The sequence below is a fragment of the Staurois parvus genome, unplaced genomic scaffold, assembly GCF_062004578.1.
Source record: "Staurois parvus isolate SC_StPar_1 unplaced genomic scaffold, SC_StPar_1.0 ptg000562l, whole genome shotgun sequence".
Classification (NCBI taxonomy): Eukaryota; Metazoa; Chordata; class Amphibia; order Anura; family Ranidae; genus Staurois; species Staurois parvus.
This window is the reverse complement of record NW_028318358.1, coordinates 8,581,281-8,707,500: the sequence shown is the minus strand read 5'-3', so window position 1 is coordinate 8,707,500 and position 126,220 is coordinate 8,581,281. Positions and strand designations below refer to the sequence as shown.

At 41.9% G+C, this 126,220-nt stretch overlaps 4 protein-coding genes across 5 annotated transcripts in view; 2 read left to right on the top strand and 2 right to left on the bottom strand.

Annotated features, from left to right (window-relative positions):
- Positions 1 to 7,541: 7,541 nt before the first annotated feature.
- On the bottom strand, positions 7,542 to 70,305 carry LOC149450811 (pleckstrin homology domain-containing family A member 3-like). The gene is made up of 8 exons (XM_089691352.1): positions 70,159 to 70,305; positions 47,759 to 47,875; positions 44,090 to 44,245; positions 35,822 to 35,958; positions 20,856 to 21,023; positions 17,448 to 17,491; positions 16,944 to 17,102; positions 7,542 to 7,788 (listed from the first exon to the last, which is right to left on the bottom strand). Exons 1-7 carry the CDS (start codon positions 70,196 to 70,198, stop codon positions 16,979 to 16,981), a joined length of 786 nt encoding a protein of 261 aa, XP_089547478.1. The 5' UTR covers positions 70,199 to 70,305; the 3' UTR covers positions 7,542 to 7,788; positions 16,944 to 16,978.
- A 261-nt stretch (positions 70,306 to 70,566) lies between these two features.
- On the top strand, positions 70,567 to 99,885 carry TARBP2 (TARBP2 subunit of RISC loading complex). 2 transcript variants are annotated; one of them, XM_089691437.1, is made up of 10 exons: positions 70,567 to 70,741; positions 73,452 to 73,621; positions 83,892 to 83,991; positions 87,215 to 87,289; positions 89,340 to 89,412; positions 91,257 to 91,340; positions 91,708 to 91,825; positions 93,829 to 93,956; positions 94,759 to 94,954; positions 98,053 to 99,885. In XM_089691437.1, the coding sequence occupies exons 1-10, from the start codon at positions 70,692 to 70,694 to the stop codon at positions 98,208 to 98,210; spliced, it is 1,152 nt and encodes a 383-aa protein (XP_089547563.1). In that variant the 5' UTR covers positions 70,567 to 70,691; the 3' UTR covers positions 98,211 to 99,885. The 2 variants fall into 2 exon arrangements, with proteins under 2 accessions (XP_089547563.1, XP_089547564.1); XM_089691438.1 differs by lacking the exon at positions 91,257 to 91,340 and having other exon boundaries at positions 70,570 to 70,741.
- LOC149450810 (uncharacterized) lies at positions 76,754 to 78,746 on the top strand. Its single transcript, XM_089691503.1, has 2 exons — positions 76,754 to 77,064; positions 77,143 to 78,746. The coding sequence occupies exons 1-2, from the start codon at positions 76,754 to 76,756 to the stop codon at positions 78,473 to 78,475; spliced, it is 1,644 nt and encodes a 547-aa protein (XP_089547629.1). The 3' UTR covers positions 78,476 to 78,746.
- A 21,222-nt stretch (positions 99,886 to 121,107) lies between the features above and the next one.
- Positions 121,108 to 126,220, bottom strand: part of NPFF (neuropeptide FF-amide peptide precursor) — an 8,466-nt gene continuing 3,353 nt past the window's right edge. The window contains exons 2-3 of the mRNA XM_089691436.1: positions 125,630 to 125,748; positions 121,108 to 121,644 (exon numbers count right to left, since the gene is read on the bottom strand). Of these exons, the coding sequence (XP_089547562.1) occupies positions 121,524 to 121,644; positions 125,630 to 125,748 (240 nt within the window). The 3' untranslated portion in view covers positions 121,108 to 121,523. The remainder of the gene's footprint in view (positions 121,645 to 125,629; positions 125,749 to 126,220) is intronic.

Sequence of the window (126,220 nt, the reverse complement as noted above, 5' to 3'; positions counted from 1 at the left end):
AGCTTGCTAGGGTCAACTGATTGTTCTGTCTAGAAGTGCAAGGAGCTATACCTACACACCAGAATTTGATCGGTTCAGCTGAATTTCAGTTTGTGTACTGCTGTCTGTTCTACGGTCATGCTGGAATACCAGCATTTGATAAGTTCTCGCAGCCACTGGCTGCATGCTTTTTTTTTTTGCTTTTTTTTATTTAAATATTTATTAATTTTTCAGAAAAATACATCTTCCAATCATATTCTCATAAAGCATACAAAAACATTATTTATTTCCCTAACTATCCTATTCCCACTCCCTCTCATCTAACCCCCCCACCCCCCATCCACCCTGCGTTTCTCCACACTCTCCATATAAAAGCAAGAGGAGTATTCATATTATTATACATTATGGCTTCCTATATTTCACCTTTAATTTAAACTCTTCCCATTTTTTCCATTTCACATAGTATATCCCCATCTTGTCTTCATGCATATGGTAAAGTTTCTCCATCCTGCAAATTTGGTTCACTCTGTCTACCCAATCTTCTTCCCTCGGCACTTCTATTTTACGCCGAAACTTGGGTATCAAACCTTTCGCTGCGTTTAGATAATACCATATACCCGATTCCTTATATTTATTCACTGATAGCTCTGTACTATGGAAAAGGCAAACCTCTGGATCCAATCCAACCTCAATTTCAGTAATCATCCTGATTAAATGAACTATTTTCTTCCAAAATACTTGAATTTTTTGGCACTCCCACCATATGTGATACACCGTGCGTATCTCTCCACACCCCCGCCAACACCATGGTGATTTCTCCCCACTCATCTTATGTTCCACCTTAGGTGGAATGTGTCATCTTATCAAAAACTTATAGTTCATTTCCACCTCCCGCATACTTGTATTTTCATGGGTTAATCTATATATTTTCTTCTGTTTATCCTCTTCTATCACAACCCCCAAATCTCTTTCCCATTTTGCTATATACACTGGCTTTGTGTTTGTGTCTAATTCAGTGAGAATATTATATATTTTAGCAGTGCCGTGTTTCCCATCTCCCCGTGATTCCAACAACCTCTCAATCAAATTCCAATCCTTTCTAGGTCTCAAGGGTTTCAGAAGATTCCCAACAAAAAGTTTCAATTGGTGATCTATCTTAGTGAACATTTTTCCCTTTATCTTTTCCAAATCCTTAAGTGTTCTCAAATCCCCCCCACCATTATATCTCTCAATTAGGCGTCCTTCTTCTTAATCCATTTTCCTGTTATCTCCTCCCTACCTAGAGGGAAAAACTTTGTGTTCCTCAGTGGCATTAGTAGTGAATTAAAATCCCACCTCATCTGTTTGTGCATTGTATCCCACACTCTTAAACTGGCTGCATGCTCTGATCTGTGGTCCCCACTGTCAGAATACAATAGCACAGCAGGAGAGATCTCTGCATCATCATCACTTGTGTAGATGCGGGGATCTGTCAGTTATTTTTTTTCACATAACAATTTTATTTCTCATTCACCGCGCTGGTCGAACCAAAAATACAAAACAAACAAAAAACCTACATGTATACCTAGCTTTACTGATGGAGGCTCCCTTCAGCTGTCCATCAATTGCACGCCTGCCACCTCCACATACAATGCAGAGTTAATGGTGTGATGACTCCAAGGGGCCATCAACAGCCCTTATCACCAGAAAGAGAAGTGGAGAGCATTGGAGCCTGCTGGAGTGGAGGTAAGGAAAGTAATGCAGCCTCTTCAACTCCCCTAAACCTAACCCATGCAGTGCAGGGGAACCCCACCACAAGGGTAGATTTTGTCTTATTCCCAGAATTGAGCTTTAAGAAACCAGATAATAAAATATCGAGCGGGAATTTGTAAGTGGCATTGAGATTGATCTTTCCAGTTTTCACTGTATTTTCAATGATTTGGTCACTGGAAACTAGGAAGCAAATAAACTGCATCTCCAGTTTTAACTGCTGTCTAAGGCCTTACACAGGAGATTCTATCAACAGTCAAGGTTTTTACCTCTACATACTGTATCCAATACTATTCAAAACCTAAAGGAAAAAATGGTTTTCTCTGAGTTTAAAACTTCTGAGAGAAAGTTATCAAAACTGGAGCAGCCAGATTCTGGAACAGTTGTGCATGGCAGCCCCCCAGGTTCTATCTTTAATTTTTAAAGCTTAACTGAAAAGCTTGACAACAGAAGCTAATTATTGTTGCCATGATAAATCCCCCCCTTTATGTTTTGCTTGCACGATGGACAATGGAAGTCAGCAGAGCTTCATCTCATTCATTAAAGCGAAGCCCCACCCAAAAGGGGACGTTTCACTCTAAGGCCTCATCCCCTGCTCCCCATTAAGGATTGGCACCTTTGGAAAATGAGGGGGGAGCGGGTACCTGTCAAAATTGGGTTCCCACTTCCGCTGCGATCACCTAGGCGATCAGAAGCGGAGGTTGTCCTCCTTCCCCTCCCCGTAGTCTTCTGGGATACATGACAGGTCACAGAAGACTATGGGACCGTTCACAAGGCTACTCACAAATGTGCAGAGGGCATCTGGCTGTGAAGCTGTCACAGCCGGGTGACTACATTTAAGATGCTGGCGCCGGGAAGAGAGGACGGCCTGTGAAACTGGCTGCGGTGGGGATACTACTGGATCGAGGGACAGGCGAGTGTCTGTTTTTTTTTTAGCTGCTGACTTTTTTTTACATTTTGTCTGGAGCTCTGCTTTATGCTGATGGGAAAATTATCTTGTAAAATTAAACAGCATATTTGCTTTTAGTATATCAACTCCTATGTCTTTCAATATGCCCTTTTTTGTCACATTCTGCAAAACCTTTCACTATTTCTATGTACCTCAAAACTTACTTTTAGAAATAAATGTGGAAAATCAATGGCTAGTTACTAATGGAGTCAAAGATAAGAGACAAAGTGGAAAAGAAATTTAAGTTTTTGTATGAACCACAATATAAAGGTGTAAAAGATGAAACAGTTTGAGCTTCTCATAAAAGCTTCTTGATGGTTGGATAACTAAAAATAGCTTCTAACCAGAAAAGAAAAACAAATTAACATATGAACTATTAAGAGGTTCTTAGAAACATCAGCAAATGCATAATAATACTAAAGTCCACCTGCAAGGTAGTTTGGAATGGGCCAATGTTATTTTTTATAATAATCATAAGATGTCTGTGCCGCTGCCACATGCTTTGGTCCCAATGTAACTACAGGATGTACCAATGAGACAGAGGTCAGCAGATAAAATCACAGCTTACAGCAGGAGACACAGGCATCTGACACTTCAGGAAGCATTCAGTGGTGGACATTCTATAAAAGGCTGTAGCGCTTCAACAAAGTAAAGATTGGTGGCACAGGCTGCTGGACGGTAAATATAATCTCTTTTTTTTGCACGGAACTGTTTTTAGGATTTTTGTTAGGGCAATGACATTGTCTTTTTTGAATGTACACCTATGGCAAGTCATTTTTTTGAATGTACACCTAGTTAGCTGATATTTTAGATCTTTTTTTCTACTAGTTCTGTAACCAAAAAAAAGGTAATACAGAGCACACCCATGATAACACAGTGCCACAGAGCAGTAAGGGTTTTCTAAAGAGAAAGCTTAACAGGAGCTGTTTGCTTTCACATTGTCTCTCTCTAACTGAATTACCATGGTCACCTATGAACTGGGTAGGCAGGGTGGGGTAAGGATGTGGGGTGTGAGTTAATATATGACTTCTTCAGCCATGTGTAAATTAGAGTTTATGCTCTGAAAAAGAAATTTCAACAATACCATAATATTAAAAGGATAATCGTGTGAAATGGAGTCTGGAGCTCCAACTGGAAATGTAAATAATAAATATTCATATGCAATATTTCTATGTACCCGACTAAAATATTTTAACAAATATTCATTTTTCAGTATTGAACAAATGAAAGAAATAACATGAGTATGGGGCTTATAACACATTATGTAACACTAAACCACTTTATGCTCTAAACATTCTATACAACCAGATTAACTTTTAAAGAACTTACATTTATTCATTCAGCACAAAGGGGACGATTTCCTGACTCTGTCCTTCTATGGTGAAATTGGATGACCAGGAAAACAATCTGGGATGTGTATATATATATTTATAAAATAATCAATTCAAATTGAAGTGCTACAGAAATAAACAATTGGCAGGGGAGAGGAGCAGAGTGACACTGGCTTATGCAGGGGATAAAAAATAGTGACTGAGACAGATTTGAGACTGATTGATTGCTGTCCCTGAAAGTGTGGTGAAAGGGTCCCAAATACAGAGAACTTTATCCCCAACCTGGCTCGAAACAGAAGTGGTCAGTACATAACGCGGGTCACTTGCATCCACCTATAACTGCATGATCAGTTTTGTATAGAATAAGCCTTTAGGGTAGTATGGTAATCCCTCTTTCATAGGAAGTGAAGCCCTCTCCCACCCATCCAATCCATGCTTTACAAGCTGATAAATAGGAAAAAATATCAAGTTTTCATGCACCAATTCAATATGGAACATAGTAACATAAAAATGGAAAAAAGCATATCCCTGTATTGCGCACACTTGTCTCAATCCAGAGCACTAAGTGTAATTTCTGTCTGCTGCCTTGTTCCTCTGCTATCTGCATGAGTCACTTTTGACAAATTTTCCAGACAGGGGAGGGACCTCCAGCACACAGCCTGTGATTGACAGCCCAATCAACCAGCTGCTGCTTTCCCCGGCTAACCATGGAGGCGAACAAAGACCGTAACTGCTCTGTTTGCCTCTATGATATAGGAAACAGGAAGGGATGAGCAAACATCAGTTCCGGTTTTCTCAGATGTAAATGGCACCATTTTTAAAAATGGAAAGCATTTGATCAGACTGATTTTGGTCTGATCAAATGCTTTTAAGGTCAGAGAGTACTTGTCACTGCCTATTGCTGTCATAAAGGATGCTTACATTCCTTGTGACAGCAATAAAAGTGATTACATTTTTTTTTAAAGCACCCCAGTCCATCTGTGCTCGCGTGAAAAGGCAAACGCACTTGTAGGTCCCGCACACATGCAAACAGCGATCGTTCCACACATGTGAAGTATCACAATGAACATCAGATCATGGGCAGTAATTCTAGCGCCAGACCTGCTGTATAAATTTAAAGTGGTAACCTGTAAAGGCTTTTAAAGTATTGCCTATGGATAGTAAAATGTATGTTGTTTGTTGCCGTTGCACAGACATGCGCAATTTTAAAGTATGACATGTTTTGTATCTATTTACTTGGAGTAACATCATCTTTTATAATTTAACAAAAAATTGGGTTATGTATTATTTTTTTGCATAACAATTCAAAAAAGTGTATTTGTTCCAAAACAATTGTGTTTGAAAAACCTCTGCGCAAAAATTGCAACACCTGCCAATTTATTCTCTATATAGTGTTTGTGGGTTCTGAGAAATTTCCTAGCGAGACATAAATACATTAAAGGTTTAATAAAGACCCTTTCATGTTTAGAAGCCCCTGACATTTCTGAAAGCACCTCTGCCTAATAAAAAACATCAACCCATCATATTTTCCATCCTGGCAAAAATATATTTTTTTGTTATCAGGACAAGTAGATTGTCATCAGGGACAAGACTCCGATTTAGTCCCTTAGACAAGTAGCTTTTTTTAATTTCCACAGCCCTGCAATATTTTAAAAGTTTACTGATTTTGGACTTGACTGGAAGTTCCCATAAACTTCCATTAAAATAGTATCTTAAAATATTGTTCTATTTTCTTTGAGTGTTTGATTAAAAAAAAAGTTCTGTATATTTTACAGTGCAATGCTCCTATAAACTATGCCATTTTCTAGATGAGCAATGGACTTTTCATTAGACTGAAGTTTAATCTCTTTGATTTGCCCATAAAAAATGCCTGGAAAAGGCTGGAGAGGTGTGCTCTGCCCGCAATGTAACGATTTGTAGTGTCAGACAGATCTGTAGAATTGATGTCTTAGTCTGGCCACAGCTTTGCTGATTTGGTGGTGTGGCTGGGATTTATGGATCCTGAAGACATGTGGTCACATTTTATTTACCCTCTTAGCAATCAGCAGATATGCCTTAAAATATGGGCTCTTTTTGTACTCTTACAAAGGTTGCAGATTTTATCAAGTAATTGAAATTGGTATCTGGTTTATTAAATTGTCAATGACATGATTTTTAATGACATTTGCAAACTAAAGTGGATTAAATCTATCCTTGACATTTCCCTTTCTCATAGGGCTTCTGTGCCAAGATCAAGGTAATTCCTCTACCTCCCCTCCTCCCGTGTGACTCAAGATGACCTGGGATGACCATGCTTCTTCTTGTCACGTGTCTGTGCATCACCGATTAGCCCCTTTCAATGGTAAAACTTTACCTACTTGAGTTTTACCAATAAATGTTCAGTGCTATTGCTAGAAGGGTCTGATGCAAGTTAGCAAAGTTCTTATCCTGAAAAAAAAAACAACTTTCATATAGGGTGGCAATGCCTCAGCATACAGATTATGAAGGCACTTTGCAACGTGGTTGGGTAACTTTAAAAGGATTTTCAGACTTATCCATACCACAGGGGAGGTGTTCTGTAGTCCACAAGGAGAACTAATAATTGTGAACAGTGCATGACAAGCACAGGAAATGATCAGACTCACAAGATTTTTGGCAGGACAAACAGGTATTTTTTTCATATACTGAACAAATTAATAAAACACTTATAAAATGGGAGCAAACAAGAGAAGTTCTTTGTAAGTGACTACATACACTTCAAGTTTAGGCTGGTGGTGGTGGGGGGGGGGGGATTGGTTAACAGTTTAAAGTGGAACCTTAGTCATAAATTGAAGTCCTGTTAGATCACTTCAGGCTGGCCCCTTCTGCAGATATAGCTATCCAAAATATTAAAAATAAATACCTATACTGTTTAAAATCAAGTAATACACAGTTTCACTCTGATCTGCACATGCTCATTTGCTCTCTATTTTTAGGCACTGTGTTGAATTTGCAGAGGCCGATCTGCTGGCAGCCTAAAGATTTAATGCTGCTGGGGACACTGGGCTTCAGCAAAATGGCAGCCTCCAGCAAGAAAAAACAGGAATTTACAGCACACACAAATTTTGGTAGCATATTTATTAATGTAGAATGTATGTTTCTTGCTATAGAACATTATATTTTATCAAGTTATAGGTAAAGTTCTACTTTGAATTTTGATCCATTTGTACCCACCTTAGTCACTTTAGCAGGGACAAGCTGCTGAATTTCAGTTTGTCTATAGCCAATCGGCTGCAGGCACTGATCATTGTATTCTGACAGTGAAGAGTCCTCACTGTCAAAATACAGTATCACAGTGAGGATTCCTAAATCCACTTCACTTGTGTGGAGGTCTAAACCATTTGTTTTCTGAACAAAAAAAAAACTATGCATGTATACCCAGCTTAGGCAACGGGTTAAAGTGTATATAAGAACAAATATATGATCTTGAACCAAATAGATTGAATCTTAGACATACAGTATACCCCAATGAAATGATCCACAAAACGGAGAAAGGAAACTTGATCCAAAACTCATTAATTTCTAAAAAATATAAAACAATTCTTTTATTTTGTATTGACAGTTTATATTACAAAATGCTGTGTTTCACTGCACAATTTCTGGACACATAAATAACAAAGAAAAGTTGTCAACTCAGAAATAGAGATTTTCTTCCATTCTTCATTTTAATATATAAAATATTGTTCAACAGGATAAAAAATGTTCTCTGACCAAAATAGAATTACTTCGGGGAATTCGGATATCACAACAACAGGTAGTGTTCTGTAAATCAGAATAAAAAAGACAAATCACATTTCTTTTGAATTGTAAAAAAAAGGCATGTCTTATGTTCTTCCACATGTACTGGATTCTTAGGGTGCATTCACACCATATGTGTTGGGCTTCACTGGGAAGCCTTGCCCAACGTAGTCCCAACACATAGGCATGGCAATTTATCTTGAACCCTATGAGTTCAGTTCATACCATTAGTGGAGTGCGCTGAAAAAGATGGACATGCTGCATTTTTAAGAGGTGCATGTGCTGCAATGCATTGCACCATGCTGTAGCAAACTGCCATGCATGAAGATGAATGAAATGCCATTTTGTGACATTTCAATAAAGTTAAAAAAAAAAACTGTAATGCATCATTACAATGCAATCTCACTGCTCCTTTCACAGTGCACATGAACGGCTGCAGCGTTCACTGGTATAAAAGAGCTCTAAAACAAATTAGTGCTACCTGCATAGACGCATATCTTTGTCAGCATTGATTTTTTTACTTTATACTCATTTCAATACTAATAAACATTCTTTTGGATTCAAAGTAAAACTGAAAACATTACATATTACCTTTAAAGGTGAACTCCAGGCAAACATCTGCCTTCACACATGAAGTATATATATATTCCCTGTATTCCCTGTCAACAGGATTTTTATTTTTGCCCACCTAGTTATGAGTTTAGTACAATTTGTAAACGTGCAGCGCTGATAATGAATTAGATAAGTAACTGTATAATCTCCAAAATAAATAAACTGCTTAATAATACTCAAATAAAGAGCTTAATATCCAGAAAAAGTGCTTAGTAACTTAATACCATAGGTAATAATAATAGATATTACAATTAATAAATAAATGATTATTAATGTCCAGATAATGGAATTATAAACCATAAAAAGTCCCAATAAATATGAGTGATCCGGATATAATTTAATCTTGTTATCCCAGTGGCATAGAACCAAATATTCCGGTGACATGCAGGGTATAGTAAAAATGCACACTCACCAGATGCGCATTTTAAATGTAATCAGCCAGAGGTCCCCTTTAAGGTGGGATGAAGTACAGCCTGGAATGGATATCCCTCGTCTGGGGTGGTTAGAAGTCAGCCAGAGGTCCCCTTTAAGGTGGGATGGAATACAGCCTGATGTGGATCTCCCTCCTCTGGACACTGGGATGGTCACCTGGGTTCCTGAAAATGTAAATGCTCTGTGCAGAGCAAAAAAGGAGGGTGCCCATAGTGTAGTAATTTGGTAATGCAAAAGGTTTTATTGTGCAGAGATTAGAAATTTAAAAATCCAAACATCCATGGGGTTAGGAGCAAATGCACACCCCTTTTGACAAGGTACCTGATATGAAACGCGTTAAGGAGGAGCCGCACGCCGTGATGTCACGCCGCTGGATCACGGAGGTCCAGCAGTCTACTTGACTTTCCAGCTGGTCAGTGTATTTGGCAACTTTATGCTGCATTTGCTCCTAACCCCATGGATGTTTGGAATTTTAATTTCTAATCTCTGCACAATAAAACCTTTTTGCATTATCAAATTACTACACTATGGGCACCCTCCTTTTTTTTGCTCTGCACCGAGCATTTAAATTTTCAGGTGTATTTCATCCCACCTTAAAGGGGACCTCTGGCTGATTACAACATATTAATACACTGTGCATTTAAAATGCGCATCTGGTGAGTGTGCATTTTTACTATACCCCGCACATCACCGGAATATTTGGTTATATGCCACCAAGATAACAAGATTATTTTATATTCGGATCACTCATATTTATTGGGACTTTTTATGCTTTATAATTCCATTATCTGAAAATTAATAATAATTTATTTATTAATTGGAATATCTATTATTATTACCTATGGTATTAAGTTACTAAGCACTTTGTCTGGATATTAACCACTTTATTTGAGTATTATTAAGCACTTTATTTATTTTGGAGATGATACAGTTACTTATCCAATTCATTATCAGTGCTGCACGTTTACAAATTGTACTTGTAATTTTAGAAGGTATACGGTTTCCTTTTTAGTGTACTAGCTGCTTCTACTATTAAGCGCTCACTGAGTCCTGCTTTATTTTAGTTATGAGATTAATACAGCTAACAGTAACACTTTCAGATCTTGTCTCTACCTAAGTTTGAGCAATAAAAGTAGAAGCAGCACAATGTTGTGCTTCTCTTTCTGTCACTGTACTTTCTCATCCTATCAGCAAGTCACTTGTTAGTTCTACAGCACAGCTGACTTGCTCATTGTGTTGCTTTTCCCTCTCCCTGTCTGAGCTCTGTTGTACATTGGATTGCAAGATGTTAATACCAAGTCATATTTAGGTATGTGTAATAAAGGTGCAGCAGAATCCCAACCTTACAAGTGTGAACTATACTGTTGCTTAGTGTGTTAATACCACAACCTCAGTGCTACCAAATAAACAAATATATGCATAAACAGACCATAAAAACTATCACATAAATAATATGCATGCATAAGTGTATCAAATGAATATGTGCACCCACTGCTGTGCGAGTGCCAATGGTAAACAAATAATGAACAATATTGTGATAAATAGTGTCCACTCCAATTGAGAATGATCAACTTTCTCAAAAGAATGGTGCAACAGTCCTTATTTTACAAATGAACCAAGAATACACTCCTTATAGGACACCAACGAGGAGAGAAAGAGGAGAGAAAGAAATTGGAATAATAACTGGAGTGGAAGGAAAAATTAATAAAGGTACCCTTATCCAAATACCAGTATTGGAATTATGAGAGAAGGTACCCAATACCCTTGAAAAATCGATATGAACCATTGACGGAGGATTACTATCCCAATAAATATCCAAGGAATTTTTTAGGATGGAGGGGACACACATCTCCCTGGAATTCAGAGAGAGAAAGAGAGATGAGAAGGAGCCCAGAAGAATGGTCAATAAGAACCCCACATTGAGGAGAGGATGCCGAGCAGGGTACAAGAAACAAAAGAAACGAGTAATTTGTGAAGGGATCTATAACTTAAGTGGTATTGAATTGCTGAAAGAAGAAATTAAAATTTGCCCAGAAGAATTCAAATAAATTACAAACATATGTTGCTATACAGAAGTATACGAGGAAATTGAATATAGAGAAATTTATGATGATGAAGCCAATTGAGACCATAGTGAGAAGAACAAATGATGGAAGTAATATAATGCATAGCACTGTCAAGAATAAATCCTTATTCAGTCTGAATATCAATGACAATGGGCATGTAGATGTATTAAAGAGAATGAAGATTGAAGACCTTACCAATCTGGACATCAAAAGAGCTTGTGAAGTTGGAATCAAGTCAGGATATTGTAGTAAGAACGGCAGATACAGTGCCTTGAAAAAGTATTCATACCCCTTGAAATTTTTCACATTTTGTCATGTTACAACCAAAGTAAATGCATTTTATTTGAAATTTTTGTGATAGACCAACAAAAAGTTGCACATAACTGTGAAGTGGAAGGAAAATGATAAATGGTTTTCAAAATGTTTTACAAACAAATAAAACAGATGAGAAACAAAGTAATTGACATGTATCAGTCTGGAAAGGTTTACAAAGCCATTTCTAAGGCTTTGAACCTTGGTGAGAGCCATTATCCACAAATGGAGAAAACGTGGAACAGTGGTGAACCTTCCTAGGAGGTGCCGGCCAAAATTACTCAAGAGCACAATGACAACTCATCCAGGTCATAAAAGAACCTAGAACAACATCTAAAGAACTGCAGGCCTCACTTACCTGAGTTAAGGTCAGTGTTCATAGTTTAACAATAAGAAAGAGACTGGGCAAAAAATGGCATCCATGGGAGACTTCCAAGGTGAAAGCCACTGCTGACCAAAAAGAACACAAATGCTTATCTCACATTTGCCAAAAAACATCTTGATTATCCCCAAGCCTTTTTGGCAAATATTCTGTGGACTGATGAGACAAAAGTTGAACCTTTTGGAAGGTGTGCGTTCCATTACATCTGGCATAAAACTAACACAGCATTTCATAAATAGAACATCATACCAACAGTCAAACATGGTGGTGGTAGTGTGATGGTCTGGGGCTGCTTTGCTGTTTCAGCAGCTGGGCGGCTTGTCATACTAGATCAAACCATAAATTCTGCGCTCTACCAGAAAATCCTAAAGGAGAATATCAGACCATCAGATCGTGACCTCAAGCTTAAGCGCACTTGGGTTATGCAGCAGGACAATGATCCAAAACAAACCAGCAAGTCCACCTCTGAATGGCTCAAAAAACAAAATTAAGGTTTTGGAGTGGCCTAGTCAAATTCTGGACTTAAATCCAATTGAGATGCTGTGGCATGACCTTAAAAAGACAGGTCATGCTTGAAAACCCTCCAGTGTGGCTGATTTAAAACAATTCTGCAAAGAAGAGTGGGCCAAACATGGTGGTGGTAGTGTGATGGTCTGGAGCTGCTTTGCAGCTTCAGCACCTGGACAACTTGTCATAATTAATGGAACCATGAATTCAGCGCTCTACCAGAAAATCCTAGAGGAGAATGTCTGGCCATCAGTTCGTGACCTCAAGCTCAAGCGCACTTGGATTATGCAGCAGGAAAATGATCTGAAACACTCCAGTAAATCCACCTCTGAAACAAAATTAAGGTTTTGGAGTGGCCTAGTCAAATTCTGGACTTAAATCCAACTGAGATGCTGTGGCATGACCGTAAACAGACCGTGCATGCTTGAAAACCCTCCAATGTGGCTGAATTAAAACAATTCTGCAAAGAAGAGTGGGCCAAAATTCCTCCAAAGCGGTGTGAAAGACTAATTGGCAGTTACTGCAAAAGCTTGATTACAATTGTTGCCACCAAGGGTGGCACAACCAGTTATTAGGTTTAGGAGGCAAATACTTTTTCACAGTCAGGTAGGTTTGGGCATCTTATTTCCCTTAATAAATTAAATCATCATTTAAAAACTGCATTTTGTATTTAGTCATATTATCTTTGTGTAATATTTAAATTTTATCTGAATTAAGTGTGACAAATATGCAAAAAAAGTAAAAATCAGGATGGGGCAAATACTTTTTCATAGCACTGTATAGACAAATACTTGTTTTAGGATTAATGACACTTTAATGATGCTGCATTATTCTTTGTATTTATGAGGGGTGTTCAAGTCAAACCCAGACTTTTGAGTTTATATGATAAAAGAACAAATTCAAGGAGTGGAAACTGCATTTATTTGTTGACATACTCCCCTGCTACATTTATACGCTTATCCCAGCGTTTAACTAATGCCTGGAAAGCTTCGGCATAGAAAGTTGTCATTACATCTGAGCCATCCTAGGACAGCCTGCTACAGAGTACTAAATATGGTAAAAAGTGAGCGCTAAAAGCAAACAGCAGCCAAAGCACCAAAAGGATACCAAATAACCTTTCAAGACTCAAAATACATAAAGTGGTGCAGTGCTAAAATCTAAAATATTTAAAATCATAAAACATATCCTAAATAAAGTGTCTAGTGAAAAGGTGCCAAAATGATCATAGGCATCCAATATACATATATGGTTCAAACAGATAAGGTGTCCAGTGACAAAGTGCCAAAATAGCATAAAATCCAGTGACTTTCGTGATCACATATATTCCGTCACTACCAGGGTGACAAGTAGTGTAATCAAATAAGAATAGTCCTAGTGAAAATGTGGGAGATTAAATTCTCTCCATTGAAGAGTGCTCTTTCCAAGCCGTGATGACATGACCACTGAAAAAGTGAAGGTTGTGCACTCACCAGATGCACAGTATGACTGCGCATTTAGAGACAATATTCTCTTGTGGACCTGCTGATGGCTCCTATGTACATGGATCTGGTCTAGCCAGGTGTTCCTCACCCCGCTTAATCCTGCTGGCAATCAGATTCAGTCTCCCCTTTAAAAGTGGCTCTGTGGGTAGTTGGTAGCTCACCAAGAGCCAAAGGAAAAAAGGAGGCCAACAGCTTAATCCTGTTTAAGGAATAGATTTATTCGAGTAAGTAGTGTGACATGAGGAAAAACAAAACACTGACCATGAGGTGAGTGTAAAGATGGCCGCCGGGACCCACGTGGTGCCGGCGGCGTGACGTCATGACGCTCTACCTCCTTTTCTGATGCGTTTCGTGCTAACCGCACATCATCATAGGGGGTATGCTTCAGCGCCTGACAGGTAATCGCGTCCTTAAATACCATAAATGGCGCATGCGCACTACACGTGCGCCATTTTCTCTAAGGGATATGTCTCCATATTGGGCGCCATTTTGTTGAAGATCAGTAGAATCGCGCATGTGCAGGCGCCATTTTGCTGGAAATTACGTTTAGAAGAGCCACTTCTTTGAGAAACAAAATAGCCCCAAATGTGATCAATCCCCCATCTAAGATACCCTTTAATAACATGATTGTTTTTTTTCTATGCAACAAATGTGTTATATGTAGTAATCATAGAAAAAGGAAAATTGATCACTTTATTTCTACTTCTACTAATAAGAAATATGACATCAAGAATTTTATATCATGTAACACTAGATACGTGGTTTACTTGCTCCAATGCCCCTGCTCAAAACAATATGTTGGTCGCACAACAAGGAGACTAAGAGATTGTCTACGTGAACATGTATATAATATAAAACGTGGTTATAAGGAGCACTCTCTTTCGAAACACTACAGGCTTTGTCATAAAAGAGACCCGTCATCCCTCAAATTCATGGGGATAGATGTAGTACACCAACACTGGAGGGGCACTAACAAAAAGAGAGCTGTTTCTCAGCTGGAGACAAAGTGGATTTTTGAGATGGGATCCATACATTCCAGAGGACTAAATGCGGACATAGATATTAACTATTTCATTGATAACAGTTGAATTCTCTCTCACTGGTTTATCTCCATTTTTATCTCCACATTTTATCTCCACTTTTACCTCCATTTCTGGATTGGTTTTTGATTGTTATTTATTTCAATTTCCAGACTTTATTTCTGGTTTTAGTGCTTTATATCATTCATCCCCATTTTTTTAGACATTTTTTAGACACTTTTTAGACACATTTTAGGTCATTGCGAATTTTATATTTTTAATATAATTTTAATATACTTTTATCTATATTTTTATATAATTTTTACATTTACATTTATTTATATTTTCCTTATGTGAATTTCATTTTAGTCATTATGTAATAATAAAGTTCTTTATTTCATATTCACATGAGGAATATGTAGAATATTGTACATGTTATGAATGGATTTTCATATTTCATAATTATATATACTGTATGTATTTGGACGTGATTTTACATAATTGCTTGATTTGTAGCAATGTTTGTGCCACTCTCATCAACAATTTTGGCAATGTATAGGATTGGTTCATATTACTATATTTCCACACTAACATACATTGATACCAGCCACATGGCATTTGTATTTCTCACGTATAGTAAAGAAAATTTCCGCATATGCGCAGTGATTGTATTGGAACGGACTTTATTAATAATAATTTTGCTAATTTACTGCTCATTCCTTGACCTAATTGGCACTAACATGGTCCGTTTATGTTCACCATTCTCTTTTGAATTTTTTATATGTTACGATTTAGCTTTTACATTCCCTGGTGATTTAGTGGCACTGACTTGTATTTCGGGTCTGCAAAATAGCGCCTGCGCATGCGCGATTCTACTGATCTTCAACAAAATGGCGCCCGATATGGAGACATATCCCTTAGACAAAATGGCGCATGTGTAGTGTGCATGCACCATTTACGGTATTTAAGGACGCGATTATCTGTCAGACGCTGAAGCATACCCCCTATGATGATGTGCGGTTAGCACGAAATGCGTCAGAGAAGGAGCTACAGCGTCGTGACGTCACGCCGCCGGCACCACGTGGGTCCTGGCGGCCATCTTTATACTTACCTCATGGTCAGTGTTTTGTTTTTCCTCATGTCACACTGCTTACTCGAATAAATCTATTCCTTAAATGGTATCACGCTATTTTTTTCCTTTGGCTCTTGGTGAGCTACCAACTACCCACAGAGCCCCTTTTAAAGGGGAGACTGAATCTGATTGCCAGCAGGATTAAGCGGGGTGAGGAACATCTGGCCAGACCAGATCCATGTACATAGGAGCCATCAGCAGGTCCACAAGAGAATATTGTCTCTAAATGCGCAGTCATACTGTGCATCTGGTGAGTGCACAACCTTCACTTTTTGACCGGTCATGTCATCACGGCTTGGAAGGAGCACTCTTCAATGGAGAGAATTTAATCTCCCACATTTTTACCAGGACTATTCTTATTTGATTACACTACTTGTCACCCTGGTAGTGACGGAATATATGTGATCACGAAAGTCACTGGATTTTATGCTATTTTGGCACTTTGTCACTGGATACCTTATCTATTTGAACCATATATGTATATTGGATGTCTATGATCATTTTGGCACCTTTGTCACTAGACACTTTAATTAGGATAAGTTTTATGATTTTAAATATTTTAGATTTTAGCACTGCACCAATTTATGTATTTTGCTACAGAGTAGTGCTGAAATTCATCAATTATGCAATTTTACAGCAGGTTATGCATCGTGTTCAACATGCTGAATGTTAACAGGAATGACTGCTGTGGGCTGGGAACCACCATGGCCAGGATTGTCACTGACAGATGTGCGACAATCTTTAAAACTTTTACACCATTCAAATGTTGTACTGTGGCTGAGCGTCACATCACCGTATAGTGCTTGAAGTCTTCTGTAGATATCCAAAGGCTTTACCCCTTCGTTCACAAGAAACTTCATCACCACACACATCAACGCACGTACTAACACTGTTGTCTGCCATCTTGATTAACGGTCTCTGGACTGGCCTGCACATATGTAACCTATGTGGCCTGCACCTATCAGTAACAGGACACACTTGCCACTTACTACTGCATGCAGTACCGCCACACTAGCATCTCTTTTTATACCTGTAAAATTAAAGGCCTTGATTTGACCTGAACGCTCCTCATATATCTGCCTGAAGTTCAACTTTAATTGTTCACTGCACAAAGAATCCTTTGAAATGTCAACCAATTCTATCAATGACTGATAAAGGGGGTATTTAAAAAGGTTATATGGTAATCAAACATTATATTATGAGCTACCTGCACTGTAGTAACATAAAATGGCTTACCTATTTGGCAGTGAGGCTGGTTACATATATGCTGTTCACTCAACAATGCCATTACCAGATGTCATATAATGCTGTTCCCGAGAATGTACACGCATTGCCATTTCCTCCAGATTCCTTACTACAGTCACCCCATTATTCCGCCTTGGTGATGCAGCAGTCCTATGAAGACATGTTACTGTCAAATCATCTCTCTTTTGTCCCCATAACATAAATCCAAATGTTTTTTCTTATGTTTTGGGTTAATGAAGTGTTAGAACCTGTCAGGATGTTATTGCTGTCTGTGTCTCTGCTGGGTAAATCTACCCTCTCATTTGGTCTTGGTGACCATTGTTTCCAGTTCAGAAAGTTATAAAAAATACAAGTTAGATTAAGCCCTCTCTAAGGGCTAGCATAATTTCATATTCCACATTTCGGTGGCAGTCAAGGTATTTCTGTTGTGATGACTCTAGAACTGTTGGATGGCAGGGAGTGTCTATATCTAAACTCAAGTCCAATCCTACTCACCTATGGGGTGCTGCCACTGCCGGCTGACTGATGGAACGTTTTATCTGAAAGAAGGGAAATGCAGTTTACCAAAAAACAAAAACAAAAAAAAGAGCACATGAGAAGAGTGAAAGAAGACAGCAGGAACCTTTACAATTCAGCTCTGTATTATTCACAAGATATCTTCTAAGTGACCATGAAAAAACTTGCATACAAACTGACTCAGCTAAATCATACTACGAGTAAGGCCTGTTTCAAACATATTCGGTCACACCTATACGTTTTTTAGCGCGTTTTGCAGAAACGCACTACAGACCATTTAACATAGTTTCCTATTGGACACTTTCACATCTATGCGTTTTCAGCCACTGCTTTTTCGAAAAGGTCAGATATTTTTTTCCTGTAGCAGATTGTGTTTTAGGTGCAATAGGCTTCAATGGAACCACACCAAAAATGCAAGTGGTGTGTTTTTGATGTGTTTTTTTTGGCCAATAGGAAAGCGCTGAGTGCGACTTTACACTCTCTGGCACTAAAGTCGCATCAAAAGTAGTGCAGGAACATTTTCAAAGTTGATGAGACTTTGAAAAGTTTCCTGCACTACTTTGATGTTACTTTGAGTGCCAGAGAGTGCAAAGTCACACTCAGTACTTTCTTATTGGGAAAAAACAAAAAACGCATAAAAAAATGTGTGTTTAAAAATGCAAAAAGTAATGCAACATACACCAGAAAAACACATAAATCGCAAAAGGCATAGGTGTGAACCAGGCATTAAATGATGCTAAATTTCAGCTTGCTATATTTTCTGCAGCAGATTTCCCCACTACTTCATTCTCTACATTTTAATCCAACACAGGCCCCCAGACACTACACAGTGGTCTTAGGTTCAGGCACTATGTGTACATAATTGACTGTCCCAGAGGAAGTCCAAAATCAGAGCTACTGTTAGTATTTTCAGGCTGGCTCTCTCCCATCAGCTTATTTCTTTGCCTAGAAAGATTTCCCATTATAGTTACAGGCTAATAATACACAGTAGTTAGTGGGCCAGCTTTTATTATCAGCTGTGTTGATAATATTGTTATAATAGTATTGAAGATAGATGGTGGTTTCACTTTGTTATTATGGTCTTGCCTATCCTGACTTCAGGGCCAATTCTCTATTTGTACAATTGAGTGCCACTAACCCACAATTAACCTATTTAAAGGCAAAATAAGGCAGCTCTTTATGGAGGACAGGGGAATTCAGTATATTGCTCGCGGAAGAAGCTTAGAACCAAAGCTGATGAAGTCACACCTTCAATAAAGCCAAAAACTCCAGCAAAACCTTTTGACAGGTTCACTTTAACAGATCACTGACTGCCTTTCATTTTCTGTAGGCGACTGTTAAAGGATACGCTCACCTTTAGGAACATGTTACACATGTTCCTGCTCCTGAAGCTCTCCCTAATCTTCCCCCGTTCCTGTGACAGAAAGCTGGGGATCGTCACCACGCATCCCTTGTCATAATTTGAAAAGAGCATGTCTGCTTATATTGGAGATACGGGCAGACAGCTACACTCAGGGGCGTATCTACTGTGAGGCAACCAAGGCGTTTGACTAGGGCAGCAAATTTTAGCCGCCCCCCAGAAGAAGGGACCTGGTGAGCAGCGGCGGACAGAGTCATGCAGGGTTTGAGGTTTCTCCCCCTCTCCCAACCACCAGCTTTCTGCTGCTGGAGGGAGAGAAAGACCTGGCCATATGGAGGGGGTGCCCTGGTGTTCCTGAGTGGCTGCTCTCTGCTGAGCTCCTTTCCCTGCCCGCACTCAGAGCCAGGACCAGGGGACAGCCTGGAGCAGGGAGAGGAGAAGTGGGGGAGAGGAAAGAGCCCGGAGGAGATGAGATGTGATGTATTTTCTGGGCTCTCCCTCCTGTCATCCAGCCAGCCAGCATATGATACACTGATAGATCGTATGGGACTACACACACACACACACACACACACACACACTATGATTACCACCCCCTACCCACATTTCCTGCTGCCCGGAGATCATCAGTCCTTGGAGGAGGTGGGGGGGGGTATCATACTGTGAGTGCAGTCCCATACGATCTGAGAGAGAGGAGAGAGGGAAAAGAGAGAGGGGGGGGGAGAGAGAGGGGAGAGAGAGAGGGGGGGAGAGAGAGAAGAAAGAGAGAGGGAGAGAGAGAGAGAGAGGGAAGAGATGGGGGAGAGAAAAAGAGAGAGGGGGAAGAGAGAGAAGAGGGGGGGGGAGAGGGAATAGAGAGGGGGAAGAGAGAGAGGGGGGGAGAGAGGTAGAGGGGGAAGAGAGAGAGGGAGGGGGGAGAGGGGGGGAGATGGAAGAGAGGGTGGGAAGGGAGAGAAGAGGGGGGAGAAGAGAGGGGGGGAAGAGAGAGAGAGGGAAGAGAGAGAGAAGAGAGAGAAGGAAGAGATGGGGGGAGAGAAAAAGAGAGAGAGGGAGGGGGGAAGAGAGAGAAGAGGGGGGGAGAAGAGGGGGGGAGGGGGGAGGGAAGAGAGGAGAGAGGGAGAGAGGGGGGAAGAGAGAGAGGGGAAGAGAGAGAGGGAGGGGGGAGAGGGGGGGAGATGGAAGAGAGGGTGGGAAGGGAGAGAAGAGGGGGGAGAAGAGAGGGGGGGAAGAGAGAGAGAGGAAGAGATCGGTGCGGTGGTGTCCGCTCTCTCCGCGGGGTTTTGGTCCCGCTTGTGTTTCTTGTCGGTGCCTTCGCTCTGCTTCTGTGCCGCTCGCCGGTGTGCCTACGCTCGGCGTGGTGGTCCTCTCCTCGCTTGGGTGTCCCGCGCTCGCGTGTTGCCGCTCGCTCGCTGCGTAGTTCTCTGGCTCTGAACGAGGCGTCCGCGCGCGGGGGCCGCTGTTGGTCTCTCTGCGTGGTGAGAGAGGGGGAAGAGAGGAGAGGAGAGGAGAGAAACTTGTTGAACTATCTCGCTCTTTCTTTGGGGGGGAAACATATTAGTGTTGCCTAGGGCAGAACAAAATCAATTAAATACCGACTGGCTACATTGACAGTCTGCAGGAGCTTTACATTGCACCTGTGATCTGCTGAACCCTTTTCAAGCTCCTGTTTTAAATGCAAATTATTTATTTATTTAGAAAAGGTGAATTTATTTTGATAATGACCTATTTTTACATATACTTGCAAGAACAAAGCCAAATGGGGGAAGATGTACTAAAACTGGTGTACTTGTCTCAGAATCTGGTGAAGCTGTGCATGGTAGCCAATCAGTTTCTAACTACAGCTTGTTCGATTAAGTTTTGGTAATAAAACCTGGAAGCCAATTGGTTTCTATGCAGAGCTGCACCAAATTTTGAACTCTCCAGTTTTAGCAAATAACCCTGTGTATTCTTAATGAGGTAGAGCAAAATCAGTCATGTTCACTTTATTTTTGACAGTTGTTTCTTGTTGCCAAGACCGGAAATTGTACCTTTCGGCTTTGTGGAAGTTTGCTGCCAACAACATCTTCTGGTAGGACAGGCAGAGGAGGGCCCTGTATCAGTGGATGCAGGTTGGTGACATACTTCATACATTCGTCTAGTGTTGAACAGATGTGAGTGCAGGTCCCGTGTAACACAGAGCATGCAGCACCAAGTGTCTAGAAGGAGAAACAAAGAAATGATCAAATTGGGCCTTGATATGATGGAAATACCCGTCTCAGAAGTGTGTGATGAAAGTACCAGTTCCTGACTAATGAGCTACATTCTAGCTGCAGGGCAGTAAAGTTAATTCAATTTGTGCTTCTTTTATACTTACTAAAATAACTGCCCAAAGGGGTCCATGTGTACGTTCAAAGCATAGATTGCCAGCACATCATGGATCTTCAAAAGAACGTCCAAAAATGTAATAAAGCAATCACATTACAGCAGTAAATTGCAATCTAGTACTGTATATATAGATATACTGTATGCTTTGACTTGTGTTGACATTGGTACTTAGCCGGTAGCTGCTAGCACCCATTTGCATCGAGCCAATTCCAGGAACCTGTGCGATAGGACCAAAGTAACTATGTAAAAATATACCATACCTGGAAATAATATATAACTGTGGCAGAGAAAAATAAAGCCATGCAGGGCTTTGCTGCATGTTAGAGCTGTGTAAATCCCTTTACTGGATGGACAGAAATACAAATCCTTTGACAGGTAAAACATCCCCTATATATGTATTTTGTTTTCTATTTAGCTGTCTGCACGGAATTCAGCTTTAAAGCTCCTTAAGTAATACATTTTTATTTTAGGCTCCTGGGCATTTTGAATTACGGGCAGAATTGCAGCGTTTCTGCCTGCGATTTCAAAATGTTCTGCTAAAATGACAAATTGCGAATTTCAGATGCCATTCATTTTAATAGCCCCTAAAAATGCAGTGCTGTTCTGCAGTGATTGTTGCACAATAAATCTCGCTGCAATCGCAGCAAACTGCATTGTGTGAAGCTTGTTGCCCAAAAAAGGAGCAAGAGCTTAATTTGTGTAACAAGCTTTGTGCAATACGGTTTGCCACAATTTATCAGGCAACAATTGCGGCAGAACCATGCCGTGTTTTTAGGTGCCATTAAAATGAATGGCATCTGAAATTCGTGTTGTGTGATTTTGTCATTTTAGCATGGTGTGAATGGAACCTTGTTTTGAAGAAGGATGTACGGGAAGCTGAAAACTGTGCTTGGTTGTACTAATGATGCCGTTTTAGACCTGTTACATTCCTTTGTGTTTCTGTGCTGTTTGACTATTACCAGAGCAGCACCAAGAGAAAAGGATATGGGAGAGTTATGGCACCCAGCAATAAAAATCCACTCAAAAGGTAACACTGATGATTAATTGGTTGTTTTGGAAAATGAGACTGGATGTTCCCATTGCAGACATATCCTATTAAAGAAATAAGATTCTATTTTAAAAAGCTCTAGGGTGCAATCCATATATTGTCTGTTAGCTTCAAATAGTCATTAACTTCCTTTGTGAACTATGAGAAGCTTCAATTTTACAGGAGCATGAAAATGTTTTAATTTGCTTACCTTTCATCAAGGAACTGTCCATATTTCTAGATGTGTGTTAGTTCTTTAAATTGTTTTTTTCATGTTACAACATTATAGAATACTACAATGCCTGTATATTGTCAATCTAATATTGCAGTGTGTTTTGTCCTTTAAGGTATTAATAACAAATATTCAGTTTGTACTATGCTTTGAGATTAGTTTTTAAGCACACTTAGTGCGGAACTACACTGCATCTGAGCACCACAAACTAAAAACACTATTTTATTTATTTTTAATATTCAAAGCAAACTCACCCATCCATCCATGTCTCCATGCTCTATTTTGTTGAGAAACCACTTTGAAAAACACTCCCTAGCATTTCTGGCCATGGCCATCTTGAGTAAGGGTAGATGTTTAATGTAACATTTACTTCCTGGACTCTACCTGCTCTTAGCTTAGGCATGTAGGCAAGTGTGCTTAGCTGAGAAAGCCCCTCCTCCCCTCCTGAAGACTCCTGGGATATATTACATCATTTGCCTATGCATGGAAAGCAGGAAGTAGCTGAAGAAAAGTAATAAAAAAAAGTATAAAACAAGTGTAGCACCCTCCTAGTTTGCTAGGGTGAGCTAGAGTTCTGATTGTTAGAAGGGCTGAGTAGGGGCGCATGCGCGGCCGGCTCCTGCATGGACGTGTAGTGTGAACCGCTCCGTCCAGCCGCCAGAACGATCGCGGCTCACACTGACCCCAGGGAATTCAGACAGCACAGAGAGCAGCATAAGCGGTGCCCGATCCTCCCCAGACATGCCCCGCAGGAGAAAAACCCCAGGACAGCCAGGGAAATTGACACACTTCTTCCCTGCCATCACGGCAGAAATCCAAGATGGCGCCGGCGGCAGTGACATGAGGGACAGCAGGCAGCAGGGGGACTACTCTGCCCAGCAACAAGATCCAAGGCTGAGATACACACTATATCCAGGGGACCCTGGTGAGTTGTCTCCCCCTCTGTCCCCCACCACAAGAAGCCCAGCCAAGTCCAGAATTAGACTGGACCCTGAACAACAGCAGGCATCCCAGACCCTCAGTGATCCACCCTCACAATTATACACAGACCTCCCTGTCATAGAGGCATTCCCAGCAACAGATCAGCCAGTAACCGAAATATGCATGAAGAACATGCTATTATCCCTTAAGCAAACTCTGCATAATGATTTATCATCATCATTGGTACACATCACTAATGTAGTCAAACACCAAGAGCAAAGAATACAACACATTGAAACCAAAATGTGCGACGTCATTTTAGCGCATAATGATTTGATTGACGCACATTCAGATCATACCTTGGACATCGAACAAATCAATTTGAAACTAGCCGATCTAGAAGATCGCTCAAGGCGTAATAATATCAAATTTAGGGGCATACCTGAAAGCGTCACTAATGAGACATTACTGTCCTATATACAACAGTATATAAAAGCCCTCATTCCATCCATCTCAGATCTAGAGCTGGCCATAGACCGAGCCCACCGCCTACCCAAACCAACATTCCTATCGGCCTCCATTCCTAGAGATGTCTTAGCCCGGATTCATTTCTACCATATAAAGGATAAAATCATGCTGGCAGCCAGAAATACATCTACACTACCACCGCCACATGCAAATATTCGGTTATTCGCAGATCTCTCAAAGGCCACGCTGCTTAACCGCAAAAAGATGATTACCATTACTAAAGCCTTGAGGAACCATAGTATACCATATCAATGGGGATTCCCCACGAAACTAACCGTGAAACAACATGGTAAAACCTTCACCATTAAAAATCTCGAAGCAGGCCTAGACCTGCTTAAAGCCTGGAAAATAATACCTGAAGATACACCACAAAACGCACCCTCTCATTCTCAGAATATGGAAGCTGATTAAACGTGTCACTAATCGTACCCGCTATAACATCAACATAGCACCTCAAAGATGTCGTTTTCCCTCAACAATATCTGGCGATCGGCCGAGTTTTTGAAGTTTTATGTTACTAGAAACTGTTTGGCTTGACCTTTTTTACGGCCTAAGCCTGTTTGAACCCCCCACATCTGAAGTAGCAATGCAAGCTACTCAGACCACTTGCATTTTCCGCAAGTCTCTTTTTTACACCCCTCCTTTTTTCCTTCCACCTCCCTCCTTGGCACCATCACCAGTCGCCCAAATCCGTCTTATTACCAACAGATTAATGAAGAACTTTCATGGAATTTTCACCTCAATCCAGCAACCGAACCTAAATCAAATTCTCACTTTTGGTTACCTCCTCCCTCATATGGAGCTGCTAGCACAACCTCACATCCATTCAATTACCACCTCAAATATATCGCTTAGCGTTTCAAGACCTGCACAATGATCAACGTTACATCCCTTAATGTACGGGGTTTAAATTCTCCATTTAAAAGATCGATGCTTCATAAAGAAACTAAGAAATTTCAGACCGATATAGTTTTTATACAAGAATCCCACTTCGCTACAAACAAGATACCCAAATTCCACCTACACCGTTTCCCAAACATCTTCATGGCCACGAACTTAAAAAAAAAAAATGGAGTCATTACAGCCATAAAAGACTCTATCCAGTTCCAACTCATATCAGAAACCGTTGACCCTCAAGGCCGCTACCACATTTTAATATGCCAACTGAACAACAACCTCTACACTTTAGTGAACGTATATGGCCCCAATAAAAACCAGCTGCAATTCTTTAACAAACTTTACAACACCATCTCTTCACTAAAACAAGGTAGAATTATCATTGGAGGAGACTTCAAAATCATCGGCAATCCGCACCTAGACTCATCTTTTAATAAAAGATCGACTAAACTGGCCTTCAACCAATTCCTACACAACCATGACCTCTATGACATCTGGAGATGTCAACATAGCAACAAGAAAGACTTCACCTACTACTCCCATCCGCATCTTTCCTACTCCAGAATCGATTTTTTCCTCACGGACAAATGGACACTGCAACATATAACATCATCTACAATTGGCACGATAACATGGTCTGACCATGCTCCTATTCATATCTCAGTGGACGAAAACCAGCGCTCAGCAATTCCGCCAATCTGAAGATTAAACTCTGCAATCCTGAAGAACCCTGAATACCAGAAACATATTTTAGAAGCTCATAACTTGTTTTTTGAGACTAATGCAACTCCGAACATGCCTATAACCACGCTCTGGCCCACCTATAAGGCTTACATGAGAGGTATCCTCATACAATTAAATTCCCGCATTAAAAAACAAAGATCCCATCAAATAGATCAGATTCTCTCCTCCATTAAACGTAACGAAGAAATTAACAAAACCAATCCAAATGCCATCATAGCCGAGTCCCTGGCCTCTGATAGAAACAAACTACGAATACTTTTATTACATGAATACGACCTCAACCTACAGAGAGCTAAATCCAAATTTTACGCGCTTGGTAATAAAGCAAATGCACTCCTATCAAAAATGATTAAACAAAAGCGACTTAAAACTAAGATAGCCTCGATTAAACACCCCACTACCCAAGCATTGCTCACAAACCCTCGAGACATATCTGACGCGTTTGCGACATATTACCACACATTATACAACCTCAAAGATGATATTAATACGCCCCAACCCACCGCCAATACCATTCAACATTTCCTAGATAATACCAATTTACCCAGTCTCTCAGCGTCCCAACTTACCTCGCTATCGACACCAATCTGCCCTGCAGAAATTGACCGTGGCATAAAAACATTACCCCTACACAAATCCCCAGGAAATGACGGTTTTACCAACGAATACTTCAAAATAATGGCATCCAACCTTACAACACATCTTTCTGAATTATTTAACCATGTTGCCTCTACGGGGATATTCCCCGCTGAAATGTTACAGTCAGTAATTACAACCATTCCCAAACCAAACAAAGATCCCCAACTGGTACAAAACTATAGACCGATCTCGTTATTAAACACGGACATAAAGCTATATGCCAAAATAATTGCCCAAAGATTACTTCCTTACCTCCCCACGCTAATCCACCCTGACCAGGTAGGTTTTGTCCCCGGTAGACAAGCCCCGGACGCTACTAGAAGAATAATATCCCTCCTCCACAAGCTTGAAACCACCAAACAACCATCATTGTTACTATATTTAGACGCTGAAAAAGCATTCGACCGAATCCATTGGCTTTTTATGAAACTCACACTCCAAAAATTTGGTCTTACAGACTGGATGTTGTCGGCAATACTCGCCCTCTACTCCAAACCTTCTGCTACAGTCTTAACTAATGGCACACTCTCCAAGCCCTTCCAAATCTCTAATGGCACTAGACAAGGCTGCCCCCTCTCTCCTATAATCTTCACTCTATTAATTGAACCCTTGGCCTCTAAACTCAGAGATGACCCAACAGTCACAGGCATTACACATTCCAAAATGGACCATAAAATTAGCCTTTTTGCTGATGATATCATCCTAATGGTCACTAATCCCTACAAATCTCTTCAATCGATACGCATGCATCTTCACAATTACTCTGAAGTCTCTTACTACAAGCTCAATGAGCCAAATTTTGAACCTATATACCCCTCCTAAGACCCAAAATATACTGAGCAAACAGTTCCCCTTCACATGGGAATCACACAGCATTCCATACCTGGGAATACAACTTACGCCCTCAACTAACCAACTATATGAAGCTAACTATAAACCTCTACTTGACTCCATTCCACGAGAGCTCAAACAACTCCATACTCCCACATTATCGACAATGGGTAAAATAGCATCTTTAAAAATGTGCATATTACCTAAAATACTGTGTATTTTCCGTACCCTTCCTATTCCAGTTCCTAATACTTTTTTTAATAAACTCCAAGCGATACTAAATAAATTTATGTGGAAAAACAAAAAGCCTAGATGCACGACAAATCTACTAATAAGACCTTCCTCCAGGGGCGGAGCAGGCCATCCTCATTTAAAATCTTACTACAACGCTGTGCTCCTAGACCAGCTCTTCTTTTGGTGGCATCCTACAAAAGACAAATTGTGGACTCACTTAGAAACTCCGTCACATCTCCCATATACTCCTGATAATCTATTATTCCTCCCTCTAAATAGCCAAACTCTCTCATTATCTAAACACCCATGTATAAAAGCTTCTTTACAAGCATGGTTTGACCTCTTGTCCTCTCATTACCCAAGCAATGAAACAACAAAAATTCCTACTCCAATCTCTACATTGCACCTCATCATCCCCTCACTAAACCTCACAGAATGGGAAAATCAAGGTATAACCCGTATCCGTGACTTATATACAGTTCATAAGCTAAAATCTTTTGTTACCCTCCAAACACAGTTTCACCTCCCTGATAATGAACAATTCTCATACATGAGAATCGCCCACGCCTTGCATACAATGGATATATCTCAAGAACGAATAATTCCCTCCAGAGCACACCTCTTTTTTCAGAGATCACATTACCCCAAAAAGGGAATCTCAACCTTCTACTCCATTATGAATGACTCTCAGTTTAATATTCACACTGCTTCCCTGATTAACTGGGAAAAAATATTCCGTCAATCAGTCTCTCCTTGCACTTGGTCGAAAACCTTCAATACCACATACAAGGCATCCAAATGTAACTCCCATTGGGAAGCATACATGAAAATCTTACATCAGTGGTATCTAACGCCTGTTAAGCTCAATCTCTATTACACACAACATTCGCCCAAGTGCTGGAGACACTGTGGAGAAATAGGAACGCTCCTCCATATACTTTGGGCTTGTAAATCTCTCACATCGTATTGGAACAAAGTATTTCAGCTGATCTCCACCATATCTACAGTTCCAACGACTCCAAACCCAGTTCTAGCTCTCCTTCATATAGGAATAGATAATTTTCCTGTGGACTCTCGTACTATCATAATTCATATACTAGCAATAGCAAAAAACAATATTACTAAATTGTGGAAATCTACCACATCCCCTTTGTTCTCAACCCTCATTATAGAACTTAATCTCCATTGTGAGATGGAAAAGAGAACAGCAATTCAAAATTTTTCATACCACAAATTCTGCCTTCAATGGTCTCGGTGCTCTGTTAAGTGACAACTACGACAATATACTACCATACTGTAACTAACTCATTGGACTGGTGCCCCCCCCCCTCCCTTCCCCCCCCTCTATCTACCTTCTAACCCTTCTCCCCTCTACGGTTTATCACATATTCATCCACACTTTGTTCACAATCTTCTGAGCATACCTCTCAAGTATCCGAGGCCTTGCTACATCATTCCCGGCTAAATGATGGAAAATTGTGTGTTTTCTCTAATAATTACCTGTTTTCTTGATTATACATTTTCTTATTGTGAACGTTGATCGTTTCATATATCTGTAATAGGTTGTGGTAAATTGTTGAAAATTTCTTCAATAAAAATATTTGAACAGAAGGGCTGAGTAGCAGACTAGCTGAAATAGTCAGGAGGTCAAATTGTGGTCAGGGGCTGAGAGGCTCTGCAAACCAGCCCCTCTGGAATTTCCCCCTACTCTAGAGCTTTGGAGAAAACTCTAGAAGCAGTGGGTGCATCTGAAGAGTGGCTGGCTTGTACTCTTAAGGAATCTTGGACACTCCCCAGCAGGAGGCTTGGCAAGGGACCAAAACAACCTTTAAATTGATTGAGACTTCTCAACAGAGGGAGGAGAGAGTTCAGGTGGAAAACAGAGAGGAAGATGTGAGACTGAAGGCAGCAGCCTGGGAGGGGGCCCAGATGGAGAGAGGGGCTCACCTACAGGCAGTGGAGCTGGAAAGGAGGAAAGCTCAGAGTTTCACAGGCCCCCAGAGCAAGGACCACCTGTACAGTAGGGAAGGAGGGGCCCATCTATAAGGACTGGTAGTAGCCACCAACCCATTAGGACAGGAACTGAGTGAGTACCCCAGCACCCCCTGGGTGGATATGGGAGGGCGCACTCTGGTGGGAAACCAGATTTGCCACCTACCTGGGACTGTCCATTTCTTAAAGCAACAGGTACTGGATCCCCTGCTCAGGGATACCTCCAGATTGCTAGGTGAAGGAAGAGGAGTTAATCTATGGTCTGGGGTGGCACATTAGGAGACGCTGGCTAGCTCTCCAACAGAGACTGTTGTAGTGAAGACTTGTAATTAGTTCCAGGAAGTTGTCCTCAGGTCATCCGTTTCATTGGGCATCCTGTACACCCCTAACCCTATCCCAGTTCAAATCCCCCTAATAAAATCACAATAACAAAGCTCAAAGAGTGATCTCTGTCTCCTGGATGCAAGCTTGCGTGAAGATGCATGATGCTTGTCTGTGCAGGGCTATAGAGGGGCACAAAATCCCCCTGCAACGCCTAAGGGCATAGTGCGACACAAGTAAATATAATATACCTTCCTATCTATTTAATAATGTTGTGAAGTTCCACTTTAAGTTAACATGTCAAAGTAACTCACATTGCTTAGAAGAAGTGTGCTAAAATTACACAAGATCTGTAACCATTTTTCAGAATGTAAATATATTTCCTGAAACTTTCTCCAAGAGTTCCAAAGAAAACCTGTTCAGTAAGTCAGTTTATATCTTAAGCCTTACAGCAAATTACAGCCAGCTTGCCAGCTATTACATTGTGAGTGCTGATGTAAGAAGACAGCTCAGCATTATGTAAACCCTAACTGGATTGCATTTACAGTAGTCTCCTGAAGTAGTGTATCATAAATACTTGCCATGCTTTTTTTAATTGTTTTCCCTTTTATTTCTTTCTTTGTTGCATCCCAGTGCTGCCGATTTCCTTGCACCAGCAATGCCTAAATGGCAAGGGAAGGTTTCCTGATGGTGACAATAGTGGAAAATGCCTGTGTTATGTGTGTTAAAACAGCAGCTTTCCAGTCCTTAGAAGTGATGACTGCAGTGGTTTTTATTTTTTAGGCCATTTTCAGCAAGTACAGCAAATATCTGTTGATCTTGCCAGAAATGACGTGCCCTTGTCACTTCTGGTGAGCATACAAGAAAGCACAGACAGTGTCTTTATTGGGTGAACTACTAGTCCCATCAATCCACCATGTAATGTAGACAAAACAAAGGCAGACATGTTTGAAGTCCAGCCTGTGTGACAACCATACCTGGCCTCTCCTAGATGCAGTGGAGAATAATAAACGTACACATTAGGAGAAAGGAAGTGTGGTATTTGCATGATCACCAAGTGAAAAGAACACATTAAAGCTTATATGTGATTTTAGTAATTGGGTTTACACATACTTTAAAGCCAAACTCCAGGAATTATTGCATGGCAAGGATTAAATATGTGTTAACTCTAACAGATGAGGAATAAGATGTAATAATTACCTTACACCTCACTTTGGTTATTGGCCCTGCATTGTAGTTGCTGATGTCATTATTGTGACCACAGCCCAGAGCAGAGGCTTCTGGGGATGCAGGAAGCCTGCTGGAGAAAGGAGTAAGCAAAAGCTGGCCATATATTATACAATTCTCAATTCACTTTCCTTCAACTATGTAGGGAAAGGGCCTGCCTGATTTCACACAAATTGAAAGTGTTTAGGTTTACATAGTTACATAGTTAGTCTGGCTGAAAAAAGACAAAAGTTCATCCAGTTCAACCATAGGAAAAAAAAAAGTTATAATCCTATACCCACAGTTGTTCCAGAGGAAGGCAAAAAAAAACTCCAGTAAAGAATGATCCAATTTGCTCCTGCTGGGAAAAAAAATCCTTCCTGATCCCCTGAGAGGCAATTGGATATTCCCTGGATCAACTTTACTTATAAATGTTAGTAACCAGTTATATTCTGTGTATCTAAGAAACAATCCAGGCCATTTTTAAAGCAATCCACTGAGCTCGCCAGAACCAACTCTTGAGGGAGTCTATTCCACATTTTCACAGCTCTCACTGTGAAGAAACCTTTCTGTGTTTGGAGATTAAATTTCTTTTCCTCCAGACGTAAAGAGTGCCCCCTTGTCCTCTGTGATGACCTCAGGATGAATAACTCTACACCGAGTTCACTATATGAACCACTGATGTATTTATACATGTTGATCATATCCCCCCTTAATCTCCTCTTCTCAAGAGAGAATAAATTCAGTTCCTCTAATCTTTCCTCATAGCTGATCTCCTCTATGCCTCTTATCAGTTTGGTTGCCCTTCTCTGTACTTTCTCCAGTTCTCCAATGTTCTTTTTGTGAATTGGTGCCCAAAACTGAACTGCATATTCCAGATGAGGTCTTACTAATAATTTGTACAGGGGTAATATGATATCTGTCTCTGGAGTCTATACCTCTTTTAATACAAGAGAGGATTTTGCTCGCTTTACAAACCGCAGCTTGGCATTGCATGACATTATTAAGCTTGTGATCTACCAGAACCCCCAGATCCTTCTCCACCACTGATTCCCCCAATTGTGTATGATGCATGTTTGACCCCATATTATATGGTTTTGGTAATTCTAAAGGAAAATTGTACAAACAAATTGTATAGTATATGGCCATGTATGTAAAGTATTACACTTTATTCCTTATCCACTTGACTTAACGAACATTTAACCCCTGCAGCGTGAGGGGGTGGGGAGGACAGTACAAAAAACACATTCTCATGGTTATTTAAAGCAAGCTACAGACAGACTGCTTAAAACACAATTTATGTGAATTGCTTTAGTTGCCTAAAGGATTTCTTATTTTTTTCAGCTATCCATACACATTTAGCAGACAGCACAGCCAGGTCCGTGACCTCATGTTATTCACCCCTTCCCCCATAACGGCTACATGGACAAAGAGGAGTAGCAGCACACAGATAAGAACATCCCTGTGGTCTTACATCCTGTAAGCATGTTTCTAGTGTTAGACTGATAGCACTGCGTACTGCATGAGAGCCTGTCTGACTTAAGAGTGCTGCCTGGAATTACATTAAATGCACATAATGACACATCCATGCTAGTTGAACATAAAATTACATTTATCATTCTTTATAATGGATACATCATTGGACTAAATGGTGTGCTTGATTTCAGCTTTAATTGATCAGTGCACCTAAAACTGATATTTTAGCTACAAGTGGCTAGTGCTGGGCTGAATCCGACTTCCGTAAACCACTCCCTATTATGGAGTCTCAATCCCTCAATGCTGAATTATCTGTAATTAGAAATATATGTAAAGATTCAACAGGAAGAAAAAGAGTGGAACTCCCATCTAATAGCTTCAGACCTAGAAATTGGGGTTCAAAAATATTGTCATCAGAGCCCCCAAGTAAGAGGCAGCAGGTAGGTAATTTATCCATTTGCTATACTCATTTCAGTTAACAGTAAACTAACTATTTAATGATGAACTAGAAGCCCATGCATACACTGATAATATAGCCAGCAAAACGTACTTATGTAACATATACAGACACATGCAATGTTCATTCAAAGTTCCGTCACAAGGTAGCAATATTTTGTGGAATTGGAAGCAATAGCCTTCTAATCTAATCTCTAAAAAGAAATGTACTGTTAGCCCTGATTCACACTGGATCCGACTTTGAAATTCTGCAACTTCACTTGAAGTCATGCACAATTCATGCACAGATGTCTATGCAAGTCGCACCCCAAATCGGCAAAAGCAGTGCAGGAATCACTTTGATAATCGGTGCAATTCTGAGTCGCACCGATTAGAACGGTTCCATTGCCAATCATTGGATGCAATTTGTCATGCGATTTGAATGGTCCAATCACATGACAATTCGCATCAGTGTGAACCAGGGCTAAATATAAAATAATTTACACACATGCAGTGATCTTTAACCACTTCAAGTCTGGACACTTTTACCCCCTTCCTGTCTAGACCAATTTTCAGATTTCAGCGCTATCACACTTTGAATGGCAATTGCGCGGACATGCAACACTGTACCCATATGAATATTTTAGCATTTTTTTGAGACAGATAAAGATTTATTTTGGTGGTATTTATTCACCACTGGGATGTTTATTTTTTTGCTATATAAATAAAAAAGTCCAAAATTTTTGAAAAAAGGTGTTTTCTTATAACATTTTGCAAATAAATAATATTTAATCATAAGTCTTGGTCAAAATGTATTCGGTTATCTTTTTATAAAAAAAAAAAACCCAAATTAGTTTATAACCAAAAATTATCATTTTAAAAACAATTTTTTTACATTTTTATTTTATTTTTGTATATTATTATTTATGTTTTTTTTTTTTTTTAACATACTGTCACCCTAGCAGTACAGTGTCACCATGGTGACACTGTACTACTTGTGGGGAGTGATGAAGATTTTTTTTTTTACTGATTGCTTTTACACCCATAAAGGCTGTAAAAGCAATCATTTCTCCTTCTCTCTGGCTGCATTTTTGAAGTCATTGAGAAATACTGTGTGAGCTGTGATTGGTCACAGCTTGTCACATGGTACAAGGCTGTTGTGAATAGCCTTACAGATTTCACACGTAGTAAGCAATGATGTCAGAAGTGACATCTTGCTTACTACTCTGCATGTGATCACTGATTGGCCAATCAGTGATCATATGATCGGGACCTCGCACAGAGATCCCGTACGACGATCGGTGTTCCACTGTGTTCGGAGGACAAAGCGGGCACCGGATCACGGTGCTGCGTCCTCCCAGGGAGCGCGCACAAGCAGGGGGCGGGGAGGCCGTTTATAAAACGGCCACCAGCCCCTGCACTGCCATCGTCTGGCTGTTTATATACAACGGCTGGATGGGAAGTGGTTAACAAGCTACACAATACAATGCAATGGATTTAAAGTTACTTCTGTTACACTAGACAAATATCAATGTAGCCTCCAATGAATAGTTAAGAGCTCCATCTTTCTCCTCAAATCTACTAGCCATGTTAAGTGATTAAATTACATATAATGTACAGAGGTCAGTCAACATGCAAAACCTGTTCTGTGACACAAATGTAGTCTAAAAAGCACAAGTTCGCTGCAGTAACTTTGACTGGTGAAGTAGGAAGTAACTATCTAGACAATTTTACACCACACACAGACAGAACTGTGCAGTGACTCTGACACCTATCAAAGTTATTCATGTGTTCATTTATAGACCTGAAATATAATTTTCATAAAATCTGACTGCAGTATGGAGTCAATGTCCAACCAAGGGAAGGCATGTTAGAGGTATAGCCTCTCATAGAAAGTACTCTACTTTCACCACTTTTATTTGACCAGACCTCTTCGTACTCATTGTGAACATGCGTTTCCTGGCTATATCAACCAATTTGGTACGTAACTGAACTATAATCCTCTACACCAGCAGAAACTATGAGTACCCATCTACAGCGCAAACAGCATTCAGAAGAGATCTCATTAAAAAAAAAATCCTAGAAAACATTTGATGGCACAGCTACCTGTAATAAATCAATCTTAAAAACCTTAAAAACTGACCGCAGTTTCAGGAGGATCAGGGAGTGAACAAACTGTCTAGAGATTATTTACAATCACTCTGGGTCATTTTATGCCATCCTCATGTGAAGGGGGTTAATATTATGGGATTGATTTTCTCCCAGCCAAGAAACAAGACTAGTCATTGGATAACAATGTTCTATGGTCAAAGGAAAACAAGATCGGTTGGACTGTTTGCTAATGTCTACCTGCCATTGTCTCTGATTAGCACACTAATAAGGTTCACAAAATACAAAGTTTTGAATTAGTTTCTGTGAAAATGTACGTGTCTGGCACAGAATTCCACAGCTTCACTCTGGCTGTTGCAAGAATTCCATTACTGCCTTGTTCTGCTCTTATTCTTCGTGTGGAGGTAGTCATCTCAGCATAGGAGAAGGATTTGCTTCCTTATGTCAGGGCTGCCCCCCTAATGGCTGGTGATATGATGACTGGTGAAGGAATGCTCGAGAAGCAGAGGTTCAGAAAGCACAGATCCACAAAACTGATGAAGCAGAAGCAGGAAGATGCTTGTTTGTAGATCCTAAGGGAGAGCTTTCTCTCCAGCAAGGAGAACAGTGAGCAGCACCGTAGTGACATCACCAAATCTCAATCAAAAGAAGGAGCAGTACCTTAGGTGATCTCACACTGCAGATACACTGTATAGCTGTTAGAAGTGGACAACATAAGAGTTATGCTATCTTTCAGGAGGAATTCCTGACTGAGGTTACATTCTTTAGGGTACAATTAATATTTCTAGATGTTTCCTATAAGAGCAAATCTTAATCTTTTTAAATTCAGGTCCACTTTAAATTTTCAGATTGAATGGTTTCGTTTGGACTGCCCTACCTGATAAACTATGGTGGTGAAACATGTAGATTTGATTAATCCACAATACAAATCTACTGAGACACTCAATTAACTTTTGCATCATGCAAGAGGGATCTAGCCACTATGTCCTTGGATATGCCTTGTGTGCAATGTTTTTGGATTGTTATAGTTACTTTACCTCCTTGTTGGGAGGTTCTCCAGGATCATCTGCATCCACTGCTCCTTTTACTTCCATCACTTGTTCCATAAGAAGATCACAGAACAGCCGAAGCTCTGACAGTTTCCGTTCCAGGGATTCACTGTCTGAAATCATTTCTAGAGAAGGTACATTTTCATTAGCAGGTACATAAAAATACATCACTGTAACATGGAGTGATCAAAGTTGTTTAACAGTCCATGTAGAGATACTACAGAAAATACAGCATACACTTTACTAAAACATTACTCTTAATAAAACTGCTCTGTTAAAGTGATACTAAACCCAAGACCAGGGCTGAGGATAAGGGGGTACCACCAGTCCTCTTGTACGGGGCCCAGGCCAGGAGGGGGCACAGGCAGCTGGGTGAATCGGATGGGGGCAGGAAAGGTGATCAGGATGGCGGAAGGGGCAATTACTGGAACCAATCCCCTGTATGGCTCTGCCTGCGGCAGCTGAAGGCTGGCTTCTTCTCCTCTCCCTTCTGCTTGCTTTCAGCTGCTGCAGAGAGAGAGCCATATAGGGGATTGGTTCCAGTAATTGTCCCCCCCCCCCCCCGCTGCACCCATCACCCTATCTATGCACCATACGTTTCACCCTGCCAGTTTCCCCTGTGTGCATCCACCCCCGCAGTGCTGCCGACTTCTCTCCTCTCCGTCCCACCAGCAGCTGCAAGCACATAATAAGATCCTTCAGGATGGAGAGTGGAGAAAGGGAGCAGTAAATAAGTCACATTTACCAGCCCCTTCCTTTCCTGAATGAACACAATGAGTAACTGGTACCAATCACTCACTGTGTTCATTCATAGTACACTGTTTTTCTGGGGGTGGGGAGCCCTGGCAAGTTGGCTGTATGGGGTTGCGTGGTTTCTAACAGCGGCCCTGCCCAGGGCCCTGCATTCACTCAATCTGGTCTCCCATAGTACACAGAACATGGAAATGCAATTATTTTAGTAAATATAAAGTGCTTAATACCTTTTCTCATCAGCAGTATATAGCAGTCTTGTGACTTCTACCAGTGTTCAGCAGAGCACAGGTTAAAGCTTGTAGGAGGGGTTTTCTTTCTGCTCTAGGAGGATGCAGAACCCGTAACCTGATTGGCCTGATTGGCCCTGTGCTGATCACATGCACTCTCCCAAGAAAAAAAAAAAAAACTCTCAAGCAATACACACCAAACTGAGCATGTACAGAGTGTCCCCACATATGTCTTATCAAGAGAAAAGAGAGAGACACTGGAAGAAGGGGAGGAACAGAGAAGTTAGGATCAAACAGCCTTTTTACACAATGCAGAGGATTAACCCCTTAGGTTTCACAGTGAGTATATCAAGAGTGATTTAATGCATATACAGACTGATTTTACTGTTGTGGGTTTTAGTAACACTTTAAGTCAGCCAAGTATATGTCTTCTTGTACAGATTAAAAAAAAAGTGTACGTACGGATGTACATACTACATTCAGGTCTTCTTAAAGATTGATTAATATTGTACAATTGTAATCACAGTTAGTACCAAACAGCAACCAATCAGAAATATTTTACCGGTTGTCTGGCTTCAATGCACTGACAAGAACTGATCTCTAATTGGTCTGTACTGCACCTTGCAACTAATCAGATAACAGCAAAAACAATTCCAGGCAACAAGTGAATCCAGTCTGTGTGCTATTCATGCATTTGAACACACTGCAGCCAGGCTTAACATTAGAAGGGGTACCCTTCACCTGAATCTACGTTCTATGTACTCCACCTGACAAGGTTCGTAGGACCTATTTGATGAAGTCTGCGTTATGTCATTTCTTTTCTCCCTGCTTCTGTCACATCTAAACTTTCAGGGTAGGTTTGACACATATTGGAAGCTGATAGGAACATAGTTATTTATTTATTTCAGGTACTTATATAGTGCTGTCAATTTACACAGCGCTTTACATATATATATATATATATATACAGTCATGGCCGAAATTGTTGGCACCCTTGATATTTTTCCTGAAAATCAAGTATTTCACACAAAAAAGGTATTGCATTAACACATGTTTTGCTATACACATGTTTATTCCCTTTGTATGTATTGGAACAAATATAAAACAGAGGCAGAAAAGCAAATATGACATAATGTCACACAAAACCCCAAAAATGGGCTGGACAAAAGTATTGGCACCCTTAACTTAATATTTGGTTGCACACCCTTTGGAAAACATAACTGAAATCAGTCGCTTCCTATAACCATCAATAAGCTTCTGACACCTCTCACCCGGAATTTTGGACCACTCTTCCTTTGCAAACAGCTCCAGGTCTCTCTTATTGGAAGGACACCTTTTCCCAACAGCAATTTTAAGATCTCTCCACAGGTGTTCAATGGGATTTAGATCTGGGCTCATTGCTGGCCACTTCAGAACTCTCCAGCGCTTCTTTGCCATCCATTTCTGAGTGCTTTTTGACGTATGTTTGGGGTCATTGTCCTGCTGGAAGACCCAGGATCTTGGACGCAAACCCAGCTTTCTGACACTGGGCCCTACAGTGCGACCCAAAATCCTTTGGTAATCCTCAGATTTCATGATGCCTTGCACACAGTCAAGGCACCCAGTGCCAGAGGCAGCAAAACAACCCCAAAACATCATTGAACCTCCACCATATTTTACCGTAGGTACTGTGTTTTGTTCTTTGTAGGCCTCATTCCGTTTTCGGTAAACAGTAGAATGATGTGCTTTACCGAAAAGCTCTATCTTGGTCTCATCTGTCCACAAGACGTTTTCCCAGAAGGCTTTTGGCTTACTCAAGTACATTTTGGCAAACTGTAGTCTTGCTTTTTTATGTCTCTGTGTCAGCAGTGGGGTCCTCCTGGGTCTCCTGCCATAGCGTTTCATTTCATTTAAATGTCGACGGATAGTTCGCGCTGACACTGATGCTCCCTGAGCCTGCAGGACAGCTTGAATGTCTTTGGAACATGTTTGGGGCTGCTTATCCACCATCCGGACTATTCTGCGTTGCAATCTTTCATCAATTTTCCTCATCCGTCCACGACCAGGGAGATTAGCTACAGTGCCATGGGTTGCAAACTTCTTGATAATGTTGCGCACTGTGGACAAAGGCAAATCTAGTTCTCTGGAGATGGACTTGTAACCTTGAGATTGTTGATATTTTGCCACAATTTTGGTTCTCAGGTCCTCAGACAGTTCTCGTCTCCTCTTTCTGTTGTCCATGCTTAGTGTGGCACAGACAGACACACAATGCAAAGGTTAAGTGAACGTCTCTCCTTTTTATCTGCTTTCAGGTGTGATTTCTATATTGCCCACACCTGTTACTTGCCCCAGGTGAGTTTACAGGAGCATCACATGCTTGTAACATTCTTATTTATCCGCAGTTGTGAAAGGGTGCCAATACTTTTGTCCAGCCCATTTTTGGAGGTTTGTGTGACATTATGTCGAATTTGCTTTCTTTCCTCCCTTTTTTTGTTTTGTCCCAATACACACAAAGGGAATAAACATGTGTATAGCAAAACATGTGTTAATGCAATACGTTTCGTGAGAAATACATGATTTCCTGGAGAAATATCAAGGGTGCCAACAATTTCGGCCATGACTGTATATATATAGTACATTCACATCAGTCCCTAACCCTCAAGGGGTGTACAATCTAAGGTATATAATATTACTAATGATTTTCATATGAGGCTTTTTGTAAGTGAAAGGTAGCAAGCAAGATCACCAGTGGCAGTGTTCAGGGCACACCAGATTACAGACAAAAGGGAGTACATAGAACTCAGATACAGTACAGCTATGTCTGGATGAAACACTGAACATCTCAGGAGGTTGGCTATCCTCACTGTAAGCATTACATTGCTTCATTTTCAGTTTTAAATGAAAACTTTTTTTAATGCAGGTTAATGAAAAGAGGATTGACTGATTGTCATGTGGATGCACAGACATATTTCTGTCCACCTTTTTTTTATTGGCTGCTGGGATATGCTAAGGAAGTGTTAGAACACATGTCAGATTTCATTGCTATGATTTCCCTAGTGGAGAGGTTTAGGCTCTCTTTTGGACCTGATGACCATTGTTTTTGGTACAGAAAATTATGGATAATACAAATTTTTTTGAGTTATAGAACCACAAGGTAAGGGGAGATCATCTAAAAGGGTAACTCGGTGACAACTGTCTTAAAGAATTTATCCCCTCACTTTTAATAGATATCCTCTTACTTCCTGCTGTGTCTCAAGACAAGAAGTAAAGGGAAATTTCCCTGAAAGGACACAGACAGCAAAATTAATTTGCATTAATGTCAGTTAAAGCATCAGTCCAACCAATGTTGTTAGTTTAGTGATATGTGATTATTGGTGGGATGACTAAGGGGACTCCCTTCTCTCCTCTGTTGAGCTGGACATAGCAGGACCCAACTGAATTATGATCCGTCTATGGCCATTCCTGTTTGAGAAAAGTTGATCTAATGATTGGCTTCTCTTGAACAGTAATTTAGGAAAATTCTCATTCAATCAGTGCCTGTAGTCAACCGGCTGCAGTGCTGATCAGTGTATTCTGAAGGGAGCAGAGTCCCCGTTGTTTGAATACAACAGTGCAGCAGGAAGGATCCTCCTTGATTGTATGGATGGGAGAACGCATTTTTTTTTCCATTGGCCATCTATGACCAGCTTTACTCTCCCCACTACTCTTTAATGTAAACTTAAGCAATGTTCCAAAAACAGCTAGACACTAATTACTGTATAAACTGTTACAGCAGGGATCTCAGTCACAAGGATTTCATTCATGATCAGATCCCAAAAGATAAACCAAAAAGTGGATCATTTAGTCTGCCGACATGTATTCAAATGTGAAATATAATTTAGGGGATGATGCGGTTATGCAGGACATTTCTGCTTTAGCAAATCACATTAAACACATGCTTTCTGCAAGTGCAACTAACAGCCATTATTGAGAAATGTAGTTTTTTTCAACTAAATTGTGGTTGGCAGACCCCAAACGGTATATGTTTTTTATTGGTGTCATGGACTTACATATTTAAGTGCCGGTTCCCATATATGCGGATTGGATGCGGTCTGAACTGCATCCAATCTGCATGCGGTCTGAACCGCATCCAATCTGCATGACATGTGAAATAACATTGCTTCCTATGGTGCCTGTTCACATATGTCCGGTGCATTGGCAGTGCAGATTCAGTGCGATTTGAAAAAGAGTCATGTATGATTTCTGAGCAGTGCGGTCTGGTTCAGGTGCAGATTATGGGCTACTGACTTCTATGGGAACCATTTCTAAACTGCACATATGTGAACAGGATAAAATCCTAACATAATCCTGTCCTGAACCTGATGTAAACCTAACATGATCTGCTGAAACCTGACATGAAACCTGAGCTTCAATCCGCAGCGCACATGTGGGAATCAACTCTGAAACATTAAATATTTTTTTTTAAATATGCTTTTATTTTGTTGTTCTCATTCCTCATTTCATCCGTTATTCCAAAAACATGCTAATTAATTTTTTTAATAAAACCCTTCTGTCATTACATTCTTTATTTTAGACACAGTGATGTCATCACTCTGTCTCTGTACTTATATATGTAACGCAGGTAAATCATGGCTAGCTCCTTAAGGAAGTTAGAGTATAACTAAGGACAAACTTTTTTTATTTTTTTTTTCTAGTTTTGGGCAAATTGGAGAGGGATTAGAACACCTGTAAATTTTTTATACTGTTTGTGCCCCTCTTTAGGGAGATTCATCCTCTCTATTTGTCCTGTTTACCATTATCATCGAATGTTTAAAGCAGAAGAAAATCCCAAATTTTGGGTTGACATCAGAGCAGTGATAAATAGGGCATTAGTTCTGGTTTGAGGGATTTCCTCTCACTTTGGCCATTGTATTCTTGTTCTGAATTGTATGTATCTGGATGGATTATGACTTTTATACTTCTGCTTGTGATTGTTTACCTATTACTCAGGGGATCTCATTTACAATATATCTTTTTGTTCATATAAAAAAAACTTTTTTCGTTTTTTTCTCCCTCCCCCCCCGCTTGTTTTTGTCCACCTCTTAGATTTAAATTCTTCTTGACCAATTTTGGGGAGTAGGTATTGGGGATTGTGTGTGTGTGTGGGGGGGGGGGGGTGATTGTTATCATCTTGTTATAGTTTTTATATTTTTTCTCTCTTTTTTAATTTAATTATATTGTGTGATCCCCCAGAATGTTGACTTGGTTTCCACAAGTCTTCAGATATATTTGAACCCTGCTTTGATTGATGACCCTTCCTTGTGGTCATTGGAGGCTTCTTCCTGTTCACCCAGATACCATTGATCTATATCTAGCAGGAGCTATCTCAGAGTGTGCTGATATCATCGACTGGTAATTGCTGCTGTTTTGTTTGTTTATATTTTGTTTTGTTGTATATACTGTATATGCACTTGTTCAATATCATTTATTGATTATATGTTTTTGGTTTGTTTTTGTTTTCCTTTTCTTTGAATCATTCAGATATTCGTGTTTTTCCCTTTTTCCCTGAAGAAGTGGGTTTTATCCCACGAAACGCGATGGAATCTATAATTCAAAGCATTTCTCATGGTTTCAAGTGGCTACTGTATTACCAGTTTCATCAACACCTTTTATGTCATATGGTTGGGTGTTTTCTGTCTATATATGTATATATTTACACTGATAACCATTTCCATTTCATATACTATTTGTACAGTTGAGTCTACCTTGCTCTAAGTTAGTGGTTGTAATTTGCCATTGCCAATGCCTGTAACGTTTTTTACGTCTTGGGCAGCGGCCATCGACTACTATAGCCACCCTTTGTTGATTTTAATCATATGCCTTTTTGTGTCCATGTCTGACTAACTTTTTCCACCGATGGGTGGAAAAATAACCTAATAAAAGGGTTTCTTTTTTATTTACTGTTTTCACTTCATTTGTATTGGTAGGGTATGGTACCTTTAAAGCCCCATTAGCTTTTGAGGTTAGGGTTCTTTTTTCAGGCTAAGGATAGTAAGGTTGGAGGAGGAAGAGATAGATGATGTGGACATTTTCCAGTCTGGCTGACTTGCTTCAGTTTCTAATGCACACTGAGAAGCTCACAGCATGCAGTAAAATCAACTCAGTGTGCAGTAAAATCAGAGTAAGCAAATTCAGTACAAGAGAGGAACCTGAATAATTGCTGGGCTGAAGTTCAGTCTTAATATTAGTTTGTTTACTTACTTACTCATTAGCAAGAGATTAAACTCACCCACTTAGTTCTAGTCTAAGTATTACTATGTGGCATGGGGGGCAACTATGCTCTCACTTTTATAATAGTTTAACATATGAAAGAATAGCCTAAGCCAGTGGTGAATTAAGACTCCAAAGCAATGTGCAGATATAGAGAATGGGCCTTCGGTTAAAGCAAACCTGTCATAAAATAAATGTGCGGGCTGCCACTGCCATCCTTTCCTACTGAAAATGATAGCCTTCTGTCAAGTTGATCCTCTGCCTTTGGGCTTCCAGTGCTAGCAAACTTTCCCATGTGCTACCATACAAATTAGGCGCTCTAACTATTGACTGGTCTTCTCACAGGGTTGCATTCTTCTTAAATCCTAGGTCCCCAATCCATGCAATAACTTGGCTGGTCCTCTTGTTCTCTGGGACAAGTAGTGTTACAGCTTGCTCTATGCCAAAATGTCTTAAGTGTGTCATATACAAATAGATTGCCAGCACAGCATCACAGGCTACTTGTCTACCTTAAAAAGTGTTGGTTGCTTCACAATTTACAGTTTAAAACATAATAAAATATAGTTACATGTATTAAAAGATACAACATATTTTTTGTCACCTTAACAGGTAAATTTAGGATTGGAGTCTGGATGGACACCGAGGTGGACCACATGACAGTAAACACTGTAACTTTGCCCAATCAGGACAAGCTGACAGTGTTTGTAAAAAAACAACTTGACCCGCTGAAACTTACCTCCCACACCACTCCTGCAAAAACACTTGCTGCTTCTGGGGATTAGAGCATGTGACCTCCTCCAATGTGACAGTGCTCAGGTCTTGCCACCAATAGCATGTGACAGTGAGGATGATGTCAGCCAACACCAGGTTTTTTTGGTGATGCCTGTGGCAGAAGGAGTGGTGGTGGGGTATCTCCAGAAAGGTATCAGTGGGTCAAAGGGGGGCAATTTCATAGGCATTTAGTCTTTATTTATTGTGTCTTGAATCAGAGTACACATAAGTAATCATCATTTTTTTCATTCTATCCTGAACAGATGTCCTTACATGCCTTTTGCTTGATGGGTGGTGATATCTCCAAGACAGGCTTTGGAAGAACCCAGGGCCACCAGCCATCTCTGCCTTTCAGCTGCACTCTCCGCACGTAAGTAGAAGCACTGCTCTCTTGGTATAAAGAGATCCATTCGGCAGCTGTCAGCCTGGTGCACTGTAAGGGATAGTAAGAGCTGCTTCAGTCAGATAACACAGGACAAGGGTGAAGGACCATACATACAATTTTAAAGTAAGCATATTTCATACAACTCTCCTTCTGCTTCAATCTGTCAAAAAGTTACTTCAAGCCTATAATGTCACTACCTATTGAGAACCTCATTAGATCCCTTACTTAGGGTAGGAACATATCTGGAGCTGTTGGGTATGTGCTTGAAATCACAAGTCTAAATGTGTCTGACCACAATGTAGAAGTCACATCTAAGCTTTATGGGTTAGTTATAGTTACCGGGCCTAAAACTTTCCCAAGGAAACAACAGTGATGAGGTGCAGGCACCATGTGGTGTCAGCTTTATAGCAATCCCTGTGGATTCATATTGGATCCTGGGCCTAGACAGTGTATGGAGCTTTAAATTCTGTCAGTTTTAGGCTCCTGGGATCACCAGAACTTGGAATCACTGCAGCCTACTGAAGAGCATAGCAGCATCAACCCAACACTCTCCCTCAGTGCATCACGAGACCGAACCAGACAGAAGAAGGAAGAGAGCTTCCATAGTGTAAAACCATACTAATCTTATTAAAAACATAGCACCAAACACTTACATTAAATAGTACTATAACCGACACTAGTATAGGATGTGATATCTCATTAACCAGATCAGCTTCAGCTGCACTTCCGGCCTGAACCTGGCATAAATGATGGTCATGTCCAAAGCTCCGCCCTACACGTTTCGCCCCCCAAGGTCTTCAAGGGGTGTTCTATACTAGTGTCAGTTATGGCACTATTTAATGTAAGTGTTTGGTGTGATGTTTTTAATAAAGACTAGTATGGTTTTACACTATAGAAGCACTTTTCCCCTTATTTAAGAAAATGTTTTTTCTTGCACTGGACACTTTATAATATTGAGATAATAGAAGATATTGCTGCATACGTTTTTGGGGATTTTTTAACAACAGAATTTGGAGCACTGGACACTTTGAGTGAAATTGACTTTATTATTTTTATGCAGTATATATATACTGTATATAGCACTTGAACACTTTACTTGTTATGAAATTGTCTTCTTGTAATTTTTTATTATGAATGTATTTATACTATTGATGAATTATTTATTGTATATTTATAGGTGATAGCGCTGTCTAAATATTTTATTTACTCTGAGGTAGTATTAACATCATTGAGATAGCAGCTGTACTGTGATTATCAATTTGGAGGTATCCATGGCACAGTTCAGAATATTTTTTGCTTTTACCTTAAGTTTACACTACAAGCAGTCCAATGTGTTTTTTTTTTCTGCAAAAATGCATGGAAAATAGGTTATATGGTTTCCAGTGGCATAGTTTACACCAGTGTGATCAATTCTAGGGTATTCCAGTACCAGAGAAAAAAAGTAGAACATGTTGCATTTTTGCTGAACTGGACTAAACTGGAATATGGTAAAACGCATCAAAACGCACTGGAATGCATTAGGAATGCACTAGACCCCAGTACAGTGCAAAAAAAAGGAAAAAAAGAAGAAAAAAAGCATTTGGAAACGCATCAAAATGCAACAAAAATGTACCGGAACTCATCAAAATCACCTAAGCAGAAATGCATCCGGGATGGATCTAGAGCGTATTCTTGTGCCATGAACCTGCCCTGAAGCTCCACCCATCCTGGTGTCAATACCCACCCCTGCCAACAAACTGTCAAAGGACAAGCTCTGGCATTTGAATTACAAATGTGGGATTTTTTTCCAAGAAGAAATGAGTATCCATGGCAGCTTTTGCCCTGATTTACTGAATATTTGAAAGTAAGACTCTCCCTTTGCAAAAACTGATATGACATGTATAGCTGCCACACAACACATTTTAAAATTCACTGCTATTTAACTTCCTTTGCATTTTAATCTGCAGTTGCTGAGATTTGCTAAAATGACCAAACACAGAATTCCTATACCCTTCAAGCAAAGTTAGTTAACAGCTTTTTCTAGAAGTCTGCACAGAACTTTGACAATAAATTAAAGCCATATCCTTCCACAGGAGATTAATCTTTGATAGATACATTTCAGGATTTAGATGCAGAGGCTGCAGCTTTTTTTTTTTATTAAAGCATATTCAATGAATGCTTGCAAATCTACATTAACCTCCCTAGCGGTCTGATTATGTCCATATTTCTGTGCTCAAAGCGGTACATTTTTTTGCATGGAAATATGTATTTTGTTTATTGTAGGCCTGTAATTTTTAGGAATAACTCACTGAAATCTGTCCGAACAAGAGTCTAGTAAACATCCCGGGTATGTTAAAAAGTGAAACACGAAATCATTAATTATAATTTAATAAATAATCATAAAAAATAATAATATAATAATAATAAATTTAATTCAATAATATAATCAAACCAAAAACACTGAAATTTGAAATATAGCACCAAGTTCGCACATCACTGAGCAAAGTCGCAAAATTGTTTTCAGTGTCTGATGACGAATTTCCCCACAAATCATTATCGCTCAATTCTGCAAGTAGTTATAATTTACTATCGCTGTTCTCTATCTGGTCTTTTCCAGGCAGAAAGAACAGTAAATATGCAGGCAGGGCACAGGAAAAAGCACTCGGGACAAAATGTATGTGAAATGCTTTGATACAGTAATGTTTTACTATGTTATTTTAGTGAATTTAGTGAATGTAACTTTTTGTCATTTTCAAATTTCCCGCCGTTCCGTCCCCCGTATGTCCCGACGTCGCAGGGGACGGAACCCAGAAGACAGATGCCGACATTCGCCAGAGGACATTACAGGGGACACTACAGGAGGGACATCGTGGGAGCGCAGGACAAGGTAAGTGAAGAAGAGATCCCGGAGCAGCGCCTCATGGTAAGTCTGAGTGTAGCTCAGGGTTACTGCTTTTGGTACTGAAACTTTACCCCGAGCTACACTCGGGAATACCGCCAGGGAGGTTACTCTCTCTAAAACAGAGGAAGCTAAGGCTGTGCAATAAAGTTTGCAGAAATCCTTGCAATCATTTTACTTCCTTGGTGCTCTACGGCATGCAAAAATCCTCAAAGGTTTGGAAATTTACCTAAAATGAATATTTTAGATTGAGGAATATATTACTGACCCTGACACCATTCTCTATCTCTAGGATAGCTCAAACGTCTCCCATTGCTATGATTTTTTTATCTAATGCTGACAGATCTTGTACATTGGTAAAAGTAATATTTTCTGGTCAAGATTCCACATTTCATGTAAACTACGTCAAAATGTTATTGTTTTAGTTATAGTTCCTGTATGACTTAACGTTACTACTATGTTCAAAGTGTAGAATCTTGTATCATGTTACCCATCAATTAATGTGGAAAATTTGGGGCTCAACTGATGCCCATTCTTCTCTAATTAAAGTTATAAAAGATGCAAGTGTTCAGGACCAGTCAGGTTCCTTCCTCAGTCAATATAGCATCACATGAACTACTATACAGAAGATGCGAATACTATAGCAATATACAAATCGATAATAATAAAAATGAAAAATGTACCTCGGATTTCACACACAGCCATTTTAATGCTTCCTTTAGTTCCTTTTCCAACATCATCCTGGGAGTCATAGTAAGACAAAATGCCCCTATCCAATACAAAGTAACGTGGCTGCCAGCCTATAATGAACAAAAAACATATTTCAGGTACTTATATAGTGCTGTCAATTTAAGAAGCACTTTACATATATATATTGTGCGTTCACATCAGTCCCTAACCCTCAAGGGGTGTACAATGTAAGGTCTCTAACTTACATTCATACATACACATACTAGGGCTAATTTAGACAGGAGCCAGTTAACCTACCAGCATGTTTTTGGAGTGTGGGAGGAAATCCACGCAGGCACAGGGAGAACATGCAAACTCCAGGCAGGTGGTGCCGTGGTTGGGATTCGAACCAATGACCCTAGTACTGCCAGGTGGAAGTGCTAACCATTTAACCACTGTGCTGCCCAAATGCATGTTAAAGCAAAAAACACCCCTTCCTAACACCACAAATCAGTATGGATTTGATTTAAATCAAGTTGATTTAAATCATGATTTAAATCACTAGTGAAAAGGCTCGATTTAAATCATAATTTTTAAAGAGTAACTGTCATCTCTGTCCCATAGGAGCTCCTCCTCTGACCCGATGTTGACTCTCCGACAGTCCCATTCACTTTAATGGGATGGCTGGTGATTCGGCAGTGACACAAGGTGAGGGACGTGGCAGAAGCAGGTGAGTGGTTCCCGCTAACAGCCACTGCTATGATGGATCTATGATGCTCTTTAAATGTAAGGAATCCGACTCATTCTTGCTGGTAGTTGCAATCTTTAATATTTTCAAACCAAATGAAGGTTTCCTGTTTAGAATAATAAGCTGTCAGGTTAGTGAAACAGCGATATCAGAACCGATTTTAAGTTAAGCACACATAGCTGGAGAACTACTCAAATTCTTTTATTTCATGTTTTTCTCATGGTTACTGTAAAAGTGTGTGAATGCATCAATGCAGTGCATGTTATCTCAGCTTGCAGAGCTTGGATTCATTGAATGAGTTTACCAAAAATGGAAATATTGCAGAATATACAGCCTCATGCTACATAAATAAGCTCCATTTTATGCTGAATAAACTAAATTATTAATGTATCTTCAATTATTATTATTATTATACAGTATTTATAAAGCGCCAATAGTTCGCTCAGCGCTGTACATTACAAAGGGGGACAGAACATGTGACAGAACAATAACAATACAATGCAAAACATGAGGGGATTGAGGGCCCTGCTCTTTCGAGCTTACAATCTAGGAGGGAGGGGATAGTGGCACAGGAGGAGATAGCTGTGGGGGATGGAGTGGTAGGAAGAGTGGAGGAGGTCGGCAAGTTAGCAGGGGGTGGGGTAGGCTTCCCTGAAGAGATGGGTTTTCAGGGTGCGCCTAAAGGAGAGGAGAGTAGGTGATAATCTGTTGGGTTGGGGCAGGGAGTTCCAGAGGATGGGTGACACCCTGGAGAAGTCCTGGAGGCGGGCATGGGAGGAGGAGACCAGGGAACTAGAGAGAAGGAGGTCTTGTGAGGAGCAGAGTGTGCGTGCTGGGTCGTACTTGGATATTAGGTCAGTGATGTAGTTCGGGGCAGTATGGTGGACAGCTTTGTACGTTAGTGTTAGGGTTTTGAATTTGATCCATGGCGCAATCGGAAGCCAGTGGAGGGATTGGCAGAGGGGGGTGGCGGAGATGGAGCGGTTGGAAAGGTGAATGAGTCTGGCAGCCTTATTCAGGATCGACTGAAGCTGGGATAGCCAGCGGCGAGGCAGGCCAATAAGGAGGGAGTTGCAGTAATCGAGTCGTGATATGATGAGGAAGTGGATGAGCTGTTTAGTGGTTTCTGGGGTTAGGAACGTGCGGATTTTGGCGATGTTGCGGAGGTGGAGTCTGCACAAGCTTGTTAAAGATTGGACTTGGGGCTGGAAGGATAGGTTGGAGTCCAGAATGACACCAAGTACTCTGGCCTGCGGGGCGGGTTTGATGGTGGCGTTGTTGGACATGATGGAGAAGTCAATGGGGGGTGGTGTCCGGGCTGGGGGGAAGACCAGAAACTCGGTCTTGGAGAGGTTCAGTTTAAGGAAGTGGAGTGACATCCAGTCAGATATGTCCCTCAGTAGGTGTGTGATTCGGGCAGAGACTGAGGGGGTGAGGTGGGGGGTTGAGAGATAGATTTGTGTGTCGTCGACATATAGGTGGTAGTTGAAGCCGTGAGAGTGTATGAGTTGGCCAAGGGAGGAGGTGTAGATGGAGAAGAGAAGGGGCCTGAGGACGGAGCCTTGAGGGACCCCAACAGAGAGGGGGAGTGAGGTGGAGGTGGTAGCATTAGGATGAGAGTCCGAGGGAGTGTAGTTTTTGAGGTGGAGGGGGTGGTCGACTGTGTCGAAGGCCGCAGAGAGGTCAAGGAGTAGGAGCATTGAATAGTGGCCATTAGCTTTGGCGGTTAGCAGGTCGTTGGAGAGTTTCAGTAAGGCAGTTTCAATGGAGTGTAGGGGACGGAAGCCGGACTGTAGGGGGTCGAAGAGGTTGTTGTCGTTGAGGTGAGAGCTTAGGCGGGTGTAGACTAGGCGTTCAAGGAGTTTGGATGTAAATGGGAGCAGGGAGATGGGTCTGAGGTTCAATAGAAAACTAGATAGATTTTTACTCCAAAAGAATTTTATTACAATAAATTTGATAAAAATAAAAACAATCTGATTTAAATAAAAAAGTCAGATTTTTTAATTAAAAAAAAAAAAAAGCATCGATTTTTATTCACCCTGCTACAAAAAACACACATCTATGCACACGCATAGATCAAAAGGTGCCATTAGAGTATTTTTATTATAAAGTGCTTATTTTACATGCATGCTGTAAATATTCCCTCTAAAGGTTATCTGTATTTCAATACAGTCACTCACCCCTATGCGCGCAAAAAGTGCAGGGGGGGGGGGAGGGTAAAGTTAATTTCTCTGACTGCAATACTTAATAAAAATTAATTAAAAATATGATGAAATAGAATGTTATTTTTAGTCTTTAAAATAATAAAAGAAGGAAGCAATTCTACACAAAAGCAACATATATTCCCCAATATACACTGAAGCCAAGTGCATGTGAAGTAGCTCTCCCATAAAGTCAACAAGGCAGCTTATCCAACAAACCAGATGTTGACATTTGCAAATTGCATGAACAGGTTATAAAGCAATGGTATTTGTCTGGTGAATTATTACTCAGAGGGCTGTGTATTCAGTGGATTTAGGGTGTTTATATATTCTTGTATGTTATAAGGGCACTGTCTGTTTTTAAACCACTAGGGCAGTATGTGAATATCTAACACTGCACAAAATATTTAAAGGAACACTTTGAAAACACATCAGATCCCAATGAGGAAAAAAATCTCATGCTGGATATCTATACTGATATGGACTGGATAATGTGTTCGGAACATAAGGATTCCCCATTATCTGAAAGAAATTAAAATTATTAGCCTACAGAGAACTGAATTCAAAGACACCCCGAAAATCAAAGTGAAAAAATTATGCAGTAGGCTAGTCCATTTTGCTGAAACTTCATTCCAGAAACTCAAAATGGTACTCAGTAGTTTGCCTGAGGTGCAACCTAGTGGCGTCGGATGGACCGAAACATGATATCCCAGACTATTGGATTTAGGTCAGGCGAGTGTGGGGGCCATTCAATGGTATCAGTTCCTTCATCCTTCAGGAACTGCCTGTATACTCTCACCACATGAGGGTGGGCATTGTCATGTACCAGGAGGAACCCAGGACCCACTGCACCAGTGTAGGGTCTGACAATGGGTCCAAGGATTTCATCCCAATACCTAATAGCAGTCAGGGTGCCATTGTCTATCCTGTAGAGGTCTGTGCGTCCCTCCATGGATATGCTTCCCCAGACCATCACTGACCCACCACCAAAACGGTCATGCTGAACATTGTTACAGGCAGCATAACATTCTCCACGGCTTCTCCAGACCCTTTCACGTCTGTCACATGTGCTCAGGGTGAACCTGCTCTCATCTGTGAAAAGCAGTGCCAGTGGCGGACCTGCCAATTCTGGTGTTCAATGGCAAATGCCAATCGAGCTCTATGGTACCGGGCAGTGAGCACAGGGCCCACTAGAGGATGTCAGGCCCTCAGGCCACCCTCATGAAGTCTGTTTCTGATTGTTTGGTCAGAGACATTCACACCAGTGGCCTGCTGGAGGTCATTTTGTAGGGCTCTGGCAGTGCTCATCCTGTTCCTCCTTGCACAAAGGAGCAGATACCAGTCCTGCTGATGGGTTAAGGACCTTCTACGGCCCTGTCCAGCTCTCCTAGAGTAACTGCCTGTCTCCTGGAATCTCCTCCAGGCTTTTGAGACTGTGCTGGGAAACACAGCAAACTTTCTGCCAATGGCACGTATTGATGTGCCATCCTGGAGTTGGACTGCCTGTGCAATCTCTGTAGGGTCCAGGTATCGCCTCATGCAACCAGTGACACTGACCCTAGTCAAATGCAAAACTAGTGAAAATCTGTCACAAAAGATATGGAGGGAAAAAAATGTCAGTGGCCTCAACCTGTAAAAGCATTCCTGTTTGGAGGTTGTCTCATTGTTGCCCATCTAGTGCGCCTGTAGTTAATTTCAGTAACACCAAAGCAGCTGAAACTGATTAACAACCCCCTCTGCTACTTAAAGGACCAGATCAACATCCCAGGAGTTTAGTTGACTTGATGCTGTACTCTGATTAAAAAGTGTTCCTTTCATTTTTTTGAGCAGTGTGTAAAGATTCTGAACCCTGAACTCAAACAGGGAAGAGTTGGTATGTTTATAAGAAACATCTGCAAATGTTAATTGTGCCAAAGTAGTACCCTGAAAATGTTGACCCTTGTCTTAAATTCATTTTGGATATTTTAAGGGAGGGTTATAGCCCTTGCCTGTTTTTGAATTTTGCCATCTGTGTCCCATAGGGGAGATTTCCCTTCACTTCACGTCTGGCATTTTTTGCTGGCTGACAGCTAAAGAGAGTGGGAAATTTGAGTGGAGAGTGAAAAAGTGTTACTTTTGACTGCTGGTGCTTGTAGTTGTTTTATTTTCTTCTTTTGGGTCTTTTTCTATTTTAAATCACTTTTTCTGTCACTTTTTAAATAGCATTTCTTTTCTTCCTTTCCTTGTCTTCCTTCAGTCTGTTAATTAAGGAGAGGGGTTAATTGGTCACAGGTGATACAGGTCCTATATAACTTTTCTGTAGAGCTCACTCTGAACTTGCTCATGTTTGAGCTTGCCTGTATTTTGGACTTTTTGACCAAGTGGACATTTGATAAGTGGAGTTAAAAACTGGAGTGGAAAACAGGAGACTAACAAGAGATTATAACAGGAGTCTAACAGGAGATTATAACAGGAGTCTAACAGGAGATTATAACAGGAGTCTAACAGGAGATTATAACAGGAGATTATAACAGGAGTCTAACAAGAGATTATAGCAGGAGTCTAACAGGAGATTATAACAGGAGATTATAACAGATTATAACAGGAGTCTAACAGGAGATTATAACAGGAGACTAACAGGAGATTATAACAGGAGACTAACAGGAGATTATAACAGGTGTCTAACAGGAGATTATAACAGGAGTCTAACAGGAGATTATAACAGGAGTCTAACAGGAGATTATAACAGGAGACTAACAGGAGATTATAACAGGAGACTAACAGGAGATTATAACAGGAGACTAACAGGAGATTATAACAGGAGACTAACAGGAGATTATAACAGGAGACTAACAGGAGATTATAACAGGAGTCTAACAGGAGATTATAACAGGAGTCTAACAAGAGATTATAACAGGAGACTAACAAGAGATTATAACAGGAGACTAACAAGAGATTATAACAGGAGTCTAACAGGAGATTATAACAGGAGATTATAACAGGTGTCTAACAGGAGATTATAACAGGAGTCTAACAAGAGATTATAACAGGAGACTAACAGGAGATTATAACAGGAGATTATAACAGGTGTCTAACAGGAGATTATAACAGGAGATTATAACAGGAGTCTAACAGGAGATTATAACAGGAGTCTAACAGGAGATTATAACAGGAGTCTAACAGGAGATTATAACAGGAGTCTAACAGGAGATTATAACAGGAGTCTAACAGGAGATTATAACAGGAGTCTAACAAGAGATTATAACAGGAGACTAACAAGAGATTATAACAGGAGTCTAACAGGAGATTATAACAGGAGTCTAACAGGAGATTATAACAGGAGATTATAACAGGAGATTATAACAGGAGATTATAACAGGAGATTATAACAGGAGATTATAACAGGTGTCTAACAGGAGATTATAACAGGAGTCTAACAGGAGATTATAACAGGAGTCTAACAGGAGATTATAACAGGAGATTATAACAGGAGATTATAACAGGAGATTATAACAGGAGATTATAACAGGAGATTATAACAGGTGTCTAACAGGAGATTATAACAGGTGTCTAACAGGAGATTATAACAGGAGTCTAACAGGAGATTATAACAGGAGTCTAACAGGAGATTATAACAGGAGATTATAACAGGAGATTATAACAGGAGATTATAACAGGAGATTATAACAGGAGATTATAACAGGAGTCTAACAGGAGATTATAACAGGAGTCTAACAGGAGATTATAACAGGAGTCTAACAGGAGATTATAACAGGAGATTATAACAGGAGTCTAACAGGAGATTATAACAGGAGTCTAACAAGAGATTATAACAGGAGACTAACAGGAGATTATAACAGGAGACTAACAGGAGATTATAACAGGAGTCTAACAGGAGATTATAACAGGAGTCTAACAGGAGATTATAACAGGAGTCTAACAGGAGATTATAACAGGAGTCTAACAGGAGATTATAACAGGAGTCTAACAAGAGATTATAACAGGAGTCTAACAAGAGATTATAACAGGAGTCTAACAGGAGATTATAACAGGAGATTATAACAGGTGTCTAACAGGAGATTATAACAGGAGACTAACAGGAGATTATAACAGGAGACTAACAGGAGATTATAACAGGAGTCTAACAGGAGATTATAACAGGAGTCTAACAGGAGATTATAACAGGAGTCTAACAGGAGATTATAACAGGAGTCTAACAGGAGATTATAACAGGAGTCTAACAGGAGATTATAACAGGAGTCTAACAGGAGATTATAACAGGAGTCTAACAGGAGATTATAACAGGAGTCTAACAAGAGATTATAACAGGAGACTAACAAGAGATTATAACAGGAGATTATAACAGGAGATTATAACAGGTGTCTTAACAGGAGATTATAACAGGAGTCTAACAGGAGATTATAACAGGAGATTATAACAGGTGTCTAACAGGAGATTATAACAGGTGTCTAACAGGAGATTATAACAGGTGTCTAACAGGAGATTATAACAGGAGTCTAACAGGAGATTATAACAGGAGTCTAACAGGAGATTATAACAGGAGAATATAACAGGTGTCTAACAGGAGATTATAACAGGTGTCTAACAGGAGATTATAACAGGAGTCTAACAGGAGATTATAACAGGAGATTATAACAGGAGATTATAACAGGAGATTATAACAGGAGATTATAACAGGAGATTATAACAGCTGTCTAACAGGATATTATAACTAGAGTCTAACAGGAGATTATAACAGGTGTCTAACAGGAGATTATAACAGGTGTCTAACAGGAGATTATAACAGGTGTCTAACAGGAGATTATAACAGGTGTCTAACAGGAGATTATAACAGGAGTCTAATAGGAGATTATAACAGGAGAATATAACAGGTGTCTAACAGGAGATTATAACAGGTGTCTAACAGGAGATTATAACAGGAGTCTAACAGGAGATTATAACAGGAGATTATAACAGGAGATTATAACAGGAGATTATAACAGGAGATTATAACAGGAGATTATAACAGGAGATTATAACAGGAGATTATAACAGCTGTCTAACGGGAGATTATAACAGGTGTCTAACAGGAGATTATAACAGGTGTCTAACAGGAGATTATAACTGGAGTCTAACAGGAGATTATAACTGGAGTCTAACAGGAGATTATAACTGGAGTCTAACAGGAGATTATAACTGGTGTCTAACAGGAGATTATAACAGCTGTCTAACAGGAGATTATAACAGGTGTCTAACAGGAGATTATAACAGGTGTCTAACAGGAGATTATAACTGGAGTCTAACAGGAGATTATAACAGCTGTCTAACAGGAGATTATAACAGGAGTCTAACAGGAGATTATAACAGGTGTCTAACAGGTGTCTAACAGGAGATTATAACAGGAGATTATAACAGGTGTCTAACAGGAGATTATAACAGGAGTCTAACAGGAGATTATAACAGGTGTCTAACAGGAGATTATAACAGGAGTCTAACAGGAGATTATAACAGGAGTCTAACAGGAGATTATAACAGCTGTCTAACAGGAGATTATAACAGCTGTCTAACAGGATATTATAACTAGAGTCTAACAGGAGATTATAACAGGTGTCTAACAGGAGATTATAACAGGTGTCTAACAGGAGATTATAACAGGTGTCTAACAGGAGATTATAACAGGTGTCTAACAGGAGATTATAACTGGAGTCTAACAGGAGATTATAACAGGTGTCTAACAGGAGATTATAACAGGTGTCTAACAGGAGATTATAACAGGAGATTATAACAGGTGTCTAACAGGAAATTATAACAGGTGTCTAACAGGAGATTATAACAGGAGTCTAACAGGAGATTATAACAGGAGTCTAACAGGAGATTATAACAGGAGTCTAACAGGAGATTATAACAGGTGTCTAACAGGAGATTATAACAGGTGTCTAACAGGAGATTATAACAGGAGTCTAACAGGAGATTATAACTGGAGTCTAACAGGAGATTATAACAGGAGTCTAACAAGAGATTATAACAGGAGTCTAACAGGAGATTATAACAGGTGTCTAACAGGAGATTATAACAGGTGTCTAACAGGAGATTATAACAGGAGTCTAACAGGAGATTATAACAGGAGTCTAACAGGAGATTATAACAGGTGTCTAACAGGAGATTATAACAGGTGTCTAACAGGATATTATAACTGGAGTCTAACAGGAGATTATAACAGGTGTCTAACAGGAGATTATAACTGGAGTCTAACAGGAGATTATAACAGGTGTCTAACAGGAGATTATACCAGGTGTCTAACAGGAGATTATAACAGGTGTCTAACAGGAGATTATAACAGGTGTCTAACAGGAGATTATAACAGGAGTCTAACAGGAGATTATAACAGGAGACTAACAGGAGATTATAACAGGAGATTATAACAGGAGACTAACAGGAGATTATAACAGGAGACTAACAGGAGATTATAACAGGAGTCTACTAACCTGTGACAACGGATATTTCCTGTTAATATTGTAACTGGGGTATGAGTACTAGCAGGGTGGAAGGTTTTGTATAGTGAACAGTGTGCCGCAGGTGTGCAATAATGGAGCAACATCTCCAGGATGAATACTGCTGCGACAGATGTGAGCGGGTTGCCCTTCTGGATACTCTCATTTCCAGCCATGCAAAACAGTGTGCACAAGCTGACAGGGAGGAGAACTCTTTTGTTTACAAACAGTAAACATCGGAGAAGCTCGGCAATCACCGGGCGTCGGCGAGTAATCACCGTCCGGGACCCGGTGATTGACAGCCGTGGCCACGAATGGCGGAATGTGCATCCCCCTACCCGGATATGCAAAATCACGGATATATACATGTGATTTTGTGCACCTGCCGCCCTGTAGCAGTATAGCGTTCGGGAAGCAGCTAAAGTGTTACTAAACCCACAACAGTAAAATCAGTCTGCATATGCAGTAAAGCATGCTTGTTATACTCACTGTGGAACCTAAGGGGTTAATCCTCTGCATTGTGTAAAACCGCTGTTTCATCCTGTCTTCTATGATTCCCCCCTTCTTCCAGTGCCCCTCTCTTATCTCCTAATAAGACATATTGCGTGGAGACACTCTGCACATGCTCAGTTTTGTGTGTATTGCTAGGAGAGTTTTCTTTCCTTTGGAGAGTACATGTGATCAGCACAGGGCCAATCAGCACTGTCTAGACAGACGTCAGGCGTTCTGCATCCTCCTACAGCAGAAAGAAAACTCCTCCTACAAGCTTTAACCAGTGCTCAGCTGGACACTGATAGAAGCCACAAGACTGCTATATACTGCTGATGAGAAAAGGTATTTAGCAGTTTATATTTACTAAAATAATTGCATTTCCATGTTGTGTGTACTGTGGGAGACCAGATATAGTGAATGCAGGGTCCTGGGTTTAGTATCACTTTAAATGATAAAAGATAATTGATTTGAGATCATTGGTAAAAATGAACCCCTTACAAACACCAAAAATGATTGGTGTCAAAGAGGCAGAATTTGCTCATTGCTCAAGGAATCCCTAACATCCTCAGGAGGAACCCTAGGGTTTCACTCAACTCTGGTGGACACCATATAGACATCAACTGCTTTCACAGAACCTCTTAAAAGAGATCACAAACTTTATTTTCGTTTTATGTTTTGCAGAGACAATAATATACAACTTCCGTGTCCCATATATTTCAAACAAGGGATACTTTACAGCAGGTTGGGGGATTTCTTAAAGGCTCACCCACCTTGAAAACTCCACTAAAGAGATCTCCCTGACATAATTCCCAACTGTTCATGTGTTCCCACCCAACTTTGTGTTTTCTACTACTTCCACTCAAACCGTCCACTATAATATAAATCCAACAACTTCATAATCACCACAGCAGGAACTCAACAACAGAACAGGTCATAAATTGAGTCCTCAAGAGATATAAGGTGATATATCAGTTTTGGGTGAACTGACCACTTTTTTATAAAAGCTGTATTGTTTAAGTGTATCTCTGATTGGTGAATGGCTCAAAATTGCATTGCTTTAACAGTAAAGCCCCCTCCACTCCGCCCCTCTGCCCACTATGATCATTCACATCATCCATTCACCAAACTTCTTGAATTCTCCCCCCCCACACACACACACAGAATACAACCATTCCTGTGAATAGAGGAGGAAAATCCTGTCATTCATCTGCCACTACTCCACACACAGGTTTTGCATTTTGTGAAAATTAAACAAGGCGCTTTGTGAGTGAACGAGTGAGGCAGAAGAGGAGAGGGAGTGATGCGACCCTTCTCTGCTAATCTGTGTAGTGCCAGTTCACTGCTGTGAGAAGCATCAGAATCAGAAGCCGGCAGTACTTAGGATACTCTTTATTATGTAAGTCCCTGATGCTGTATCTCTCAACATTTTTTTTTCACTAAAAACTTTAGCTTTAGAGGCCTAATTCATGCACACAGGGCGTTTCTGCAGCCAGGCATTTTTTTTTACAGCTTCCAAACGCCCCTCTATATTATCCTATGTGTCCATACACACATAGGCTTTTAGAAGCTTTTAGGAGCTGTAAACAAAAACCCACTGTCAGTGCGCCCAGGAGCAGCAACATTTTGGCAGAAGAAATGCTTGATGCGTGCAGACGTGCCTAAACGCATGTTAACGCTAGGTGCGTTTAACCCTTGAGCATTACTTAATTTCAATGGTCAGAATAAATGATTATTCTGGCCAATGAAATTAATTAAGGCCCAAGTGCTTGAGGCTTGTAAACGTTGTAAAAACGATAGACACTTTTACGAGCAACAGGCATTTTTTTCTGTCAAAACACTGCTGCCAAGAGGAGCAGCGTTTTTAAAATGTCCTGTGTGCATGAGGTCTTAAAATGGAGTTCCACTCAACAATAGAAGCTCCGCTTGTTTGCTCCTCCCTCCCCCCCTCCACTCACATATTTGGCACCTTTTGGGGGGGAGAGGGTACCTGCTCCCACTTCCAGCTCAGTTTGCCGTGGCAAAGTGAGCCGGAGGTTCAGCCCCCTCCTTCCTCCTGGGAACTTTCACAGGTCCCCGAAAAATGCAAGACCAACCAGAATGTGCAGTGAGACTCACACATGCGCAGTGGGCACCCGGCTGTGAAGCCGCAAGCAGTGACACCCTGGTTGTGATGCCGGTGCTGAGGAGAGAAGAGGCAGAGAAGGGAGGGCGTGGATGAGCACATCACTGGACCCCGGGACAGGTGAATGTGTATTTATTAAAAGTCAGCAACTACAGTTTTCAACTGTGGTGACGGGAAAATTCGAAGAGGCAGGAAGGAAAACTTTTCCTGATCAAACAAATTTTTGGCCGGTATATGTGGTTATCGTTCAGAAATTACATTCATTTTAAACTCAAATGTTAAAAGTAAAAGACAATTTTCGAATGACATTCATCCGTTCACCGAATGTTCAAAAAAAATTCTTGTCCGAAAATCTACACATGTATGGCCAGCTTAAACTATCTGTCCATACATCGCACAGGCAGGCAGTTTCACAAAGACAAGAAGAATCAATGAACTACCACAGTGCTCCACAGTGCCCTGGTAGTTCATTGAACGACAAGCTGACAGCCGCAAAGGATGAAACTTGTAGTTCATTTATTCAAAGAACTCTGTAAATGAATGACGCGGCCGTGTGGGATTCCACATTTGTTTTCAAATTGTGACAGCAGTTAATGGAAGAAGATCTCCTGCCTGCTGTCACAGAGAGGACTCCGATCAGGGAGCAGCTGCTGGAGTGGGAACATGATACATGTTCCACCCTAAAAACAGTGGAATGTGTAACATGTTCCCAAAGGTGAACTTATCACGGCAGAAGTTTGCCACCAGCGGCACGCGTGCCCCATATGGCAAAAGTGCAAAATCACGTATATATATATATAAGTGATTTAGCACAGGATGCCTGCCCTGTAGCAGTAAAACTGATATAGAGCTTTCCAAAAGTGGTTAAAGTTGAATTCTAGAAAAAAAATGACATTTTCCTTTGCAGTGGTATCAGAAAAAGCGTTTTTTGCAGTACCCTAGACCTTAACCCCTTTACGCCGGCTGCACACAAATGAGCAGCCTCCCGGCTTCTGGGCCTAGACGCCGAGCAGCCGCACGTTTGCGTTCATGTAAGAAAAAACATATGTGCTGAGAGCGTGCACCCTGCGCGCTCCCAGCACACATGTCCGGTACTCACGGAAAGGTCCCAGTCTGCTCTTTCGATCGGGACCTTTCCCGATCATGTGACCACCGTGACAACGCGTGACAGTGGTCACATGATCCATAAACCACACCCCACCTCCCGGCGTCTGAAACTCTTAAAGGTCCGGGAGGCGCCGGCAGAAAGGGGTTAAAGAAGCATCTTAGCCCCTGCAATGCAGGAGTAACCCCACTGCAAGGGAGGGTTTTTCCTTTCCCTGGATAGAGTAGTCCTAGATAATCATGTACTAGATTTTAAACGAAAGTAACAGGCTTTGGAAAAAAAAGGTTTAATACCATGGCTCCCAACCAGCGGCCCAAGGGCCATAAACAGCCTTTTGGCACTTGTTATGCAAAGATCAGACCCCTGACAGTCTGAGGCCCTGTCGTGGTGTTAAAGGGCAGTCTTTGCCAGGTTCTGGAGAGAAAAGGCACCAGGGTGGATAAAAATCAATGATTTAAAGAAAAAAAACCAAATTGGACTTTTTTAATTAAAAACTTAATTTTTACATTTTTAACAAATTTATTTTAATAAAATGCTTTTGGAGTAAAAAATCTATCTAAAGATAGTTTTCTATTGAAGATGCATTAATAATGTAGTTTATTCAGCATGAAATGGAGCTTAGTTATGTAGCATGAGGCTGTATATTCTGCAATCTTTACATTTTTGGTAAACTCATTCAATGAATCCAAGCTCTGCAAGCTGAGATAACATGCACTGCATTGATGCATTCACTCACTTTCACAGTAACCATGAGAAAAAAAAACATGAAATAAAAGAATTTGAGTAATGCTCCAGCTGTGTGTGATTAACCTATTAACCTGAAATCAGTTCTGATGTCGCTGTTTTACTAACCTGACAGCTTATTATTCTAAAAAGAAAACCTTCAGTTGGTTTGCAAATATTAAAAATTCTAACTACCAGCAAGAATGAGTCGGATTCCTTATATTTAAAGAGCACCTGTCATTTTAGATCCATCATGGCAGCGCCTGTTAGCGGGCATCCACTCACCTGCTGCCGCCACATCCCTCATCTTGTTGTGTCACTGCCACATCACCAGCCATCCCATTAAAGTGAATGGGACTGTCAGTGAGTCAACATCGGGTCAGAGGAGGAGCTCCTACAGGACAGAGATGACAGTTATGCAGGCCATAGATGGGGAGAAAACCGGCCGATTTTTCTTTAAAAAAAACCAAAAAATCGGTCGTTCAAGCGGCCGACGTTACCAGGAACGGTAAAAAAAAAACGGCCGATTTTCATCCTGTCTACAGCCGGCAAAAAGTGTCCCTGCAGAGAGCACTGCTATTTCTTTGACAGTTCTTTGACATTTATAGCGGTTGCAACAATGTATTTGTATCCATTTAGGATACAGATGGTTTTATTCGGAAACAAATAGATACAATGTTGCAACCGCTATAACTGTCAAAGAACTGTCAAAGAAATAGCGGAGCTCTCTGCAGGGATACTTTTTGCTGGACTGGAATTCCTCTTCTTCTTCATCCTCTTCTTCCTCTTCTTCTTCATCCTCTTCTCCTTCTTCTTCCTCTTCTTCATCCTCTTCTTCATCCTCTTCTTCTTCCTCATCCTCTTCCTCATCCTCTTCTTCCTCTTTTTCTTCCTCTTCTTCATTCTCTTCTTCTTCTTCTTCCTCTTCTTCTTCTTCATCCTCTTCTTCATCCTCTTCTTCTTCCTCTTTTTCTTCATCCTCTTCTTCTTCATCCTCTTCTTCTTCATCCTCTTCTTCTTCATCCTCTTCTTCTTTTTGTCTTCCTCTTGCAGGTCACTGCTCATGCGCAGATTTTTTTATCGGTAAAAAAATCGGCCGATTTGCCCATAATTGCCGCGAAAATTGGCCGATCGGCAAAATCGGCCGATTTTTTTCCAACTTTACCGATAAAAAAATCTGCCAAAATACCGAAAAACGACCGAACAATTAGCCCACTAATGATCTGAAAATTGAACGATTTTATTTTCGGCCGAATAATCGGGCGATTTTCGACCCATCTATGGCCTGCATTACTCTTTAAAAAGTATGATTTAAATCGAGCCTTTTCACTAGTGATTTAAATCATGATTTAAATTGTGATTTAAATCAAATCCACCCGGACAGGCACAGTAGTGCAGGTGTGTGCTAGGTTCTAGGGAGAGCTAGGATTGGAGTTCAGGACTTAAACCCTCCTGGGAGTCAGAGAATGTGCAGGGGAGCAGAGAGGCTCATGTCTGCACCATGCCGTCCAGGACAGGACAGACAGAGGCGCCAACCTGAGAGACGGAGCAGCAGGGAACTGCTGGAAAACAGAGAGAGCTGAAAGAGCTACTGCGCTTGTGTACAAGCATTGGGACATTGTGTTAGATGGTCTGGAGGACCTAGGTACAAGGCTTGAGCAACAGGGCTGCTAAAGAGGCTGAATATTGTTTTTATTTGTATTGATGGTGGAAACCCCTGCGTGGGAAGCTGATTGCTGTGAACTTTTCCTTCTGTTTTAATAAAAGTGGGCAGAAAAGGCTCTGAAAAGGCATATCTGGTGTGGACTGAACTCACTGGCAAGAGCTACACATGAGCTAAACAACCCCCAAGTTGTCATATGGTGTATTGATTTGTAAGGAGTGCTAGCAATGATCTCTACCAAAATCACTGAGAGCAGTATTAAACCCAACTATTAACTACAGTTTACCAATTCTTAAATTTGATGGCTACATTTGTTTTCTTTTTTTAGGCTTTCTTTCCTTTTCACCTGGTGATTCTGTCAGTAAGTCTGTTGTTTTTCAATAGAACAAGCTGCCCTGAAAATGTAGCAGTTAGAGGGTTGAAATAAACCATTGTACTTACAATTATTGATTTTTATTTATATAAAGCCTTTATCCCAAAAGGAACAAAACGGTTTCTGTAACTGTTTAAAAGTGTTAGCTGGGGTTCAGCTTCAATTTGTTAGTGTATCTAAATCTGCCAGCTCATCTAACACTGCCCTTACCCCAGACTTATGATTCAGAGTATAGGCATACCGTAGGTAGAAAAAGCCTAAAAAAAAGAAAAAGAAAAAACATCTAATGATTGGTAAGCTACAATATATTACATTTTTGGTTTTGGGTTTAATGGATAAGCTCACCTTTTGACCAAAAAGAATACCCTAACAACATGTGGAACATGTACAGTGGGGAAAATAATTATTTGATCCCCTGCAGATTTCGTACGTTTGCCCACTTACAAAGAAATGAAGGGTCTATAATTTTTATCATGGGTGTATTTTAATTGATAAAGACAGAATATCAACCAAAAATACAGAAAAAACACGCAATACAAATGTTAGGGCTCGTTCACACTTGACTAATTTCTAAGGCTTGCCAAACGCCCCTATAGCATTTGACAGGCGTTGGACAGGCATTTGGGAAGCGTTTTTAACTCTCCCCAAACTCCTTAAACTCTCCCCAAACGCCCTATGAATATTTTAGAGGCGTTTGATAGGCGTTTTCCAAGCGATAAAACCGCACCACAAACACCTACAAAGAAGTTTGATGGTATTAACGCTCCGCAAACGCCTCACAAACTCCCCGCAAATGCCTGCCAAGCACTTGAGGAGCGTCACCATAGACTTGAATGGGAGGCTTCAACTCCTCCTGACTGGACATGAGGTGTCAATTTTGCCGCGACGTGACGCTAACACTTCAGTGTGAACAGCACTGTGTGCTGCCATGTGTAGAATTTTTATAGGTGTTTGAGGAGCAATAAAAATGCTTCCCAAACACCTGTCTAACGCCTGCTAACAAACCTAGTGTGAACTTAGCTTTATGCAGGCCATAGATGGGTCGAAAATCGGCCGATTTCTTCGGCCGAAAAAAAAATTGCCCCATTTTTCGGGCAAAAAAAAAAAAATCGGCCGATTTTCGCACCGTTAATGGGTTAATTGGTCAACCGTTTTTCTGGATATTGGCACATTTTTTTTATCGGTAAAGTTGAAAAAAATTGGCTGATTTTCACGGCAATGATGGGCAAATCGACCGATCTTTTTACCGATAAAAAATCTGCGCATGAGCCATGACCTGCAAGAAGAAGAAGAAAAAGAAGAAGAAAAATAAGTAAAAGAAGAATTCCAGTCCGCTATTATATTTGACATGAAAAAATATTGCGGTTGCAACAATGTATCTATTTGTATCTGAAAAAAACATCTATATCTGAAATGGATACAAATAGATACATTGTTGCAACCGCAATACTTTTTCATGTCAAATATAATAGCGGAGCTCCCTGCGGGGACAGAAGTAATTAAATGCCGGCCGGAGACGGGACGAAAATCGGCTGATTTTTTTTACCGTAGGTGGTAACGGCGGCCAATTGAACGACCGATTTTTCTTTTTTTTAAAAAAAAAAACAGCCGGTCTTCGACCCATCTATGTCCTGCATTAGAAATTGAGATGCAGTTCAGTGAGTAAAATAAGTATTTGATCCCCTACCAACCAACAATACTGGCTATGTGCTCACGCGGTACACAGATTAGTCCTGACAATTTAATTAGGTGCTCCTAAGGACAACTCGTTATGTGTATAAAAGACACCTGTCCACAGAATCTTTCTTCCATTCAAACCTCACCACCATGGACAAGAACAAAGAGCTGTCAAAGGATGTCAGGGATACGATTGTAGACCTGCACAAGGCTGGAATGGGCTACAAGACCATCAGCAAAAAGCTTGGTGAGAAGGAGACAACTGTTGGGGTGATTTATTCACAAATGGAAGAAATACAAAATAACCATCAATCGCCCTTGGTCTGGAGCTCCATGCAAGATTTCATCTGATGGGATAAGGATGATCATGAGAAAAGTGAGGGATCAGCCCAGAACTACACGGGAGGAGCTTGTAAATGATCTCAAGGCAGTTGGGACCACAGTCACCAAAAAAAAAACCATTGGTAACACAATACGCCACCATGGACTGAAATCCTGCAACCAAACCTGTAGCATGTCAACAGTATCTGATCATTATGTTTGGACAGTGGACTCCAGCACTATAGATACATGGTGTACCACCCCTTGGTGATTTCTAGGGCGGCATATGATAAGCACTACAGGCAGTATTCTAATGCTTTGTTCTGTAACTGTAAGAATGTGCAAATTCTTGTTATAATTGAGGTCAAATACCCCAGGCAAAAATCCAGGTGCCAGAATGGACTGATGAGCTTAAAGCAGTTCTATAGACAATAAACAATGGCTATGGCTGACAATCCAGTATAAAGCTAGGTAAACATGTTCAGTTTATTTTCATACAACCAGTGGGTTGATTTTAAAAAAAAAAAACGTCACATCCCCCTATCAACACAACAATGTGTGACACGGGAATCTCTCACACTGTGCTATTGCATTCTGACAGCGGGACCTCCCCTCACCCTATCAGAATACACTGATCAGTGCTACAGCCATTGGCTGAAAGCACTGATTGAATGCTGGCAGTCCAGCAATACCATTTGACAGAAGCCGGTCATTGGACTGACTTACAGTATGTAGAACAGATAGTGGTACCTGAACCAGCTGACTTTGGTTTAACCACTTGCCTACAGGGCACTTATACCCCCTTCCTGCCCAGGCCAATTTCCAGCTTTCAGTGCTGTCACACTTTGAATGACAATTGCGCGGTCATGCAACACTGTACCCATATGAAATTGTTATCATTTTTTTGTGACAGAGCTTTATTTTGGTGGTATTTAATCACCTCACTGTTTTTTATTTTTTCTTAAACAAACCGAAAACCACTGAAAATTTTGGGGAAAAAAAACAAGTTCTTTCTTCGTTTTTGTTATAAAATTTTGTAAATAAGTGATTTTTCTCCTTCACTGATGTGCGCTAATGAGGCTGCAGTGATGGGCACTGATAGGCTGCACTGATAGGTGGCACTGATGAAGAGGCACTGGTAGGTGGCACTGATGGGCATTGACAGGCATCACTGATGGGCACTGAAAGGCAGCACTCATATATGGCACTGACTGGCACTGTTAGGTGGCACTGACTGGCATTGATGGGTGGCACTAAAAGGCAGCTTAGATGGGCACTGATATGTGGCATTGATGTGCACTGGTAGCCACTGAAATGTGGCACTGATGGGCACTAACAGCTGGCACTGATGGACACTGACAGGTGGCACTGATGGAGCTACACAGATCATCAGGGCACTGATGATCAGTGTACATGTCCCCTCCGCGGAATGCCGATTACCGGCTCTCCTCTCCTCTTGAGTTGTCAGTGTGACAGCTCGTGAGGAGAGAAATGTTGATAACCGGCATTTCCCTATTTACATGCGATCAGCTGTGATTGGACACTGCTAATCACATGACCGAGCCGACATCTTTGGCTCTTTCCGTGGATCGGTGATCCGCTGTGTCTGAGGGACACAGCGCACCGCCGATCGGCGAGCTGCACACTCCCGGAGTCGCACATGCGCGGTTAGAATGGGAGAACATCATATGACGTCCTCCCAGAATGGGAGAACCGCCTTGTGCCCGTCATTGTACTATATGGTGGGTGGGAGGCGGGTAAAGTGATATTAAACCTTTGTTTTGTGTTTTGTTTAATAAGAAACTTGTTTATACTTACCTGCTCTGCTCAATGCTTTTGCACAGAGCAGCCCAGATCCTCCTCTACTGGAGTCCCCTGCCGGCACTCTTGTCCCTCCTCTTTTGGTGGGTGCCCCCACGGAATGCTGCTTTCCATGGGTGCACCCTTGTGGGTGCTCCCGAGCCAATGACACATAGTGGGTGGCTCAGCCCTGCCCCCCGCTCCTGTGTCACATCATTTGACTGACAGAGGCAGGAGCCAATGGTTCCCGCTGCTATTAACCTGCCCAATGAGGAGGGAGACAGCAGCTAGATCAGATGGATCTTAGGTAAGTAAAAGGGGGGGCTGGAGGGGAGCTGCAGCACAGGTTAACTTGCAGCGATACTAAAGCCATATTTAAAAAAAAAAAAAAAAATGTCACACTTACCTGCTCTATACAGTGGTTTTGCACAGAACAGCCTGGATCCTCCTCTTCTCTGATCCCCAGTTGGCGCTCCTGGCCCCTCCCTCCCTCCTGTCAGGTGATCCTGCGGGGATCGTCAGCATGCAACCTATACAGGGTGACCCCGGCCCCGCTCCAACAAAAGGTAAGTTGTAAAGAAAGCTGACGATCCCCGCAGGACGGATCGGATCTTCAGATTGACCATAATGGATCTGAGTTTCTGCTCAATCCACAGATCTGATCCATTCTGTGGGTGTCATCGGAGGGGGTGTCACCAAGTGTTACCGCACCGGGTGACACCAACCCTAGGGACGTCTCTGCTCACAGTGTCTGAGTAAGTATGAACAGCATGTAGTACAGGATTTATTGATCGTTTATGATGTGAGTTTAATGACACTTTACAGTTTCTTGAAAAATCTGATTTTACATTTTGACCATACATATGCTTTAGGCAACATTCACACCTGTCACCATGTTTGTTGAGACACCATAGGGCAGGCCATTCACTTGAATGAGCTGCCCTGTGCACGAAAAATACACTTCAGTATCATGTTCCCCTTCGCATCAGAGTCCCCCCCTTCACAACAGAGTCATCCTCTTTACATTAGAACCCCCTTCAGATCAGAGTCCTCCTTTTACATTAGAAGCCCCCCATTCATATTATAGTCCTCCTTCTACATCAGAGCTCCCCCCCTTCGCATCAGAGTACCCCCTTCACTCACATCAGAGTCCCCCTCTTTACATTAGAACCCCCCCTTCAGATCAGAGTCCTCCTTTTACATTAGAAGCCCCCCTTCACATTGGAGTTCCTCTCATTACATTTTACCCCTCCCCCCTTCACATCAGAGCCCTCCCTCACATCAGAGTACCCCGTTCACGTCAGAGTTCCCCTTTTTACATTAGAAGCTCCCTCCCCTTCATATCAGAGTCCCTCCATATCAGTCCTCCTCTTTACATTAGAAGTTCCCTTTCACATCAGAGTCTCCCTCTTCACATTAGAGGCCCCCCTTCACATCAGAGTCTCCCTCCTTTACATTAGATGCCCCCCCTTCACATCAGAGTCTCCCTCTTTACATTAGATGCCCCCCCTTCACATCTGAGTCTCCCTATTTACATTTGAAGCCTCCCTTCACATCAGAGTCTCCCTCTTTATATTAGAAGTCCCCCTTCACATCAAAGTCTCCCTCTTTACTCTAGAGGCCCACTTTCACATCAGAGTCTCCCTCCTTATATTAGAAGCCTTCCTTCACATCATAGTCTACCTCTTTACTACAGAAGCCCCCCTTTCACATCAGAGCCTCCCTCTTTTGTTTAGAAGCCCCCCTTCACATCTGAGTCTCCCCTTTATATTAGTAGAAGCCCCCATCACATCAGAGTCTCCCTCTTTATATCAGAAGCCCCCATCACATCAGGGTTACTGTGGGCCAAGTGGAATCTTGCAACAACTGGATGTGCCCCGTCCCCCAGTTCTAAAATATGGCCAACTATACACATTACCACCACTTTTTTCTGCACCTCATGGTGGACATACATAAAAAAAAAACAGATTGATGTGCGATACAATCAAAATGATCGAATATGCAAACCATCAAATAGTCATAACTTCCCTTTTGATCGATTTATGTATAATCTTTGCCCTTTCAATTGATTGATACTGAATTTCAATCAGATTTGATCAAACTGAGTACAAAGTGGAAAATGATTGATTATTTTGCTTCGATTGGCAGCATTGGGATTTTTTGATCATGATCATATATCGATCAATCAAGATTATAGGACTACATGGTGAAAACAGAGATGTGAACAATAAATTCACATTTCCACGTGTGACATATGGATCAAATGGGTTGTCTCTAATGATCTATTATTCCTATTGGAGGATCGATCAGAAAAGAAATTGATCATTTATTGAAGCATGTATGGCCACTATTAGTGATGTTTGGAGCCCAGAGACTGGTGTACAGTATGTAAAGGGCTGACTATATACATTCCTGTAATAATGAACCCAATGCATCCCATGTATATTGAGGAAACAAAGCTTCCAATAAAAAGTATTAGCTCATCGGTCAATACAAAGCCAAGTCAGCATGTTTGTATAACAGAAATGGCTTCCCTGACCTGCATCTAGAGAACTACATGTTCCAGCAAACCCAACAAGCACTAAGAGAACTACATGCTCCAGCAAGCCCTAGCTTTGACAGGCTGCCTACCCAGAGCCCAGGACACCCGGTGGTGACAGCTCCGTGCACCCAGCTCTAAGAATAGGGCCCCTGTATGGAGACGGGATGCTTCCAGTACCTGACAGGTAATTGGTCCATTTCAACAGAGATCCTTCCATGTCCCGCAGTCTGATCTGCCTGCTACTGCTGGGGAATTATCCATCAGGACAGGAGTGCGCTGCCTCAGCCAATAGGAAAGGGGAAGGCGTGGCGGAGGAGACCAGAACCCAGTAGAGAGCCTAGAAAACTAATAGGTGGAGTTTAGAAATCAGATATAAACCTATCAGAACGCGTAATGCGCGCCGCGTGGATTTATAGGCGTGCTCTGCCTTCTTGTTTCTACCACTGTGTGCTACTACTATGCAGACTGACCGTGGCGTCAGCGCGGCTCCGCCCGGCAGGCCGGCCTATAAGCCCCGCTCTAATTGGCGGAGGAGGAGGGAGAAGAGGGGCAAGCTGGGAAACGTAGTCTGGTGAGTCGCACACAAGCAAGGCTCTACACGGGCCCTCTCACTACAATTCCCGGCGAGCCATGGGGCCTGATGGTATGACCTCTCCGAGCCCGGCTTCCCGCCCCGGCCATTATAGCTGGAGAGTGGAGAGCAGGAGGGAATGAGTGAGCCGGAGGACTGTGACAGCCAGACGTACTCCGGGTGTCCCAGGTAGGCGGTGCAGCGCTCCCGGGAGTGGCCGTGACAGGAGTACGATGTACACGGAAGAGTGCTGACTGCACATGTCCACCTAGTGTACCTTGTGTGTGCAAGAGCAGGCCCCCGCACCTAGGCATGGTGTCCGCCCACCTGTGTGTACAGGCCCACTATAAACACCTACTGGACTGTTCTTGGTGCCCCATCCCTCTTCTGGGTGTTTCCTGACTTGGTATACTTTCATCAGTGCCGCATCCTTCTGTCTGGATACTGACCTACTGTATTGTTAAAAGTGCTCCATCCCTCTATTCTGTCATCAGTGCCACATTCGTGTGTGTGTGTGTGTGTGTGTATACTGACCTACTGTGCTTTCATCAGTGCCCCATTCCTCTGTGTGTCTACTGACCTACTGTACTGTCATCGGTGCCCCTTTCCTCTGTGTGTCTACTGAACTACTGTACTGTCATCGGTGCCCCATCCCTCTGTGTGTATACTGACCTACTGTACTGTCATCAGTGCCCCTTTCCTCTGTGTGTGTGTGTATATACTGACCTACTGTACTGTCATCGGTGCCCCATCCCTCTGTGTGTCTACTGACCTACTGTGCTTTCATCAGTGCCCCATTCCTCTGTGTGTCTACTGACCTACTGTACTGTCATCAGTGCCCCTTTCCTCTGTGTGTACACTGACCTACTGTGCTTTCATCACTGCCCACAAAATAAAATCTTTCAAAGTACTGTACAAGCTAAGGTGGCACTCCAGCCTTATATTTTTAGTATCCCTCTGTGTACTGACATGTCGTCAGTGTCCCATCTCTGTGTACAGACATGCTGTACTGTTTTCCATGTCCTATTCCTGTGTACTGATTTTTCCTCACGTGTCTTATCCCTCTGGTCTGTCACTGGTACTCCTTCCCTCTGTGTAGAAATCTTCTTTGTATTCATACCCCTTGAAATTTTGTCATGTTACAACCAAAAACATAAATGCATTTTATATGGTAGACCAACACAAAGTGCCACATAATTGTAAAAGTGTAAGGAAAATGATAAATGGTTTAAACTTTATTATTTTTATTTTTTTACAAATACCTGAAATCTAGTGGAACCAATTGCCTTCAGTAGTCACCTAATTAGTAAATAGAGTCCATCTGTGTGTAATTTAATCTCGGTATAAATACAGCTGTTCTGTAAAGCCCTCAGAGGTCTGTTATTCAACTTTAGTGAATCAACAGAATCATGAAGGCCAAGGAACACACCACAGGTCAGGGATGAAGTTAGAGAAGCTTAAGGCAGGGTTAGGTTACAAAAAAAATCCCAAGCTTTGAAAATCGCATGGAGCACTGTTCAATCCATCATTCAAAAATGGAAAGGTATGGCACAACTGCAAACCTACCAGGACATGGCTGTCCACCTAATCTGACAGGCCAGGCAAGGAGATCATTAATCAGAAGCAGCCAAGAGGCCCATGGTAACTCTGGAGGAGCTGCAGAAATTCACAGCTTAGGTGTGAGAATCTGTCCACAGGACAACTATTAGTTGTGCACTCCACAAATCTGGCCTTTATGGAAAAGTGTCACAAAGAAAGCCGTAAGTGTCATTTGACGTTTGCGAGAAGCCATGTTTGGGACACAGCGAACACGTGGAAGAAGCTGCTCTAGTCAGATGAAACCAAAATAACTTTTTGGCCTAAAACCAAAACTGTGTGGCGGAAGACTAATACTGCACCTCATCCCCACTGTGAAACATGGTGGTGGCAGCATCATGTTGTGGGGATGCTTTTCTTCAGCAGGGACAGGGAACCTGGTCAGAGTTGATGGGAAGATGGATGGAGCCAAATACAGGGTAATCTTAGAAGAAAATCTGTAGGTCTGCAAAAGACTTGAGACTGGGGCGGAGGTTCACCTTCCAGGAGGACAATGACCCTAAACATACAGCCAGAGCTACAATGGAATGGTTTATATCTAAGCATTTCTGTGTGTTTAGAATGGCCCAGTCAAAGACCAGACCTAAATCCAATTGAAAATCTGTGGCAAGACTCGAAAATTGCTGTTCAGATGCTCTCCATCCAATCTGACAGAGCTTGAGCTATTTTGCAAAGAATGGGCAAATATTTCACTCTAGATGTGCAACGCTGGTGGAGACACTCAAAGACTTGCAGCTGCGATAGCAGTGAAAGGTGGTTTTATAAAGTAATGATTCAGGATGGCTGAATACAAAGGCACACCACACTTTTCACATTTATTTGTAAAAGTTTGAAAACGATTTGTCATTTTCCTTCCACTTCACAATTATGTGCCACTTTGTGTTGTCTCACAAGCAAAAACATAAATGTATTTTATTGGGATTTTATGTAACCTGACAAAATGTGGAAAATTTTAAGGGATATGAATACTTTTTCAAGGCCCTGTAGTTCTACTGTGGGCACTTGTATTGTAGGGAACAGAGAGGGAAGACTGCTTTTTAAGACATGGGTTTGTTGCCAAGGTGACTTTAGCTGATTCTCCCTTACCAACAGCCAATTTCCCTGATGTATCCATATGTCAGTACAAAAATACAAAAAGTCAGTCTGAAAGTTTGAGCCCGATTGAAGGCTGTAGAGTAAACTGTAACTCAGGCTTCAGTCTGGAGTGTAGAAATCTAACATCAGTGTGCATCTCGTATCGCACAGTTTTTATATGGCTTTGCCCACATGTGAATACTGGAGATCATTTTGTTCTTTTTTACAGTGTAGAACAGATGCTGGCGTCTAGTCCAGGGAAGACCCCTATCAGCTTACTTCAAGAGTATGGGACTCGGGTAGGAAAGACCCCCGTGTATGACCTGCTCAAAGCTGAGGGACAAGCACATCAACCCAACTTTACCTTCCGTGTATCCGTTGGAGACATCAACTGCACTGGTCAGTTCTGCTCATCATCCAGTATGAGATATGCAATGCCTTGAATCACTGATGAGTTGTCTTACTTTGAATTAAAACTGATCTACCGACACGGAAGTGCTGAATTATGGGCACCTTGTGGTACATGGAAGTACCTGTGTTAAACTTCTAATCAATCCCTATGTCTTTGTAGTGACACTTGAACACTAGGCACCAGCAGTACATGGGGCCCTGACGTTTGCTCAAAGTGTTATGCTTGGTGTATTTATTTTTAAGATCTAAATTATTACAATTACAAAAGTACACCTATACATTTGGCACCATTTCAAATCCTTGAAATGCTAATTGATAGAAGTCTGTAAGCGCGTCATTGCAAGGTGTTCTGGTAACTCTTGCAACAGCTGGCATCAAATGCAGGAATGTTGAATTCCTATCACCTGATGCTCAGGACATGTGGTTCCAGGTGTTGGGCAGGTAGTTTTTGTCTGTGTTTTTGAATTATAAAAAAGTGAAAGTTACATCCAAGCACATAAAATTACCCCCCCCCCCCCCCCCCGAAAGAAGTTGAGTGCCCCCCCCCGCCCCACATACACATGTAAAAACACACGCTGGGGCGTCTACGCATGAAAACATTTATTACGATGCACATGTTGCATATCGCCGCACGCGCCAGGATGAGAGCAGTCATTCTAGCACCAGACCTCCTCCATATCACTATACTGATGACCTAGAAGGGTCTTTAAAAGCATCACCTATAGAAAATATAGGGTACAGAAGTTCTTCGCCATTTCATGAGTGCACGCAAATTTAAGGTTTGACAAGCTGGATATCTATTTACTTGGTGCAACCTCATTTTTTACAGTTTACAAAAAAATGGGGTAATTGGGTTTTTTTTTCCCCTACCGTCTTTCAGGCCAGCACTCTGAGAGACCTCGGCTCCTCCCCATCTGAGGAAACACCTCCACCTACAATAAAAAAGCTCCACTCCCCTCTGACCTCAGTTCAGGTGTTTCCTCCGGTGGGGAGACACGAGGAGGCGCAGGGCAGGCGATAGGGGAGCCGAGGGCCGGATAGCCGACTGAGAGGCCCGACGCAGCCGGGAGCGAAGGCCGGAGTGTCCGGCTGCATATCCTCCCTGGGCAGGCTGCGGGCAGTGAGAGTGCATCCCGGGGGACGGGACAAAGCACTTGCCTGTTCCTCGCCCCCCGACCCTCTCCGGCGAGGGGGGGCGTCGTGGTGGCCGTGGTGAGATCTGGGGAGGATCGGGGGGAGTTCCGCTCCTTCCCATGCTGGCGGTCGGAGGACTTTGCCGGGCCGGACGTCGGGAGACGACGGTTTCCAGCGGAAGGGGCGGGGCTTCGCCCAGGGCTGCGACTTCCGGTCGCGGTCCTCACACCACGGCGGCGCGAAATTTGAAAAGGCGGTGCACAGCGGTCTGGGGGACAGACCAGCGCCAGGCGACCACCCTCCGGTACGGGATGTCGGAGGCACCGGGACCAGGAGATGCCAGCACCAGCCAGTCACAGGTAAGGTGCCTCAGTGGAGGCCTCCCCTACCTGTTGGCCCCTAGCAGTGGGAAGGTGGGGCAAGGGGTCTGCGGATTTGCAGGCCCTTTTTTGCTCTGCCAGGAAGGAGCAGGGGGGGGGGTGTTTAGTGTTGGACTGATTAGGCTTCCCTCCTCCCCCCCCTTCTTTTGTGTCTTTCAGGGCAAGGCCCGAGCTAAACTTAGGCACCAGGAGCCCAAGCGGAGATGCCCTTCCTGTAAGGAAGTTTTGAAAGAATCTTGGCGAAAGGTTCTTTGTGGCCCATGTATACAGGGGTTGGTGAGGGAGGAGAAGCCGGAACAGGGGGACCTAGCCAGATCAGTGAAGGAGTTGGCTACCACCTTCGACTCCTTCAAATCCCTCATGGAGAGGTTTGCCCTCCCATTACCTTTACCTCCCCCCCCCCCCCCCCAGGTAGCTTCGGTGAGTCGTCGGGAACCCCTTATGACCGGGGAGGAACCAGTGGGGGACTCCCAGTCTGAGGAGGAATCGGCGGGGGAGGGTCCCTCGGAGGAAGGGAGGGGCCCCTCCCGGTACAAATTGACTCTAGAGGAGGTAGATGAGCTCCTGGGGGCTATATACGAAACCCTGGACATTAAGGAGGAGGTTAAGGCCTTATCTCTCCACGACCAAATGTATCAGGGGTTGGAGGAGCACCAGCACAGAGTATTTCCTGTGCATGACATTTTGGTGGACACCATTAAGGAGTGGCAGGACCCGGAAAGGAAGCCGTTCTTCTCTAAGGCTTTGAGAAGGAGATTTCCGTTTTCGGAAGACCCGGAGGCGGTCTGGAACAAGAGCCCTAGACTAGACGCAGCCTTTTCCCAAACGACCAGGAGAACTGATCTGGCGTTTGAGGACATGGGGGTCTTACCAGACTTATTGGACAGAAGGGCAGAGTCTCTCCTTAGGAAGGCCTGGGACTCGACCCTGTACAACCTGAAGCCGGCCATGGCTACGACAGTGGTAGCCAGAAACTTAGAGTATTGGCTTACGCAATTACAGGCCCATATTGTGGCACTCTCCCAAGGAAAAAATCTTGGCCTCTTTTGAGACCCTTTTGCAAGGTGTTGGGTATATTGCGGACGCTTCCGCAGAGTCGGTGAGGTTGGGGGCCAGGTCTGCTGCCCTGACCAACTCAGCCAGAAGGGCGCTGTGGCTAAAAACATGGCAGGGGGACATCACTTTGAAAATTAGGTTGTGCGGCATCCCCCTCACTGGAGACTGTCTGTTCGGCCCGGGGTTGGAGGAGTTATTGGACCGGACAGCTGATAGGAAGAAGTCCTTCCCCCTCAAGAGGAAAATGCAGGAGGGGGGGGACACGGAAGGCCCGGCAAAGAGGCTGAGCCTGCGACCGCCTGGTCAGGGTAGGTCTGCTGGACAGAGGTAGGGGAAGAGGGGGAGCGATTTTTCGCCCTCCTGAGCAGCCCCAAAAGCCAAGGTGACTTGGTTCCTCCTGTGGGGGGGAAGATTGGCGGCATTCCTCCCACAGTGGGAAGCCGTGGTCACCAGCCCCTTCATTTTGGATGTCATCCGAAGGGGTTACCGGTTGGAGTTTCTAAGGCCGCCACCCGAGACTTTTCTGGTGACGACCCGTCCAAGGGATCCGATGAAGGACGCGGCTCTGGTGGGCGCTTTAGAGATTCTAGAGTCCCAGGGGGTCATCTCCAGGGTTCCGGTAGAGGAACGAGGGAAGGGAGTTTATTCCCATGTGTTTGTGGTTCAAAAGCCGTCTGGGGCGTTCAGACTGATTTTGAACCTGAAACCCCTAAACAGGTCAGTGCGTTACCGGAGGTTCCGCATGGACTCCATTTTTACAATCGGGTCCCTAATACCGCCAGGTGCATTCATGGCATCCATAGACTTGAAGGACGCCTACCTACACGTGCCCGTGGCGGAAGCCTCTCAGAGGTTCCTCAGGTTGGCAGTGGGGGGGGAGGAAGGAATTCGACATTGGCAGTTCAGGGCTCTTCCATTCGGCCTTTCCTCCTCGCCAAGAGTATTCACCAAGGTTCTGTCGGAGGCACTGATTTCTATTCGCTTGAGGGGGATTTCAGTGGTGGCCTATCTGGACGATTTGCTGCTCTTCGCAGATTCAGAGGCTCACTTACGGCAAGACCTGGTTATAGTGAGGGGCCATCTAGAAAGCTTGGGGTGGATTTTGAATCTGGAACCTTCTCAGAAAGTGATTTACTTGGGCTACGCTCTAGATTCGGTGGACCAGAAGACCAGCCTGACTTTGGAAAAAATCACCAAGTTGGAAGCCGGGGTCAGATTACTACAGGGGAGCAGGTCGATATCCATAAGGCAGGCCATGTCGGTACTTGGATTACTGACAGCGTCCATTCCGGCAGTTCAGTGGGCAGGTCTGCATATGCGTCCCCTCCAGTTGTGGATCCTGAGGGTTTGGGACAGGAGGAGTCACTCCCTAGAACGCAGGGTCCTGGTTCCCCCCAGTGTGAAGAGGTCTCTATGGTGGTGGAGGAGATCGTCCAGCATAACTCAGGGGCTGTTGTGGTGCTTTCCGATATCCACGGAAGTCACTACAGATGCCAGCGCCAGGGGCTGGGGAGCCCACCTGGGAAATTTGGTGACTCAGGGGGAATGGTCCTTGGGGCAGAAGGCCAAATCCTCAAATTGGAAGGAATTGAGGGCAGTGTGGGGGGCTCTGCACTCCTTCCAGGCGTGGGTCACGGGCCAGCACGTGCGTGTCCTAACGGACAATGCCACGGCAGTGGCTTATATAAACAGGCAGGGAGGGACAAGGAGCAAGGCCCTCGGAGCCTTAGCGGCGACACTGTTGTCCTGGGCAGAGGTGAACTTGGCGTCCCTGTCTGCGATACACTTAAAAGGAGAGCTGAACCAGAAAGCAGACTTCCTAAGCAGGACTCAGCTCAGGGAGTCGGAATGGGCCTTGAACCCCAATGTCTTTCAGGAGATTGTGCGGAGGTGGGGATCCCCGGATGTGGACCTTTTTGCCTCCGGGAGGAACAACAAGGTCCCAAATTTCTTCTCTCTATCCCGCTGGGACGGGTCCAGAGCGGTGGACGCATTAGGTCAGAGGTGGGACTACCGGCTTTGTTACGCCTTCCCCCCGGTTCCCTTGCTACCCCTGGTCCTGAGGAAATTCAGGACAGAGGGGACCTCGTTAATCCTGATAGCTCCCTTCTGGCCGCGGCGGGCGTGGTTTGCGACCCTAAAAAGTTTGGCCTCTCGTCCACCCTGGGAGCTGCCACCGAGAGAGGATTTGTTAACACAGGGGCCGGTTCTTTGCCCCAGCGTGGGAAGATTACAGTTAACGGCCTGGTTTCTGAGCAGCAGCTCCTCTTAGAGAAGGGGTTCTCGCCTAAGGTAGTGGCGACATTACTGGCCAGTAGGAAGGAGGAGACCCAGGCCATTTATGGTAGGGTCTGGGGTTGCTTTACAGCCTGGTGTGACCGGACGGCAGTGGCAACCCATAGTTTGGTTTCCGTGTTGGAATTCCTGCAGGCGGGAGCGGACAAGGGATTGTCTGTCAGCACGCTCAAGGGCCAGGTCTCGGCCCTCAGTGTGTTCCTAGAGACGCCCCTGGCCAGGGAGGCGTTGGTGAGTAGGTTTTTCAAAGCTCTGGTGAGGCAGAGGCCTCCAAGGTCCAGACCGTTTCCGGTGTGGGATTTGGCCAAGGTGCTCGGGGGGATGACCAGGGCTCCGTTCGAGCCCCTGGAGTCCTGCCCGATAAGTGAGCTCACCATTAAAACGGCTTTCCTGGTGGCGATTACCACGGCGAGGAGGGTGTGCGAGATGGAGGCTCTCTCGATCAGAACACCTTATCTCCGTATTTTTTCGGACAGAATCGTTTTCAGACCGGACCCGTCCTTCATTCCGAAGGTAGCTCGGAGTTTCCAGAGGGAACAGGACATTGTCCTTCCCTCGTTTTTTCCTGACCCGGTGGGGGTAGATCAGGAGAGGTATCATTGTTTGGATGTAAGAAGGTGCGTTCTCCAGTATCTAGAGAAATCTAGGGAGTTCAGAAGCACCGAATCCCTTTTTGTTTTTTTTAAGGGGGCTAGAAGAGGCAAGAAGGCGTCTAGAAGGACGCTGGCCAGCTGGCTGCGGCTGGCGATTGCAGGAGCATATCAGGCGGAAGGCCTGGAGGTCCCGGAGGGTATCAAGGCACATTCCACCCGAGCGGTGGCGGCTAGCAGGGGTTTCCCCAGGGCAGATTTGCAGAGCGGCAACATGGTCCAGCTATGACACATTTGCCAAGCATTACAGACTGGACCTGGTCTCGGTGCAGGAGCAGGACTTTGGTCGTAAGGTCTTGCAAGCAGCCCGCCCGAGGGGTGAGTACTCGCTTATCCTCTCAGAGTGCTGGCCTGAAAGACGGTAGGGGAAAAATCAAGTTACACTTACGGTAACGTCTTTTCCAGGAGTCTTTCAGGCCAGCACCGGTTTCCCACCCGTGTTGATATTTGTTATGTGAAGATGGCTTATTACGATTATATTGTCTCGCATTGTGTCTCCCCAGATGACCGGAGGATGCTTGGAGAACTGAGGTCAGAGGGGAGTGGAGCTTTTTTATTGTAGGTGGAGGTGTTTCCTCAGATGGGGAGGAGCCGGGGTCTCTCAGAGTGCTGGCCTGAAAGACTCCTGGAAAAGATGTTACCGTAAGTGTAACTTGATATATTTTTTTTTTTTTTTTGGTGCCCTAAAATTTAACTAACTTGTGTGGGGGTTTTTTTTACTGAAATTTTGTGGTAATATCATGCGACATAAATTGGAACTACCACTAATTTATTCTCTAGGGTCTCTGGTTTCAGAAAATATATCATGTTTGAGGGTTTTGTGTAATCTTCAGGCCTACAATAGTGTGTGTGTGTTTCTCCCCCTTGTGCGTGTGTTTCTCCCCCCCCGGCTCTGGCAGGGAAAGCCCAGCATTCCCCTTTCCTGACAAGTGCCCAATCAGTGCTCATTACACTGCAAGGTCTTTCCCCTCCCTGCTAGTCCTTGAGTGCAGTGCTGCAGACAGGCATGGAGGGGAGGAAGATAAACAGCGCAATATTAAATGTTTAAGTCACCATAAAACCCCTTTTTGTTTTTAAAACCTTCCTAATATCACCTCCGCATTTTAAATACGGTTTTGGTTAAATAACTTTTTTTTTTTTTTTTTTTTTTTTTTTATCTGGATAAGTAGATTGTCAGGAGGGACAAGTAGATTGGGACACCAATTTAGTCCCATGGACAAGTAGTTTTTTCAAAAATTTCCACAACCCTGAAATGCATGTATCTATAATCAGACTACTTCAATTCCACCTTTTTTGAGACGTGTTGCTGTCCAAAAAGTACATTAGATCAAAATTGGTTTGCCATTGAACATAGGCAAAGACCAGGCTTTCTGGAACAATGTGCTGAACACTGACTAATCAAAGGTAGAGCTGTTTGGTAACAGACCTATATTCCAAAGACAAAACTCCTAGAGAGTAACCTCATAACTGACAGTGGTAGAAATGTTATGGTGCAGAGTTGTGTTGCTGCATCAAGGCCTGGGCAGCTCCGTTAACAAATCGGCTATACCTTCTGCATTAAACTCCCTGGCTGTATTCCCGAGTGTAGCTCGGGGTAAAGTTTAAGTACCACAAGCGGTAACCCCGAGCTACACTCGGACTTACCATGCGGAGCTGCTCCGGGATCTGTTCTTCACTTACCATGTCCTGCGATGTCCCTCCTGCAGTGTCCCCTGTAATGTCCTCCCAGCAGATGCCGGCATCTGTCTTCTGGGTTCCATCCCCTGGGATGTACGGGGACGGAACTGGCGGGAAATTTGAAAATGACGACAAATGACATTCACTAAAATACCATAGTAAAACATTACTGTATCAAAGCATTTCACATACATTTTGTCTCTAGTGCTTTGTCCTGTGCCCTGCCTGCATTTTTACTGTTCTTTCTGCCTGGAAACTGAGAAACAACCATGGCATCCAAAAAGCGTCCCTTTTTTAGGTAAAAATCTGTTTTAGACCAGCTAGAGAACAGCGATAGTAAATTAGAACTACTTGCAGAATTGAGTGATGATTCGTGGGGAAATTCGTCATCAGACACTGAAAACTATTTTGCAGCTTTGCTCAGCGATGTGCAAACTTGGTGCTATATTTCAAATTTCAGTGTTTTTGGTTTGATTATATTGAATTTTTTTTTTTTTTTTTATTAACCGCTTGCCGCCCTGCCACTGTGTATATACGTGTGCAGGGCGGCAGTGGAGCGCAAAACCACGTTTTTAAAATGGGTTCCGCGCTCCCGACACTTTCGCCGGCAGGGGGCGTGCGCGCTCCCGCCGACCCGCGGGTGACACGATTTGATCCAGGAGGGATCAATCATTAGATTTCAGCCAGTGATTTCTGGCTGAAATCACATGATCGGTCCCTGTCCTATCCTGTCCTGTGTTGACATATACACAGGGTAGGATATGATGTCATTCTTCTCTGCCTGGACACATTCCGTTCCAGACAGAGAAGAAGACATCCAAAAAGTGAGTACACAAGCACTACACTACAGTTAGAACACACCTAGGACACATTTAACCCCCTGATCGCCCCCCCCCAGTTAACCCCTTCACTGCCCTGTCACCAGTGTCACTGATCAGTGAAGCGATTTTTACTGATCGGTGTCGCTGGCGACTTCCGATAGAGTTAGTGCCCCTCCCAGATAGCGCCAGTTTGCCCGCCAGTACACCAGTAATCCCGTTTAACCCCTTGATCGCCCCCCCCCCCCCCCCCCCCGTTAACCCCTTCACTGCCCTGTCACCAGTGTCACTGATCAGTGAACCAATTTTTACCGATCACTGTATCGGTGTCGCTGGCGACTTCCGATAGTGTTAGCGCCCCTCCCAGATAGCGCCAGATTACCCGCTAATACACCAATAATCCTGTCTAACCCCTTGATCGCCCCCACCCTGAGTTGACCCCTTCACTGCCCTGTCACCAGTGTCATTGATCAGTGAACAGATTTTTACTGATCACTGTATCCGTGTCGCTGGCGACTTCCGATAGTGTTAGCGCCCCTCCCAGATAGCGCCAGTTTGCCCGCTAATGCACGGGATTTTTTTTACCAAAAACATGTAGCAGAATACATTTTGGCTTAAATTTATGACTAACTTTGAGTTTACGATATTTTTTTTTTTTTTTATAGCTGAAAGTAGAAAATATTGTTTTTTTTTCAAAATTTTCGTGTTTTTTTTTTTTTTTTTTTTTTTTTTTTTTGTTTATAGCGCAAAAAATAAAAAGCGCACAGGTGATCAAATACCACCAAAAGAGAGCTCTATTTGTGTGAAAAAAAGGATGTAGATTTTGTTTGGGTACAGCATTGCATGACCGCGCAATTATCATTTGAATTAGTGCAGCGCTGTATAGCAAAAAAAGGCATAAATTACAGTATCTATACCATAGTTTGTAGACGCTATAACTTTCACACAAAGCAATCAATATACACTTATTGGGATTTTTTTTACCAAAAACATGTAGCAGAATACATTTTGGCTTAAATTTTATGACTAACTTTGAGTTTACGATATTTTTTTTTTTATAGCTGAATGTAGAAAATATTGTTTCTTCAAAATTTTCGTGATTTTTTTTTGTTTATAGCGCAAAAAATAAAAAGCGCACAGGTGATCAAATACCACCAAAAGAAAGCTCTATTTGTGTGAAAAGGACGTTTATTTAGTTTGGATACAGCATTGCATGACCGTGCAATAATCATTTGAATTAGTGCAGCGCCAAACAGCAAAAAAAGGCCTGGTCATTAAGGGGGGTAAATCCTCTGGGGCTCAAGTGGTTAAATTATAATTTATGATTTCGTGTTTCAAATTTTAACATACCCAGGATGTTTACTAGACTCTTGTTCGGACAGATTTCAGTGAGTTATTCCTAAAAATTACAGGTCTACAGTAAAAAATACATATTTCCATGCAAAAAAATACCGCTTTGAGCACAGAAATATGGACATAATCAGACCGCTAGGGGGGTTAAAGTCTGTTTGAGATTGTGAATCTGTCCTAATGTTGAATTTGAACCATAAATTAATCTTTCTGCACAATGATTAGATGCAAATCTGTCAAGTAAGGTTATGGACTTAAAAAAAAAAAAAAAAAAAAAAAAAAAAAATACATGGGCCCCAGGCTGCTTAAGCCATATTGTGCTAGTGTGCAGTGCATAGTAGCAAATTTTGGCATGCTTTCCATAAAACCAAGCCCTCCAGTGGTTCTAAATCCTCAGCTCAATCACTTGGGTTTTCCTGCCTCACTGGCTGCAGGTGTAAGCGGAGCCTTTTGGATTGTTCACGTGTGCCCAGGGAGCAGTAAAACGGATGGATGGTACCAGTGGTGAACACCATTGTAAATTAAGCAGTTAGGAAGTGATATGTTGCCTCCTCACTGCCTGTCAAACACTTCTGAAAAAAACAAATCACTATTCCAAGTGGTGGCAAGGGCTGCGCTGCATGTATAGGAACCTTTTGGAATGTTTGTATATGCTATTTTTTTTTTACTGGTGGGTTTTTTGGGTTTTTTTTTGTTTTTTTTTTTTTTTTTTTTTTTTTGCATTTACCAAAAATAATTCTTGGGAGCTTAATTGGGGTGCTGCTGCTGTTTGGTCAGGGAATAAGTGAATGTTTCCAGAGAAGTCCTGAAGATATGGAATGTTAATTTTGCCCAGGAACCAAATCCAGAGCACAAGGCACTTGAAATGATCGTTTCTCATAGTTCTCCATTCTTCTAGGTCAAGGACCCAGCAAGAAGGCAGCCAAGCACAAAGCGGCAGAAGTGGCCCTCTCTCTACTAAAGAGTGCTGATATGTTTGGAATTTTTGAGGATAACAGGTGAGAAGTCATGTGTGTGCTTTCCAGGCTCCTAAAACAAAATGGTAAATGCGCTGCAAAAATACATTTATTTTGTTTGTTGGGGGGGGGAGGGGGGGGTTGTTAAATAGAGCATTCGGATTCCCAACGTTTTAAAACATATCCAAAAGTACACAATCTGGCATATCCTAGCATAAGGTATACAAATTACATAGAACATTAATGGAGATCGGTAAAAGTTCCTAGTGTCAACCCACTTTCAGCTATCAATATTGAGGTCAGGTAGTCACTCAAATCCAGCAAACCACTGTCTGGTACATTTTTGATGCATTTCCAGGTGCGTTCCATATGTGTGGTGGTGGTTTTGTTTTTCTTTCTGGAACCAGAACACACTGGAACTGCAAGCACTGGTGTGAACTATGCCATTGAAATCCACGTTACCCACTTTTTGTTTTTGGCTGTAGAGAAAGCTTTAGAACACACGTAAGTTTGAACTAGCCCTCAGTAAATGCTGCTGGTTTGATCATATTGTGTTCCAGACACACAGAAAACCGATCCTTGCTGTGTAATCTAGTTTTATAGTTGACTTTAATTAGAAATCTATATGGATATGAAACCCAAAAACAATTTAGTATATTGCAGCTTACCAACAGTTCAAGTAGAACTAAAAAGCAAACCATTTCTTTTGGATAGTGTAAGAAGGGTTAAACCATTAGTAATGGTATGATCCAGTAAAGAAAACAGATCTGAGCACATCCATACTGTGAATGCAACATATGGTTCCAAATATGCTTTGTTAAATGCCCAGTATCCTGTATCAAACATTGTACTGTACAGTGTCATAGTACACATAGAATGTTTTCACCCGCACATGTAAAGTAAATTGCAGTCGCATAGCCTATATCGTCTGTGTCTTGTGTACTTCACTTTTGACTCCACAACAAAGCTAGAATATTTTTCTTAAATATGATTATAGAATGTAGAAGGGGAGAGAGAGGGGCTCTGAGGTATAGAATCTGCAACTAGTGAGGTCAAACAGTCAGTAGTATGACAACATCAATTTTTTTTTTTTTTACACTTTTTTTTTTTTTTTAGCTTTACATTAAATGTGGTGGCTGTATTGGTGTTTTTACCTAGTTATCCAGACAGTAACACACTTCGTGTCTTGGAGTTTCTCCACTCTACTTGAGCAATAGTATTGTCATCCTGGGGAGAGGGTAGTGTTTAGATGTAGCAGAAGATTTAGGTGGACAAGTTGAGGAACAAACAAGTTGAAGCTAAACTCCAGCTAACGTTTTTTTCTTTTGGGATAAAACTTTATGAATAACAGCTGACTATTGTAATGCAAAGCAGTGTGCTTACAGTGAAGCACACAGCCCCTAGTAAAACAGCAGTTAACCTTTTGATCGCCCCACATGTTAACACCTTCCTGCCAAGTGCCATTAGTACAGTGTCAGTGTTCTTTATTAGCACTGTGTTGTCATTGGGGATGTCAGTGACAGGGTCAGTTCCTCCCAGTGTTGGAATGCCCGCTGCAGTCCTGCTATAAGTCGCTGATTGCCAACATTACATTAGTAAAAATAAAAAATCCCAGTGTGTATATACCACCATTTGTGAATGCTATAACTTACACGTATTGGGATTATTTTTAGCCAAGACATGTAGCAGAATACATTTTGGCCTAAATGTATGACTATTTGGTTTTTTGTTAGCACAAAAAATAACCGCACAGGTGATCAGATACCACTGAAAGAGCTCTATTTGCTGGGGGGTAAAACAGACGTAAATGTCATTTGGGTGCAGCTTGGCATGACCATGCAATTCTTAGTTAAACTAACACAGCACCGTAACGCAAAAAATGCCCTTGTCGGGAAGGGGGGGGGGGGTAAATCCTTTGTAGGGCAAGTGGTTAATATACGCTTGTAGCACAGTGCTGAATAGGAAAAAATGCCCTGGTCATGAAGTGGGTAGAATCTTCTGGAGGTCAAGTGGATAATCATGGATGTGTGCTGTATGCAGACTCCTTGGTTGAACACAAGCAGGTGTTTCACCACTTTGCCATCTACCTCCTCTGAGCAACCATACTTTTTGTGAAAGGAGGACTTGATTCAGACCATATTTAAGTATTTCAAGGGGGGTGGGGAAAAAAACATAAATCTACTGTGATCCTGTCCTGAAAGCAAGACATGGGCTGACAGACTGCATTTTTCTTGAAGTGGTTAACATTTTGTGGAAAAAATGTCCACCTATTTTCAGTTATGTTTTGCTGTTAAAATTTTTTACGTATATTTCTGGAAGATTTGACTTTCTTTAATGGACTACAGCATATATTACATGTTTGATCCTTAAGTGTCTTTACAGCTTGCCAAACTAAAAATGGCAACATCTTTGCTGCTCGCAACTGAATGTCAGATATTGACAAGTCTTTCTGAACTGACAGAAAATAGCTTACTGTCCCCTCACTCTTCCTACGAGTGGTGCGATCCTAGGATTTTTTGCATAATTGAAGCATAATTCTGTATCGGTTAAGCATTAAAGCCTTAAAATACAAGCAGATTTTTTGGCAGTCTCAACCAGCAAAACAGCACTGCTCACTTGTGCATCATCCTTGTAAAGGAAGATGTATTCTTCTGTCCTTTCTCTACTTGGTCTTATGATGGTCTAATGCTAGGTGTTTAAACTACAAGACCATTAAGTGGTTGGCAGAGTTCTATATTAGGGTTGAAATTCCTTCGATTTAATCAAAATTAAACGCAGAGCAGCTGATAAGAGCACTGTAAGTGGGTTGTGTTTTCTTGTTTGGTTTTTTTTCCGCCCTACATTTACCAACAACTATATAGCACAATGACTATCCAATCAGGCAGGCCCTGCACTATATTGGTAAATCTGAAGGAGATTGTACAGTCAGGTGTCTGTGCAGCATAATACTAAGTCACATGTTTAACAGGGCCCTCTCCTGATGGTGTTAGAGATCACCCATAATTTTGCTATGGCCTTGCTGTATGTCAAGATGGGATCCAGATATGTCTGCACACCAAAGGGTTACATATGGACGTGAAGGGCCTTGGTGGGTAGTATATACACTCTTTATTGAATACCAGTCAGTGGAGTGAATTTTTAAGGCATAAAGTCCACTTGTATGTATAGCTCATTATGTCAGTGCAGCACCATTAAAAGTTGAAGAAAAAACACTTTTGTAATGTAAGCTGTTATATATGAATCTTCCACATTCTCTTCTCTACAGTGCAGTGTTTTCAGTGGAATCACCAGTGGATCCAGGGATAAAAACGGACATGTCTCCACCCCCTCCACCCACCAGGTAAAACTTAAAATGTTTACCAGAGCAATTACAGAGAACAAATAACCCTGAATTTTATTTATCTGCATGGCTGACATTCCTTATCCAGATTGCCTGGAAAAAAAATAAATGTAATTAGTCTTTATACTATAAATATCACACATTATGCAGATTGTTAGCACATTTCAGTCAGTGTTAAGTGTCGTCATTTATTTATAAACCTCAAGATGTGGTCTACTCGCTACAGTTGAATTGCTTGTTTTGAACAACAGCCAGTTATACTTTCATAAGGCCTCGTTCGTACAGGCATGAAGGACTGTAGTCTGTAAATGGTCTTGTCTGTGGCTTGAGCCATTGGGTGCTGCAATGCAGACAGCCCATGTAAAGCAGCCCATAGATGGTGGGTTTTTTTTTTTTTTTTTTTTTTTTTTGTTCTCTCTCCTTCCACCATGGATGGAGCCTTCCTGGCTGGCAGGACACCATGATTACTGCTAGCAACTATAAGCAGTCAGTAATTGCATGTTAAAAAAAAAAAAAAAAAAAAAATTCAAAAGTTGATCGGGTCTTCTCAGGTCCCCTGCCGGTGTTTCTGGACCTTCTCTGCCTAGTGCCCCCATAGCAACCTGCTTGCCACCTCTTTGCCCACTCATACACTGAGCAGGGCTTGTCCCTGCTCTCTCATCATTGGGTCACGTAATGTGCTTGACAGTAGCGGGAGCTAATGGCTACCACTGCTGTCTCAGCCAATGAGGGGGACAGACTCGGGAGAGCCGCTGCTCATGCACATCAATGGATAGGGATAGAACCCGGGTAAGTTTTGGTGGGGGGTCTGGGGGCACTACTGTACTGTGGGGGGGGGGGGGGGGTTACCTTCATGCATAGAATGCATGGAGGTGAAGAAAAACCTACAGTTGCAAGAAAAAGTATGTGAACCCCTTGGGATTACGTGGCGTTTTGCATGAATTGGGCATAAAATGTGCTCTGAACGTCATCTAAGTCACAATAGAACAGTCTGCTGAACATAATACTACACAAACAGATGTTGCCATGGTTTAATTGCACATAACATGTAAACATTCACAGTGCAGGGAGGAAAAAGTATGTGAGGCCCTAGCCTAATGACTTCTCCCAGAGCTAATTGGAGCCAGGAGTGAGCCAACCTTGACTCCAATCAGTGTGATGATATTGGATGTGTTGCTGACAGCTGTCCTGCCCTTAAAAACACACACCTGTTTTGGGTTTACTGGTTTCAAGAAGCACTGTCTGATGTGAACCATGCCTTGCAGAAAAAAGCTTTCAGAAGACCTGATTGAGCAGCTTTTATCAGACAGGGCAGTTGAACGGACGTCGGTCAGTAGATGGACTTCTGTTCAACTGCAGTGGCCACATATGGATTGAGACTTTGCTGATGCCGGCTGAATTTCAATGCAGCTATAACCATTTTTAGAGAGGGCAAGTCAAACTGAATAAAGGGGTAAATACATATACTACATACGCATGCTTGCACAGATAAAAGAAACCTATTGACATGTATTGCATGAGCCTAGTCATGATTGGGCACTACTTCTTCTTTTTTCCTTTTTTTTTCACTGGAAAGTCACAAGATTTTCTTCTAGCACAGTGCAATTGTGCTGCAAAAATATATGCATTGAGAGGAAGAAATAAAAAAACTTTTCAAGATAGCCTCCTACAGTATTCAGTGACCCATTGACATCTGATTATCATTCTCACCTATTAGAGGACCAGTTCATGTATAGTAAAAACTACTTTAGGGAGCCCCCAAAACAGCCTTGACGTTTTTATCTCCTCTAAGCTAAAATATTTCAAAGTGCTGGCCAAACCTGTGCATTTACTCGTCCTCCACAAATGTTAGAAAAGATTTCTAATGTCTGCACTAGATGCTTATGTTTGTCCTTGCTTATCAAATGTTAGAATCTTATTGGTTGCTATGAGCATACACTGAGGGATCTTACTTGAAACCACCTAAATGATTACTTTGAATTTGCTTATTCTGGGCTCTCCAAACCACTTTGCAAGAAGTGATTCTACATGTTGCCTTTTTTCTGTTTAGGAATCATGCCATTGACTTGAAGCCCCCTCTACCTGCCCAACAGTCAGAATGTAATCCTGTGGGGGCACTACAGGTAACAAAACATATATTATTTTATTTATTTTATTTTTTTTTTTTATTCCCACTTGCATTGCTCCTTCATTGACAGCATCTGAACTGACCTAATTGGCACAGGGACTACATCCACTACAAGGCCCCATTCACACCTGTGCCTTTTGTAGCTCAAAGCTGCAAACTACTCAACTCACAAAATCCCATAGATTTCATTTGAGCCTGTTCATACCCAAGTGTAGTGTTGCTTAAAGTGGCTTTCATGCATTGTTTGCGTAAAGATAAGACCTGTGTGCAGCAGGCCCCCAACCTGAGCCCCATTCCGATCCAGCAATGTCCACGAGTGCCTCAGTTCTCCAGGGACTCACTTCTGATTGGCTGGCTGAGGCAGCAGTGGGAGCTATTGGCTCCTGCTGCTGTCAATCAAAGCCAGTGAGCCAATCAGGAGAGGAAGGGGATGGGTCTGAGTCTCTGCTCTGTGAATGGACATGCAGAGCCGTGGCTCGGGAGCATGCCTGCTCAGGTGCTCTCATGGCAAACTGCTTGTTCTGGGGGCACCTGATGGGAGGGAGGGGCCAGGAGCGCTGACTGGAGACCTGGGAGGAGGATCCAGGCTGCTCTGTGCAAAACCACTGTACAGTGCAGGTATGTATGACGTGTGTTTTTGGGTTGCATAAACGCACCTCTATATTAGCCTGTTTTCATGCAGACCTAGGCATATTGTAAGGGAAGCATTTACAGGCCAAGGGGAAGAAAAATACCAGCCGAAATAGCTTTATGCAGATAAATGACCTACTTGGACAAGTGACACCTAAAATGAGATGGTATATTCTTTCTCACAATTCTCAAAATGCAGGTTTGTCACATAAGTGCATGCACCCCTACATTATATAACCGTTTTAAATCCAGGAAATTGCAATTGGGTGTTCCAAATTAGGTGCCAATGATTACTACCTCCTTAGGGAGTATGCAGGGGGAACAGGTCTTAACTAAATTCAGATATTTAATGTCTGGTGTTCCCTTTTTGCTACTGAGAAGTGTCCAGTTTGGATGTGTTCAGACTAGGATCCAAAGCCATGTGTGCAAGCCCACCAGGACATTGCCTTCTGTACGGGCCAAAATTCTGCATCTGGGTCATTCTCTGCGACATACAGTATACGTGCCCCTTGTATAGGATCAGCTGAAGAGCAGGGAACGCCCTGGCCGCATATTGGTCCCTACAGGTCACAGCTTCTTGTGGGTTTGGATACTAGCATGCTCAAGCTCATCACTATTTGTGTCCTAATGCTTGCAATAACGTGGCTGCCTAGGAGTTTGGCAAGGAATTTTAAGATCACTGGGCAGTCCCCAGTCCTCGATTTTTCTTGGACCTGTTTTGCAGGTCTCTGTTTTATCTGTTTCCCATCCCTTAGATGAGCTACGTTTTGGATTTCCCAAAGCTTAAGTTTTTTTTCCTGTCTTGATGGACTAAAAAGGAAAATATTTTTTGATTTGTCATAAAGTACTTTGCATAAGTGCATTGAGTAGCATGGTTCTTATCCTGCTATGTTGTAGCAAAGCAGTACACTGAGCATGATCAAAGGCATGCTGGTCTTGGAAAGGGTTATCCTGGGTAGTGTGTGGGGTGCTTATGTATGTTTTTGACACTGCTTTTAACTGCATCCCAACACAAACTGTTTTTATTATATTGCATGTGATGGCTGCATTCATTTCTATTTTAGGCTTTCATCCTTTTATTATCTGGTGATGCAGCTTACCAATCCTTAGCTGTCATATTTATATTGTTTCGGGTTTAATACCACTTTAAGTATGAGTAACAGTACACCACACCTTGGCACACCACTAGTCACTGTGGCAACTTCTTAGGTGGATCCTGCAGTTGCTTTACAGAGTAAATCTGCAAGACAGCAACTCAGAAGAAAATCCGGACATTACCACTTGGACGTCTTGGTGAGTCTGCATTTCAGTCAATCCTTCCAGCCATTATTGATGCTTCTACAACTGTCAGGGCTGTAGAGGCAAGGGAAGGGGAAGCATATTACTTATGGTATTGTTAACTCTTCCATATTCAAAAGCTATTATAGTCTTAACATTAAGATTAACTATTTTAGTCTTAACATTAAGATTATAGTGGGAGGGAAGGCTTTTTAAACTGTGGCTTTGGTATAAGGGGAACAGTGTCAAGCCAGGTCTGTATTGCCAGGTGTCTGGAAATACAATTATTGGCATTCTTAACCTGTTGAACTGTTTAATTTTAAAAAATGTATTGACTGAACATTTCTGTATAACATTTGCCCACTTTTGTGCTGCCTCTCAGGAGCTGGTGGTGCAGAAAGGTTGGAGACTTCCTGAATATACAGTAACCCAAGAGTCTGGGCCAGCACACCGGAAGGAGTTCACCATGACCTGCCGTGTAGAGAGATTCCTGGAGATTGGTATGACAGGGGTGATGGGCCTAAGACTTTTTGTTGTGAGAAGCATCAATAAAATCTAGAAACTGTACACTAGCAGGCAGAGGTTTTATCAAGCCACTGTCCTTATGAATCAGAAGAGGTTGAGTGGAGATGGCGGTTATCTGCACATTATATGGATGGATTTTTGACATCACCGTGGGATGTGAAATTTCATAAAACAATTACATTTCATACTTGTGCACCTAATCAGGGCTCTGTTTCTACCTAGGCTTGAGCTGATGTCTGAGTCATAGACTGTACATTACAACGGGCAGATTGGTATTCTAGCTGCCATTTTAACAAGCGCATTCAGACTCTTTATTCAGAGTGATCACATTTAAGCAAAATATATACTGATTCCCAGGTGGATAGAAGAATCCTGCCTGCTGTGCTATTGTATTCTGACAGCAGGACTCTCAAATGTCAGAATACACTAATCAGTGGCTGCAGCCAGCTGATTGAGAGATTTTCTGTGTTCATGTTCACCAAAAGTCAGTTCAACTAACTTCTGTTGAGCAGGAACAGCCACAGATCACATTTTTGATGGAGCGAATGTCCCAGCTGGTCACTTATTGCAGTTGTAAACCTAGGGTAAGATGAAACTGTTCTTCTTTATGTAGAAAGATAGGTGGATTAAGTTCGTATTTAAGCTATAAAAAAACCTGTGTTTTATTTTTGTATGTCAGGACAAATAAAAATATACATTCAGTGCATCTATGGAATACTTGCATACCCCCCCTATGTTTGTCTCCTTTAGAAGTATGTCAATTCAAAGTACAGAAAAATACCTGTTGATCCTGCCTGAAATTCAATGAGCTCCTAGCTTCTTGTGAACTCTGCAGCATTATCTCAGATAGTCATATCCACCTTGCACCAGTTGCCTATGAACTACAGAACAACTCCTGTATAAGTTATGGAGAGGAGGTGTTGGTGTGTAGTTCTAAAACCCTTCTTTTCTTAGGGTTTCAACACTACTTCATAAATACAGTACAGCATGTCGACATTGTCACCCTAGAACATGTTACTGGCAGGATCGTCAGGTGAACATAAAGAGAAAAAAATGCTTAATCTAATACTGCCACCAAATCTAAGGACTGGTAAGCTGCAATACATTGCACTTTGTTCAATTCAGACACATATTGATTGTCAAGTATTGTATAGGGGTTTTGTACATATTTATTGTATTGTCGACTTGACTTAATTTATTGAGCTCTGTAAACGGGCGCTTTTTTTTTTTTTTTTTTTTTTTTTCCCACAAGATTCTTCTAAACATGAGTTAAGTTTCATCCTTTTATTAAATGGTTCCAGTTAGATAAAATCAGGTAAACTTTTTTGCCCCATGTTTGTTGCATCTATTCGAAAGAAAAATATTCCTGCGCCAATACAAAATAAGTGAATCACCCTTCTAAATTGCTGCTGTGCAAAGAATGTGAAAACACAAACTCTGAAATATATAAACAGCACAAAATAGACCTGAATACAAATATTAATCACAAAATATAAATGTCCCATATCAATTGGTGCATATTTATATCAAAAAATCTTCAGAAAAAAGACACTATTCTAGTCTGTTGAAAATGAAGAGGTTACAAAAGTTATGAAAAATCTCGTACGACTGAATAAAAATTTAGGAGTGATTGTTATGTTGTATTTTTAGATGAAAACTGATTAAACAAAGGTATGATCTGATATCTTACTCAAACAATGTTCATGCTTGTCCCTTTGAATAATTTCGGATGAAAGCTGTGTACTATCAGATTATCATACGATTGCTTCAAAAGCTGTATTTGTCTTAAGATTTTCTGATCATGTGTACTAGGATGTGTCCATAGATTTCTAGAAACTTGCTGACTAATCTGGCTAGTGATGAATGGGGTGGGTTATTTGTTTCTGTGATATAACTTGCTCTCCCCTTTCATCTAAGAACAGTCATATTTTATGATGTTTGTTATGGACTATGTAGTTATAGAACTTTATATCTACAGGCAGTGGTACGTCCAAGAAGCTGGCTAAAAGGAATGCTGCTGCCAAAATGCTGCTTCAGATCCACAGAGTACCCACAGAACACCGGGAGAGCGGGGAGCCGGAACCTGAAGAAGATCAGTTCTCTATGGTAACACTCAGGTTTATGGTGGGGGGGGGGTGCATAAAGGTATTGGCACGGTAATGGTCAACTTTGATATAGGTTGCCTCAACTGCAGCCCTTGACATTACCAAAGAACACAATCCATAAAATGTAATGCTATAGTAAGCTGTCAGACTAGAGACACATGAGACTGCTAGACATCTGTTATATATGAGCCTCAGCAAGATCCATTTTAAAAGATCAGAGGAATAAAAACCTAAAGGGGGTGAATATGGCAGAGTGAACTAAATAAACCAAGCCATTTAACTTGTAGACCCCAGTTTAAAGGGGTTTTTTTTTTTTTTTTTTCTTGGCAGTATTTGGATAGAGAACCTACAATACCATCCCCAGAGCCCATGAGGGCTGCACATTAAGTTTCAAAGGGCCACATGGGTGTAGGGCTGCTGGTTAGGCATCATGGCATTAGCATATTAGTTCCTGGACCTTCAGGTTGACCCCACAGACAACCGGCAAAACAGATGCTTGGCATGCTGAGCTGTGTGAACTGCAGGTTAGAGAAATGGGTTAATTTAATAAGGCAAAGAACAATGGTCAAAGTACTGTATGTATACTGTAGGTTGCTGCACAATTTACCTGGTGGTAATCTGATTGCAGTAAACTCAAATTATTAAAGTGGGGGTTTGACAATTAAGTAGAACTGCATATTGCAGTGTTATGTCATGATATCCACATTCTGAGTATATTTTGTTGTGGTTGTACACTTTTTTTTTTTTTTTTCTTTCCTTGCCTTTAGCACCATGCAGAACTGTTTAATTTTATGTCTTTGCAGTGCACAGGAGGGGGAAAGATGGATGGGGGCAGGGGGCGAGGTGTGGCATGTACTTGGGACTCCCTCCGTAATTCTGCCGGAGAGAAGATCCTACATCTGAGGAGTCATCCCCTAACCATCTTGAGCTCAGGTTTCTGCAGCCTTCTTCAGGACCTGTCTGAGGAGCAGAGTTTTCAGATCAGCTATCTTGATATTGGTGAGTGAAAGACAACAGAGTTTACAGAAATACACCTGGAAAGTTATGGCTTCTCATGTTTTAAAATGTATTTTAAGGTTTTAGCCTCTGTTTCCTGGTTTGAAGTGGTTTTACCAGGATGCCTGCAGCTATAGGCGTCACCTGGTAGCTTATTGTGTTTTTATTTATTTTTAGGTTGTGATACACCTTTTATGTAAAAGCAATCCTAGTGGCTAATTAGCGGCTGGATCACTTTTCTGTATGGCAGAAGGGGATATTGCCCTTCCTGGGCTCTTCTGTCCCACTGGGGAGCCTGGGACTGAACCGGCAGAACATCCCAGATCATCTCTATTGTATAAGGAGCCAGAAGTACTAAGTATTTGGTCACTTCAGTTTCCCAGAATGTAAAGCATACTGGTTTGATCAGATGCTTTTAATGGCAGGGGAAAGATCTGGGGTGTATTTCTCCATAAAGAGGACCTGTCACTTCTCCAGTTATAAGGGATGTTCATCCCTTCTAATGGCAATAAAAGGAATTTAAAAAAAATTGGGGTTGGGGAATTTGAATAAAAACGTGTTGGTAACTTGTAAAGGCTTTTAAAGTGTTGCCTATGGAGATTAAGTACTGTAGTGTTTCATCTTTCCATGAGCGTGCACAATTTTAAAGCAGGACTTGGTATAATATAAAAGATGTTATGCTGCATAGATATTCAACAACAATTGGGTATTACACTGTATTGCCAAAAGTATTGGGCCGCCTGCCTTTACATGCACGTGAACGTTAATGGCATCCCAGTCTTAGTCCGTAGGGTTAAATATTGAATTGGCCCACCCTTTGCAGCTATAACAGCTTCAACTCTTCTGGGAAGGCTGTCCACGAAGTTTAGGCGTGTCTGGGAATGTTTGACCATTCTTCCAGAAGCACATTTGTGAGGTCAGGCACTGATGTTGGATGAGAAGGTCTGGCTCACAGTCTCTGCTCTAATTCATCCCAAAGGTGTTCTATCAGGTTGAGGTCAGGACTCTGTGCAGGATAGTCAAGTTCCTTCACTCCAAACTCACTCATCCATGTCCTTGCTTTGTGCACTGGTGCGCAGTTATGTTGGAACCGTAAGGTGCCATCCCCAAACTGTTTGGGGAGAATTTGGGAGCATGAAATTGTCCAAAATGTCTTGATATCTTAACTCCTTAAGAGTTGCCTTCACTAAGGGGCTAAGCCCAACCCCTGAAAAACAACTCGCACCATAATCCCGCCCTCCACCAAACTTTACACTTGGCACAATGCAGTTTGGCAAGTACCATTCTGGTAACCACCAAACCATACATCCATCGGATTGCCAGACAGAAGCGTGATTCATTGCTCCAGAAAACACATCTCCACTGCTCTAGAGTCCAGTGGCAGCGTGCTTTACACTTCATCTGACGCTTTGCTTTGCACTTGGTAATGTGAGGCTTGGATGCAGCTGCTTGGCCATGGAAACCTGTTTCACGAAGCTCTCTATGCACTGTTGTGCTAACCTAAAGGCCACACAGTTTGGAGGTCTGTCTGCAGAATCAATAGCTAGTTGGCAACTTCTGTGCGCTTCAGCATGCACTGACTCTGCTCTATTTTACATGGCCTACAGGTTTGTGGCTGAGCTGCTCTTCCCAGTTGCTTCCACTTTGTTATAATACCACTAACAGTTGGACTTATTGCACAGGTGGTAACCTATCACGGTACTACACTTGAATTCACTGAGCTCCTGAAAGCAACCCATTTTTACAAATGTTTTTTGAAGCAGTCTGCATACCTAGGTGCTTGATTTTATATACCTGTGGCCATAGAGGTGATTGGAACACCTGAATGTAATGATTTGGAGGTCCCAATTTTTTTGGTAATAGAATATATTGTGTTTTTTGTGCAATAAAATTCATTCGTGTGTATTTCCCAAAAAATACTCGTTTTCCATAAAAATGGATTTGAAAAACCACTGCACATGTGTGTGACATAAAAAAATCAACACCCACGATTTTATTCTCTAGAGCCTTAAAATGTTTGGGGGTTTGAAGTAATTTTCTAGCAAAAAATGCTGATTTTTTTTTTTTTTTTTTTTACATGTAGGACAAGTGTCAGAATTGGCTTGGCACTGAAGTGGTATAAATAGGACCTCTAAAAGGGGCAAGATAACAGTTGACACTAGTCCATCTTTTTGCCTCAATTGCATAAATATTTTAGTTCCCACTCTAAAGTTGCATATCTTGTGAAAATGCTAATAGACCTGCTGTATCAGACTTGGAAGAAAATTGCTGTAAATGAGTCCAAAAAATGTAGTATTCCTTATTTCCTGTTTTTCGGGTCAGCAATGCAGACCACATTCTTTTAAAAGTGCAGCAGTGGAAGCTTGCATATCCTTTAAGGGGGATCTAAAGAGCTATGTTCACATTTGGGAACATGATACATGTTCCCATAGCCGCTGCCGTCCCCTCTGACAGTGTGGGCAGAAGTCTCCACGTACTCTCTATCTGTCAAATTTGAAAACCACATGGCTGTGTGGGGCTCTGCCCACACAGCCGCATCATTCATTCAGGAGCTTTGTGAATGAACTGCAAGTCCCGGCAGCCTTAGTGGCTGTCGGCTTGTAATTTTCAATGAACTACCACGGTGCTGTGGAGCACCGTGGTAGATATTTGTACAGGAAGCTTCAATGAACATCCACTGACCCAATCCCAGACCTGCAGATGGGCAAGCGGAGCCTGGGATATATGGTGGGGGACAGCAGCAGCTGGCACTGGGCTGTGTGGAAGCAATCTGGCAGCAGCCAAAAGCTACTCGCCCGGGCGGCAGGCGATTATGAATTGCACATCCCTGATGCACTTTTTCTTTTTTACCTGTGCAAAAAAAGTGCCTTTATTTTTTGTCTAAAAGGTGCACTTATCCTTTTTAACCTGAAATGTTTTTGGCAATTGAAGTAAAAATTTTCTTTATAGGACCAAGATTTTACTTGTCACTACATCCTAAATCTATACTTCCTGGCATCCATTTATTTTACACCTGTTTTGAAGCTCTTGCCATTTTGTCATCAATTTTGCTATGATGTAAGTACTTGTACTCATTGGGATTTCATCTTTTGTTTATGCAGATGAATGCAGTTTGAGTGGCCTGTACCAGTGTCTTATAGAACTCTCCACCCAACCCACCACTGTATGCCATGGTTCTGCTGCAACAAGAGAATCAGCACGTGCAAACGCAGCCCACAATGCCCTGCAGTATCTGAAAATAATGGCTGGGGGAAAGTGAATGTGGTGGGGGAGCATGTGCTCCCCCAGGAAAAGAAATCACACAACCAGTTTACCTTATGTCAGTCAAGGACTCGAGCCTTCAGGAGCCTAAATTATACAGTCACAGAAATATTGAGATGGACACTATATTCAAATAGGATCGCCACTGGTTTTCAAATGAAGATGCATAATCTTTTTTTATATATTTGTTTTTGTTTTTACTATTTGGACTGTACTATTGAAATCCTGCTTATTTTTTAAATGTATGTTTCCATGTATGAAACGTGGCGAAAACAAGTGTGGTTAAGGAATAATTAGGTTTCATTGTGAACTCAAGGAAAGGATGACCAGCACTCAGAGTATAATACAAGAGCTAATCCAACGATACAAATATATGAATACTTTTTAATATATGCCAAACTATAAAAAAGAGCATGCATCTCGGCCAACGGGAGTATTGTGTTTTGTTTTTTAATGATGGTTATTGTATTTTAGACACTAAAGGATTGACTTTTGTAGTATGCAGGAAGACTGAGTGTTGCTCACTTTCTTTTTCTAGATTTTGGTGCTCACTTTTTTCTAGATCTTGGTGCACTTGCAGAGTATTGCAATCTACGTAGCTGTACTTGCAGCTAAAATCAGTTTGTTTTTATTTTATCTTATTTTCAAATTATCTGTCATGGCCCAACTACACTTTTTGATTTATTCCATGTTTAAAAAAAAAAAAAAAACCCCAAACCTTGTGTGCTTAAACAATAGGTCTTTACAGACTTGGTCTGTTTCCTATGGCCTTGTGACAGAAGGATCACTGCTTCTTTGTATGGAAGCAGTGGTCTCTCTGGAGAGCTATAGGTATGACTCAGCATGAGTTATACTGAACCAGTGCAATCACCAAAGCTCACTCTGTTGATTGGAGAGTTGTCACTGACGAAGGGGGGGCAGGCTTTTCTACTATGGCAGTGGCATACAACCGGCTGTAGGGTGTGAGTGCCTAGTGCTTTCTTGCACTGTAATACTTTTTACATGGTTTAACTGAATAGTACAATTAGAATTTTTAATCTCTAAAATTTTTGCATTGCACTGAACGCCCTCTCAGACATACAAGTGCAACATGTATTATGACGCAATCAGAATTCTATCATGAGATTAAAAATGACCCCATTATGGAATTTTTTTTTTCTTATTAACTAGGCCTCTCATTTTTAATTTTATTTTTTTTATTTAAATTTTATTAAATGTGTTCAGTGTTACAAAAAGTGTTACGTACAGAACACCTTTTTTTTTTACCTGTTTCTCTAAGGCTTCTTTCGCACAAGTGTGTACCTGTCTGTACACCTATGTGAAGGCCATCTTTTGCTGCCCAGTATGCACATGTTCCATCCATGGCATGCAGGCAGCTGACTGCATGGATCAGGGTGCAGTTTTTCAACAGGCTGCCTGCACAGCACATGTTTGCATCCTGGGCAGCTGAAGATGTCCCTTCATACACACATGCATTGGTACACCCGTGTGACTGTCTCAGTATAGATTATCTGGGATATCATGTCAGCTAATTGTTTCAGTTTAAAACTAAAATTTCTGATGGACACCTAAAATTTGGGGAGATGTAAAGATGACCGATTTGTACTAAATTAATCCTGGTCCAGTTTATTTTGTAAAAGTGATAATTCAAAAAATAAAGCAGTCTAAACAGATGTGCTGGTTCCTTCATTGGTGGTTGTGATAACAGATGAGGTTGCTCATTCTCCACTTGGGCCTTGTTTGCACTATACTTGGAAGGGGGGGGGGGGGGGGTTGGGCAATACAGAATGATGTAGGAGCACTGAGTCAAAGGTGATGTCATTGTTCCGACAGGCAGGGTTTTGCTCTCCATTCTTTGCTTCTGACCGCTGTTTCATGCATTTTTAACACTATTATCATGTGAGTCCATATGCTTTAATGTGTGCCTTTTAAAGAGGCCTACTGCACTATGGTCTACTTTGTGGCTGTCGAGCTTTATCCACAGAGCTGGCTGTACTGAATTCGGGTGCCATTTGTGAAGGTCCAGTGGTGATTCATAAGGGGAAGAGTACAGAGAAGTAAGTTATGTTACCCCCCCCCCCCCCCACTAATAGGGGAAATGCTTTGGTTGACCTGTGTCCACATACAAGTCCATGCGAGAAGGTGAGAGTCAACCTGGAAGTCTGTTCACATGTATTGAATATTTATAGCACTGGGATTTTGGTTGCAATCACCAGCAGGAAGAATTTTCACTTTTGGATTTTTTTTTTTTTTTTTTTTTTTTTTTTTTAAGAATTGCATTTATTTGTATGTTTTTTTTATCTTTTGGGACTATCAGTCACATTTGTGTTTGTATATTTATATGTATTGATTTATGCTAGCCAGCATGACACTCATTTATTTTAGTTTTTTTTTTTTTTTTTTATATGTTTACACACAACACGTTTGGAGCAGCTCATCTGTTCTCATTGGAAGCGCACAATTTTTCTTTTGCCTTTTTTTTTTTAATTTTTACCCCACATAGGTCAGTGTTCAATATCTGCATCACTTGATATCTGTACTCCACTGAAATACCTTCGTTTTCCACATCACCTGTGGTCTAGCAAAATAAAAACAAAACACATCATACCACTGAGAGCTGACAGAAGGAGATGGTGCTGGTGACATCTAGGCAGGTGATGCACAGGCCAAACATGACCTTTTACAGTTAACTATACAAAAGACTGTCAGGTAGGCCTTGAAACTACAAAGGTCCTGTTTGGCCTGTGCATCAGCTGTTTGACAGATCTGGAGCACCAATTCCACCAGTCCAGCATGGCCACCTGCCTAGATGTCACTGGCACCATCTCCTTCTGTCAGCTCTCATTAGTGGTATAATTTCCCCACCCCCACCATTTTTAAATCTGTTGGTATGTATTTAGCAAGGTAATGCCACCGTGTGGTAATCTGGCTCTACATGGGTGTGTATATATCAGTCTATGTTATATTCATGAAATCTATGCAACAAGGCCCAGCTGCTGTTGATCTGATAAAGATTAAATATGTTTTGCAATGTCTCCCCCAAGTGTATCAATCCAAAATTGCAGCTAGGATTTTTTTTGCAAAAATCTTGCTGTAAGTTCAAAGGGTTGGCTTTAGAACTAAGGACAGTTTTGACTTTAAGCTTGGACTCTTTAGTAATTTTAGCCCAAAATCAAAAGATTGGCAAATTTCAAACAGAGAATTTAAAACTAATTCAACATTTTTAAAGAAGCATGTTGCTCTAAACAAATGACAACTTTTACATTTTTGTTTTTATCAAAACCTAGCCCTCTAACAACTTAGTTTTGATGCTTAAATGATTGGTTTATGAGCATATTGGCAAAGGGCAGACACCTGGGATAACTTCTGGACTCTGGCTGCAAGTGTAGAAATACACTATAAAGCAAATTGGGACAATGCCTACTTTTTAAAAAAAAAAAAAAAATTTTTGGTTACATGTTTTTATTCACATAGCATAAACATTGAAGCTAACCTTTTTTTTAAAGTGTTCTTTTGTGGAATCCCACATAAAAGCAAACAAGCACAAAAAAGAATGTCAGTTGAGACCTAAGGAGAATAAATAGCCACTTGCAGAACCATTTGCCCAAAACTAGCATCTACCAAGGCAGATACATTGGTCATATAGTACTTTGTGCAACTGCAATGTAGATTCTGAGACAAAGACCTGATGGCAAAAACCCAAGTATCCACTACTCTAGTGCAGTGTTTTTTTTTAAACAGGAAAACTAGATAGTTATATTGCTACTCAAATACCTAAAAGAAAAAAAAAAAAAAATAATAATTTTGTAAATCCATTCAGAAACCAGTGGAACTAAAAGCAGGAGGACCATTCTGACTTCCTGTTATTCCAGGTTTCAATCTGCTTAAAAAGTGGCTGAGAGAAGCCCTGCTGGCACCTAACTTCTCCAGATAGGTGGAAGAGATCTCCTTGGGGTAAAGCAGAGATGGACATGAAGACGGTTTGTTCTCCCTACAGAGCAGAGAGTGGGAACAAATCAATATTTAATAAAAGCATTTGTGTGTGTGTGTGTATAAAATTCCAGTATACACCATAGTTTGTAGACACTAACTTTCACACACAGCAATCAATATACACTTTTTTTTTTCCCCAAAGACATGTAGCCGAATATATTTTATTCAAAATATATGAAGAAATTTTTTTGTTTTATAGCAGTAAGTAAAATTTTTTTAAATTTTTTTTTTTGTTGTGTGTATGTATATACTGTGTTCTAAATTATTATGCAAATTATATTTTTCTCATTTACCTAAATAATAGCATAATTCTCATGTTATCAACTATTAAGAGTACAATTCAAATTTTATTGAACAAACCTCCTAATGATAACAGTATTTTTGTTAAACATAAAACACTTCCAATGCACTGTTCCAAATTATTACACACAGTAAGTTTCAAAACACTTTATAGGTTGTAAAGAACTGGAAATTGTCATTTGTTGTGTTTGCAGCATATTTACTGAAATCAAAAGCTATTTCAATCAAACTTTTAACAACATTTTAACTTTTTAAACATTTTAACAGGTCACGTTTCATTTTAACATAAGACCCCTTATGTGATAGCAGCTTTACAAGTCTTGCTTCCATTGAACTTGTGAGTTTTTGGACAGTTTCTGCTTGAATTTGTTTGCAAGATGTCAGAATAGCCTCCCAGAGCTGCTGTTTGGATGTAAACTGCCTCCCACCCTCATAGATCTTTTGCTTGAGGATGCTCCAAAGGTTCTCAATAGGATTGAGGTCAGGGGAGGATGGAGGCCACACCATGACTTTCTCTCCTTTTATCTCCATAACAGCCATTGATGCAGAGGTATTCTTTGCAGCATGAGATGGTGCATTGTCATGCATGAAGATGATTTTATTACGGAAAGCATAGGTCTTCTGTACCAGCGAAGAAAGTGGTCAGTCATAAATTCCACATACTCTGCAGAGGTCATCTTTACACCTTTGGGGACCCTAAAGGGGCCAACCAGCTCTGTTACCATGGTTCTGGCCCAAAACATGACTCCACCACCGCCTTGCTGATGTCACAGCCTTGTTGGAACAGGGTGGCTATCCACTAACCATCCACTACTCCATCCATCTGGACCATCCAGGGTTGCATGGCACTCATCGGTGAACAGGACTGTTTGAAAATTAGTCTTCATGTATTTTTCTGCCCAATGCAGCTGTTTCTGCTTATGAGCATTGGTTAGTGGTGGCTGAATAGAAGGTTTGTGCACAGTTGCAAGACTCTGGAGGACTCTACACCTTGATGTCCCTGGGACTCCAGAGGCACCAGCAGCTTCAAATATCTGTTTGCTGCTCTCTTGAGCCGATGCATGGATCTGGCAGAAATCTTCCTCAATGTGCCTTTATCTGCACGAACCCGTCTGTGCTCTGAATCAGCCACAAATCTCTTAATAGTGTGATGATCACGCTTCAGTTTTCATGAAATATCTAATGTTTTCATACCTCCTCCAAGGCATTGAACTATTTCACTCTTTTTGGCAGCAGAGAGATCCTTTTTCTTCCCCATATTGCTTGAAAATGGTGCTCTACTTAATAATGTGGAACACCCTCCTTTAGTAGTTTTTCCTTAAATTAGGCTCACCAGACAATCTAATTATCACAGGTGTCCAAGATTGTTTTCAGTGATCAAAAGAGCCCTGACACACAATGCCATCTATGAGTTACACTGAAAAACAAAATATTTCATCTTTGTGACACTTAAATAGAATTTGCGTAATAATTTGGAACATGGTGTATATATGGGAAAAAAAAAAACTGGTGGTGGTCAAATACCACCAGAAGAAAGCTATTTGTGTGGAAAAAAATCCCCCCAAATTTCATTTGAGTACAGTGTTGCATTACCAGTTAAAGTAGCGTATTGCTAAATCGCACAAAATGCCCTGGTCATGAAGGGGTTAAAACTTTCTGCAGCTCAAGTGGTTATACAGTACTGACAGCGGGCCCCTGTATTAGTAAAGGAAACGTAGTTCATTTGGGTCAGATGGCCAAAATGAACTAAAAGTGCTTCAAAGCTGGAGTTAGACTTTTTATATGTTCAGACAGGGATCAGAAAATACTGTCAACACTGGATTTAGATCTCACTGTTGGAGCGAATGCTCAAATAGGGTGTGCAACCCTAGTATGAAAGTACGAGTTGGAGAACAGTGAACAAATTAAAATAGACTCCAATGAAAAAAAAGGGCATCAAAGATATGAATTTAAACAAGGTAAGAGGGCAAAAAACAAAACCATTGAAGAGCTGAGTGTGGCTCAGGCTAGGCTGTATGCAATAGGCAAGGCCACGCTCCTGTGGGGACTGGAGCAGGTTACCAGGAAAAAGTGCACACATGGAAGGAGCACCAGACCAAAAGATGAATCCAAACTAATTTAATGATGTATGTTAAAAGACAGCTAACGTGTTTTGGGGGTCAAAGAGACTCCCCCTTCATCAGGCCTTCAGTTAAAAATGAGAGCCTTGAATGGACTTTCCTGTTTGAATTTGTGCAGGGGCGCTGATTGCTGGAGTAGGATTCCTGACTAGCAGTGTCTGTATCATCAGTCAAACGAAGAGAAAAATTTTAAAGGAATAGATGGGTAGATCCCTGCAGAAGCAGAAAAGTTTCCACACTCAATAATTAATAGGCCAGGTCAGCAAAACCATTGACTGAGAATGGGGGTTAAAGACCAGGCTTTGGCAAAGCCGATTTGGAAGAGCCTACAGTGCGTCAGCTACAAAACAAAGGTTGGTGAACTGCACTTTGGAGCTGTGAGAATGGTTTGGTTTGAATATCCTGTCTTTTGATCCCGCTAATAAAAAAAAAAAAAAATGCAGAGGAAAAACATTCAGGGTATGCATAGTCATTAGTGCATCCGCTGTCAAATCCCGAAGCATAAACTATAAGCTGAGCTTCTTAGAACTGAGAAGCTAGCAGACCATATTCGGCGTCTCCCAACACAGATGTATAGTTCCTTGAAAAAGTATTCATACCCCTTTAAAATTTTCTGCATTTTGTCATGTTACAACCACAAAAGTAAATGTATTTTATGTGATAGACCAACACAAAGTTGCACATAATTGTGAAGTGGAAGGAAAATGATAGTTTTCAATTTTTTGCACAAATAAACATCTGTAAAGTGTGGCATGCATTTGTATTCAGCCCTCTTTATTCTAATACCCCTAACTAAAATCTAGTGGAACCAATTGCCTTCAGAAGTCACCTAATTAGTAAACAGTCCACCTGTGTGTAATTTCATCTCAGTATAAATACAGCTGTTCTGTGAAGTCCTCTGAGGTTTGCTAGAGAACATTAGTGAATAAACAGCATCATGAAGGCCAAGGAACACACCAGACAGGTCAAGGATGAAGTTTTGGAATAGTTTAAAGCTGGGTTAGGTTATAGAAAAAAAAAATATCCCAAGCTTTGAACATCTCATGGAGCACTGTTCAATCCATCATCTGAAAATGGAAAGAGTATGGCACAACTGCAAACCTACCAAGACAAGGCCGTCCACCTAAACTGATGGGCTGGGCAAGGAGAACATTAATCAGGGAAGTAGCCAAGAGGCCCATGGTAACTCTGGAGGAGCTGCAGAGATCCACAGCTCAGGTGGGAAAATCTGTCCCCAGATTTCGTTGTAACATGACAAAATGTGGAAAATTTCAAGAGGTATGAATATTTTTTTTTAGATGAGGCACTTGCAACTGCAGGATGTTAATTAAAAGTGACTGATGCTGACTGATACCAGGATCCCCTGCCTGTGACTTGTTGACAGTACACCGCTGGGCACTCCTTCCAAGTTGCCAAAATTACTACACAGCACCTTTTCCTGCAGTACCTGTAGGATTGAGTCTACTTTGGAGTCAGTCATCCAGGACCAGAGCATGTTTTAGAGGTGGGTTGAGAGAGCAGTGTGAAGACAAAATTGACCCAGTGCCACTGGAAGCCATGCATGCCCATGCCATCACACTGCCTCCACCATGTTTTACAGATGACATTGTGTGTTTTGGATCATGAGCTGTTCCAAGCCTTCTCCACGCTTTTTTTCTTCCCGTCATTCTGGTACAGATTATTCTTAGTTTCATCCATCCAAAGAATGCTTTTCCAGAACTGGTCTGGCTTTTTTAGATGTTTTTTGGTAAAATCTAATCTGGCTTTTCTATTCAGGCTTATGAATGGTTTGCACCTTATGGTGAACCTCTGTATTTGCTCTCGTGAAGTATTCTCTTGATTGCAGACTTTGACAATGATATGCCCACCGCCTGGAGTGTCCTTTACTTGTCTGGATGTTGTGAATGGGTTTTCCTTTACCATAGAGAGGATCCTGGGATCATCCACCACTGTTGTCTTACATGGACATCCATGCCTTTTTATGTTGTAGAGTTCACAGCGCGTTCTTCTTTCCTCAGAATGTACCAATCTGTTGATTTGTCCACTCCTAATGTTGCTGCTATCTCTTTGATGGATTTGTTTAGTTTTTGAAGCCTTACAATGGCCTTTTTCACTTGCATGGACAGCTCCTTTGATTGCATGATGTAGGTGCACAGCAATAGATTCCAAATGCAAATACCACACTTAGAATCAACTCCAGACCTTTTACCTGCTTAATTGATGAAGAAATAATGGAGTAGCCCACACCTGGCCATGAAACAGCATTTGATTCAATTGTCCAATTACTTTTGGCCCCCCTTGAAAAAAGACTCCCAGCTCATCCCCCAATCGCCTGGAACCGTGCAGCTGGAAGTGATATGAAGCTGTGAAGCAGGGAGTACAGCAAAAGGGCAGGATTGCAGGGGCTACAGTGTCAGGTACAGATTGCAGGGGGGTACAGTGGTGGGACAGATAAGGGGGTGCAGTGGTGGGACAGATGAAAAAGGGGGTTACAGAGAGGGACAGAAGAGCAGGGGGGGTGCAGGAATTGGGGCTGTTCTGGGATGTGAAGGCACAGGAATTGGGGCTGTTCCCGAGGAGCAGCGCCGGTCTTTTTTTTTTTTTCTCAATCACTGGCTCAGACTTCTAGCTCCTCCCCCCCTAAACCTGGACCGCACAGCCGCATGAAATCTTGGCAGGAAGTGCAGTGCAGGAAGTGATCTGCAGTGGTGAAGCAGGGAATACAGCAAATAAACAGGTGTCCAGTATCAGGTACAGATGTTCAAGGGGGTACAGTGGTGGGGCAAATAAGAGAGCTACATTGTTGGGCAGATGAGAAGGGGGGTACAATGGTGGGACAGATGAGAAAGGGGGTACAGTGATGGCACAGATAAGAAGAGAGCTACGTTGGTGGGACAGATAAAAAGGGGGTACAGTGATGGGACAGATGAGAAAGCGAGGTACATGAATTGGGGATGATCTAGGATGTGAAAGCACAGGAATTGAGGCTGCTCTAAGGTGTTAAGGGGCAGGAATTAGGGCTGATCTGGAGTGTGAAGGTGCAGGAACTGGGGCTGATATGGAGTGTGAAGACGCAGGAATTGGGGCTGATCTGGAATGTGAAGGTGCAGGAATTGGGGCTGATCTGGAGTGTGAAGGTGCAGGAATTGGGGCTGATCTGTATTGCGAAGGTGCATGAATTGGGGTGGATCTGGAGTGTGAAGGTGCAGGAATTGGGGCTGATCTGTATTGTGAAGGTGCATGTATTGGGGTGGGTGGATCTGGAGTGTGAAGGTGCAGGAATTGGGGCTGATCTGTATTGTGAATGCGCAGGAATTGGAGCTGATCTGGAGTTTGAAGGCGCAGGAATTGAGGCTGATCTGTATTGCAAAGGTGCATGAATTGGGGCTGATCTGGAGTGTGAAGGCGCAGGAATTGAGGCAGATCTGGAGCATTAAGGTGCAGGAATTGGGGCTGATCTGGAGCGTGAATGCGCAGGAATTGGGCTGATTTGGAGTGTGCAAGTGCAGGAATTGGGGCGGATCTGGAGTGTGAAGGTGCAGGAATTGGGGCGGATCTGGAATGTGAAGGTACAGCAATTGGGGTGGATCTGGAGTGTGAAGGTGCAGGAATTGGGGTGGATCTGGAGTGTGAAGGTGCAGGAATTGGGGTGGATCTGGAGTGTGAAGGTGCAGGAATTGGGGCTGATCTGTATTGCGAAGGCGCAGGACTTGGGACTGATCTGGAGTGTGAAGGTGCAGAAATTGGGTTGGATCTGGAGTGTGAAGGTGCAGGAATTGGGGCTGATCTGTATTATGTAAGCGCAGGAATTGGGGCAGATCTGTATTATGAAAGCGCAGGAATTGGGGCTGATCTAGAGTGTGAAGGTGCAGGAATTGAGGCAGATCTTGAGCATTAAGGTGCAGGAATTGGGGCTGATCTGGAACGTGAATGAGCAGGAATTGGGGCTGATCTGGAGCGTGAAGTCGCAGGAATTGGGGAGGATCTGGAGTGTGAAGGCGCAGGAATTGGGGAGGATTTGAGAGAAGTTTATTAGGATGACCTCTATCACCTCACAGTTTATTTCTAGCTGTATATTTTGCAGAAGCCTTTGGCTGGCATATTAATTTCAATGTTACCGTACTTACCTCGCAGCACACAGCTTCTGGTAAGTAACCATTTACTATACCAAAGCTCTAAATTAATTTCTCATTATTATACAAGTAGTTCACAACATTTACTTTATAAACATTCCTTTTTGTGACAGAGTGTGAAGTTGCTATTCCCCTTTTGTATTTATATGTATGTATTTGTATATGTATGTACAGTATGTGTATATGTATGTATATATGTGTGTGTGTGTGTGTGTGTGTGTGTATATATATATATATATATATATATATATATATATATATATATACACAGTTGTGTTCAAAATAATAGCAATCAGACATTACTAGCCTGATCAATCACTGTTTTTGGTAGAAATGATATTTCTACATGGCAAATAATTTACTAGCAGGTGTACTAGAGTAATAGAAACCCAACAGACCCAACAGTCATGACATGCATGCTGCTGATTCTGTGTAATTGAATCACTAATTGAAAGGGGCATGTTCAAAATAATAGCAGTGTGGAGTTCTATTAGTGAGGTCATTCATTCTTTGAAAAACAGGTGGCAATTATTGCCCTTATTTAAGGAAGGAAGGCAGCAAATATTGTACATGCTGGTTACAGTGCATTTCTCTCTGAAATTCTGAGGAAAATGGGTCATTCCAGACATTGTTCAGAAGAACAGCGTACCTTGATTAAAAAGTTGATTGAAGAGGGGAAAACATATAAAGAAGTGCAGAAAATGATAGGCTGCTCAGCTAATATGATCGCAAATGCTTTAAAATGGCAATCAAAACCTGAAAGATGTGGAAGAAAGCGAAAAACTACCATTCGAATGGATAGAAGAATAGCCAAAATGGCAAGGACTCAGCCAACAATCAGCTCCAGGAAGATCAAAGAAGGTGTAAAGTTACCTGTGAGTACTGTTACAATTAGAAGACGTCTATGTGAAGCCAAGCTATCTGCAAGAAGCCCCGGCAAAGTCCCACTGTTGAAAAAAAGACATGTGCTGAAGAGGTTACAATTTGCCAAAGATTGTTCTTTTTGGGTCTAGTGGCCGGAGACAGTTTGTCAGACGACCCCCAAACACTGAATTCAAGCCACAGGACACTGTGAAGACAGTGAAGCATGGTTGCGCAAGCATCATGATATGGGGATGTTTCTCATACTACGGTGTTGGGCCTATTTATCGCATACCAGGGATCATGGATCAGTTTGAATACATCAGAATACTTGAAGAGGTCATGCTGCCTTATGCTGAAGAGAAAATGCCCTTGAAATGGGTGGTCCAACAAGACAACGACCCCAAACACACCAGTAAACGTGCAACATCTTGGTTCCAGACCAACAAGATTGACGTTATGGAGTGGCCAGCCCAATCCCCGGATCTTAATCCAATAGAAAACTTGTGGGGTGACATCAAAAATGCAGTTTCTGAGGCAAAACCAAGAAATAGAGAAGAACTGTGGAATGTAGTCCAATCATCCTGGGGTGGAATACCTGTTCACAGGTGCCAGAAGTTGGTTGACTCCATGCAACACAGATGTACAGCAGTTCTCAGAAACAGTGCTTATACAACTAAATATTCATTAAGTGATTCAAAGGAAATCAAAATCTTCAAACATTTTTCAGTTTATATAGTGAATGAGTTTGTAAAGAAGAATACAAACACTGCTATTTTTTTTGAACAGTCTAATATTCACTTTTCTTCAATTTTTGTAGAGGAACAACACAAATTTGATATATTTTCCTTCATGTTTTGATTTGGAATAGAATGTGTAGTGTTCCCAATGCATTTGTGTGTATGGAAATAATAGCTATTAGAAGGATTTTGAGCTGTATTCACTTTTTTCAACACACTGCTATTATTTTGAACACAACTGTATATATTTGGCACTCTCAATTTCAGCACACTATACTCAAAAGGTTGCCTACCCCTGGGCTAGAGGGACTTATCAAATACATGTAACCAGTGGTTCATGCTAGTGCTCACTAGAATTGCTACATTGTATCTCTTGCTACAGAGATGTTTGTATTTCTGTGACTCCTCAGCTCCATCTGTTTTACTACTCCCATAATAAAACATTCATTCAGAAGTGAAAATACATTAGTTTTTGGCCAATTCACACAGAGCGAATGTGCATGCAGATTCACTGTATGAATGGCTATGTGATTTTTATATATATATATATATATATAATATATAATTTACTAAAATCAGTCAGACTAAGAAAAAATAAGCAAAAGTCAGTGAATCAGTCTTAAATTACGCTGATTGTCACATTAGTGATTCTTTTTCTGGTGACAATATCAGGATCACTAGCACTCAGCTGCGTCTATGGTGTCACTACCTTGCTGGCTGAACCAGCAATCTGTTACTACATCAATGCTCTTTCTTCAGCCTATGAAGGATGGATGCCGCAAGCAGCAGGTTATTTGCCACCAGCATTAAGACCGTTAATGTGACACATCTATAAGCCTGCAAAAATTATAATAATTAAAGACCAAATATTCAGATCTCTGCATAGGTCCATTTGTGACGTGTTCTCCATTAAATCCGGCCTCTGGATCCACTCTGCTTTGAAAAGTTAACGAAATGTGTAAAAACATGACCTGTGCTATGTTCTGGTGTGAGAAGCCTTGCCATGCCAATCCCATGCTGGACAAGGCAGCACTGATAAAACATCCTCTTATAAGGGCTCTTTCACACAGACGTTCTGATCGGGTCCGCCTGCCTGTTTTCAGGTGGACCTGATCAGAACCTCCATTCTCTATGGGGCAGCGGGTATAAACAGAGAGGTGTCCATTTACACCCGCCAACATTCGATCTGATCCACCAAAAAGGGATGGATGGGGATCCAATTCCCCTTCCGTCCGTCGGATGAAAATAGACAGGTGGTCCGTTTTCATCCGACCGCCCAGTGAGGAGAGCAAGCTGTATCTATGTCTGCTCTGCAGCAGCGGAACAGACACAGAGCTGTCATCCGCTTGCTCACCAGGGATCAGCGGAGAGATCCCCCGGCTGAGCAAACAGATCCACTAAACGGGTCCGCTTTGTGTGAAAGGACCCTTAAGTCCTGGTTAGCTGACCAAGTTGTGTAAGATCAGTAATCGTCTTCTTTTCAGATCTAATATGTGTCAACACTCTCAACAGATTTTATAAGCACTGATGGCAACATACAGTCAGGTCCATAAATATTGGGACCTCGACACAATTCTAACATTTTTGGCTCTATACACCACCACAATGGATTTGAAATGAAACGAACAAGATGTGCTTTAACTGCAGACTGTCAGCTTTAATTTGAGGGTATTTACATCCAAATCAGGTGAACGGTGTAGGAATTACAACAGTTTGCATATGTGCCTTCCACTTGTTAAGGGACCAAAAGTAATGGGACAGAATAATAATCATAAATCAAACTTTCACTTTTTAATACTTGGTTGCAAATCCTTTGCAGTCAATTACAGCCTGAAGTGTGGAACGCATAGACATCACCAGACGCTGGGTTTCATCCCTGGTGATGCTCTGCCAGGCCTCTACTGCAACTGTCTTCAATTCCTGCTTGTTCTTGGGGCATTTTCCCTTCAGTTTTGTCTTCAACAAGTGAAATGCATGCTCAATCGGATTCAGGTCAGGTGATTTACTTGGCCATTGCATAACATTCCACTTCTTTCCCTTAAAAAACTCTTTGGTTGCTTTTGCAGTATGCTTTGGGTCATTGTCCATCTGCACTGTGAAGCGGCGTCCAATGAGTTCTGAAGCATTTGGCTGAATATGAGCAGATAATATTGCCCGAAACACTTCAGAATTCATCCTGCTGCTTTTGTCAGCAGTCACATCATCAATAAATACAAGAGAACCAGTTCCATTGGCAGCCATACATGCCCACGCCATGACACTACCACCACCATGCTTCACTGATGAGGTGGTATGCTTAGGATCATGGGCAGTTCCTTTCCTTCTCCATACTCTTCTCTTCCCATCACTCTGGTACAAGTTGATCTCGGTCTCATCTGTCCATAGGATGTTGTTCCAGAACTGTGAAGGCTTTTTTAGATGTCGTTTGGCAAACTCTAATCTGGCCTTCCTGTTTTTGAGGCTCACCAATGGTTTACATCTTGTGGTGAACCCTCTGTATTCACTCTGGGGAAGTCTCCTCTTGATTGTTGACTTTGACACACATACACCTACCTCCTGGAGAGTGTTCTTGATCTGGCCAACTGTTGTGAAGGGTGTTTTCTTCACCAGGGAAAGAATTCTTCGGTCATCAACCACAGTTGTTTTCCGTGGTCTTCCGGGTCTTTTGGTGTTGCTGAGCTCACCGGTGCGTTCCTTCTTTTTAAGAATGTTCCAAACAGTTGTTTTAGCCATGACAAATGTTTTTTCTATCTCTCTGATGGGTTTGTTTTGTTTTTTCAGCCTAATGATGGCTTGCTTCACTGATAGTGATAGCTCTTTGGATCTCATCTTGAGAGTTGACAGCAACAGATTCCAAATGCAAATAGCACACTTGAAATGAACTCTGGAACTTTTATCTGCACATTGTAATTGGGATAATGAGGAAATAACACACACCTGGCCATGGAACAGCTGAGAAGCCAATTGTCCCATTACTTTTGGTCCCTTAACAAGTGGGAGGCACATATGCAAACTGTTGTAATTCCTACACCGTTCACCTGATTTGGATGTAAATACCCTCAAATTAAAGCTGACAGTCTGCAGTTAACGCACATCTTGTTTGTTTCATTTCAAATCCATTGTGGTGGTGTATAGAGCCAAAAATGTTAGAATTGTGTTGATGTCCCAATATTTATGGACCTGACTGTACATTCATCAATAGGCTCTGTCCAAGATGCTGGCTATTTAAAGTATATGCAAACTCTTGGGCCCCTTCCAGATTGGGTGGACTCCGCCAGCTCAGTGGGGATCTGTCCCTGATCCCAGTTGAACAGGAAAATGGTCAGGTCTGTGTCTGCACCGCTTATGTAGAGTGGACACAGACACAGCCTGCTCTACTGTGTGGGCAGTTGGATGTAAATGTACCTGTAAGCCATGTACAGGGGTGGGCTCCCCAGGATACAGTGAAGTCACGAACAAGGAAAGCAGCCCCAACACCAGCTTTTGCCACAACAGAATTTTACTTAGATGTGGCAAATAAACACAACCACAAATTCTGGAAACATACAATAAATTTACATACACCCAGCCCAAAGGCTGAGACCCTTGTGCTGCACAGCACGGCGCCTTCTGAGGGATGAAGGTAGAAAGTGAAGTAATGTATCTACTGGTGGGCACAACTAAGCTGCCACACCTTACCTGTTATTACCCTAAAAGAGCAGGAATCAGTGTATGGGTGTATGGTATGGGCTAGCCTGCGGTGCAGCACAACAGCTTACAATATTACACAAATCTACAGTATTCCCTCTCCCATACCTAGTCCTATAGCACATGCCTGAGTATTCCTTCTGAGCAAAATGCCAGTCTGGCTTGAGTTTGTGGGATTTTATCAGCTCTCCAATGTGAAATGCCACTTTAAGTTGTGGAGTCCTTCCAATAATCAGTAACAACACATGTGGCCTGACACAGAGACCCTAACTAACTATAGGCCTGGACTCAGTCTCAAGGCGCCAACATTGAAATGAGGTGCATGCACGATGTTACCGGCCCGGGTCTGCTTTTCATCCGCTGGTGACTCTAAACAGAACAAATGTCTCTCCAACAAGCATGCGGTCTTGCCGTATATGTTGTTTAGTTACTCTGCACTCATCAGCCTTCCTGGCAGCAATCTCATCAGCATTCCTGACAGCAATCTCATCAGCTTCACTCAGCTCACACGGCCCCTTCATTCAGCATCATCCAAAACATGGCTGCAGTCTCCTCTTCCTGTTCACTAAACTCCAACTCTGAGTGCAAAACCCCACCTGTTCATGAATATACAAATATCTATGCAGTCTGAGCCTGTGTTAGAAAAACAGTGACATCTTGTGGCTAAACCACAGAATGTCAGTCAAAACATTAATTTACTTCCACACAAACAGTGTTCAAACAATGAGAGCTGTTTCCCCATCTCACATACCGTCTGTCCGTTTACACCTGACTGCCATTCAATCCAACATGCTAGATGGATGGGGAATGTATCCCCATCAGTTGTTAATGGATCGGATTGGACACATGTCCGTTTACACCCACTGTTCCATAGAGGACAATGGAGAGTCTGATTGGGTCTGCCCGAACGGCAGACCTAATCGGTCTACTCATGTATCCAATCCATTACATTTAAAATAGATATAAAAGTCTGTCTGTGTTTGTGTGTGTATATATGTATGTATATATAAAAATTGAAGGAACAGTTTTTAATCAGAGTATAGCATCAACTCAAACTCCTGGGATATTGTAGCAGAGAGGGTTGTTAATCAGTTTTAGCTGCTTTGGTGTTAATGAAATTAACAAGTGCACTAGTTGGGCAACAATGAGATAATCTCCAAAACATGAATAGTTTTACAGGTGGAGGCCACTGACATTTTTTTCCTACCCATCTTTTCTGACAGGTTTTCACTAGTTTTGCATTTGGCTAGGGTCAGTGTCACTACTGGTAGCATGAGGTGATAACCGGACCCTGCAGAGGTTGCACAGGCAGTCGAACTCCATCAAAACGTGCCATTGCCAAAAGGTTTGCTGTGTCTCCCAGCACAGTCTCAAGAGCATGGAAGAGATTCCTTTAGGAAGTAAAGGCAGTTACTTTAGGAGAGCTGGGCAGGGCCATAGAAGGTCCTTAAGCCATCAGCAGGACTGTTATTTGCTTCTTTGTGCAAGGAGGAACAGGATGAGCACTGAGAGTGGCCTGAGGGCTCGACTTCCTCTAGTGGGCCCTGTGCTCACTGCCCGACCCCATAGAGTTCGACTGGCATTTTCCATTGAACACCAAAATTGGCAGGTCCACCACTGGCACCCTGTGCTTTTCACAGATAAGAACAGGTTCAACCTGAGCACATGACAGATGTGAAAGGGTCTGGAGAAGCCGTGGAGAACGTTATGCTGCCTGTAACATCGTTCAGCATGACCGTTTTGGTGGTGGGTCAGTGATGATCTGGGGAGACATATCCATGGAGGGACACACAGAACTCTACAAGCTAGACAATGGCACCCTGACTGCCATTAGGATGAAATCCTTGGACCCATTGTCAGACCCTACGCTGGTGCAGTGGGTTCTGGGTTCCTCCTGGTGCATGACAATGCCTGGTCTCATGTGGCGAGAGTATGCAGGCAGTTCCTGGAGGATGAAGGAATTGGTACCATGGAATTGCCCCCATGCTCTCCTGACCTAAATCCAATAGAACACCTCTGGGATATCATGTTTCGGTCCATCTCATGCTGCTAGGTTGCACCTCAGACTGTCCAGGAGCTAAGTGATGCCCTGATCCAGATCTGGGAGGAAATATCCCAGGACAGTAAGGGGTATCCGTGCTTGGTGTGCTACTATGGTCCCCACCAGGGGCGGACTGACAACTCATGGGGCCCCCGGGCAATAGGGGATCATGGGGCCACTGTGTCCTTGCCGAAACTCAAAAAAGCCTATGAAAAAGGTACCAGGGGCATCTCATGGGGCCCCCTACTGACCCCGGGCCCTCGGGCAGTGCCCGAGTTTCCAAATGGTCAGTCCGCCCCTGGTCCCCACCCAATTCCTAAATATGAAATAATGTGAGGAAAATATAAAACAAAATATACAAAAAAGTGATAAAAAAAAACAGTGGTGCTGCTAACACTAATAATGTGTCCTCTAACACACCTAACAGGAATACATACCAGCCATATGGTGCACTACCCCTTAAAATCTCTTGATAAAAAAATAAATAAAATAATATATTTATATCCTAAGTAATTAAATATGTCCTTTACTGAATACTAAAGAAGTCCATAATGGTGTATATAGTCCATTGTCACAAATTTGGGGCTGTGCAAACAAATAACGTGCTGTCCCTCCTTTGAGTGAAAAACTTGCTCACCTTTTATTAGACCTACAAATCAATATAGGTCAAATGCACTGTGTTAATTAGTGATATTAATTCAGACCAACTCTTTCATCCAGACTCTCCTTGATGGCTCCAAAGATGTGGAGAATGCGCTCAAACAAAAAAAAATATACATTTCATAGTGCAACACCGTATGACTACTATAAAGTGAATAACCTACTATAAAGTGAATAACAAAAGTGTAGTAAAAATGTGCCCATCCAACCAAAATATCGCATTCTCCACATCTTTGGTGCCATCAAGGACAGTCTGGATGGAAGAGTTGGTCTGAATTAACCAGTTGCCGACCGCAGATAGCCGAATGACAGCTACACTGCGGCCAGCCAGTTCTGGGAGGCCGTCATATGACATCCCCCCAGAACGCGCACTCCTGCCCAGGGGCGCACACCCGGTGATCTCCGTGATTGCTGTGTCCTACGGACACAGCAGATCACGTGGTGTGGTAAAAGGCCAATCACAGCAGCCTTTTACCACATGATCAGCCGTGTCCAATGACACGCTGATCACCGGGAAATGCAATTGCCGGTTCTCGGCTGCACTTTCCTCACGCTGTCAGAGCGAGAATCGGCAGTTGTCAGAGCAGGGATTGGCACCGATCATCAGGGCACTGATGATCAGTGCCCTGATGATCGTTGCCCAGCAGTGCCACCCACCAGTTCCGCCCACCTGTGCCCACCAGTGCAGCCCAGCAGTGCTGCCAGTTAGTGCCCAGCAGTGCTGCCAGTCAGTGTCCAGCAGTGCCGCCAGTCAGTGCCACCTATCAGCTCATCAGTGCCACCTATCCATGCCACCTCATTAGTGCTGCCTATCAGTGCCGCCTATCAGTGCAGACTCATCAACACACATCAGTGAAGGAGAAAAATTACCTGGTTGCAAAAGTTTATAATAGAAACAAAGAAATTTTTTTTTCAAATTTCTTCCTTTTTATTGCTTATAGCGCAAAAAGTAAAACACCCAGCAGTGAGCAAATACCACCAAAAGAAAGCTCTATTTGTGAGAAAAATGGGTATAATGTTGCATGACCACATAATTGTCATTCAAAGTGTGACAGCGCTGAAAGCTGAAAATTGGCCTGGTAAGGAAGGGAGTATAAGTGCCCGGTAGGCAAATGGTTAATATCACTGATTAACATAGTGCATTTGACCTATATTGATTTGTAGGTCTAATCACAAGGTGAGCAAATTTTTCACCTAAAGGAGGGACAGCACGTTATTTGTTTGCACAGCCCCAAATTTGTGACAATGGACTATATACACCATTATGGACTTTTTTTGTATTCACTAATGGACATATTTAATTATTTAGGATATATATATATATTTATTTTTTTTCTTTTTAATGTTATTTATTTTTATGAAGAGGTTTTAAGGGGTAGTGCACCACATGGCTGGTATGAATACCCCAGGGCACCATCCGTCGCCTCATTAGGAGCATACCCCGACATTGTCAGGCATGCATACAAGCACATGGGGGCCATACAAACTACTGAGTACCATTTTGAGTTGCTGCAATGAAATTTCAGCAAAATGGACTAGCCTGCTGCATCATTGTTTCACTTTTCTTGGGAGGGGGGATTTTGAATTCAGTCCTCTGTAGGTTGATCATTTTCATTTCCACAAAATGGTGGGGCATCCTTACATTTCTAACACATTACATACTCTATATCAGTATAGATATCCAGCATGATATTTTCCCCATTTTTTTTTAGCTGTGTGTATGTATATACAGTGTGTGTGTGTATGTATGCATGTATGTATGTGTGTGTGTATGTATATACAGTGTGTGTATGTGTGTGTATATATATATATATATATATATATATATACATACATACACACACACACTGGGTAAAATAAGTATTGAACATGTCACCATTTTTCTCTGTAAATATATTTCTAAAGGTGGTATTGACATAAAATTTTCACCATGTCATACATACAAAGAGACCAAAACAAATAAGTTCAGAAATTAAGCTATGTGTAGTAAAATGGAATGGCACAGGGAAAAAGTATTGAGCACATGAAGAAAAGGAGGTGCAAAAAAAGGCATGGAAAGCCAAGACACCAAAATCGATCAGTAATTAGAAAGCAATCCTGCCCCTTGTCAGTGCAAATTAATATCAGCTGGTTCAGTCTCAACTGATGGCCTATAAAAAGGTGTCTCATTACCAATGTGTCACACAAGAAACATCTCATGATTGATAAAAGCAAAGAGCTCTCTCAAGACCTTTACAATCTTGTTGTTGCAAAATATACTGATGGCATTGGTTTCAGAAGGATTTCTAAACTTTTTAATGTTCCAGTGAGTACTGTTGGGGCCATAATCTGGAAGTGGAAAGAACATCATTTTATCATAAAATGCCCACGACCAGGTTCTCCTCGCAAGATTTCTGACAGAGGAGTGACAAGAATTATCAGAAGAGTTGTCTAAGAGCCAAGGACCACTTGTGGAGAGCTTTGGAAAGACCTGGAATTAGCAGGAACAATTGTTTCAAAGAAAACAAGAAGTAATGCACTCCACCGCCATGGCCTGTATGCATGCTCACCACAAAAGACTCCATTGTTGCTAAACTTTAAATGAGCTTGAACATGCTTTTTTTTTTTTGCTACACAACATTTAGGTAAGCCTGTGAAATACTGGGAGAATATAGCCTGGTCATATGAGACCAAAATTGAACTCTTTGGATGCCACAATATATGCCATGTTTGGAGGTCAAATGAGCATCACCCCAAAAACACCATCCCAACAGTGACGTTTGGAGGAGGGAACATCATGGTGTGGGGCTGTTTTTCCGCCTACGGTACTGGCAAACTTCCTTCATGTTATTGAAGGAAATAAATATGTGCTGCCATCTACCAGGATGATGAAGATGAAACGAGGGTGGACATTTTAGCAAGACAATGATCCCAAACTCAAATCCACGAAAACTCAATTGATTTCAAAGAAAGAAAATAAAGCTGCTAGAATGGCCCAGCCAATCACCTGACTTGAATCCAATAGAAAAACTATGGAAAGAACTAAAGATCAGAGCTCATAGACGAGGCCCACAGAACCTTCAAGATTTGAAGACTGTGTGTGGAAGAATGGGCCAAAATCACACCTGCGCAATGCATGCGTCTAGTTTCTCCATACAGGAAGCATCTTGAAGCTGTCATTACCAACAAAGGATATTGTACGAAGTATTAAATACATTTCAGTTAGCGTGTTCAATACTTTTTCCCTGTGTCATTCCATTTTATTACACATAAGGTAATTTCTGAACTTATTTGTTTTGGTTTCTTTGTATGTATGGATTCTATGGGTTGTTACCGACATGTAAAAATCTCATGTCAATAGTACCTTTTAGAAATCTATTTACTACAAAAAATGGTGACATGTTCAATTCTTATTTTACCCGCTGTGTATATATACGCTATTAATACGGAGTCATGTCAGAGCTTACTGAGCTTCAAGGGCAAATTGTTGGTACCGCTTAGCTGGTGCCTCTGTGACTGAAGTTGCCAATTTGTTTGCCATGTCGCAAGATACAGTATCGAAGGTTATAACGGCATACACAGTTTCCTGGAGAAAGTCGTCTGATTAGCATAACTGTGGTCGATATGGTCAACTGGCCGAAAGAGACAAAAGGATATTGCGCAGGATTGTGACCTGGAATAAGAAAAGGAGTGCTGCAAAAGTGACCGCAGAGCTCAATCTCAGTCCCATAAAGACTGAAATTGAGCTCTACAGACAGATGGCAAAAAAAAAATTGATGGATTATAACCCTCCTTCATCCAGAATGAAAAAGTTTGGGCTTTAGTTTTACTTTAAGCTTAATTGGGGGTTTTTATATAAATTAATATAATACTCCTTTTTTAAATTAGGTAAACATTTTGGAAAAATAATGGCTGCCTTTGGGGAATGACAATAATGCTGATGCTCAAAGGTTAGTTGGTGCTTTTGTTTGTTTTTCATCAGCCCCTTTCCATGTCGGTTTTCAGTTTGGACAGTAGACATAGCAGATCTGAAAAAGGAACTGCTTATGCCTTGTATTACCTGCAGACAGATTTATTAATTGATGTGCATGCTATGGTGACTTTTTCACCCATGATGTTTTAAATGACCAATAAAAAGGCTAAATTTTGGACATAGTGGGGAAGAATTAGGCAGTCATTAGGCCAACCTGTTATGGCAAATAAATGAAAAGCTAAGTGGAAAAGGGAAAAGGGTTGGAACTTAAAAACACGCAACGGCTGCTGCCCATTTGCTTGCAGGACACATATCTGCTGAATTCAACTTTTTGCCTGATTTCAACTTTCAGATGGAATGTACCAATGCAGTATAAAAGGTAGATAACAAGTACGGTAATTACCATGCTGAACTGAAAAACAGTTTAATGACATGTGAAGACATACATATTAAAGTAAATGGTTGGCCCTGTAGACTTGCTGGGCCTCATGTAAAATACAGAGGAAAGAGGTGAAAGTGTGGCACAAAACAACCAATCAGATATTATTACATTCAGACATTATTTGACCTACATGAGAAGAATAAAGGAGTCTGGATACTGTCCGCATCACCTCCTAGTTTTTTAACATAGGGGTCAACTATAGATGGCAACAAATCACAAAGGTAGAATTTGACACTGTGATACACCGGTATTCTGCACTTTGCTAGTAAACAGTCCCGTTGTATCTTGTATATATAGTCAGACTGTACATAGGAGCGCTTTCAGGTTGTACATTTTGGTAGCGAGATAATTATTGATCAATCCAGTTATTTGTCTTTTAGGTTTATTTTTTCCTCCCAAAGCGTTGAGGTACTGCCATGCTCCAAAACTGTGGTGCCGAGTCCCATCCTCGAGAATGAATCCGGCCGTCCCCCATTATCGAGCTGTGTTCATCTCTTCCAAACCTTAGGTGGAGAAGGACACAACATTAAAAATAAATTCCATCGTATACCATGGTGTTCCTGAGCAATACCAAACTTGCACTGTTATGTTTTTGTTGCTAAAAGGAACCTGAACTTAAAAGTAAAGATGTACTTATAGTATAGAGAACATCTTTGTTAAAGCAGAACTACGATGTATGTGAGCACAAGTACTGCTACAGGGCTGTGCAAAATCAGGTGTATATATACGTGATTTGCATTTCTGGGTAGGGGGCACCCCTGTTGGTGGCTAGAGATGCCAATCACCAGATCCCAGCCGGCGATTTCCTGCTGGCACTTGGTGATCATCAGGGAAAGCTGACAGGGGAGAGACCTCTCTGTAAACGACACAGGTCTCTCTCCTGTCAGCAAGGACATGCTGCTTTGTATTTATCTTGAGTAAGGGCAGATGCATTATGCAGCATTTACACTGCAATCAATGTGCCCTTAGCACAAGAGGGTGTGCCTAGCTGAGAAAACCCCCCCTAGGCATGGAAATTTAAAAAAAAAATATTATTTATTTTACTTTATTTATTTTTTTAACTGCCCTGTTGGGGGTAGGGGAGGGGGGCTTTGGTGAAATATCAGGGGTCTATACACATCTGTAGACCTGAAAAATATGGGGTCTACAGAGACCCTGTTGAACTGATGGGGCCCTGGCCCAGTATGTACCCCATACTCATTCACATGGGGGGGCATGATCTGGGGGCCCCCTTCTTGCCTCTTATCCACCAACCCCCATAACTACCACCCAGGGTAGTGGAAAAAAGGCCCTTGTCCTCATCAACATGGGGACAATTGTTCTTTGGGGGGAGAACCCCCCCTGCCCCATGTTGAGGGCATATGACCTGGTATTGTTGAGGAGGGGGAAGCGCTCACTCGTCCCCCTTTCCTGGCCTGCTGGGCTACATGCTCGGATAAGGGTCTGGTATGTATTTTGGGGGGAACCCCACATCAAAATAATTTATAAAAATGGCATGGGGCCCCCCCGCAAAATAGATATCAGACCCTTATCCGACCATGCAGCCCGACAGTCTAGGAAAGGGGTGGGGGGGGGGGGGGTGAGTGAGCGCTTAAAATAGACAATAGACCCAAAACGCCTGATATGCATGGGGATGGGGGACCCCCACGCTGTTTTTTGGGGGGTATTTGTAATTGCCAGAAATTCTTTTGTTTCCTTTCAGCTGTCAGTTGGGAAACACGCTGACAGCAGATGAGTCATCAACTGTTAAGGACACGACAGACGGCTTGCTAGCCCATTCCTTATCCACCAGCTATTCTTAACACAGAATTCCTATCGGTCGATCAATTTTCGATCAATTCAAATTCTAATTGTTACAAAAATTTGGAATTTGTTAGAAAATTAATAAAAGAAGCAAAACTAAATGAATTTCAGTTAAGTTCCTTATTATTGTCCTTTGGATATATCCAAATCTCTGAATAACCAAAAATTCGTCCGAATTTAGATTCAGACTGACACGAATTGCATGAGTCACTGTAAGTAATTCTGGACCATATGACTATAATCTGTTTCACAGTTTTAGATGTGGCTGTCCATTTAGAGTTAATGGCTTGTTCCAGAGCAATGTCTGATCAATATTTTCCTTTGTGCTTACTGGTTTATTAGCCTTATGTCACCATTTTCTACCAGATAAATGCAATAGTCATGTATAAGTGTATGTTTTTCAAGCTGTAGGCCCGACACACAGATCAATAACTCCATGGGTTATGTTTTGGCATCAATCATTATAAATGTTCTGCATTGTCATTTGATATCTACCCACAGCAAGAAGGATTGTGTAATAAAAGGCTACCCCAAAATAATCAATAGGAAACTTATCATGCAATGCACTCCTATACCAGCTTTTAAACAAAGGATGACGATCTCCAAGATTTACGATATATAATAGAACACAGAGCAACACATATGTCTAGGGTGGATGTATGGGGGAGGGGGAAGGGGCAAATTAATAGATATGGTATAGTGTACAATACGACAATATTTGACGCCTGACCCTTACATTGCTAGACAAGCACATGAGATACATATTTTTTTGGACAGTGGAACTGACTGTTGTGGCTAGGTCCCTGTTCTGGTCCAAGGGGGCCTTGATCATTTCTTGGCATCTTGCCCATGCACTTTACTGCCTTGCACTAGGAAGCCTAGAATTATGCAGAGATCTGCCATTGGATGCAAAAAAACTTCTTAATGGAGGAAAAAGTGTTAGGCTAACTTTTTGTGGGGTGGAGGGTGCAGTTTTAGAGTCTTCTTAATGCAATGCAGCAGTAGGAAAACTGAAGAAATCTTTCAGCTGCAGCTGCTCTTGTCACGGTCGGCTGTAGCTGAAAGATCGGTTCTGTGTAGTGGGAGCTCAGTGAAGAATCAGCTCTGCTCTACTCCTGGTCCTAGAAGAAGACAAGCCATGTCCTCCCAGAAAAGATTTACATGGCTCGTTCGTTCTTCATGCATGCTGCATGCACAACGTTTCTTGAAAAGGCTTGCTCAGCCCACACATAAGCGTCATCCTCCGCCACTCAAACCTACCCTTTAAGCAGTTCTCTCATACCTGCAAGTAGTGTGGATTCCTGGTGGCTGAGAGATGAAGTTCTGGAGTGCCAGTGCCGCTCAATAGGAGAACACAAGAGTGCTGCACTGGCAGGAGAGAGAAGGGGGAGCTCTGTCCCCCTCACTATCATCTCTGGGCTGACAGCAGAAGTAATGTCACTATGACTCCTCCTGTCAGTGGTGGTGCCCGGGGCTGGGACAAGGGGTGGGCAGGAGGGGACACAATGGTTTACTGTAGGGATGGGGGCACTTTTCTTCTCTTACAAGGCTAACAGGAGTAGTGACAATGGCAGTGATTGTGACAAGCGAGTGACTACTGGGCATAGCCCCCTCCCAAGCATGTACATCAAGAACAGGGTGGGGGGTGCAGTTTGGCATCCTTGACCTGGGCACTAGATTAGCCTGCCCCCCCCCCCCCCTGCCCCTCTAGATTTGGCCCTGCAAGCACCAACGCTTTCTGAGCTGTGCCCCAACAAAATTGTAAAGGTTATCTAAGGTACCCTTTATGAATTTCTCCAAATTGTGTGTAATTGTGTCATCTGTTTTAAAAGAGACTGTAAAAGGCAGAGATGATTCAATGAACCCTTTCTTGGCCATATGCACAGTCTCTAAGCTGTAGATATACTGTAGTCTATGATGCCCTAAGCTCTGAAGGCTAAAGGATTTAATCTGCGCAGGAACTGTAAAACTACATTTGGGTCAAACCAAGTCACAATGATCTGACTACACCAAAGAGACTCTCACCTGAAGCTGATCCTCTGGTTCCAGATCCATACCTACCTCATGTATCCACACAATCAAGGGGGAGGCAGTTGCCCAGAAATTCATTCGATTTTTACCTGTGAGCCAAGTTCTTCAATAAACCTCTTAAAAACCAACCTCAGTTACGACTTACTTCTAATGTACATGGGGCTCACCTCTAAAAATTGTTCTTGATTATCCTCTCCGTCGCTTCTAGAGAGGCAGCAGCCAGAGACCCAAATCAGTCTGACTGACATCATACCCCACCAGCTACGGAACACTCTGTAAGACAAATCATCCCTGTCCTCCTTCATTTGATACCCAACTAAATGCAGGTCCACCACGGGTATACACACTTACTGGTTTCTTGGGCATAGGCACAGTTTGAGTTGTATATACTCTCCAACCTATGATGCCCTAAACTCTTCATGCTTTGGATTTAACCAGAACTGTAAAATTACATTTGATTGCATTATATTGGCAATGCAGCTTCTTTGGGTTTCGCATGGCTTTCTTGTCTCACAATAAATAACAAAGAAACAGATTTCCTGACATTGCCAACCAAGAAGCTGCCCTCAGTTCACACAGAGAGGGCCTCTTGGTGAGAGTTGGCCAGCCCTGGTAAAGACACATAGGTGGAAACAGAAGTCATGTGGATGTTACCTTTGTGGTTGAAAGTGGAAGGAGCTGCGTGATGTCCTCCAGTGCAAAAGAGTTTTTAAAAATGAGCTCAGCGCACCTTTTTCTTGTGATAAGGGCTGCGATGAGATACTTTCATCCAACTAAACAGAAATGCAAAAAGAACATATATATTAATAGTATTAATAGTCTTGGGTTGGTGGCTATAGGTATTGTGCTGGGGTGTTTGGTTGCAGTTCCTAGCAGGGACGCTGTTTTTTTTATTGAGGCAATCTGTATCTAAACCCAAGAACAAAACTGTAATATATTGAAGCTTACCATTCCTTGGGTGAGCTGGCTGCATAGTTTTCTTTTTTTAACGGTTGGTTCACCTTTTCACAAAAACTGAAAAGGTCAACTAACTCATAATACCCTCCCCAATCCCCAGTGCCTGGTGTATTTAACTCCTTCAATGATTATCTTCAGCTGCCCATGCTGGCTAGTGTATTAGCTCTGGGCATTTGAAAAAAAACACACTTCTTTCTTTTTGTACTTCTTCCAGGTACTAAGAGGACACAGAAAGGATCTCATTGGTCGGTGTGTGGTCACATGCCAGTGGTGACCAATGAGTGCTTT

Excerpts from the sequence above, each read along its gene's own strand:
- LOC149450811 (XM_089691352.1), bottom strand. The coding sequence starts at position 70,198 with ATGGAAGGATCTCTGTTGAAATGGACCAATTACCTGTCAG. Across the intron at positions 35,959-44,089 it reads CACCACCCATCAAGCAAAAG|AAATGATTTCAGACAGTGAA; the intron begins GCATGTAAGGAC and ends TACCTTCTCTAG. Across the intron at positions 17,492-20,855 it reads AACTTCCACAAAGCCGAAAG|ATAAAACGTTCCATCAGTCA; the intron begins GTACAATTTCCG and ends CCCTTCTTTCAG.
- TARBP2 (XM_089691437.1), top strand. The coding sequence starts at position 70,692 with ATGAGTGAGCCGGAGGACTGTGACAGCCAGACGTACTCCGGGTGTCCC. Across the intron at positions 91,341-91,707 it reads ATTACCACTTGGACGTCTTG|GAGCTGGTGGTGCAGAAAGG; the intron begins GTGAGTCTGCAT and ends GCTGCCTCTCAG. Across the intron at positions 94,955-98,052 it reads GATCAGCTATCTTGATATTG|ATGAATGCAGTTTGAGTGGC; the intron begins GTGAGTGAAAGA and ends TTGTTTATGCAG.
- LOC149450810 (XM_089691503.1), top strand. The coding sequence starts at position 76,754 with ATGAAGGACGCGGCTCTGGTGGGCGCTTTAGAGATTCTAGAGTCCCAG. Across the intron at positions 77,065-77,142 it reads GCCTCTCAGAGGTTCCTCAG|AGTATTCACCAAGGTTCTGT; the intron begins GTTGGCAGTGGG and ends CTCCTCGCCAAG.